Below are 101342 nucleotides of genomic sequence, written 5' to 3' on the forward strand. Positions count from 1 at the left end.
TAGTGTGTGTACGTCCCCTGGGGCTCCCAGGGCTGCCGGCGCCCCTAGGCGACACTGAGGGCTGGGAGGTCAACATCTCATTATCCCCTGCCTCTGATCCAAGTTCTTTCTATGCCTCTAGTGCTACGACTGCACAGCAGCTTTATCGCTACAAGGGCAGAGCGGGGGACCACCCCAGGTAAGAGCTGCTAGTGGTCTCCAGGGGACTAGTCAGAGCCTTGGAGGATGAGACGGGTTTCAAAAGCTTGGTGCCAAAACAGAAAGCTAAATTAGATTGTTCAGTTTCCAGTAATGAGGAGGGGGTAGGGGAGGAAAGAGCAAATGAGGGAGGGAGTGGGGGAGAGAGAGAGAGAGAGAGGGAGAGAGAGAGAGAGAGAGAGAGAGAGAGAGAGAGAGAGAGAGAGAGAGAAGCTTGTTCCAAAATTAGGAAGTTGAAGCTCTGAGGATCGTGGAGCAGTCTGAGACTCAGCCTTAGCATTTAGGAGGTGAAAACATTGTTTGTTTGGCACACGCGGGTCGGTAGGTGCTGATGCCGGCCCTGACTGCGCTCAAAGGGAAACACCCGGTGAGAAAATTGTTTCCTGCAGCAGAGCTCAAGGAAAGCAGGACTCCTGGGATCGTTGCCAACGGGATAAAGGAGCTCACTACTAAAAAGAAGGCCTTTCAGATTAATTCATTTTGGCATATACATTATAGGAAAATTATGCAACCCTTAAAAAAAAAAAAGAACGAGGCAGTTTCTATTTGTCCTGATGTGGAAGGATTTCCAAGGTGTTTTTAAAATTATATATTTTTATTGATTTCAGAGAAGAAGGGAGAGGGAGATAGAAACATCAACGATGAGAGAGAATCATTGATTGGCTGCATCTTGCATGTCCCCTATTGGGGATCGAGCCTGAAATCCAGGCATGTGCCCTTGACCGGAATCGAACCTGGGACCCTCTGGTCCACAGGCCGATGCTCTATCCACTGAGCCAAACCAGCTAGGGCTCCAATGTATTTCTTTCAGTGAAAAGTGCAAGGTGCAAAACAGTGTTTAGAGTGCTATTTTGGAGTGCCATCCATGGATATGTTTGCATATTCAAAGAATAGGGAAGGATATGCAAGGAACTGACGGCAAAGGTGACCTGGGATCAAGGTGGAGCCCTTTCATTTTATGCTCTTTTGAATTTTGTACCAAGCACGAGTATACAAACAGCCACTCCCTAATTTGCTTTGGAAACGTTGACATTTGTATACTGGATTTTCTTAAAGCACGACATGCCAGAGTCTACAAACCACACCCTGAGTGCTCTCAATTTGAGGTTACTGACTAAACCAGCCCCGCAAGTGTGACTTTCCAAAAGGCCAAACACTGTCAAGAGAGACGGGGTGAGTGGCGGGGGCCTGGTGTAATCGCAGCCCCTGAGAAGGTCAGAGAGACGAGACCCTGGAGAGAGCTGGCCTCTTATAAACGAGGAAACTAAAGGCCTAAAGGGGAAGAGACTTACTTGCCTAATAAAGAGATCCTGCCCTGTGTGTAAATAAGGGAGAACAGTAAGTCTCTAAATCCATATTTGTATAATAAACTCTTCGAGGATATACAAAACATTAATATGAAGGGCTATGTGCAGAAGGAAGGTGAGAAGTGGGAGACAGAGCTAGGAATGAGATTTTCACTTTGAACCTTTTATAATCCTTGATCTATTTTGTTTTAATCCTCACTGGAGGATATTTTTTCCATTGATTTTTATTTTATTATTATTTTTTAAATTCTTTATTCTTTAAAGTATTACATACAGTATTGCATATGTCTCCTTTTTCTCCCATTGACCTCTCCCCGGCACCCCCACCCCCCCAGCACATGTTCTCACTGCCCCCACTCCTCCCTAGTGTCTGTGTCCATTGGTTATGCTCATATGCATGCATACAAGTCCTTTGGTTGATCTCTTACCCCTCCCCCCACCCCCTGCCCCTGCCTTCTCTCTGAAGTTTGACAGTTTATTTGATGCTTCTCTATCTCTGGATCTATTTTTGTTCATCAGTTTATGTTGTTCATTTTTCCATTGATTTTTAGAGAAAGTGGGAGGGAGGGAGGAGAGAGAAACGTTGATGTGAGAGAGACACATCGATTGGTTGCCTCCCGCAAGCGCCTGGCGATTGAACCTGTAACCCAGGTACGTTCCTCCGACTGGAAATCCAACCTTCAACCCTTAGGTGTGCAGGCTGGTGCTCTAACTACTGAGAAACACTGGCCAGGGAATCCTTGATCTATTTACTGAACAATACAAACCTATTTTAAAACTTAAAAAAATATGTTTTTATTGATTTCAGAGAGAGGAAGGGAGAGATAGGAACATCAATGATGACAGAGATCATCAATTGGCCGCCTCCTGCAAGCCCCCCACACTGGGGGTCGAGCCTGCAACCCGGGCATGTGCCCTGACTGGGAATCGAACCGTGAGCTCCTGGTTCATAGGTCGATGCTCAACCACTGAGCCGTGCCAGCCGGGCTTAAGAACTTTTTAGAAAGAGGTGGTCCATGACCTCTGCATGAATTACAAATCAGATTTCAAGGATGACATCATGGCGCTGTGGGCCTAGAGACAGCTGAAGGATCTGGTGTTGAAAGTACAGGTCAAATCCTGCTGCTTCAAATGCCACTGGCCGAATTATTTCATCATATTAAAATTTGCTTGAAATGACATGGGCTATGAGCTGGGCTTAGATCTCGTTTTTGATTATGGGTAGATTTGTCAAAATCATGCAGTAACAGCCCATTGCTAGTCTGCAAATTCAGTCATGTGGAGAGGTGCCACCAGGCAGGGGAAAGATCAGTGTCCAAGAAGTCAGGGAAACCTGGTTCTCACCAAGCATTGCAATTGAATTCCCCTGTGACTTTGGGCGACCTAATTCCTCTCCTTAGGCCAGTTTTCACACCTGTAAACTGGAGGAGTAGATGAAGTGGTCTCTAGTTCCCTTTCAGTTCTGATGTTAAGGATTTTGAAACAGTTATTAGCAATTTAGAACTAAAGGGGAATTTATGAGATCATTTTTCTTTTTTTTTAAATGATGAACTTTTATTTATTAACTAGAGGCCCAATGCGCGAAAGCCATGCAAGAGTAGGCCTTCCTTCCCCCAGCTGCCGGCACTGGCTTCCCTCCGGCCACCAACAGGCACTAAGGACCCAGGCTTCCCTCACCAGCCCCAGCTTCATCCAGAAGGATGTCTGGTCTAATTAGCATATTACGCTTTTATTACTATAGATTACAATTTTTCCCTTTATTTTATTTTATTCTCTTTTTCATCATTTCAACATTTGCCTACCCCAGCCCTCCCCCATACCCTTTTCTACTCCCTGTGAGATCATTTTTCAAAGCCAGGAGATGGTAACTGGCTGTTGGGTCTCCTTTTGCTTATTTGACTTGAAGCTACACAAGAACTAGCAAGTGATTTTTTTTTTTTTGGCCCCTTTCTCCTACTATCTAGATCTGTGTTCCTCAGAGCTAGTTTAGGTAAACGTTAATCAATGCTCCATGAAATATCTCTAATACATTTGGGAAATCCTATATAATAAATATACTAGAGGCCCAGTGCACAAATTTGTGCATGGGTGGGGTCCGGCCAGCCCCATCTCCAATCGGGGTGGGGTGGGGGGCCGATTGGGGGTGGGGCTGGCCAAGGGGAGGGGCCACGGGCAGTTGGCTGGCCGGCCCCACCCCCTGGTCAAACTCCCTGTTGAACTCCCGGTTGAGGGGACAATTTGCATATTAGCCTTTTATTATATAGGATTCCTGATGGAGAGTCACAATGCTATTAAAAGTCCTGAGAAGTCCTGCAATAAAAAACTCACAGAGCCTGGCTTGTATTGCTCAGTGGTTGAGCTTCAACCCATGAACTAGGAGGTCACAGTTCGATTCCTGTTCAGGGCATATGCCCCGGTTGCAGGTTCTATCCCCAGTAGGGGGCGTGCAGAAGGCAGTAGATTAATGATTCTCTCTCATCATTGATGCTTCTATCTCCCTCTCCCTCTCCCTTCTCTCTGAAATCAATAAAAACATTTTTTAATTGAAAAAACTCACATAACTTTAACTCAGCATCTTCCAAAATTGTGACTATGGAACACTTTGGTGTGTCCTATTACCTCTGTTTGGAACAAATGGCATTCACATGCCTTCATTTTTAGGGAATTTATGAGATCAGCTCTCAGCTGGCAGTTAGGATATTTCTGGGGCCTCTGCAAATATGGGAAGATTTAGCACATTCCTCAGGGAGCCCGAGAATCTTGTGACTCATATGCTCTCCACCCCACCAGCTGAAAGAAAACCTTTCAACAGTGGGAGCCTCAGAAAGGCCCTGGCTTCACGGAAGATTCCCCTCCCCGCACAAAGAAGGCAGTGGACACTGCATCCCCCTCGCTTCTGGCTTTCAGATTTATTTTATTTTATTTTTTAAATATATTTTATTGATTTTTCACAGAGAGGAAGAGAGAGGGATAGAGAGTTAGAAACATCGATGAGAGAGAAACATCGATCAGCTGCCTCTTGCACACCCCCCACTGGGGATGTGCCCGCAACCAAGGTACATGCCCTTGACCGGAATCGAACCCGGGACCTTTCAGTCCGAAGGCTGACGCTCTATTGACTGAGCCAAACCAGTTTCGGCTCAGATTTATTTTTGCTTTGAGAACTTTTTTTTCACTCTTTTTGTTCAGAAATTATAGTTATCTTTCTCTCCTTGCTCCATGAGGTTTGTATGAGTTCCTCCCTCCTGGTATTTTCATTCCCAAAGAGGTAGGTGGGAAAAGTTTACGCATGATTTGGGTGCTGGACCTGCCATGCTTCACATCCTCCATTAGTCTGAGGTTTTTCTCCCTCTAGTCCCAAAGAAACATTGACTCAGCACACACACACACACACACACACACACACACACACACACACCACACACTCATTTGGGAAAAATTTAATTTAAAATCTGCATTTCTTAAGACTTCTCAATTATTTTGGCCCCATCACTAAGCATTCAGTTTAAAGAAAATAAAAATCTCTAAGCAGGCAAAATTGTGTGCTCACCCATCGTTGTAATATGTGTTGTCATATCTGTAAGTCTGAAACCAAGAAACCATATGCAAAGCTACTTTTGCATTTCCTATTTTCTTCTCTTTGAGGTTTTCAGGTTTTGTAGCCTAAGCATTAGGACAAAAATGACCAGACAGCTGTTGCAGACCCAGCTAATTATACGAATGCTTCCCTGAATAAGTTCTCTTTCTCCTGGCCAGGATTGTTATTGGCAGTTACCCGACAGCGTGTGCTGTCTGAGCCCCCAGGACCCTGGGAAAGAAATGGAGTTGAGAAGGCTGCTGGAGGAGGTGGGGGAGGTACCCACTGACTCTCCTGTACACTCTGTCTACTCCACCACACTTTTCTGATGGATTGTCTTCATTCACCTTAGAACTATTTACTGAAAGCTATGGCTGATATTTAAAGGGAGGGCCATGAAATTAAGTGGGAGGGGGTCACCAAAGAGAAAGAAACAAAATAAAACGCGGAGGCTCTGGCCAGGTAGCTCACTTGGTTAGAGCGTTGCCTCCTATAACAAGGCTGTGGTTCGATCTGTGGTCAGGGCATATACACAAAGCAACCAATGAATGCATCAATGGGTGGAACAACAGATCAATGTCTCTACCTCTCTCTCAAAATCAATAAAGATAAAAAACATGGAAAGGAGGGAGTATTTAGGAGGATGAAGAGTGTGATGGTTAATTTCACGTGTCAACTGGGCTAGGCTGTGGTGTCCCATTTGGTCGAAAACTAGTCTAGATGCGGCAGTGAAGGTATATTTTAGGTGTGGTTAACATTTACGATCACTTGACTTTAAATTAAGCAGCCTAGCCTTTATAATGTGGGTGGGCCTCATTCAATCCGCTGAAGGCCTTAGGAACAAAGGCTGAGTTTCCCAAGGAGGAAGGACTTCTGCCTCAAGATGACACCATGGAAACCCTGCCTGAGTTCCCAGCCTGCTGGCCGACGTGTGGATTTCAGACTCAGGACTGAGCTTCCAGCCGGCTAGCCTGCTTTGCTGATTTTGGCCTTCCCAGCCCCCCACAATCGTGTGAGCCAGTTCCTTAAAACAAACCAGTTTTGTAGGGGTGGAAAAACACAGACCAATTTCTCTCTCTTCCTATTGGTTCTGTTTCTCTGGAGAACCCAAACACAGAAAGCTCCAGAAGGATGACCTAGAGAAAAAAAAATGGAGCTGGTAGATGTGAGTTTGACCATAATCTGAAAGATGTTTTCTAGTGTTGGCAGATAAGTCAGGGGTAGGTACTTTAAAACAAAACTATGCAAGGGGCAAAAAATCAAAGGAATTGTTAACTCCGGGGAAAACAAAAAGTGGTACAAGAAGAAATGGTCATTTTTCTGCCCTGCTTGGCTCAGTTGTAAACACTTGTTAACGAAAAAAAAACCCATTGAAACCTGTAAAGAATTTTGTGAGTTTATTTGAGCCAAACTGTCGACATATGCCGGGAAGCAGAACCTCAATGAGTTGAGATAATGCTCCGTAGAATGCAGGGTTACATCTATATTTATACATTGAAATCAAAGGAAAGGGACGTAGGTGAGTTACATGAAATCCATTGGTGACAGATTAGGGAGGTGGGACAAAGCAAAGCGGGGGAAACCTCTGGGATAGGGTAAAAAGTGAAATGATGGACATGTGCTTCTCTTACAGAGATGGATACAGGATACTTTAACGTAATTAACAGTTGACAATTAACTTGATAACAATGAGGGAATGTCCCGGTGCCATTGTTGTGCCCTGAGGGGTCCGGGTTAAAGGAAGTTACAAGTTACCCAGACATCTCACAGACATCTCACAGATATGTTATCTTAGAGGCAAAAAGGCAAATGGGCTCAGTAAAGAAGATCTAAGTTGATCTTTGTCAGAGAAGATATCGGACTAGGACATGACTGCCCACTATAACCTGTTTGTAGTTAAATATTTAATTTACAAACCATCCTTTGTGGTTATTCTAGGTCTCTGAGTTTGCAAGACTGCCACGCAGGCCTCCCCTGAGCTTGTCAGGTTAGCATGTGGCTCCTTTCGTCCACACACTGAATATTGATTTAAGGAGAATGGTGGTGGGAGAAGTTATGTGTGAGTTGTGGTGTGAGTTAAGTCCTCATCTGCACTGAGGAAATTAAAAAATACCTAAAACTGAAAACTTAAGAAATAGCGATGTTATTTAGAAACAAGGAGGTAAATAGCAGAAGAAACAACGAAAAGCGTGGACCTCGGCTGCTTCTGCTGAGTGAGTCGGGGGATGGGTGGGAAGGAACCGCGGTTTATCCCTATGACTGGTCGATGGGCTGGTCTTCTACAATCCATACTGGTGTCACTTTGATCACAAACAATAACTTAAACGTTATGTGGGCTCGTGCCCTGGGCGGTTGAGCGCCATCCCATGTACAAAAGGTCACCAGTTTGATTCCTGGTCAGGGCACAGGCCCAGGTTGTGGGGTTCAGTCCCTGGTCAGAATGTGTACAGGAGGCAATCAATCGATGTTTCTCTCTCACATCGATATTTCTCTCTCTCTCTCATCAATAAAAACATATTAAAAGTAAAAGTTACGTGGGTTCCGCCTGGCTGGTGTGGCTCAGTGGTTGAGCAATGGCCCAGGAAGCAAGAGGTCACTGGTTCCCAGACAGGACACATGCCTGGGTTATAGGTTTGATCACCAACCAGTGGGAGACGTGGGGGAGGCAGCCAATCGATGATGTTTCTCTCTCATTGATGTTTCTATCTCTCTATCCCTCTCCCTTCCTCTCTCTCTAAAAATAAATAAATAAATAAATAAATATAATCAATTAAAAAATCAAAACATAGAATTTTTAAAAAAAGTTATGTGGTTCAATATGGAAAATTTGGAAAGTACAGAAAAGTATAAAGAAGAAAATAACCACTCATAATCTTCTACTAGAGGAACAGGATTATTAAAAGAATTTGTTGAAATTAAATTGTCAGATCTTGGGGTTTAAAATAGCATAACTTAGATATAAACTAACACATGAGTAAAATACTATACGTGTTATATGGTAGGTATCTATATATATAAAAGCCTAAGCGACTGTTCGAGGTTTGACCGTTCGATCGGTAGCTATGACACACACTGACTATTAGGGGGCAGATGCTCAATGCACAGGAATGGAAACATGGAACAGAGAGATGAATCTCAGAGGGGAGGAGGGTGAGGGAGGGAGAGAAGAGATTAACCGAAGATCTTATATGCATACTAGAGGCCCGGTGCACCGGTGGGGTCCCTGGCCTGGCCTGTGGGGATCAGGCTGAAACTGGCAGGCCGACATCTCCTGAGGGGTCCTAGATTGTGACAGGGTGCAGGCCAGGCTCAGGGACCCCACCAGTGCACAAATCCGTGCACCGGGCCTCTAGTACTTATATATGGTATGACCACATACAGTATGATTCCATATGTGTTCATGTGTGTATTAGAAAATAGTATGGAGGGATACTGACCAAAATGTTCCTTAGTAGTGACCAGCACAGGCACAAGGGTGGCTAAATGAGATGCCTGGATGCATAATGTTATAGGCTTGATCACCAACAGTGGGAGATGTGGGGGAGGCAGCCAATCGATGGGTTGTGCACACAGGGTTGTGCACGTGCAGGGGATGCACCACCGAGCTTGACTGCCTCTTTCAATGCTGTGTCCTAGATGCCTCATTTCCTCACCAGAGTCTGGCCCTGGTATGGGCCGAGGGCTGTTGGATCAAGGACACTTTCCCCTTCTTGTTTTACACTTACATACACTGAGTGGCCAGGTTATTATGATCTCTGAACACATAATAATCTGGCCGCTCAGTGTATATCCTATATAATAAAAGGCTAATATGCAAATTGTCCCCTCGACCAGGAGTTCGACCAGCAAGCAGGCTGGCCAACCGCCCATGTCCCCTCCCCCTGGCCAGGCTGGCTGGACCCCACCCATGCACGAATTCATGCACCGGGCCTCTCATACACACACACACACACACACACACACACACACACACACACACACACTGAGTGGCCAGGTTATTATGCATTCAGAGGTCATAATAATCTGGCCACTCAGTGTATGTGTTCAAGTTCCGTGCTATTCCAAGGGTAAATGGGCCAGCAGCATTAGCTTCACCTGGGAGCTTGTTTGATGTGCAGAATCTCAGCTCTGCCCAGACCTTCTGAATTAGTATCTGTATTTTCACTGAATCCCAGAGAATCTGTGTGCACGTTAAAGTTTGAGAAGCACTGGGCTAGCCGGCACCAAGCACAGTTCCTATCCTCTTATGGAAGGAATAGTCAAAGACAATGATGTCATTGCCCCCAGTGAGCGGGGCACAGACGGCCTGTCCTTTAGAGGTTTGTGGGCTTTGCTGAGAGATGGAGCTTCCAGCTGGTGAAGCCATCGAAGGTCAGCCTGGTGGAGGGGAAGCAAGTGATTCCCTTGGGACAAAGGACACTTTGGGGCAATGTTTAAAGGGAAGGGAAAGGTAGTGGGTCTGACACTGGGAAAAGAGCAAGACAATAAAGTGCTAATATTCAAACCAAGTTCCGTGGGAATGAAGAATAACTTAGTACACTATAAAAAAGTTCTTTTTCTTTCTTTTTTTTTTAAAATATATTTTATTGATTTTTTACAGAGAGGAAGAGAGAGGGATAGAGAGTTAGAAACATCGATGAGAGAGAAACATCGATCAGCTGCCTCTTGCACACCCCCTACTGGGGATGTGCCCGCAACCAAGGTACATGCCCTTGACCGGAATCGAACCTGGGACCCTTGAGTCCGCAGGCCGACGCTCTATCCACTGAGCCAAACCGGTTTCGGCAAAAAGTTCTTTTTCCAAGACATTGTAGAGAAATCTGTTATGAAACGGGGGAGCTTGGATTAGGTGAATTATATTGCAATTATAATTACATGGGGTCTGAGATAATACCAATATAAGGTGAGGTGAGCAAGACACTCACCTCCTCCTCTTCCTCCAATCATGAAAGGGTTAAAAAAAGAATCTGGATGAGTGTGACCATATAGGTTGGCAATATAGAAAATATAAAGTAACGGACTCTGTTAAGAGTTTCCATCAACCAGAAGTCAATGAATAAGAATCCTGCTATAAGTTTCTTTTCCATTTATATTAGCAAGTAAAATTAAAAGTGAACAGCAAAGAAGTATATACTACCATGGCAAACGTTATTGGCTGGATAACCCAATATGTATTCCCAACTCCTTTCTTTCTTGCCTGCCTTCATTACAGAGCACAAAAAAGCTGAGTACTTGCCTTCCCAGAAAGGGTGGCCTTGTGGCACAGTTCTGGTCCACAAGACCTCTGTGGAGGCCTTTAGAAACTGTGTGGAGCAGCCACCACTCTCTACAGAACAGATTCAGTGTGATCTTTCCAGGACTTGGAGTAGGGTGTGAAGAGCAAGACATTCCCCTTTGTACAAGATAGATGAGGGTGGCAAATAACTCAGTAATCAATATATTTTATTGCAATATTTAAATGAATAATTTTTAATGCAACAAAAAATCCATGATGTCTGGCTCATGTGGCTCAGTGGTTGAGCGTCAACCCATGAACAGGAAGGAGGTCATGGTTCAACTCTTGGTCAGGGCACATTCCCAGATTGTGGGCTCGATTCCCAGTAGGGGGTGTGCAGGAGGCAACCAATCTTTGATGTTTCTCTCTCTCTCTCCCTCTCCCTCTCTCTTTCTTTCTGAAGTTAATAAAAATATATATTTTTAAAAATCCATGATAAATATCAACATTTAAAATAAAGACAGGATCTGACAACACCAGTACTAGAATGAGGCAAATGATGCCGAGTCCTGCAGGTAGGGTCAGATCACCTTAGGTTCCAACTCACAGTCTGGGGTGGGTCTAAGTAATTGATGGCACTTAGGTTTTGTGCCTGCGCCCTAACTGCAAAGGAATCAAGGAGAGAGGATATCTGGAATTTTCCGTTTTAATGAGACGTGAGAAACACACGAAAGGGATTCAGGTAGTCAAAAAGAATGACAAATGTCCACTTCACTTATTGGAGTCATGGTAAAATGTCATTGTTTGGGTCCATGCAGAGAGAGCAGCATTTTCTGGCTGCCCTATTTTGAAGGTTAATTTAGTAGTTAGTAGAGCAGGAATACAGAGAGCAGAGAACAAAATCCCTCTTCTGAAACTGGGAAGGCTCCAAGGAGAAGATCAGGTTTGAACTGAGCTTTAGAGGGAGGGAAGGGGAAAGCAGGAAGAACACTGCTTTTGGAGTCAGAAAATGGGGTTCACTACTTCACTACTAGCTTACTAGTTGTGAGAAGTCAGGCAATCATTGTGGTTCTCTGAGTGTTAATTTATCTGTAAAAAGTCATCCTAAATTGGACAGAGAAAGACAAATGTTGTATGATTTCACTTACATGTGGAATGTAAAAAAACAATACAAATGAGTAAACAAAACAAAACAGAAACAAACTCATACAGAGAACAAACTGATGTTGCCAGAGTGGAGGGGGGTTGGGAATGCACAAAAAAGTGAAGGGGGCGGGGGGTTAAGAAGTACAAACTGCCAGTTATAAATTAAGTCATGGGGATATAATGTACAGCATAGGGAATCTATATATATATAAAAGGTTAATATGCTAAGTGTCCCTCCAACCATCTGACCGGTCGCTATGACACGTACTGACCATCAGGGGGCAGATGCTCAACGCAGGAGCTGCTGTGACGCATACTGACCATTTACAAAGAAACGGCACCACAGACCTGGCGCTGACAAAGCAACACTTGGCTTCCCCCAAGTGGGACACAGATCCCGCCACCACCCTGGAGCGACAGCCCACCAAATCACAGCCAACACTGCCGAGACCCTATGGTGCAAAATGCGGCCCACAGCCCAGCCCAGCCTGGAAACGGTCACTGCGGGCACCAGGTAATGACATCACGTAGCAACGCCCAGCTTCCTCTCCCTAGTGACTAGCCTCCTTGGAGTTTCTTTAGCCCAGGAACATGACTTGCTTTATAGCCAGGTGCAAACATTTTACACTTTAACCAAATGTCTGTGAAGCGTTTTCCTGTGCCTCATCTCATTTGATCCTCACAGAAGTCCTGGAGTAGGTAGATAGGAGACTCGGTGGAATCATATTTTCTGTTCATTAGCTGGAAAATGGAGATTTAGAACGTTTAGAAACTTGACCCGACTGAAAAGAAGTAAGAAATGGTGGACCTTGAAAATGACTTCAGGTTTTCTCACTGCGCAGAATATAGTCAAACACTGCTGCAGTTAAATATTTTACCCTTTGTTCTCCCTTCATGATCTACTTCTGTTTCGTGTTGATACTTACTGCTGTGTTGCTGACAATTACCTGAAAGAGAAGTTGGGGTGCTTCACTGGGCTAGAAAAAGTTTAGCTAAATCAGAAAGCAGGTCTAAGTAAGCAAGTTTATCTATATATATAAAGCTCTCGCTGGTGCCAATCACACGCGTGTGTTTCCATCTGTCATTGTTAATCGTGAATTTAGTTGACACTTCTATTATAGAGAAAGGGCGAATAGTGATATTAAAATATTTTTTCTAATTAATTTCCTTTCAATGTGCATGAATTTGCGCACTGGGCCTGTAGTCTATATATATAAAAGCCTGAGCGACCGAATGACTGGATGACTGGTTGACTGGTCGCTATAATGTGCACTGACCACCAGGGGGCAGGCGCTCAACGCAGGAGCTGCCCCCTGGTGGTCAGTGCGCTCCCATAGCCAACCTCCCGTGGCCCCGATTGGCCCAATTGCCTGCCAGGCCGAGGGACCCCACCCATGCACACATTTGTGTACCGGGCCTCTAGTATATAGTCAATAATATTGTAATAACTGTGTATGGTGACAGATGGTTACTAGACTTATTTTGATAAACATTTCGTAAGGTATATACTAGTAAATATCCAATGACTACACTGTACACCTGAAACTAATACATGTCAACTATAATTTTAAAATAAAATTTAAAAATTGAATGTAAAAAAAAATCACCTAAAAAACTCATCTGTGTACCTGCCCAAGAGCTGTGAGGATCAACTGAGATAAAAATGAGTGAAAGCCATTTGTATACTGCAAAGCTCTACGCAAACATCCTGCACTGTTATTAAGTCGTTAAGGATGGCGAGAGCTTTGACAAAAGGCATTGAGGGAGGAGGGCCTCTGGGCAGAGAGAATGGAAGGTGAGGTAATTTTTGTGTGAGACTAGACAAAAGGAAACGGGGCTTTGAAGTTTAGAAAGATCAAAGCTGCCCTGGCCAGGTAGCTCAGTTGGTTAGACGAGCATTGATTGAATACAACAAATTGATGTTTCTCTCTCTAGAATCAATTAAAAAAAAAGATGAAAGTAATCAAGGAAGGCCTATGTTTTTAAGACCGTTAAGGAAACAAAGCCTGGGATCCCAAGCTTGAAGGATAAAACCAAGACCTATGGTCTTACAGTTGAGAGAGAGAGAAAGAGAGAGCCATAAAATCACAAAACACCCTAATGAATGACTTGCACACAGAATTCTTAGGCTCCCCAGATTCCCTCTTTGAAGGCCATCAGAGACCATCTTTGTTTGCAGGAGCCTGACACTGGTTTAGGACAGCTCCTTTCTCAAGGAATGAGTACCCAAAGGCTAGGTAAACTTGGGACCTCTTAACCCCAAAGGGTGGTACAGACTAAGTGGTTGAGTAGCCTTGAAAAGCAAGCTCTTCTGTGCGCACTAGGTCGCCCTCCCTGTATCCCAGTGAGAGCGCACCTGACCCCCCAATATGGCATGTTAATCATTACTTTAAGGAAGAGCAGGTGGGGTCAATGGCTCCAGCGGACCTTGCTCAGTGTGCGAAAAATCAGGGAGGGGCGAGGTATAGACTACACAGGTTTTAAAATGTCACAGAACTACAGTTGGGCCCCAACCGGTTTGGCTCAGTGGATAGAGAGATGGCCTTCGGACTGAAGGGCCCCAGGTTAGATTCCGGTCAAGGGCATGTACCTTGGTTGCAGGCACATCCCCAGTAGGAGGTGTGTAGGAGGCAGCTGATCGATGTTTCTCTCTCATCGATGTTTCTAACTCTCTATCCCTCTCCCTTCCTCTCTGTAAAAAAAAAAAAAAAAAAAAAAAAATCAATAAAATACATTAAAAAAAAAAGAACTACAGTTGGGCGCAGGCACGCGCACATATACTCACAGAAATGAGTGCATGCCAAACTGGCTAAATTAGAATAAGGGCTGTAATCCAGATAATTGTATTGTGCCAATGTCAATTTCCTGGTTTTGATAGTATAGTCTAGTTATGTAAGATGTTGAAGGAAGCTGGGTGGGTGATGGGTATAAGGGACCTTTTTAAAATTAATTTTGCAACTTTTTGTGGGTCTAATTATTTCAAAATAAAAAGTGAAAAGTCAAAACACAAAACACAAAGGGAACCCCCGCCTCCCCCCACGTCCCAGCCACCCCGGGAGCGCCCTCCAAAGCACACCTCTGCCCGCACCGACGCGCCGGCACCCGCAGGCGGGGAGGGCGTGGGTGGATGGGGCTGCGCCTGCGCAGTCCCGAATCCCCGCCGCGTCTCCGGGAAGTCGCGCGTGCGCAGTCTCGGCCCCGGGCCGCTCCCCCTGACCCTCTCTGCGCCGGGACCGGCTGCCTTGGCCCCTCCGCGCTGCCGTCTTTTCCGGCAGTTGGGGCGCTTCCTGTTGTTCTCACCCGCAACCGCCCCTGGTCCTCACCACAGAGCACCTCACCGTCCCCTCCCCTCCGCGGGCCGGCTGGCTGCAGCCCCGTCCGCGCGTCCAGACCTCGGCCGGCCGGCGTCTGCGGCTGTCTGTCCGCCGCCAGCCCAGCCTCCCTCGGGGCTCTGGTGAGTGTCCTGCTGCCGCTGCCTCAGCCCTTCCCCGGCTTTTCCCGTCACCTCTTCCTCCCCGACTCTTCGGGACGCTCCGCCCCCCGCCTGCGCCCTCCTCCCAGCCCGGTCCCCCCGTCGCCGAGGCTCCCCGTCGGTCCTCTCCACGGTTCCCAGTCCCGGCTCCCGCCCCGTCCTCTCTCCTCCTCCGTGTGCAGTCGGGGCGGGGAGCCAGGCTCTCCTTCCCGTGTTGCCAGCTTTGTCTGCTCGCTGCCATCTGTCCGGTCCGGGGTCTCGCTCATTACCAGCCTTCACCTCCGTTTCTCTTTCCCGAGAGCTGCAGCGCCAGGCGGAGATGTCGAAAGCCCACCGTAGGGTGTGGTACCTTGGAGCCCGCTCCCCTCCCCAGGGTCAGCCTTTGGGTACTGGGGTTCAGATAGCCGTAACATCGCGGGGCAATTGAGTGAGGACTCTTCGTTTAAAAGAGAAGAGAGAAAGGAAGGAAAGTTGGTAAGGACTTAGAGGGAAGTCTTTGTCAGAGAGTGAGCAGAACGGCCCATAGACAGAGATCTCCCGGTTGCACTTGGAATCGATTACAAGAGGCAAAGAGAAACTCGTTCTTTTTGGAATGTGCAGGGGAAGGCTGGGTAAGGTAGACCCTGCGCGCTCCCCCCCTTCCAGTTCACCCGGGCTCTGAGTTAGAGCTAGCCAGGCAGTGATGTGGTTTCCCTGAACACGAAACAGCCCTCACAATGCCAGGCTCCGCTCTGCCCCAACATTGGCAGTCAGCTTGCTTGGAAGAGGCTGGGAGCTCTCTCCTCCAGCTCCGGAGAGGAGACCGTTCCCCACCACACATATTCTCGTCTCCTGGTAATGGACATAAACGGTGACTGTTTTCCTAGTAAACTTTAAAAAAAATTTTTTTTATTAATTTCAGAGAGAAAGGGAGAGGGAGAGACAGAAATATCAATGATGAGAGAGCCATTGATTGGCCGCCTCTGGCACACCCTCCCACTGGGAATTGAACAACTGTCACTTCCTGGTTCACAGGTGGACCCCCAACCACTGAGCCACACCAGCCGGGCTCCTAGTAAACTTTGTATCAGGTGCTCACCAAGTGCATAGTATTGCACATGAGATGGGGGGAGGATGCTTGCTTTCCAGTGGCTTACAGTTTAGTAAGAGAAATTAGATAGGTGACTCTTAAGGAATGGTCTTAGCCCCAATGTTGTATTTATAGAGATAGCTCTACCATTGTAAAGTCCATCAGGTATAAATCTCTCTATTGAGTCAAACAATGGTTTTCATTTGATCTCCATTCATTCATTCATGTCCTCACCGAGGATATTTTTTCCATTGATTTTTTTTTTTCTTTAGAGATAGTGGAGGGGAGGGGAGAGGGGGAGAGAGAGAGAGAAACATAGATCTGAGAGAAACATATCAATTGGTCGCCTCCCCTGTGTGCTCTGACCAGGGTCCGGAATGGAACCTGAAACCCTGGTAGGTGCCCTTGACAGGGAATTGAGCCTGAGATCCTTCAGCGCATGGCGGAAGCTCTAGCCACTGACAACACTGGCCAGGGCAGGAGAAAGTTTTGAAGAAAGATCAAAGGGAAGGCCAATGTAACCTTTGCCTTACATTAGAGACTGTATGTGAAGGTCGAAACCATTCTGCTGGAAAATTTGTTGGCCTTACTACAGGTTTTAAAATTTAAAACTCATCGATTTTACTACATAAACATCTTTGAGTGGATTTAATCTGTTTGATCTTTTAAGAAGTTTAGTAAGTCATGACATCCACTTAAATGAGTCAACACTCCCCCCCCCCCCCCAGTTTTTATATACTCATCAATGTAAATGTAATTTTGTTCTTTTAGCTTTATTGACAACTGAAAAGTCACTTAGTTGCTCAACTGACATTTATTAGGTAGATTCCACCTATTATATGGAAGGGAACGGTCTCAGGCTTAAACGCTCTCTAGTTGTTGTTTCTTAAGTTTGAAGTAATTTCAGTTGTTAAAATATATAAAGGGTCTCCAGAAGTTTACAGACAAGGAAGGAGTGGGGGAGGAGTGGAGTACAAAGTGCTCACTTGCTTCAGACTTGTTTTTAAATCTGGTCTTTAAATTTCTTCACCAAACTTAGAGTGCATGTGGTTTTCATTGTGGGTGGAGAGAGGATAGGGGCTGACAAATAAGGAACCACACCCAAAACCAAACAGTTTTTTGTTTTTTTAATCCTCACCCAAGGACATTTTTTACTGATTTTGACAGAGGGGACGAGAGAGAGAGAAAGAGAAAAACATCGATGTGAGAGAAATATGAATCCGTTGCCTCTCCCACTTAAGTGCCCTGAGAGGCGGGGGAAGGAACCTGCAATCCAGATATGTTCCCTGATGCAGAATCAAACCCGAGACCTTGCTAGTGCATTACTAACTGAGCCACACTGGCCAGGGCCAAACACAGGTGTTGTGTGTTTTTAAAAACATATATTTTTATTGATTTTTTTAAGAGAGAGAGGAAGGGAGAAGGATAGAGATAGAAACATCAATGAGAGAGGAAGTCATTGATTGGCTGCCTCCTGCACGGTTCCCTCTGGAGATTGAGCCTGCAACCTGGGCGTGTGCCCTGACCAGGAATAGAATCGGTGACCTTTTGGTTCCTGGATCGATGCTGAACCATTGAGCCACACCAGCCGGGTTTTTGTGTGTCTTTTAATTCTGATATCCTATAAACACTTGAGTTTGCTTTGGTATTAACAGAAACGTCCCATAAAAAAATATAACATCTATATATTTATATATAAAAGTCTAAGCGACCATTACAACCGAACGATCAGAATGACCGGTTAACCAGTCGCTATAATGTGCACTGACCACCAGGGGGCAGATGCGCAACACAGGAGCTGCCCCCTGGTGGTCAGTGTGCTCCCACAGCCAACCTCCTGCGGACCCTCCCCCCAGCTGGCCAACGTCCCATGGCCCCTCCCCCTGGCTGGCCGCCGCCGCGCCCACCCCCCCCATAGGCCCCAATCAAGGGGCCGGCTGGCCAACCTCCCGGGGTCCGTCCCCCCAGCTGGCTGGCCCCCTGATAGGCCTTGATCACCGGCCAGGCTGAGGGACCCCACCTGTGCAGGAATTCATGCTTTGGGCCTCTAGTTTTATAGTAAGGTAGAGCTGAGTTCAGTGTCTGAATTTGTACTGGTCATTTTGGCACATCATGAATCAAAATGTTTGACTCTGAAGTAGAGCCTTGATTTTGAACCTCTTTGCTCTGAAGGGATTATTCTTTGTTTTTTTTCCCCCTGAGTATATTTTATAAAACTGTTTAATGTTGTCTTTTTTCCTAGTAATAACAAGTGTTTGCACATTCCTTAAAAGCCTTAGTTTGATCTACAAAGCAAAAAAGCTACTGAGTATTAAGGGGAACCTTGAGAAAACTTTTCATCAAATGTTCTACCTTTAAAAGTGGACCTTAGCCTCTCCTTATTTTTTAGTCAGCTTTATTTTGGGATGAAAACACAGAGTTAGAGTCAGGATGCATGGGAGGAAGACATGATAAGGATAAAATGTAAACATTATTAAAAGTGCTGGAGCAAGTCAAGGTCGGCGAGCAATCTGGCCAAGTGTGACAATATAGGTGGGCAAAACTTTCTGGGGGGAAATGAGATTTAAATTTAGGGGAAAATGTTCTATCAGCTATTTAAACTATTAGTATTGGCTTTGTCATATATAAAACTAGGAACTTAGGGTGCCTTTTTTTTTTTTTTTTGGTATTTTCCAGTCACTAAAATTATGGTTTAGTTTTTTTCTTTGTAATATTGTTTCCATCATAGGTCTTTGTTTTAACTAGTAAATTCAAATATATAGTAAATATTTATCAAATAGACATATCAGAGTGCATACTAGTATATACCTATAGATGAGCATTTGAGTCAGTTTTTTTAAACTGTAGAAATTGTAAATTTAAAAGTTATTGGTAACTTAATGGTAATAGTACATAGTCATTGAAGAAAATGTGGAAAGCATAAACAATAAAAGATCTATTGTATTGAGATCATGGAAAAATTCTGTTTTGTGACATATTCTTTTCACTTGGATTGAAAACATTTCCTCTGACATTAAACATTTGAACATATTTTATTTGTTTTAAATTTGTTTTTATTGATTTTAGAGAGAGGGTAGGGGAGAGGGAAAGATAGAAACATCAATGATGAGACTCATTGATCCTCTGCCTCCTGCATGCTCCCTATTGGGGATTGAGCCCACAAACCGAGCATGTGCCCTGACAGGGAATCGAACCATGACCTCCTGGTTCATAGGTAGATGCTGAACCACTGAGCCACGCTGCTGGGCTGAACATATTTTAATTATCTGCATATTATTTCATTATATGACTTATTATAATGTAATCATTTCTGTTGTTGGATATTCAAGTTATCAGTATTTCTAGTTTTCCTTTGTTTACAATGCTGCCTCGAACTCTTGTGTATGAATCTTACGGGTCTTGATTTCTCCAGGGTAGCTTCCTAGATGGCAAAGAATTACACTGTCTATAGTATATATTCTTAATTTACACATATGGTATTGTGATCATGTTTTCTTTTTAAAAATACAAAACTGTTTTAAAGATATATTGATGCCACTTTTAGGTACAAATGATGGCACAGTGAACATCCTCTGTAATGTACATCCTTGTGCATGCTACCTTAAGAGCCTGTTGACAATTTCTCTAGGTCTTTTACCTAGGGATGGTATTTCTGGGTCATGGGACATTAGTATATACTTATTTTCACCAAGTATTTATCTGGCTTTTGTTATTTACTTGTTTGTCCTCCATAAAAGTACGAATTTACATTCCTACCTATAAGGTAGGAGAGCACATAATGGTAGATTCTAATTCCAAGATTAAAACCTCTTATTTTCTTTGTTTCTAGCAGCCATGGCAATGACCGGCTCAACACCTTGCTCGTCCATGAGTAATCACACAAAAGAAAGGGTGACAATGACCAAAGTGACGCTGGAGAATTTTTATAGCAATCTTATCGCTCAACATGAAGAACGAGAAATGAGGTAAAGAATTTTAAGAAAATTGTGTTATGTTTTTGGCATTTATGTCTGGTATCATAAAGCACCTTCATAATATTGTTGAAAGGAGACAAGGATAGCAGCAGCCATGTTTATAGCCTATCCCATTACAGTAGAATGACAGTGCCATTGATTTCCAAAGCCCTTGCTATTATAACCCACTCATTTCTACTAAGTCAGTAACTCAATATTCCATGGTAGGATAAAACAATTAATTGGGCCAAGTCCTTGGAGTTCATTAAGGCAGTGTGATGTAATGGAAAGAGCAGCTCTTATGTAGTCAGACTTGGGATGATAATCCTGCCTTTACCATGTAGTAGGCTGTATGAGGTTGGAATAAGTTCCTTAATCTGTCTGTGTATCAGTTTCCCCATTTGGAAAATGGGGATTAGACTTAACATATGTGAGTACCTACCATAGTGCTTCACACATAATAATCACTTAGTTAATGGTGGTAGTAGCAGCTATTGTTACTGATCTGATGTATATTATTCATGTAGTAACTCATAATTTCAGTTTATTCCCAGTATTTTATTATTAAAATATTTAAAAGTGTAGATAAGTTGAAAGAATTGTACAGTGGATACCCATAAATACATCATCTAGATTCTGCAATTAATTGTTATTTAAAAAAATAATTTGTTGTTTTATCATAAATCCATGTATCCATTCCTCTATCCATTCATTAATCTATGTTAATTTTTTTGCTGTACATGTTTCAGATGTCAGTATATTTTACTTCTGTATATTTCTGCTTGTATAGGAACTAGAGTTCAATATTTTAAGGGAATAAAATTTGCATGCAATGAAATGTACAATCTTAAGGGTTACTATTCAATGAGTTTCGACAAATGCATACTAGTACACCTGTAGAACCTAAACCTCTGTCAAGACATAAACCATTGCCATTGTCCCTGAAAGTTCGTTCACTCCTGGGATGTTCCTTCACCCCCAGGAACCATTGCTATGACTTTGTTTCTACCATTGATGGTCTTGCCTGTTCCATCAAATGGAACATGTTAATACGTCCATAGAGTAAGTGCTCATTTGAGTAAGGCATCCTTTGCTCATCCTGATGTTTTCAAGGTACATTCATGTTGATATTGTGTCAGTAGTTTGTTCCTTTATATTGCTGAGTACCGTTCTGTTTTTTTTACTATACCTCAGTTTGTTTATACATTCTGTTGATAAACACCTGGGCTTTTCTCAGTTTTTTTGCTATTTTGAATAAGTTGCTATGCACATTTGTTATAGATCTTTTTGCGAACATTTGTTTTTAGTTACTGGGTAAATTTAGGAGTGGAGTTGCTGAGTCATAAACATATGTAGGCACATGTTTAGTTTTATAAGAAATTGCTAGACCTTTTCCAAAATATTACCAACAGTGTATGAGAGTTCTAGTTGCTTTACATTTTTGCTAACATTTGTGTTGCCAGTCTTTTAACTTATAGCTGTTCTCGTGGATGTTTAGTGGTATCTTACTGTTGTTTTAATTGCATTTCCTTGGTGATTATTGATATTGAACATTTTTCAGTGTGCTTTTGGCCATTTGTATATTTTCTTATGAAGTGTTTATTCATATTTTTGACCATAGAGTTGCAGGGAGTTCTTTATACATCCTAGATACTGTCCCTTGGTTATATATAAGTTTTGCAAATAGTTTCTTCCAGTCTGTGACTTTCCAGTTCATTTTCTTAATGATATCTTTAGGTGAGCAGAAGTTTTCAATATTGGCATTTTTTTCTTTTGTAGTTATTACATTCTGTGACCTCGAAGAAACCTTTGCCTACACCCAAATCATAAGGATGTCCTATGTTTTCTTCTGGAAGTTTTATGGATTTAGTTTTTACATTTAGTACTATGATCCCTCTTGAATTAATAAGTGTGTGATATGAAATAGGAATTGAGATGAATTTTTCCCCGTATGGATACCCAGTTATTTTAGCACTATTTGTTGCAAAGATTATTTTTCTCCTCATTCGATTGCTTTGACACATGTTGAAAATTAAAACCATATAAGTGTGTATCTATTTCTAGGCTCTCTATTCTGTTTCATTGTTCTATTTACCCCTATGCCAGTATCACACTGTCTTGATTACTATAACCTTGTGCTAAGTTTTGAAGTCAGTAGTGTAAGTGTTCAACTTAGTTCTTTTTTTTCTTTTTTTCAAGATTGCATTGGATATTTTAGTTTCTTTATATTTCCATATAAATTTTAGAATCATTCATTTGAGAGAGAGAAAGAAACATCGACTTGTTGTTCCACTTATTTATGAATTCCTTGGTTGATTCTTGTATGTGTCCTGATCAAGGATCAAAACTGAAACCTTGGCATATCAGGACGATGCTTTAACCAACTGAGCCACCCAGCCAGGATCATTAAATACACACATAAGCCCTAACTAGTTTGGTACTGTGGCTAGAGTGTCGGCCTGAGGACTGAAAGGTCCTGGGTTCAATTCTGGTCAGGGGCATGTACCTGCGTTGTAGGTTCCATCCCTGGCCCTGGTGGGGTGTGTTTGGAAGCTAACAATCGGTGTATGTCTCTCACATACATGTTTCTCTTTCTCTGTCTCTCCCCCTCCCTTCCACTCTCTCTAAAATCAATGGAAAAATAGCCTTGGATGAGGATTAACAAAAAAAATAAATAAATACACACGTAGATGGAAAGACTAATACAGTGAACCACCATATAGTCATCCTCAGATTCAGTAATTATCAAGACTTCACTAAATTTGTTTCATCAATTATATTTTATTTTTTCTTGTTATTGTGTTTTAAAGCAAATTTCAAACATCTGCCATTTCAATCCTGTGTACTTCAGTATGCATCTCGAAAATATGACCATTTTCTTGTATAATCATAATGCCACCAGGAATCTAACAAAGTCCAGTAATTCCATGGTATCATCTCACAGAGGATGTCAAACCTCCTTTCAGTCTGTGCTTGTCATTTTGTTGTCTTCAAGGTCTTTGTTGACTTGGCTCCAATAAATCATTACCAGGGATTATTCTGTATGATAGGCCTTTTCTGGATATACTAGAGGCCCAGTGCATGAATTCATGCTCCTTGAAAGGAACTGTACGCTGTGAGGCTGCAGTGGGCACAAGGGCAGGTCTCGGCCCATCCTCTGCACCCCTGCCTGGCCCCTCCCGCCGCAGTCCCTGGTCTCCTGTCTGCTGGCAGCCCCACCGCGCCACCTCTGCTCCCACACACTGATGGCGCCGGCCCCACTTGCACCCGCTGATAGCTCAGGGAGATTGGGGCCGGTGCCAGCAGTGGATGCGAGCGGGGCCATCGCTGGCAGCAGGTGCAAGAGCGGCTGCTGGCCCCGATCGCCCCTCAGGAGCAGGAGGAGGTGGAGAAGCCCTGAGGGGTGATTGGAGCCAGCAGCTGCTGCTCGCACCTGCTGACATTGCCAAGCAATTGGGGCTGGCATCGGGCACCAGCAGCGGGTGTGAGTGGTGGGCGGGACCGCGGTGCACAGAAGCAAAGGATTTTCAGTAACCACCAGAGGTTTGCCCCAATGATAGCAACCGGTACCCCGCCTTGGTCTGGCACCCCTGCTCACCTGCTCCATCATCCCGCCAGGGCCAAGCGCCATGTTTCATGCTCTGCTGCCTGCTGTCAACGCCCGCCATGTTCTGCGTATACCCCCTGGTGGTCAGCGCATGTCATAGCAATCAGTTGTTCCACCGTTAGATCTATTTGCATATTAGGGTTTTATATATATACACTAGAGGCATGGTGCACGAAATTCATGCATGGGGGTGTGTGTGTGTGTCCCTCAGCCCAGCCTGCACCCTCTCCAATCTGGGACTGCTGGCTCCCAACTGCTTGCCTGCCTCATTGCCCCTAACTGCTTCTGCCTGCCAGCCTGATCACCCCCTAACCACTCCCCTGCCATCCTGATTGACTCCTATCTGCCCTCCCCTGCTGGCCTGGTTGCCCCAACTGCCCTCCCCTGCTAGCCTAGTCTCTCCCAACTGCCCTCCCCTACAGGCCTGGTCCCCCCCAACTGCCCTCCCCTGCTGGCCTGGTTGCCCCCAACTGCCCTCCTCTGCAGGCCTGGTCCCCTCCAACTGCCCTCCCCTGCAGGCCTGGTCCCCCCCAACTGCCCTCCCCTGCAGGCCTGGTCGCTCCCATCTGCCCTCCTCTGCCGGCCCGGTCACCCCTAACTGCCCTCCCCTGTAGGTCTGGTTGCCCCCAACTGCCCTCCCCTGCAGGCCTGCTCCCCCCCAACTGCCCTCCCCTGTAGGCCTGGTTGCTCCCACTGCCGGCCCGGTCACCCATAACTGCCCTCCCCTGCAGGCCTGATCACCCCCAACTGCCCTCCCTTGCAGGCCTGGTCCCTCCCAACTGCCCTCCCCTGCCGGCCATTTTGTGGTGGCCATCTTGTGTGTTGGAGTGGTGGTCAGTTTGCATATTACTCTTTTATTAGATAGGATAGATTCGCTAATGAAAGAATCTGATTGTGTTCAAGGGATTGATTCTGACAACTTACTCTCAGTCAGGTGTTCTGCTGAAACCAATTTAATTACACTTGCAATAAAGCTGTAGAAAACGTCTCAGCTTGAATTTAGATTTAAAATACAGTCAGACCTTGTATGCATATATGCATATCCCATGGACACAGACAATAGGGTGCTGAAGGCCTGGGGTGGGGGCAGGCTGGAGGGGATCAGTGGGGGAAAAAAGGGACATATGTAATACTTTCAACAATAAAGAAGTATTAAAAAAAAAAACACAGGAAAAAAACACACAAAATAAAATATAGTCAGAAGGCCCTGGCCGGGGAGCTCAGTTGGTTAGAGCATCATCCCAATTTGCTAAGATTGAGGGCTTGATACCTAGTCAGTGCACATACAAGAATCAATCAATGAATGTATAAATAAGTGGAACAACAAATTAATGTTTCCCCTTCTCTCTCTCTCTCCCTTCCCTCCTTCTCCCCCTCCCTCCCTCCTTTTCTCTCTTGCTCTTTATTTTATTTTTTGCTTCTCTATTTATCTAACTATCTTATTTTATTTTTTGGTTAATCCTCACCCGAGGATATTTTTCCATTGATTTTTTTTTTGTGTGTTTTTTAGAGAGAGAGTGGAAGGGAGGGGGAGAGACAGAGAGAGAGAAACATCAATGTGAGAGAGACATAGATTGGTTGCCTCCTGCATGCACCCTGACTAGGGCCAGGGTCCTCTCTCTCTCTCTCAATAAATGTTTTAAAAATTAAAAATAAACTATATAGTTAGAAGGAGCTGTCTTTGTGACACACATTGTGTGATGGCACTTTTGACTTCTAGCCCAGTCTGGTGTGGTCATTCATGTAGTTGGAAGAAGACATGTAGTTGGAAGATATGACATTTGACCCTCAAGGCACAAAAAGAGCTGAACATGGTTGAATTCTTATAGTTCTTGCTATTGATTGTTTGATTCTTATTCTTCTCTACTTCAACTATTTAACCACTGAAATGCAATTAATTTACATTCCTGAAACTACCAGTAGTACAGCCTTCTCACTCCAATACATGAGCACACATAGATACATATCCCCAGCTGTCCTGGGACGAGAAGAAGAAAAGTGGGACGCAGTCATGCAGATTCTTTCTTCTTCCCATCGGGGCAGAGTAGATCTTTTTACTTCCTGAGTGTTTAGACACAGATTCTTACTCATCATCTGATCCTGTGGGTTTGTAATATGATTTCTAACAATATATTCATTTAAACTAAATATTATTATTGTAATACATATTCATTGACCAAAAGGAAACTCATTGTCTGTCTATGTTCCTCTTCTGTGTTTCTTATCTTGGTTAGTGGCATCATTGTCCCCCCACACAAGTTCTTCTAAGACTTTTCCCTTGACCTCTATTGCCGGTTGGTCATCTTTGCAATAGCTCTGTTCACTTCATTCTAGGTTTCCAGTCTTGGTTCCAGATCTTTACTGCACAGCTGAATTCTTACAATAGCTTTTAATTGCCTGTCTGTCAGTGTTTTTCCTGCTAGTCCATTAGCTCATTACTGCTGGTTGCCATTCTAAAATAGAAATCTCATCACATCACTCCTTTGTGCACAAGCCTCTGTCAATTCTTAGTCTTCTGCAGACTAAGAGCCAGGCACGCAGAAGTGCTGTGTGCCTCAGCCACGCTAGACTACATGCTGTTACTTCATGTACCCTGTACTCTTACTCTTCTTTGCTCTGCTTACATTGCCTGTCTTCTGGAATGCTAAGTGGTGGAGGGGAGATCCCAGCCCATGTGCTTTCATTGATTATGCTGAATAAGTAAAGGTTATAGGGAATTGGTTGTAAGGAAGTTTTAATTGTTTCTTTTGGTTTTATCAAATCAGTATTAAAATAGATAAAAATATTCTTGAATACAGTTTCCTAATTTAGTACTACAAGGATTTAGAATTCTTAAGGTTTTTCCCTCCCTTTTTATTGAATTTATTGGGGTGACATTGATTAACAAAATTATACAGGTTTCAGGTGCACAGTTCCACAGCACATCATCTGTACACTATTGTGTGTTCACCACCCCAAGTCAAGTCTCTGCCCATCTCCATTTATCCTCCCCATACCCTCCTCAGCCTTCCTCTATCCCCCCTGCCCCCCAGCAGTCACCACCCTATTGTTGTCTCCATGAGTTTTTTTCTCTCCTTTGTGGGCCTTTTTTGCTCAATCTCTCCCCACTCACCTCTCAGCCCCCCCTTCCCCCTGCCCGCCAATTACCTTCCTTGAATATCCAAATTCTGCATTTTACCTTTGTTGTTTATTACTCTTTGTGGCAAGGAGGAGGAAGAAGATGTGAAAATAAAGGAAGTAGATATCAGGGAGAGGGAGAGAAACACCCTGATATGAGGTTATCAAACACCAGCTGTTTGTGGTTTGTTAAGGAGGAAATACTGTTCTGACAGGAAAAAAAAAGAGAGAGAGAGAACTTTTCATTTCGAAATAAGATTGTTGCATTAACATCTTATACAATCTGTTTCAAAATGATGAACTAATGAGTGGGAATCTTTTCACTTGTCTTAGTAACTGTAATTTGTTACTTTAATGAGATCTTTTAAGATTTATCTGTTTTTGTCATTAAAAATAATTCTTATGTTTGTATAGACTTTCCAGAAAATTACATTCAAATATTATTTCACATCTTTATTTATTTTTAGACAAAAGAAGTTAGAAAAAGTAATGGAAGAAGAAGGCCTAAAGGATGAAGAGGTAATTAAAATCAGAATGTTTTTCTCTTGAAACTCAGCATGGCAGGTTATATCTTGTTCAGCAAATTGTTAGTCTTAGCGCACGGGGAAGGCTCTGGCTCAGCAACAGAACCGTAGGCGGCTGGTGCGCTTCTGGACGGAGGTATTCATGCAGAGGGAGACGTTAATTAGTAAGCAGTCAGGGAGGAACTTCTCCAGGTACAGTCTTAGCAGATCAATTAGAATTAATTTAGAATTCCAAGAAAAGGAAGCGATGAAACCAAATTAAAATGTTAAAAAGCAAAGTGTAGCATACTTACAGAAATAACTAAAATGGCTCCATGGAAGTGGGACAACCCTTTCCTCTAATGCCTCAGATGGAGTGGGGAAAATACAGTTAATAACTGTGCAAGGAACTGAAAGGGCAGTGGAAATGCTTTCAAAAGTAGGAATAAATTACAGAACCCAGGAAAATGGTGAAAAATACCCCAGACTTACAGAGATAATAGAAAACGAGATCGTAAAATGAACTGCAATGTGTAAAAATCCTAGAGGGAAATTAAACACACACACACTTTGATACAACGAAGGTTAAAGGAAAGTGTTGGTGATCCCTCCTTCATTAGGAAGGTTAGAATAGTGGATTGCTGAGAGGTTGGGGACGAGTCTTGAGAGGAAGCACCCACTCTCTGTTCAGTGTGGTGTGGTTTGTGTCTGAAGGCTGGGAAGGGAGAAGGGAGCAGTGAGCATCCTTCTGTGGTGCTTTCGTGGGTGAGAAGATTACGCTTAGTCTGGTGTGGTTCTGGTTTCCAGATGGGTAAAGTCACAAATATGACTTCGTTGTGGAATTTCAATTCCTCCCCCTCCAACCCCTCTCCCCCTTTATTTAAACATTAGAAACGACTCAGGCGATCAGCTCATGCTCGGAAGGAAACAGAGTTTCTTCGTTTGAAGAGAACAAGACTTGGATTGGAAGATTTTGAGTCCTTAAAAGTAATAGGCAGAGGAGCATTTGGTGAGGTAAAAACCCCACAGCTACAGCTACTTTCCAATGCAGAAAGCCCACAGCACCTCAAAGCTTCTAATGTGCCATGAGCTCATGACTGTTGGTATAACTGAAATATGGGGTAAATGGGTCCAGCATGCCAGCCCCACACCTCACGGCTCTGTCTGCCTCCTCTTCTCCGCTCCACTGTCCCAGCTCTCAGATTGTTCTTCTCTGATGATGTTGATGTTTTAAATATTAATGTAGGAGAGTTGAAAGGTAGAAGGGAACCAGTACTTATTAATATACTGTGTTTTTCTCCTGTAATCATGACAATAACTCATAGGTGACTCAGAGGGGACACTGCAGTATATATACAGTGGTACCAGAAGTCAGCCCACGTTTCCTGATCTTTAAGCCCTTGTTTTTCCCAGTATGTAACACATCACCTCTCCAGGAGTGAGCTAAAAGCATATCTCCACCCTTTATTTTTTCCTGCCAGACTGGTACAGCTCTAAAAAGATGGCCCTGAGGGACAGGATTTGTAGAAATGAGCTATATAGGGAGTGGTAGAGAGTTGAGAGAATTTGTAGCTTTGTCCCAGTTAGTCTTGCAGTTGCATCCTGCTTGGTCACAAGAGTAGTCTGGTGGGGAGGGTGTGCATGAGCCCATGCAACATCATTCCTATTAATGGAAAACATCCGGAGTGCCACAGTTTCATTATCTATAATAATAAAAGCATAATATGCTAATTAGACCGGACATCCTTCCGGACAGCCTTCCCAATGAAGCTGGGGCTGCAAGGGAAGCCCGGGTCCCAGGTGCCAGAGGGAAGCTGGTGCCGGTTCCGGGGGGAAGGAAGGCCTATTCTTGCACGAATTTCGTGCATCAGGCCTCTAGTCTTTGTATAAAAGGTATGGAAACCCCGTACCTCGGGGAAATGTAAGTGTATATTCAAAAGCACAGGTGGAAGAGTAAAATTGGTCCCTCAGCATTCAGAATCCCTGCTGGCCCTGAAGAGAGGGAAACGGACAGTACCACCTCCTCATTGCTTTCTGCTCAGTGAGGAAGGGACATGGGGCTCAAGCAGGAAAACAAAGATGCAGGGAGAAGAAAACATACAGGTGTTGGGAGAGGAAGGGAAGGATGTGCAGGGAATTGACAAGTTTTTTTGGGGGTTTGTAGACTATTAATTTTCTTTTCATAGATTTATTTAATCTCTCTAAAAAACATTGGAAAATTAAGAAGAGAAAGGAAAACAGCATAGAACCCTATTTCCCTAGTTATACATTTTAGTTTTTTTCCTTCAAGACATTTTTCCTATGCATGAGCTTTTGCTATTGTTTTAAACGTTGCTGTAATCACTTAATTAGGTTTTCTGAGCTGACTGCATGACATGAGCCACGGGTTTAATGCGTCCTTAAGTTTGAAAGTGAGGGTTCTGGGTTAGATTGTTTTGTTCCACTAGGAAGCCAAAGCAGATGTTCCTAGCACTGACTTCACTGAGTGTAAAATATCTATTTTGGAACTTCAAAAAGCATTTTATTTTGCTTTGTTCTTGCTAGTTGCTTCAATTAAAATTGTTATACTTTTTGCCCGACTGGCATGGCTCAGTGGTTGAGCGTCGACCTATGAACCAGGAGATCATGGTTCGATTCACAGTCAGGGCACATACATACCCAGGTTGCGGGCTCAATCCCCAGCAGGGGGCATGCAGGAGGCAGCTAATCAATGATTCTCTCTCATCATTGATGTTTCTATCTCTCTCTCCCTCTCTGAAATCAATGAAAATACATTTTAAAAAATATTTTTATACTTTTTCAGTTTAAATATTACTTCCTATAACACATGAAAGCATTAGCTTGGCATTGTGAACTTCTAACTTGGCATTCTTTTAATAACTTTTAGGTTCGGCTTGTTCAGAAGAAAGATACAGGGCATGTGTATGCAATGAAAATACTCCGTAAAGCAGATATGCTTGAAAAAGAGCAGGTAAAACACAATTGTAGTTGGGATTTTAGTTAGCTGATGAACTTTTTGTCTCCTAAAACTGTTCTTTTTGCTTATTTGAAATGTATATTGTGATTACAGTTTTCCTTAGCTCTGTCATGTTTGAATATATGTAGAGTATTACTTTTTTTAAATCAACAAAGAAATAGTAGTTACATATATTTTAAAAGTACAAATAATGTTTTTATGTTATATGCAATCTTTTAAAAGTTGAAAGCCTATTAGAGAACACCTGCTCTCTGTGAATCCCAGTTGATCACACGTTGTCTTTGTCATGAGCCTATTTTGAGGTTACACTTGATGTGGTGGCGTGTTTCTTACTGAAAGCTGAGAGAGAGAAACTGTACGTACACCTTGGGACTGAGGCTTAGGCGTTAGAATTTGGGATTTGCCATCTCAGTGTGACTTAGTGTACTTTATTCTGTACTGACACCAAAGTTGGGTCTTCTGAGTAGCTTATCATCACCTAAAAGAGCACAGTCTTCTTTCTGAATGAATTTGATAAAATAGGTAAATGGCAGAGCAGTGTAGATTCTTCATTCATGAATAAGAACACTTTCTAAAGCCTAAGCCTACTTTGCAAATAGATTTATAAGATACATAAGTAGTTTATGCAAAATAAATTTTAAGTATTGGTCAGTGTATTAAGAAAGAGATTGCAGACATTCTGTAAATCTAGTTTAAGTTAGCTGGTTGTTCAAGAACAGATTATGGGGGTGATGCCTGCAGATACCCTGTAAGAGACCCGATGCTACAGGAGAGCTCTGGACACAGAGCCCACGAGCAGGGATGGAGGCTGGCCACCTCAGCCCTTTCTGCCTCTTGAGAGGAGGACGGTCACTGAGGCTTCATTTCAGTCCAGCTCGACACTGGGAATTTATATTTTCTCTTTAATTTTCATGTCACCCAGAAGCTTTAGACTCCCAGGATTTCGATTGAGAGTATCAAATACCCTGGCATAAGTCTTCAGACACTATAGTTTACGCTAACACCAACCTATTAAAAATGCACACACCCTATTTATACTATATTACCTAAAAATTTGTGTGTGGTCTGGCTGTAGGCACCGAAAGAGTTTCAGTTGATCCTGAAAAGGAAACTGTCAAACTCTGTTGATTAGTCAATATATGTTGTATTTCACAAGTACATTTTATTTTTACCAGACATGTTTCCCATAGGTTTATCCAAGGCTCAGAACCCTTCTTTATCAAATAATTTGCATTCAGTTAACATTGCAAAGAACGCACATCAGATTCTCAGTTGTTAGTCCTTCATAGCATGTGCCAGTTCCGTAGCCTGGTGACAGAGATGATCTGGACACTGTAAACCATTTTCTCAAAGACTATACCTTCTTCAGAATTAATTCCTAAAGTGTTTCTACATGAAAGTAAAGAAAATGTTGGTTAGAATTAGGATTTGAGTCCATCTTGCCGTTGGAACCTAACTCCCTAAGGTTTGACCTCAGTGTGGTCAGTTAAAGTTACGGGCCCAGGCTCTCCCTGGCTAGCCATCCTGAAGGAGGAGCAACTGGTTATGCTGGGTCGGAGTGGAAGTAGACCAGTGCAAGTCCATCACTTTGAGTGTGGCTGACAGAGTTTAGGCTCAGAGCCTAACTTTTTGCAGGCAGGTAGGTGCCTTATTCGGAGGAAAAGTTTTTTTGTTTGCTTTTACCAGACAGCAAGAATTAAAGCTGCCTACTGAGAATTCAGGTTGTTATTCTGTCTCACAGAATGGACATTTTTGCTACCTGGGAAATAAATATTAAAGGATAAGAGACCAGCATTTAGCTAGTTTCTTCATGTTTCTCTTCCAGCACAAAAGGAAATCCTCCAATTATGACGCCAGTCTAGTGTTAGGATTGGACAAAAGACTGACTTGTATCTCTGCTTTCCTAGTGCCCAGGGTAGCATCTCATTAAATATTTAAGGAACAGGGGAAGGGGAACCTCTGGTGGGAGTTGCACCTCTGGCTCTTCTGTCCCTTACCCTACATCCACCTCACTCCACTCCTAGATCTTGAGGTTCCCAGCTGCTGATTCAGCCCCAGGAGAGAAGGGCAAGGTGAGCTCACAGTGACTGTAGCTTTCTCCGTGACACCCAGGGGGTGTTGTAGTCACCATTCTGTCCTCCAAGGCGAGCGGCTCTCTGCAGTAGGGAGTAGCCTTAGCAGGAGCCAGGGGAAGCAGAGGCAGGTGAGGGCCGCCTTGTGCAGTCCTGGTGTCTGGTAGTGAGCGTGTCAAAGCACAGCTGCCGTTCAGCAAGTGGCATTCGTGTTTTCTAGAAGTGCTGGTCCTGTATAAGGCTGAGGAAAGGCAGTAGCTTTCCTGGGCTTTGTCATGATTCATAGCACTGTTCCTTATCACCCTGTGTTCCATTTTCCCACCTCATGCTGCAAGTGAGATGTAAAAATGTATGTCTTCTGCTATTGAAAAATGTCTCGAACAATTTTAGTAGCAACTGAAAACTCAAATAGTAAGTAAACTCAATTGCCTCAGGCCCCTGGGAGTTAGCAGGGAAGAAGGAGGCAGAAGAGGTGTAAGACAGGAGAGAAGGGTAGGATTTGTGTCCATAGGGAAGAATGCCTGGCTTTGCTGACGACATTCCAATAAGACAAACAAGCATATAGAACATTGTACCAAACAAGCAACACCCATGGGCTGAGTTTGCCAACAGGAGTGCGGTTTGCGAACCTTGATACATCTTAGCCTCTGAACATACTGTAAACCCAACCCCTGTTAAGACCAAAATGTCTCTTCAAGGATTGGACTGGGTTTAATAAATTTAAATCTTATTCAACCCAACTTTGCATCTTGTGACACTATATAAGTGTAATTAAAAGTGTTGATATTATCAAACCCCACCCCCTCTCCTCTTATAAGGGGGTGGGGTTTGATAATATGCAACACTTTTAATTACTATTACATATTAAAATTAGATAAGGGAAATTTCATAATAAAACATTATTTTAATGAATTCCAGTTCTCCCAAACCTTTGGCAACTTAGTCTCCTTAGCTAGATATTTCAGTAAGAGTAGAAAATGGGAAATGTCATAAATTTGAACCTAAAACTTCTGAGGTGTTCTCATATTTCAGTTCAGTAAATGTATTGAGCACATCCTCTGTGTATAGCAGTGACCTAAATGCTGTGGTATCGTAGTATTCTAGAATTGTCAGCCAGGGCACCATCATTACAGATACCTTTGCATACCTGAGCCAGGACTTGTTTAGAAAGTCTCATCCTGAGACTTAACCTTTGTCATAAAAGATTACATTAGTCGCTCCCTTATCTGCAGTTTCACTTTCCGTGGTTTCAGTTACCTGTGGTCAACTGAGGTCTGAAAACATTAAATGGAAAATTCCAGAAGTATACACTTTATACATTTTAAATTGAGCACCGTTCTGAGTAGTGTGATGAAATCTTGCACATCTGCCTGGGAGATGAATCATCCCTTTGCTCAGTGTATCTACACTGTGCTGTTAGTCACTTAGTAGCCATCTCGGTGATCAGACTGACTGATGTGGCATAGCAGGGCTTGTATAATGGCCCTAAAGCGTAAGAGTAGTGATGCTGGCAAGTCAGGTATGCCAAAGAGAAGCCGTAAAGCGCTTCCTTTAAGTGAAAAGGTGAGTACAGTACAATAGGATATTTGGTGAGAGAGACCATATTCACATAAGTTTTATCACAGATATTGTTATAATTGTTTTATTTTATGATTAGTTATTGTTGTTAATCTCTTACTGTGCCTAATTTACAAATTAAGTTTTACCATAAGTATGAAAGCATAGTATATATATATAAGGTTCCATGCTATCCTCGGTTTCAGACATCCACTGGGGGTCTTGGAAAGTATCCCTCTCCGGTAAGGAGGGACTACTGTATTAGAACAAAAAGATGCAAAGTAATAGTAATTTTAACTAACCAGAGGGTTGATTTTTAGCACTGTTAAAGTTGCCATTTGCATTACAGCCATTCATTTTGCCATTTTTAAAAACTTTCATCACTTAATTTTTCATTATCGAATATCTTCAAGACAAATGTTATTAATTTTGAGTTAGTAGGTTTGCCTAAGTATAAATTAGATCTTTTGCATCATCACAATTTAATACTCAAAATAGTATTTAAATTGTTTAAACAAATATACAGTCTAATAAAGCAGAGCAAGTCTTGTCATTAATCAAATGCATATACCTCCAGGTTGGCCACATTCGTGCGGAGCGTGACATTCTAGTGGAGGCAGACAGTTTGTGGGTTGTGAAAATGTTCTATAGTTTTCAGGATAAGCTAAACCTCTACCTAATCATGGAGTTCCTGCCTGGAGGTAATTACTTGACGATGAAAGGTCATTTTTCCTTTTTGTTCTGTGGTTTCTTTCTCACCTCAATTAACCCTCCTTTCTAATCCGTGCTCACAAAGTTACTTTCTCTATCTTTTTTAGGTCTGTAAAGGAAGTCAATAACCTGTCTTGTGCTGGGTGCCTTTCTACAATTCTTAGTGCCATAAAAGTAACCTTCTCATTCATTCTCATGATTTCAGATGGACATTTCTTCCTTTTTCTTCTAAATATATAGGAATAAACTAGGGACTCTGCCTGCTCTCCTGTCAGTGGGAATCATGTATAATCAGTTACCTAAGTGACAAAATTGAAACTATAACATTCTTTGCTTCAATTCTTTTGTTCCCTTTTCTATAACTTATATTAATAAGGAGTAAATTTCTCATTACTTGTGTTAGTAGCCAGCATCAATTTCTCATTTCTGAAATTTTAAGTTTTATGTAACTCAGCATGTGTATCTCCTAAGGCAGCTCCAAACAAACCCAGAACAGGACATACGATTTCTTCTGGGAAACACAGTCTGTTCCCAGAGAGCAGATGAACTGTGAGCAAACTGGTGGGGGAAAAAGAAAAGTTTTTCTGTTTTTGGTCCTACAGCAAAGCAACTATTGTGGCGTAACATTTTGATCTTATGACAACCTTTAGTTAGATCTAGGGTCATCAGTAATTTTTTTTATTAACAATTGATGAAGATTAGAAAAGAGACTGATAGCATGAGGAGAAACTTTATGATTTAGATGCCAATTGTTAAATAGTCACCAGCCCCTGGACATGTGCTCCTCAGGCCTTACCTGCACCATCTTCCTTGCCTCCATGTCTCCTGGACCCTGCCCTTTGCACTGGGTGGGGCTGGCCTACAGAGCCATAGACCATCTGGCCTGAGCTCTCTGATCTGGACAGGCTGGCCCAGGTGAGGCCATTGGCTTCTCTCTTGGGCCAGTGTAAGGCCTGCGGCTACCTTGGAGCTGGACTGAGGACGCTGTCCCTGTGCCACTAGTGTGTCCCCAGACTGAATGTGTGGCTGCCAGGAGTGAGTTGGGATTTCATATTATTCAAGTCTTGGGTCAAAAAAGAGAGCATTTTAATAAAAGGTTTGATTATTTTTGCCTGGGGGTAAAATATCCAATTTTCTCTAAGAATATATAGCTCCCCAAAAGTTATAAATGAAATTAAATTTAAAAAGCAGCATGATGCTCTGTTAACATCAGGTTTCTTTCTCTTTTCCCTATTTTCTAACATAGACGGCTTTTTATGAGATCTAAACTGAACCTTTCCTGTTTCTCTAAGCTTTAGCTACTCATACATGTTTGCTTTGCTTTTGTCTAACTGTTGAGTTAGGATCAGAATCTATGTTTTGCCATTTTATGTTGCTGGTATTAAGCAGAAAGAATTAAATTTTGACTTTGCAGAAAACAAGGAGGGTTACCTTTAATTGCTGAACTATTGATGCTGTGTTGTAAAAATTGCATAAAGCATATTAGTGTATATTTAAAGACAATAAAACACTGGACGAAAAAACCCCACTTGTCTTGGGAGATGTGCAGTGTGCACTTTGGGGAGGCAACTCTCACACGGTCTCTGTGGAGCATGTTCAGCTTATCGTCAGCTTCTGCGGACCAGCACTTTGCTTCCTTTGGAAGTAGAAATTGGAGAGCTTGTTTTCAGCCTCCCCAGTGTTTACCTTGTTCGGCATTTCAGTCTCTCTCTGTAACAATGGCAATACAGCCCACGTGGAAATGCCATTTGGTCCTAGGTATAGAGAAGCTTGCAGATATTTGTGCAAAGTGAAAAGTGAAGTAGCTTTTATTCCCAGTTCAAAAATTTATCATAAGCAAATTTACTTTTTTAATGTGAGAGAAATTTTCTTTTTCTCTCAAAGTAAAGTGGAAACCGTAGCTCAGTGGTAAGCATCAGTTAGCTAGGTGGAAGTGCTGTGCTCCTGTGGCTGTGAATTTTACCTTTAGAAACTGCTTCCTATTTCTGCCCATAGTGGTAGTGTGTGTCAGGCTCTGGAATACAGCAGAGGCCTTATGGTGGCAGATAGGAGGGCAGGCACACCTGAAAACTGGCTTACTCATGTGCTGTGTGTGTGGTGGTTTTGTATCTCCTTGTTTACAGGGGACATGATGACCCTCCTGATGAAAAAAGATACTTTGACAGAGGAGGAGACTCAGTTTTATATAGCAGAGACAGTGTTAGCCATAGACTCCATTCACCAGCTTGGATTCATCCACAGAGACATCAAACCAGACAACCTTCTCCTGGACAGCAAGGTACCACGGGGGGTAGGGTGGGTGGGTAGCAGCATGACCCAGGCTGCTACCAGTCTGAGCAGCCTCTGCTTTAACACCTGCACTGCCCCTGGTAATCACTGTAGGGAAGCTGTGGAGCTGTGAACTACCTTGTACATTTCTTGCTCTCCCTCTTTTAAAATACATTTTTTATTTCAGAGAGGAAGAGGGCAGGGAGAGAGAGAGAGATAGAAACAACAATGCTGAGAGAGAATCATTGATCGGCTGCCTCCTGCACACCCCCTACTGGGGATCAAGCCTGCAACCCAGACATGTGTCTGACTGGGAGTTGAACTATGACCTCCTGGTTCATAGGTCAATGCTCAACCACTGAGCCACACCGTCTGGGCCTCTCTTTTAAAAAACAACAACAAAAAAAAACAACTGGTAAGTTTGCTGTTGCCTCCTTTCTCTGAAAGGTTCATGATTCTATAATTTTTTTAAAGAATTTTATTTATTGATTTGAGAGAGAGAAACATGGATTTGTTGTCCCACTTATTTATGCATTCATTGGTTGATTCTTGTATGTGCCTTGACTGGGGATTGAACCCACAAACTTGGCATATTGGGATGATGCTCTAACCAACTGAACTTCTTGGCCAGGGCATGATTCTGTTATTTGATTTAATGTTTGTTTTAAAAATAAAGGACATTTTGAAAATGATTAAGAGTAAAGTTGATTTGAACATTATTTTGTAATAAAGCCAAAGATCATCATCTTTCCTTTGCAAATATTTATATTGATGCATCACTTACTGAGAACCCTCTGTTGGGCAGCCTCATCAGTTGGGGCACCCAGCCACAAACCAGGAAGTAAGGCACAACAGCAGCCACCACAGCACTTTGTCACAAAGTTTAGGTTCCAGATCTTATGCCTCTGCTTAAAGAGGCTGCTCAGCCCCTATAATGGCCTTTTTATATTTATCCTTAGACATGCAAATGAGCTTCGTTGCTTGGTTCTTAAGCTCACAGCAAATCCCCAGAGAACCCCCTGTGCTGGGTGGTTGCTGGGTCCTTCTTGGAAGTCTCTCCACCTCTGGGCCTCACCTACCTGTAAAGTGAACATACTGATCAAGAGACACTCCTGAGTTCCTTCCATTCTGTTACACGTAATTGTTTCCTTTTAAGTAGAAAAGTAAATTTATAACTTCCTTGCTGTGCTAAAAAACCTGAATTTTTTTCTTTAAAAACCCTTATCTTTCTATTTTAAGAGGGCAGGAGATTTGTCAGATAATTTCTTCTGGTTAATAGCTCTTTCTTCATTATAAGAATAATGCACATACACAGTAGGAATTTGAGCAATACAAAGAGTTACAAAGAAGAAAAATATTAATAATCGCATCGTTCAAAGATAAGCACTGTTTTGGTATATAGCTTCAATATCTTTTCTGTTTGTGTCAATAATTGTTGTACAATTAGGTCCTCAAAGTAAATAGCTTGATATTCTTGGTATTTAAAATGCTAATGTATATGAGACTATTTTTGTGTGTCATTAAGACCAGATATATTTTTGATAAGGCACTGGCCCTACTTTGTTGGTCTTGGGTTCACAGGCACTGGTCCTGTACCCCGATGCCTTAGTGCTGGCAGAGTTGTCCCCTGTAGGCTGTGTTCAGGTTCAGCAAACTGAAGGCTAAATCTTAGGGACTCAGTCTAGCTGAGGAGGAATGGGGGACCCTGCTAGGCACATTTGCTCTCTGTGATATGCTAGCCCAGACTTGGAGAATAAACGTTGTCACAGGCAAGCTCATTTGTGTGTTCAGCCATATAGTTAGTTGAAGTGAAAATGTAGCAGTTTTGAGTTTCTGCTCTATACTCAGAATAGCTACAGAATTCCCTGAAAATGTAGGCTTGCATAACATTTGCTCCAGGCACTGTTCTTTAAGACACACTCCTTTCTTAGAGGTGTCCAGGTAAAACATGTAATTATGAGAACTACAAATTAAACTCTGTTCCTTGACTTGTAGAACAAGTTATGTGCAGATCTGAAAACAAAGATATCAGGTTAATAGGCTCAAAGCTATCTTTGTTTGGCAGTTTAACACACACACACACACACACACACACACACACACACACACACGCACACACACACACTCACGCACACCACACAGCCAAACCTAATGGGGTTTATTTCTACCCCTCCCCCCCCAACCCTCCCCACCCCTCCGCCAGTGATTTCAGACAGGAAGGGAGAGGGAGAGAAAGACAGAAACATCAATGAAGAGAGAATCATTGACTGGTTGCCTCCTGCACACCCCACATTTGAGATCGAGCCAGCAACCCAGGCAAGTGTCCTGATGGCATTGAATAGTGACCTGATTCAAGGTGGACATCCAACTCCTGAGCCATGCCAGCCGGGCGCTAATGGGGTTTCTTTAAAAACAAAACAAAATAGAACCTCACCCTCTGAGCAGGGCTGCTGTAGCCTTGTCCCTTAGGAAATTTCATGTTAGGGCCTGAAGGAAGGTGGTATCAATGACCACACACGTTGAAGTCATCGGGGCTCAAACGGCCACGCCACTTCTAAGTGTGTGACCTTGAGAAGCGCAGATCCCTGAGCATCAGGATTCCCTCCCCCAGTTTTGGTTTTACCTCCTCTGCTTAAAATTTAACCACTCTCAAGAACACCTACCTCTTTCTTAGGGCTAGTTATGTGCCAGGCACCAAGTTAGGAGCCTTGTATGCATTAATTCTCATCGTTCCTGCCAGGCAGATGTCATTGTCCCCCTTTCCAGATGGATCAGGGGTTGCAGAGGTGAGCTGATCCTGGTCTGCAGAGAAAGAGCGTGTTGATTTCTGGTTTGGGTTCTGCCATGTCACAAGCAATCCATTTAACAACTCTGAGCCTGAGAGTGTTGCCCCAGAGTTATAAATGAGACAGCACCGGGTGCTTGTAGTCCACATTGCAGTGAGAGGGAAGAATTGGGGGTGAAGTGAGCAACAGTATGAGGAGGATGTTAGATAAGCAGTGATGTACTAAGTCATTTGAGTATTATCTGTAAACATTAAAAATGGTAATTTCTAAGACTATATATATAAGAGGTAAAATTAGATGCTATGGAGGGTTCAGCTATATTTAAAAGTTCATATTTAGACAAAAATAAAGGCAATATGCAAAATTGAAAATACTTTTATTAGTGTGATAGAACTTGGGGTGATCTTACGAAGATACTGCTGTGTTCCACATCCATGAATGCTCATTCTTTACCTGGTCTCTTCTTTCCCATAGGGCCATGTGAAACTTTCTGATTTTGGCCTTTGCACAGGCCTGAAAAAAGCACACAGGACAGAATTTTATAGGAATCTGAACCACAGCCTTCCCAGTGATTTCAGTAAGTGTTAACAGTGATGTTAGCCTTTTTATTCCTTAACTGGGCCTAGTAGAGCTGGTCCCCTGGTCACCAGAATATGCCGGACAGATTAGGAGTCTCCCTTTGAGTCTTTTTTTTATTTGTATCCTCACCCGAGGATATTTTTCCATTGCCTTTTTAGAGAGAGTGGAAGAGAGAGGGAAAGACAGAGAGAAACACATCGATTGGTTGCCTTCTGTACATATCCTGACCAGGGCCTGGACCTGTGAAGAGCCTGCAACCGAGGTACATGCCCTTGACTGGAATCAAACCCGGGACCCTTCAGGACACAAGCCGATGCTGTATCCACTGAGCCAAACCAGCTAGGGCCCTTTGAGTCTTTAGAGAGTTAAATGATTTGCACTTGTGTAGTGAGGCCAGAGAAGTGCCCCCAAGTGTGTTAAGACGGATGGATGTGTAAAGAGCTTGCCGTGGAGCTCTACTGAGAAGGTTCCTGGGGAGGGATTTGGGGCAGTAGAGGAAGAAGTCCTGGGAACAATGCCAGATTAGATTTATCCTACATGCTTCTTTCTGTCGTGGCGGAAAGAAATTTATTTATCCTTATGAGTGTTACTTTCACTATCAATCAAACCACTGAAATTATATAGTAAAATTACAGTTCATCTTAGAGAGCTTATATCAAATAATGTATTATAAACCTTGGAGTCTCTGATTAACAATTACTGTTCTTGGGGAAATTTGATGGTAATTTTGAGAAATTGTAAATGTTTTAGGTCCATTTTGGGACCTTTGCTTCTGATGAGACTGAATTTCCGGTAATTCTGATGAAATTCCCTGTAGTTCTGACCAAGGCTTGCCTGTGTTCTCTGTAGCCACATGATCCATATGGAAGTGCTGTTTGATCTCATTGTGTGATTCTTTGAACAAATGCTTGCTGGGAAATGTGTCATCCAAAGTTACTGATGTGTTGGCAGACTTTAGGGCTCGTGTGGTTTGAACCAGAGCGTAAAAAAGTAGTAAACATTTCTGTCTGAACTTCGAATAGAACTTGTTTTCTCTACTTTTAGCTTTCCAGAACATGAATTCCAAAAGGAAAGCAGAAACCTGGAAAAGAAATAGACGTCAGCTAGTAAGTAATCTCTGTAGCTTCTTAAATGCTACAAGCCAAGTATGAATATGTTAAAATATGCACATAAATTTGCATGTGATAAATGTTTGCAGCACATCTCTCCCATGCTTTTAAGATGACCTCACAGTGTACTGTTGTTATGTCGGTAGCACCAAAGTTGTCATTTGGAAACAGATGATACTAGGTTGTTTTGGTTGTGTCATTTTCAGTAGATGACCTCATTCTGACCTTTTACATTGGTGACGACCCCTTTCTTTCCTATCCCACCATTTCCCTATTTTTATGATGGTAAAGCCGTCATATTTAAGCTCCAGGTCTCTCAAAATGAAACTAAGCCCATATATCTACCCAGAGCTTTAAGACAATAGTGGTTCACAAACTTCTAAAATTTTGATTCACTTCAGCAAGTCATTACTCCTCAATTTACCTGCCCCACCCTTTTCTATTTTGTGGTTGAAAAAAGAACCAGGTGTTAAAAATTGGAGAGAAATTTAAGGGAAATGCTTATTACTTTATAGATATTTGAGCGAATACACATAAAATGATATGCCACAAGCTTAAAAAATAACATTGGGTTTATCTTGATAGTATGTAGGAAGTTATTTAAATAATACAGATTCACCAGTGAAATGTTGCTATCTAGCAAGCTTTTATTCTGATTCATTGGTTTATACTTGAAGTGCAATGTACATGTCCTACTGTCTGGTTATTGGGAACTAATAGAAGTGTGTATCACTGCATACTTAGGCTTTGCTAGAACTGCAGCAAATGAGGTTGGCGATGGTAGAGCTGAACTAAAAGCTGACCATTAGAAAGCAAGAGCAGCAGCAGTGGGAAGCTGTGACTAACTCGGAGTGAGGATCATGCGGGTATTACCTAGACATGGTGCCATTCTGCTTGTGACGTATACAGATACAGTAGTCGCTTGGCAGGTGTGTTGAATGCTGGTTTTCAGCCACATTTCTTGGTGAAATACTGAATTAGAGTTCTCTATAGTGTTTTTAATGCCTTACTTAGTAGGTCACTAGTTAGTAGCTATCCTGTCATGTGAAAATGGAAGCCTGTAGAATTGTTTAAGAAAGAATCAAAGGAAGGCTTGCTTTTTCTTTCTTTCTTTTTTTTTTTTTTAACTTACTTGAGGCCCATATGTGGGCTTAGACTATGCTTTCTGAGTATTATGATTTTTATGTTAAACCCGGGCCCTGAGAAAGGCAATAACTTAACCCAAACACTTTTGGAGATACTGTAACTGAAATTAATCTTTGATAATCAGGGATAGTTAGTGACATCGTAGTCTCTTTTGCTTAGGAACTCTGATATTCTTTAAATGTCTGAATCCTGTGTGTGGTTAAAAACTGTTTCCATAGCTTGGAGAGGGCTAGGGAATGTTGGAACAGATCTGGCCAGGTGCTTCCGTTGTGGCTCTCCGTAGAGCAGATCTTAACTTGGCTGCACATCAGGATCACCTGGAACTTCAGAACATACTGATGTCTGGGTACCCCCTCAGGGATTCTGATTGACTTGGTTTCAGGTAGATAGTTTGGGTATCTGATTTTTTAAAAAAAATATATTTTATTGATTTTTTACAGAGAGGAAGAGAGAGGGATAGAGAGTTAGAAACATCGATGAGAGAGAAACATCGATCAGCTGCCTCCTGCACACTCCCTACTGGGGATGTGCCCGCAACCAAGGTACATGCCCTTGACCGGAATCGAACCTGGGACCCCTGAGTCCGCAGGCCGACGCTCCATCCACTGAGCCAAACCGGTTCCGGCTGGGTATCTGATTTTTAAAAGGACTCTGGGTGATTCTGGGCAGTGAAGGTTGAGACCATCTAAGGAAGACACTATTTCTTAACAATAGCTTCTGCATTATTGGGACATTGACATTTACCTATGTTTTGGAAGCTAACAAAAGGTAAGGAATCTTCTTTGATTTTTAATTTTTTAAAATAAAAGCAAGCTAATATTTAACCTTTGGCCACTATACTAATATTTATTTTTGGGGTAATTAAGCTTAAGTGCCTTAAATTATTCTTATACCTTGAGACAGGCTTTATGCTCTTTGACATGCACAAAGGTCATGTCAGCTTGCTAGGAACCACTTATAGGTCTATAAGGAAGGGGATCTCACTGTTGCTGTATTTGGAATTCACTGTCCTTTAATAGTTTAAAATGTTTTGTAATTTTTTAAAATCTTAGTAAACTAAGGTTCTCATGCTGTGATTAATGTTCAGACCTTTTTATTTTATCTATGGTAGAAATGGAAATATATTAAAGTCATCCTCATATTATCAATTTTGATAACTAGAAGAAAATAAGACCACTTCTCAGTCTTCAAAAGGTCAATTCACCCTGTGCCTTTGACCTTTCATAGGCGATCCCATTCAGCCAGAACCAAACAGGAAGTTAATATTAGTTAATGCTTAATGTAGATTTACTGCTCCACCCACCCTATTACTGTTCTTTCTTTTTCTTTTTAAAAATCTTTATTGTTGAAATATTACATATGTCCCCTTTCCCCCACTCCCATTAACCCCGTGTAGCCCGCTCCTGCCCCAGGCCTTCACCACCTTCTCTGTGTCCAAGGGTTATGCATATATGCAGACAGGTTCCCACCCACCCACCCTGCCTTCCATCTGGGATTCAACAGTCTGTTACTTTTCAGTCCATTGAGAATCACTGAATAAAGCAGAGGTTAAGGATCACTCCTTGGCTGCTTAAATTGTAAAATAGCTATGTGGTCTTGGGTAACCTTAGGCCTAGTAACTGGTTAGGAAATAGGTCTGAGTCAGCTTTAAGTTATTAACCACAGAGGTAAGAGTTGAAGTGCATCTAGGCATCCGATCTTTGCCAATTTATTTATTTTTTTAGTGCAGAAGTTATCGAAGTGTTTGAGTAGGAAATGAAATTGCTTTATTTTCCCCAAAATCCTAAATGAAATAACTTGGAACATGTCGTGTTTGAAAATGACTATTAACAACCGACAAAGCTCTTTAAAGTGCAGCTCTAATTAACACAAAATATCCAGAGAACAAAAAGAAAAAGGATATAGATTTGAGGTATTAAGAGCTTAGTATGGAGAACACCTTAGCATGGAAAACAGACAAAAGTTTGGGAAATGGGCACTCCCTCGACTAGTTTGTTAAAAGGAGGGTGAGCTCCTGAGGATTCTAGTCCCGAGGGGAACACTGCGTACATCACAGGGTTGTGCCTGCTGTTGGCTGTGTTTTATAACTCAGGAGTCTTTTAATGCCTTAGTATCTTGAAGTAATTCTTTTCCTGTGGCAATAGATCTCTGGTTTCATAATAGAAATCTTTGAAAAATAAGGTTTACTTAATATTCAGCTTTGCTGGAATAAATCTAGTCTCTAAATTGAAGGGTTTCTTCTTGGGGCCCAATCTGTGTTTCAGACTTCAAGCTTTAAAACAAAATAAAACTGGCATTTATGTTATTTAATATGTGTAGTTAAAGAAAATACTGTGCAATTATGTATGTGGAAAAAGTGGATTTCTGTCTTACAGTATACACAAAATAAATTGTAGATGAAAAGTAAAACTGACCATTTTAGAAGCAAATACTTGTAATATCTTTAGAACCTCAGAATAAAGAAGGATTTCTCAAATATCATAAAAGAAGTACAAATCATAAAGAAAAGTGTGTTTTATTTTACTACTTATAAAAAACACATACAACTTTCTGTATGTTGAAAGACATAAATGAGAAGATAAGTCATGTGGTCCAACTACTTTGGAATTGTCTTGCAGTTCATGTGCATATCCTACAACCCAGCAATTCCACCCCTAGTCATGTGCCTTGGAGAAACTCTTGTCCCTGTCAACCAGGAGACACGCCAAAGAATGTTTATTGCATTTTCATAATAGCAAAAAAAACCACCCCAAAACACGGAAATTACTCAGTGGTTCCTGTCCATCTACAGGAAAATGGTTACATTCTGGAATAGAATATTTTACAGCAGTGAAAATAATTGAACTACAGTTACATGTGACATCATGGATCAATTTTAGAAACAAAACATTCAGAGGACAAATCAAATAGCAGAAGGCTGCATGTAGAATGATGCTGTTTTTACAAAGCTCAGAAACAAAACTAAAAAAGATTTAGAGAGACACGTGGCAAAATTAAATTTCTTTTTAAAAGCAGAGGAATGATAAACATAAAATTGAGCATATAGGGTTTGGGATGATAGCCCGAGGATGGGGTGAAATGGGATGGGATGGGGTAGGAGGAGTACACGCTTAGTTTTAATGGTATTGGTAATATTCTGGTTCTTCAGTTGAACTCGTATTTGTTTTCATTATTATGCTTTATAATTTAATAATCACACATTTTTGATATGTGACAAATATTGCTTCATTTAAAAAAATCAATAAATGATAAGCCTCCAACTGGGAGAAGATATTTGCAATATGTGAAACTATAAAGGATTAATGTCCTGAATCAGGATTAATGCCCTGGATTTATTTTAAAAATTCCTCTGAATCAATAAGAAAAAAGAAAATGCAACTAAAAAAAACTAATGGGCAAAGGATCTGAACTCCAAGGAATTCACAGAAAAAAAGACCTGAATGGCTAATTAACATAGGAATATGCATCAACCTTACTGAAAATAAGGGAAATGCAAATTAAAACAGTGTGATTCTGTATCATATTCATCAGATTGGTAAAAATTAAGAAGTTCAACAGAGCCAAGTATGGGTGAAATATGGAACATCAGGAGCTCCTCCCCCCTGGGGGCGGTTAAATAGGCATAGCCGCACGGAAGGACAATTGGAAGACGGCTAATTAAGTAGAAGACAGTGATACTATTTCTTTTACATTCTCAAATGCCCAGGAAGTGATACAAGAATGTTCATTCAGGTGTTTTTGTTATAGTGAAACATTGGAAGCAATATAAGTGTCCATTTACTGGAGAATGAATAAAAAAAGCATTTGTGTAATGAAAAAGTATACAGTAGTAAAATGAGTGAAAGAGTTATGTGAATTAATCTCGTGTATAATTGAATAAAACAAGCAAGCCTTGTAAAATAATACAGATCAGTATGAACCCTTTACTAAAAGTTGAAATATACAGGAAGTAGTATGTCACTTGCGTGAATATTCACACCAGCATAGCAAGCAACTTCAGGGTGGCTTTTTAAAAAAAAAAAAAATATATATATATTTTTTATTGATTTCTTACAGAGAGGAAGGGAGAGGGATAGAGAGCTAGAAACATCGATGAGAGAGAAACATCGACAAGCTGCCTCCTGCACACCCCCTACCGGGGATGTGCCCGCAACCAAGGTACATGCCCTTGACCGGAATAGAACCTGGGACCTTTCAGTCCACAGGCCGACGCTCTATCCACTGAGCCAAATCGGTTTCGGCTTCAGGGTGGCTTTAACTGCAGTGAGGAAGGGACCGGGGATCTGGCTTTAGTCTTTCTTTAGTTTCACTTTTTTAAAAAAAGACAAATGATCTAAAACAAATATGGCAGATTAACCTCTCTTTAATATGGGTAATGGTTACATGTGTGTTGTTTTGTTTCTGTATGTTTGCAGTATTTCACAATAAATATTTTTTAAAAACAACACAGCTGTACTTTTAATGTTGGAAGTTATATAATAGGAAGCACCTCGAGTGGAGCCTTCCAGCTGGTCCACGCTCCGGTGCTGAGCACCCTGGGAGGCGTTGCTGTGCTCCCCCAGGACTGCAGTCTGGGGCAGGAGACGAGATTCCTTGCATTTACAAACACTCCGCTAGCAGCTAGTCATATAAATGGTTCAGTTTGGTAAATAGACATTTATAAACCTTTGACCTATAGGATATACCTTTAGCTTTTAATAATAAACTTCCCTTTATGATTTCCTCAGATCAAAGAATGGATATAGTGGAAAGAGGGATGGTTTGGAGCAAGAGAATTTCCAAACTGCACTCTGCCACTTAACTCGTTCTGAGACCTTGGGCAAAGCCATTTCGGGTGTCAGATTTTTTTTTTTTTATCTGCAAAGTTGGATTAATAAAGTCCTAAAGTCCTCTTTGCTAAGTTTTGTCAGGACTAAATAGTCCCATAAGCTATAAGAAGTACAGACCTGGCTGCTCAGTAAATTATGACGAGTTGTCATGACAGGCACTAGTAGGCTTGGGTCCCTCACCTCACTGACAGCTTGATTGTTCATTTTGGAAGTGCTCTGGCAAATCAGGCTTGCCATTAAGCAGCGAGGCCTTCCTGCGTGTTTAGTTTGTGGGTAGCTGTAGACCGGGGGTGGGGAACTTGTTTCTGCCAAGGGCCATTGGATATTTATAACATCATTTGCGGGCCATACAGAATGATCAACTTAAAAATTAGCCTGCCGTATTTGGCCAAACATTTAATTAACTCACCCCTAATGCCTTGGCAGGCCCAGACCAAATGATTTCATGGGCCTTATATGGCCTGTGGGCCGACGTTCCCCACCCCTGCCCTAGATGGTGCTGGGGCCTCTGGTCTGTAGAACAGAACTCTGGCACCCTCCTGCCTGCCGGGCCTCCCTGACGTGTGGTACATGTTTCAGGCCTTCTCCACAGTAGGGACGCCTGACTACATTGCTCCCGAGGTGTTCATGCAGACCGGGTACAACAAGCTCTGTGACTGGTGGTCGCTTGGCGTGATCATGTATGAGATGCTCATTGGTAAGTTGTATGCTTTCAGTTGGCTTTTTGTGTGTGGCCAGGAAGGAGTCCTACAGTGATAATAAACTCCCATTTCAATCTGAGGTTGATCTGAGTGCTCTCCCCTCCCCATCTTTCAAAGTAGTTTCCCAAGTAGAAAACTCTTGGCCAAAAAATGCAACCTACTGTATTTGCTGGCACAGTGATACCCTGTGGTTGCTTTGCTGATCATTTATCATGTTTTTCTTCTGCTTTTTCATCCTCTCCATCCAGCAGCTCTTTCAGTCACTGGCATTTATTAACATTCATTGTCTGCAGAGAGCTTTACCTGGGTAATGCCTCACACACTCTTCACTTCCTATTTGCTGTCCCCTTCGTCTCTCGTCTCTCGAGGTCTTCAAAGCATGGAACTCCCTGATCTCTCTCCCTCCTATTCAGATGGTATGTCTCCTTTAGGGGACACATCAGGGGGGTGGCCCCATGCCCGAGAGCACTAGGAGAGTCAGTATGTGTGTGTGGCACTGAGTGTGTGTGTGTGTAGCATTGGATGGAGGCCTCTGGAGTGGAGGTCACGTGTGGAGGGCAGGTAGAGGAGTATGTGTGTGAGTATTTGTCTTCCTGCCTGTGGTTCTCAAAGAGGGATGGTGGGCTCTTTCAAAACCCATGCTTTTTTCTTATTCTGCTTGTTTGGATGTTCTTAGAATGGAGTAGTTTCTTTTTTTCTTTTTTAAAAATCCTCCCTGAGGATATGTTTATTGATTTGAGAGAGAGGAAAGGAGAGGGAGGGAGAGAAACATTGATTGGTTGCCTCCTGTACACTCCCTGACTGGGACAGAAACCACACCCTAGGTGTGTGCCCTGACCGGGAATTGAGTCTGAAACCATTTGGTGCTTGGGGCGATGCTCCAACCAACTGAGCCACCCAGCCAGGTGAGGTGTTTCTTAATAACGTTGTTTCATCCTTTCCTTTCTTCTTTGGGCACAGTGGTTCCCACATCTGTAACTCTGCTTCTTTCTTTTTCTAGATCTGGTTATTAACTGGCTCCCTAGTGGTTCCAAGAGCACAACTTTACTTTGGGTTTAGGAGTTCGGGGAAGATAAAAAGTTGTTTAGGTGCTTTCTGGGATGAGTGGAAATCCTGTCCATGTCATGGAGGGAAGGACATAACAAGATCATTAAAGGCATATAGAATTCTATTAAGGAGAATAATCTCATACTCAACGCTCTGCGATGTAAAAGCTCCAGGTTCCTTTTTATTACAGGCTACCCACCTTTCTGTTCTGAGACCCCTCAAGAGACATATAAGAAGGTGATGAACTGGAAAGAAACCCTGACTTTCCCTCCAGAAGTCCCTATCTCTGAGAAAGCCAAGGATCTGATTTTGAGGTATCGGCCAGAGGACATCTCCCCCGCCCCACCCAGGCTTTCTGACATCAGTGAACCCATTTTTTACATCTTTGATGATTTCCTGGGTTTGCACCCTGCTTCCTCCTATTTCTCCTTTTGAAAAGGGGAGGTTATCCCTTTTCTTTTTCAAAAGAAACTACGTGAGGTATGCTGAAAGGCCTCTGTCTTTTCCAGATTCTGCTGTGAATGGGAACATAGGATTGGAGCCCCTGGAGTTGAGGAAATCAAAAGTAATTCTTTTTTTGAAGGTGTTGACTGGGAACATATCAGGTATATCCATATAAAAACTTTAAGGGTTATTTTAGAAATTCTGTAGTTAGCTTAATACTAAGTTGGAAGCACCATTATTGGCAAACCAAGTAAGAGAAGATTATTTTAGAAATTCAGGGTATTTTCCTGATTTAAGTTTATGCTCAGGACTGGGAATTGGAGCTTCCTGTTAGCCCTGAGTCATGGGCTATGTTAAAGCCAGCAGTTACTTCCAGATGAACTTGGGGTTCCATGGTGAAGGGAACATCTCAGAAGTGTATTGTCCTTGCTTTTACCTGGAGCACTCCAACCTCTCCGGTGTTGGGGACCACCAGCGTGACCGACCCTGCCCGAGGGTAGGGACTGCCTCTGGGAGAGGGAGGAGGAAGAAGGAGTGGAAGGACTGGGCAGGAAGTGGCAAGAGGGGGTGGAAGGAGAGGGAGAGTGCCTGGTTTGTGGAGCACTCCCAGCCCAGCGGGAGCCTGTGCAGCCTGCCGTGGGCCCAGGCCCGGCCGCTCAGCGTTGGCGGTTGCTGAACAGAAGGTGAAGAAGTTGTCATCTGTTTCATGACTGAGTTCTGACTTGCATCCTTGTGATTTTTACCGTTGCCTCCTTTGTGCCGCCTCCTCGTGGGCATCTCGGATGGACGGGGGCAGAGCCCTACAGGAGGGGACTCTCTGAGGCCCAGGCGCCTTGGACTTTAATTTCTCCTTAGTGTTCTTCCTAGCTAGGAATAATTGTTATTATAGTTTTCATGGTGATTTATTTTGTTTGGCTGTAGTCAGTTGGCGTGGTTGGTCCGTGGTCAGAAGCTTTTCAGAGAAAATGAGTGCTGCCTGCCAGGGGATAGTCTTCTGCGCCAGATCCGGGTCTTCTCTGCGGAAGGCTGATTAGTTATGACCCATTTGATTACTAACCATAGTAATTTTGGCATGTCTGTTCTTGGCAGAGAGAGACCTGCTGCAATATCTATTGAAATCAAAAGCATTGACGATACCTCAAACTTCGATGAGTTTCCAGAATCTGATATTCTTAAGCCAACAGGTAATCCCACCAATTCTCTCTACTGCTGCCTTACAAGTGCATTATTTCCCCCCAGTTTTGGGGTGATGTTTACAGATCAGGGTAGAGGACATGGAGAGGAACTTCAGGTCTTCGGGTGCTTGGTAAGTATTTCCGGTGCTGTGCTGGGTAGCAGCGAGACCTTGTCACGTGGAAGATGGATACATGCTCCCGGGCTTAGCCTGCCCAGCGGATGGGTCAGTCACAAGGGTCTGCTCTCTTGTTGCTGTTTATTACAGTAAAGGCTGGGTGACCTGGAATGACAGAAATGGGAAAATAAACTGCTTTAAATATATGTGGAAAAAATGAGGTTTAAGGAACATATTGGCAAGCAAATGTAGAAAATTCACACTGAGTGAAAAATAGCTTTTCCCAGATAGAAAACTGGTATGTTCTTCAGAACGTCATGTCTTCAGTACCCAGTGGGCTGTCGGGGTAAGGCAGGGCGTCATCTCTCACATCTATTTCTTTCCCAGTGGCAACAAGCAATCACCCTGAGACTGACTACAAGAACAAGGACTGGGTCTTCATCAATTACACCTACAAGCGCTTCGAGGGCCTGACTGCGCGGGGGGCAATACCTTCCTACATGAAAGCAGCCAAATAGTGTCCTTGGATGGAAGCCTGCGTGGGGCAGAGTTCTGTGTGCACCGTCACGGTGTTCCTCTCACACACTTGGAAAGAGCTTCCAAGAAGCTTATGGAACCCACCCGTATGTCCCGGAAACTTGCCTGAAATGTGACAGCGAGTGGATTCTCTTCATAGTGCATCCGAAGCTGTAGAACAAAGCCAGCCAGTTCCACCACGTCGGCCATACGCAGCTTCTTCAGAAGTGTCACGAGCCAATTTGATAGATTTAAAAAACAAAACAAAACACAACACTTGAGTTTTCCTAAGTTCATCAGAATGAAGGGGAAAAAACAGCCATCATCCAACATTATTGAAACTGTAACGTATACTTACTGAATATCCGCCAATCCCCATGATTTTGTGATATGCTTTCTGCCAAGCCCACCAAGTATTTCCTTTTCCTTGACAGCTAAAAGTTCCATAGTACTAAGGAAATAAAGCAATAAGGAAAGCCTCAGCAGCCAGCATTCTGCTGAAGAAAATGATCCTCCATCCTGTGATGGGGTGATGGTAGTTTCTCCCCAGACGAGAGGCTTTTATAGCCTCCATTCGTGGTGCACTTTATTTATGGTACTAGGATACAGACTCAGTCCATTGATGTGTATCCTCCCACCATCTGAAATACTCATGCTGCTTTTTGGAGTGTTGATGGGGGATACCAGCTTGATCCATTGTTGCTCTTCGAAGGCCCCCAAAGCCATTGGGCATTGCCACAGAGTCCGGATCACGTGGAAAACCTCATTTCTCGGCTAGCTCAGAACATCCCTGAGTCGGATGTTGCCGTGGACCAGCAATACCCACAAGTGCTGCCAACAGGAACTTGGCTTATTCCTGGGAACACAGCAAGGAAAGCCAGGCACAGGCAGGAGCCTGGAACCCTCTTGGCTGAGGTGCTGCTCCCACGGGTCTCCAGAACCAGCCCAGTGGGAAGTGCAGAGCCAGCCTCAGATCTTTTCACGTTCACTCCTCAGTCCTTGGTGCAACTCAACTGTGTTTTGTCTTCTCTCTTGGTATTTCTTCCCTCCCATCTTTAAGTACCATTTTGCCTTGGAATCATGATTACAGATATTTCCTTTGCAGATGCCTTCCTGGGGGATGTTCCTCTCCACCCTACAGGGTGGCCTGCAGTTTGGGCTGAGCAGGCCCCTGCTGTGGCATTCTCTCAAGAGACACCCTCGGAACTTTAGCACAAAGTGCCTTCTCTTTTACAGCTGCCACCACCTTTACAGGAAGTTTGCTGTGTCAGAAAATTGTGGAGGCTCCATATTAATGCATTATTACTTTTAAAAATTTTAATAACTCTGAAAGCATCGTTTGCACCTGGGTGGTAACTTTACTGTCAGAGCATCCTCGCCCAGCTGCAGCGGGGGGACCGCTTCCTGCCAGTCTTGATGTTAAGATCAGCTTTGGAAGGAAAGTATGTCCTAGCTTAGCCATTCAGAAAAGAAAAATGGAATTCAAAGTTACAGTAGTAAATGAAATTGCTTTGGGTTTTCATGTTTTAGAGAAAGAAAAAAGAATTTTAAGGAAGTATTAACTCTGGATGAAGGTAATGTGTCTGCCCCTAATCTTTCATTCATGGTCTGTTAGTGGAAAGGAAGTAAATGAGATTCTTGTGTGTAACTTTGTAGTTTCTTTGTATTACCAAATAGTTGGGGTGTTGACCCCATGTGTTTTGCAAGAGTATGTGGTAAGCATGGGTAAGGAGTGGTGATGTGTGTTGGGGAGTGGCGGGGGATAATTTGTTTTTTGGGTAAATGTCCACTTTTTAAACTTTTGAATAAACTGTGTGGAAAAAGCAGTGTAATGTGTTCTAACTCAGATAAGGCTTCCAATTCAAAGAGGCAGAATGCTAACTGCACCGCCGTCTGTAGACCGGGTGCTTTCCTGTCTCAGGGAAGCTGGGGCTGCGTCTTCTGAATTGCTGTCCATACAAAGAGACTGTCTTCTCTTGGCCCCACGCATGTTCTCTCTACCTGACTCCGCGTCACAGGGCAGTGGGCTCTCCCCTTGCATTAAGGCCAAGGGGAGACCTTTCTGACAAAGTGAAGCCTTTGTACCACTGTTTACAGCTCAGTCCCATTTATTTTCCCAGCCTGGGGTTGATCAGGAATCTCAAAGGCTCTCAGGGCAGGACTTCTCAGCCCCCATGTCCACCAGAGCAGGGTTCTGTTTCCAGATCGTGTGTATTTGGGTCCTGTTGGGTCCCACTTACCCCTTCTCTAGATTAGAGAAGGAAGCCTGAGAAAGAGGCAGGAAGGAAGGGACCAAAACCAGGGTCAGACGCGCAGGCAGAGGGAAGCTAAATGCAGTTAGAATGTGTACTCTTTCCAAGGCTCATCGCAGACATGTTGGGATTGGCTCAGTATTGGTTCTGTTCACAGATGATTCTGTTTCCTACTTTCTTTTTTATTTTTATTGATTTCAGAGAGGAAGAGAGAGGGAGAGAGAGATACATCAATGATGAGAGAGAATCATTGATTGGCTGCCTCTTGCATGCCCCCACACTGGAGATCGAGCCTGCAACCTGGGCATGTGCCCTGACCAGGAATCAACCCGTGACCTCCTGGTTCCTAGGTCGACGCTCAAGCACTGAGCCATGCCAGCCGGGCACCTATTGCTTTGTAGAATTACTTTCAAAAATAACATACAGGCAAATTTCTTTGGGATTAATATTCAAGGTCTGAATAGTAGATTGCTAATTTTAAAACTCATCTATATGGCATAATAGGATTCCTCTGCTACTTATTACTAATTCTTTTTCTCTGAATTGTTTCCTTGAAAAGTATATTGCCTAGATCACCTTCTCCTGTCTCCTGAGCCTTTGTGTGTAACCTAATGGTGTTTTCAGAACTCAAAAGGATTCAGTGAATGGTCTTTTCCTTTGCTAGGTAGCATACATTATCCCGGTATTATCTATCAAAGCCAATACTGACTTAAAACTGACCTTCACATGCTTGTTCGGGCATATTTCAGAGAAAAACATCTTGCCCAAATAACATTTAAGCACCATAATATACGGAGTTCAATACCAGGCACTCGGACAAGGGAGTGAGTGCTGTGTGGTTCTGAACTGCACATCAGTGTGGGGAGAATTCCCACCACGTGGATAACAATGCAGCATCAGTTGTAAAGTTAGTATTTTAGTGGCGATGTAACAATACTCTTAAACCAACCCGAAGTTGCTGGAAGCTTAGGGAAGCTCCCGGAGATGTTTGCAAACAGCAGTGATTTGGCAGGGAGGAGTGAGCCGTCCAGGATGTTGGCGGCAGGAAGGTATGGTCTTGTGCTGTGGTAGAGGCACGGAGTTGAGTAATTACTGCTTTATGAAGAACACTGCACTCACTTTTGTTATGTCATTTCCCTCTCCCACTTCAACCCACTCCAGTCTGGTGCCTCTTCCTTGTGTGAAATGTTAGTATTAATTATCCCGTGTATAAACCATGCTGGTATTTTTATTATTATTCCTGTGGTCACGGGGGTCCTGCCATACCCATTGGCTTCTTGACTCCTTATCTTACTTGATCAGCCTGCTGCGCTACACTGTTGACTTTAAAAACAGCTCCCACCTCTCCGACTTCCGTCTTGTAGTTCCTCTGCCACCACTTAAATGCTGGTGCTCTTCAGAGCAGTGACTTTTGCACTCTTTTCACTCGTGATCTTTAGGCCATCTGCCCCATACTGCGGCTTCAACTACCATGTTTTTGTGGTGAGGTCCTCGAAGTGACCAGCCTACCTAGACCACTCCCCAGATTGCCGGTCTCACGGAGCCAAGTGCCTACTAGAAATGCCATTTGGATGGCCTTCTCCGGGCTCAGGCCAAGGCTGTCCAAGACTCCTCTGGCCTCCATAGCCTTTTTTCTAGCTCAGTCTACTCAGCTATCCAAGCCAGAAACTTCTTACATGCCTCCCAACAGTAAGCATGCCCAGGTCCGGAGTTTGGCCACCATCCTACCAGTGCCTTCCTCACTCCGTGCTGAACACATTGCAGTGATCTCAGTGACCTTTGCCGGGTCCTTCTTTCAAGCCTGTCCTCCTCCCTGCTGCCAAAGAAATCCTCCTAAATTTTAAGTCTGACCATGTCTGTCTGCATAAAACCTTGAGGGCTCCCATCCCAATACACGGTTGTCTGAGGTCTTTCTTTACTCTGGCCTCTTCTCTGCATCACCACACCCACTTCCCTGATGACAGTAAGCAATTATGTCATCTTTGCTTACAGTTGAGTTGGCCTAGGACAGTGGTCGGCAAACTGCGGCTCTGTTGCCTGAGTTTGCCGACCACTGGTAGACTAAATGTTACCGTGTAGTTGGAAGCTGTGAGGATTAGGCAATTGTGTGCAAAGAGGTAAAGGGTAGTATATGACAGTGGTCGGCAAACTCATTAGTCAACAGAGCGGCAAACCGCGGTTCGCCGACCACTGGCCTAGGATACCTCCTCCCCTCATACTCATGGATCCAAAACAACTTGTATTCATCCTTCAAAATTTGGTTCATGGGTCACCTCTAGAATTCTCTTGTGACCTCTACCCTCACAGTAAAAACTGGCTACTCCATCATTATGGGACTCCTGAGTGACCTGGACTGTCTGCCGATGTCTTCTCCATGTGATTGTAAAAGCCCCTTGATGGGAGGAACCGTGTCCTAGTCAGGGTGTCCCTGTGGCCCAGCAGTGCTTGGCACAGAACATACTCTGCAGGCCATGTTTACAGAGCATGTTCTTAACCTCTGAGCTGATAAAGGCAGGCCTGCTAGGGAGGCACAGGCTTGCTTTAGCACCCCTGAAATCCAGCGTCACCAGCAGTAGGCTCCCAGCTGACTGAGCTAGGGGCCTCAGTAGACACCAGCCCCGAGTAGGGCCAAGGATGAGAAAGAGGCTCTCCTACGATGTCTCCAAGGGACCTTGCACTGATGCCGTGGTTCCTCACTTGCTTAAACCCAAACCGGGACATCCTAGTTTGCGTCCTCTATCTTTCAAACTTACATTTGACTTTGCGAGGTCCTACTTAGTTGTACTTGAGGGTTCGAGGGGTCTCGAATGCAAGTTAACCAGGAACTAGAGAAGGGAGACCATTAGGGCTCTGGAACCTAGACGTACAAACAGCAGGGCGGGAAACACACAGGCCCGAGGCAAGCCCACAGCTGCTGTAGGAAAGGAGACTGGGGGCCGGTGCTGCTCCTTTCAGTCCCTTTTTAAACCTAGTTTTATTTTTTGCCAAAAGAACAACATGAACACAAATTATAATATTTTATTTTAAAAAAAAGCATCCCAAATATAGGGTTTCGTAAACACTGGTAGGTAAACATGTGCAACTTTAAATACAAAGTAAAGAGGCAAAACTAAAGGCATTTTGCCTTTAAGAGAAAATGTCCTGCAGTGGTGGTCCCACCCAGAGCACGACGGTGGCTCCATCTCCCACGAAGGCATCAGGTTTGCTTTCTGAACTCACTATGCCCATTTTAACAATTTCAAAATGACATTAAATAGATTACTCAAACCCCTTCTTAACTTTGTATTTTCACCAGATAAAGAAGGCTCCATGTCACACTTGGGCAGTGTGAATGAAAGCCTGTGTTCTGGTTGGTTTTACTTACACAAGGATCTGTTGGAACACTATGCAAATATAGCTATCCTTCCTGGGCTTATTCAACATATTTCCTTAGACTGTGTACATTAAATTATCACGTCGTTCTCTTGGGATTTTAGTTGAAAATATTGGCTATTGTATATTGTGTGCGGTAAATCCAGCTACTTTCCAGCTTCTTTACCTTTTGCTGTCATTCTTTCAGCCTGAGAAATCGCTAATATCACCACATTTTAACACTGTTCCTTGCCCAGTACACTCTAAGTCTCAATGGCAAATGTTTCCTACTCAACTATATGTGATATGATGCAGACAGGAACTGATTCTAAACTTCAAATTCAGGCTCATCTTGGCTTGCTGAGATACCTCTGAGTAAGAGAGTCTGGGTAAAACTATCTCCTTATGAAAATGTTTCTGTATAAATCACCTGGCTTACTTATTAGGCACTTAGAAGAAAACACCAAACCTGAGTCCCACCTTTTGTATTAGAAACACCTCTTGCCCAGGTGGCCAGTAACTGATTCTTAAGGGAATGACTACAACCCAGCCTGTGTTGGCTGAGAGGTCCTGCCACAGCAGAATGTCCTGGCCCTGGAAACAGCAGCTCTGACTGACGGGAACCACCAAATTACAATGATGCCGAGCTCCCGGCTGGGAGGGCGTGGAGTGCAGGAGAAGCCTCCCGCTCAGCTTCTTCCTCAGTCACCACCACCTGGTGACACTGGCAGATTTACCTCCCCAGATTTTCCACGGGGTTGGGGCCAAAAGCACATTAGAACCCAATTTGGGGAAAGAAGATATAGTTCTTAAAAGTCATAATAAATTAATCATTTATACAGAAAAAAGTGTTCACTACATACCATACTTTCATACCTGGCTTTCCAACTAAGCAAGGACTAGAGTATCAGCGTGTTGACACTTACTAAACGTTACCAATACATTAGCTGTGTAACGGAAGTTATACATATACCACAGACTGCACAGACAATGCAAATTTTCTTTGTGATGACATGGAAGTCAACTGAAAAGTAAAGAAAGCACCATTAAACAATACTGGGCTGGTCGACTACTGGTGGGCATGAATGTATACTGGTAAGGTCATAGCCAACCCTGACCTCAAATATGAGCCAACAGTTTCACAGAAATAAAACTACCCATTGGCCATAAGCCTTACAAATGGATGCCAATGGTAATCAGAACTCTGCAGGTGGGGGGTGGTTCAGTTTAACCCCAATTACTTTTCAGAGGAAGAGAGCATTGATTTCCACTGTGATGCTGACCACATGCAGAGAATACACTTATTAGAAGATAACTTGCTCTTCAAGCCTGGAAAGAGCAGCTTTCAATGCCCATCGACTTCAGCCTTGGAGGACTGTGACTAGCATGGTCAAAACAGAATCAAGCAGCTTGCCCTACAGCATCTACGGGAATGGAATTTAAGAAAGCCAGTCATGCTCTTAAAGAACTCGAAAACTATGTGCCTCTTGGTAAGTTGTGATGAGTAAATACCCCGAGCAGGTGACTGGAAGGCCAGCCTGTAGCACAAAAGGGGAGATGATCCCATGACACATCTGGCTCTAGCCATGGGGACACTGGGGAAGGCGGTTCAGTGCTGGGGAGGGTGATCTGGTTGTCATACACTGTGCATTAACACATAGTGACAGAGCAAACAATTACTAGGTCTCATTTCCCTTCAACTCATCCTTCCTTTGGGGATGATATTAATATGGTTTCTTACTCAGTGTGAGCAGCTGATAGGCTATTTCAAAATGAAAATATCCTGCTATCCAAAAAAATTCCCAAAGCATGAAAAGAATACACAAAGAAGAATCCTGTACTGGGACAAAGCCTGAGCAGGTAATGCTTCCCCATCCAGCTTTCCCCCAAACGTCCCCTCACTAGAGCTCTTACAAGTCTTCCTGTTGAGAAACTGAGCCCCTGTGAGAAATGTCTGCTCACATCTGGAGCTTTTAAGTCATATCTAAGGTCGCCCATCTACATCCACAGCAACATGCTGCTCCTGGGTGAAGACCTGTGGCTTCTCACCAATTCTAAGCCAGGACAATCAAAGTGGCCCCATCTGGAGAGGTTCTTCTACTTGAGTTTCCTTCTAAACGAATAATCTAAACACCATGACGCTAGGGTTCCATAAACACTGTTATTCCTTCCTGTCATGGAATCCATGTGGTTTTGGATTGTTCTTGCATTAATGAAAAAACAAAACTGAATTTTAGCGCCTAAGAATTTCTTCTAGACATTTTGAATACGAGCTTGGTTCTTCCCTGATGCAATCTGGGCACAGATGCTACTAGGAATGGCATCTTCATCAACCTCTAATGAGTATGCCATTAGTGCTATTTGTAGAAGATAGGGATTGTCTCCTTTAAGTTTGGTCCCTTTGCTGCTAAGTGATGTGCCTGTTATAAAACAAAACACACAAAAGCCAAGACACAGCATAAAGAATCAGAACTGCTTTGCCGAATGAGGCAACAGGAGTCTTGACTTCCTTTTCTGCTTTGCAGTTATGCAAAGGCTCAGTGAACAGCACCAGACCTAAAATTTCAAGTTCCCAGGGCTGCTGCAAAGCTGGGAGCTTCATTACCAGTGAGTGCTTTCTCATCCCCTGCGGAGGTGCAGATATACTGAAAAGGACGCACGTTAATTGTGGGAGAAAGGAAAAGGAGGGGAGAACCGGCTTTCGGCAGCCCAGACAGACAAACGCTTCGCAGAGAGGTGGACCCACAGCTGGCCCTAATCCTGAAAGTCGTTAGAAGCCATCTGAGAAAGTGGGGCATTTAGCCGGTCAAGTTCATCCACTTGGGGCGGGTGATGCATCAATATCTCCTGGTCCTCCAAGACATCCTCTCCAGCAGCTACCAGATTAGTGAGGGACTTGCTCCGAACACATTGGAAGTCCACATGGCGACTCTTTCCTTCTTCCTTTTCCCATGACATCTGGATAAAAGGGCGCTGCACATAATTATAGATGACTTCAGATCGGCCACCAGGTCTTCTCTTAATTTTTTCTTTACAGGTAGGGTAACCTGAAACAGAAAAAGACGGTTCTCATGACTTCAGCAGCGAATGCTCACTCTGGCTTCCATACTTCCTCACCACATCAATTTCCCCCCAAATCCAAAGACTATGCATGAAAATTACAGGGGAAGCGACCAGCCTCTGACCATGTCCTCCCAGCCCCAATCACCTACACACGCTCTTCCCTCCTGCTCAGTTAGTCGGTCTTATCCCTAGAAGGGAAGTAACAAAAGTTCTATCCCTTCTAATGGAAGGGGGAGAGAAACCTCTTATTAATTTCAGATGCCTTTAGTTCAGGGGTGCGGAACGTCCAGTCAGCGGACCATATAAGGCCTGCAAACTCATCTGGTTTGGTCCTGCCAAGGCAACCGCAGGCAGGACCTGAAATTCAGTAAATCTAGGAGTTTTTTTCACAGCGACATACATTTATATGAAGTGAACTATATGAAGTGAAGGATGTTACCAGTACCCAAATGGCCTTTGGCAGGAAAAAGGTTCGCCACCCCTGCTTTAGTTACTGGCATCAACACTACAGAAGGAAACTCCTGCCAGGGCATGGCTACTCCGCCCTCTAATTCTATGGCTTGGAGGGCACATTGTATGAGAACTAGTTAAGGGAATGCGGAATGTTCAGCCTAAAGAAAAAACAGATGCTGCCTAAGGTATCTGAAAGGCTGTCACATGGAAATGGGAGAAATCTTACAGATGTCATGGGAAAAGGAAGAAGGAAAGAGTCGCCATGTGGACTTCCAATGTGTTCGGAGCAAGTCCCTCACTAATCTGGTAGCTGCTGGAGAGGATGTCTTGGAGGACCAGGAGATATTGATGCATCACCCGCCCCAAGTGGATGAACTTGACCGGCTAAATGCCCAACATTCTTCTGATGGTAGAGCACCCTGGTGTGCTGCTGTGGGAAATGGAGTGATCCCTATCACCCTGTCCCTGAGGTTTCCAAAGAGACAAGGGAATTACAAGAGGTTTAATTGATGACCTCAAAAATTTCTTCCCACTTTAAATTCCCACCTAATTCAGACACAATGAAGGCCTGATGGGTTCTGTGGGCAAGATTGAGACAGTAAGAGTAGCAAAACATGAGTCCAAGTCCCGTGGAGGGGAGACCAGGATGGCTTCAGCAAGAATCAGTCTGAGACCCTTCACGGAGACCACAGGTTGGGAGGCTGTCAATGCTCAAGATCATCTGAAGCAATTCTGTCAACGTCCAGGCATTTCTCAAAGGTACGTAATGGAACAAACTCAGAGCCTCCCAGAGTTTTCAGAAGGACCCTTCCAGGTCCCAGAAAGATCCTCACCAAGACTGCTGGCAGAACGGCTCTCCCCTTGGTGAGCCCGAGACCTGCCCCATTTACCCCGAGGCCTTAGCCCTCACTGCTCTCTTTATCCCAAGGCAGGAAATTGGAACTTAGTCCTGCAGCTGCTTTAAAGCATTTTCAACTGGAAATAAAGTGAAAAGAAACATAAGGACATAACAAAAATAAAGATCCTTGAGACCTGGGTAGAAATGTAGTTTTCATATGTCCACTGTCTAGGTCCTCTGGAAGTTTTAAGGACATAAGCTATGACCATAGTTGCAGGCTACCTCCATAAGCTATGCAAGCTGAATACTGACTGGGATGTTTTTACCTTCAATTCCAATGCGAATGTTTTTCAGGCCCCGTTCCTTTAATACTGTTTTAGCAACATCCCGATTCTCAATATACTTGAAGAATCTGTAGAGCTTGGAACTATAAAGAACTGTGGGAAAAATAAAAAACAAAAGATCTGGAGTTAGTTATGGAGCAAAGACTCCATAAGAGGAAGGAGATGAGCTAACAGAATCAGACTAATGAAAGTTATATTTCTTTTGGCCCTGATGCCAAAAAAATTCACATGGGTCACAGATAAATAGGATATGGAAGGCCTTTCTGGGTAGGACATAAAACCTAGAAGTCATAAAAGAAAAGTTGATACACTCAACTACATAAAAATATATCTCTACTTAGTCAAAACCACTATTAAAGCTAAAAAGACAATCAACTGAAATATATGCAACTCATATTACAAAGGGCTAACTTCCTTAATAAATAGAGGTCACAAATAGAGATTACACAAATCTCTAAGTAAAAGACTAACAATCCAATTTTGTAATGGGCTAAAGGAAAAAATACAGTTTAATAGGAAAGGAAATTAAAATGGTTCTTAAAAATTAAGATGGTCAGTCTCATTCATGAAATGAGAAATGAAAACCAAAACTCAAATAGCAAATATAAAACTTTAGTAAAACCGTGCAGAAAACAAACCTTCACATGTTTTGTGAGTGTAAATTGACTCAACCTATATGGAGGATAATTTGCCAACATGTATCAAAATTATAAAAGCACAAAGCTTTTGACAGAAATTTTATTTCTAGGAATATTATTCTACAGAGATATGCATGTGTGAAAAGATTGTTTTAAAAAGGATATTCACGGAGCATTTGAGATCTTGCTCCCTGGCATATGTCTTCAGTTTGACTCAAATAAACTCATAAAAATTCAAATAAATAAATAAATGAATAGCTATTCACTGCAGCATCATTTATAATTTATAGCTTAAATGTCCATCAGCAGGGCAGGTTAAATCAATTGTGGCACAATCATGCAATGGAATACTATACAGCTATAAACAAGAGCATGGAGGCTTTTAATATAAGAAATTGTATAGAATAGTCTGTATTCTATACAGTATCATTTGAAAGAAAGGAAAAACGTGCTTATGTATGTGCACTGAAAATGTCTGGAAGAAACTGAGGAGGAAAACTGGATTGATGAGGCAGAGTTGGGAGTAAGACTTCTCTACGTACATCCTTTTGTACTTTTTGAATTCTGTATTATCAATTCAGAAGGATTTAAAAATGAAGAATGACACCACCATTTAACGTGCTGCCTCAGAACTGACACAGTACCAGGCACCAGCAGTAGCATGGAAGGTGTAACATTCACTACGTTCCACAGCATCACAGTTAGACCTGCATCACTACACTGAACTGACCATCCAGGCGAGTGTGCTCATCACTGGCTCAACAGTGATATTCACGTTGGTTCTAGCATCTAGCTGCTATTCTGGATAGCGTGTTTCTTGCAAAAAACATCTACATCATGCAGGTGGCTCCTACTTTGGGAATATTCCTCTCCCATGGGTGGGGGGTGGTCTTCATCCCAGTCCACAGAATCCTCATCTGTCAGCACAACGATGTGGCACTCTCGCTCCCCTTTCTTGGCACAGCCCACCATGATGGGCAGGATCAGTTCTTCGAGGTAGTGATCAAACTGCTTGTGAGCACCGTCATTAGATAGTTCATGCAATAAAGCACCTAGGGAGAGAAACTGCAGGTGAGCATCCTCTCTGCCCAAGTACATACCAGTATGTTAACGGAGTGAAAAAGATTACGGGTAATAGCTGTTATAATTGATAGGGTCCAGAGAAGTGACCCATTTGAAGGCAGAGACTGTTTCCTGCTTCAAGGTGGTAATTAAGCTGATTTTGTTAGATGTATTTCACATTCTACCATGCTTCCCTTTGCTCATTCTTAATAATCCCTGAGCATTCTGATCAATGAAGGTTTTGTTGAACATACAGTGTCATATCATAAACATTAATTCTACAAGAGATAGACCATCAATTGGGGATGACTCTCTGTAGGACTGCTTCTGAAGATCCTCTAGACCCCAATTTCATGGAGTTAAGAGTACACAGAAGAAGAATCTGAAGTTGGGAGACACGAAGGGACTTGCTCTAAGTATATACTAGACCCAGTAGAGAATCCACAAGTCCAGAGAACTTCATGGAGTCTGCAGGGAAATGTATCATGAACTTCAAAGAATAATTTAAAAATACTTTCAGGGAGCCTAGTAGGTAATGATAAGAGCATGGAGTTTGTAGTCACACAATCAGTTCTAATTTCAGCTGTTAATGCTTAGAGCTTTGAACAAGCTAACTTCTCAGTCTCATTTGTTAAATGGGGTTATCACCCATCTTTTAGGATTATAGGATTTATACCAAGTTCACATCTATAAAGCACTTAACAAACACTAAGTTAATGATAATGATAAATATAATTGTTAAGAATCCAGTCAATTTATGCTGTTTAACTTTCCTAGTGAGACTACCCACAGATCTGAGAATTAGTACCCTTATTTGTTAAAACGGTTGAGACATCAAGGTCTTAAGAGGGGAAGGAATTAGCTTGGTGACTCATGGGCCAAGCTAGGTTTAGAGCCCACTACACATTCTCTTGTTTACTGCACGTCCTCAAAATGCTTTGAAGCGTGAGAGGGAACGGGATAGTAGCACCTCTCTGCCCCTGCAGATGCTTCTCCACTTGTACTTGAGAATCTCTGGTTAGCAGTAAAAAAAAGCCAACCAATTCCAGGCAAACTAAGATGAGCTGCTCCTGTACTTACTCAGATCTTGACATCGGATAGTGTTGAAGTCAAAGTTAATGCAGAGATAATCACACGTATCTCTAAGGTCTGGGATAGAGATGCCATCAGGACAATTGATGATACCAGTTTTGTAATAATCCTGTAAATAGATGAGGAGGAAGAAATGTAGGTAAAGAACAAGATGAAAAATTACCTCTTTAACACCTATTCATTGCTGGTTCTGTTCAAGTGATGGGTTACTAGTACTGTTACCAAGTTGGCTGATTCACTAAATGGCAAAGTGGCTCCTGAATGTCCTGACATGGTAAATCACAACTTGGTACCTGATTGAACTCATACAGCAAGAATACTTAAGTTACAGGAATAAAAAGTAAAGCGGGAAAGTTGGTCACTGGAAACTAGAGACACCAAAGTCAGTAACAGCCTGGGCTCTCAGGACTTCTGATCATGCGGGCCCGTGGAAGAGGATATAACAAAAAGGCTCCTGCGCACCAGCACCGTTCGGAAGACAGTTGCACTGATTCCTTCGGCAATCTCATACTCCCCCTTCTCGTTGGGCCGTGTGAAGTTGTACTCTCGTCCTGGTCCAAACATCCTGAAAGACACAGGCAACACCGTGACCTTCTCCAGCAGGATTCTCCCTCTCTCCTAGTGTAAGTTAACAGAGCTGGGCCCCGGCCCCCATGACGTACTCAGGTCTTAGGAAACCCCTTCAGACTGGAAAAGAAGGCAGCGCTGCTTTCAGCGAGGGGCATGAAGCAAGCCCGGGAAAGTGTCTGAGCATGTGAGGGCTGCCTCTCCCGCGCTCCCACTGCTGGGAATCTGCCTGTGTGTGTGCCAGGCAGCTCAGAGACAGTGTCTCATGCTCCTGGCCTTTCCTACTCCTTTCCCTCCTCTACCAGCATTTACCTACCGGGATGCCAATTCTTAATATTCCTGAGTTCTGCTTTTCAACCTCTAATCCAGTGATGGCGAACCTATGACACCCGTGTCAGCACTGACACGCGTAGCCATTTCTGATGACACGCGGCTGCTGAGGCGGCCGCATGCCGAGGATGAAACATTTGCTGTTCCTGAGGATGAAACATTTGCGAAATAATGTTTTTTCCTCAAAGTGACACACTACCCGAGTTATGCTCAGTTTTTTAGCGAAGTTTGACACACCAAGCTCAAAAGGTTGCCCATCACTGCTCTAATCTGATAGATGAATCTGTATTAATAGGTACAGACATGTTAATGCTTCCCTTTTCCTGGTACGTTTCAATGGTGGAGCTCTGGGTGAAAACGCCCTTCTTCAAGCCCTGGAGTGACTCTAACTAAGGGAATTTCAGGTCCAGTAGAAAAGGAGGGTAGGTGTTAGGCTCAGCAGTTTGACGTATTTCAGAGAGGCAGGCCTGCTCTGGACATGAACTCAGAGGTCATGAGGGTCTGAGGAGGAGGTTGCTTTTCTGATGCACCTTTTCCCATTCTTCCTCCTCCTCTGATACCCTCCTGGAAAACTGGCCCCAGGACTGTGACTCCTGCTGCATCTGGGATGGGAAGAGAACACAAGGGCGGGCAGAGAGTTGCTGGCTGCAGCAGCCTGACTTGAGTTCTCAGTGGGGACGCACTGCTGTTTCCTTCCTTAACCTGCTGGCAAGTTCTGCAGCTCAACTGCTCAAAACCGTTCACCTCCACTCTGAATTGGCTACTTTTAAAGGTCTGAAAAAGACTCCATTCCATATGCTTTCCAAATCACTAGACCAGTGGTCGGCAAACTCATTAGTCAACAGAGCCAAATATCAACAGTACAACGACGGAAATTTCTTTTGAGAGCCGAAAACCGACTTCTGCGCATGGGCCACGAAGTTTCAATCGCACTGTACGTGTGCGCCCACACGTGGTATTTTGTGGAAGAGCCACACTCAAGGGGCCAAAGAGCCGCATGTGGCTCACGAGCCGCAGTTTGCCGACCACTGCACTAGACCATACATAAGAAATCCATCCTGGTAAAAACTGTCTTCAAAGAATGCTGACATTTTTCTGGGCCATTCTGGCTAAAGTCTAGCTGAGATAGCTATGAATCAAAATAGTGAACAAATGCAGTATGATCCCCTACCATCAGCAGGACCTAGTTCTCCAATAGTGGCATGGATTTGCATTAGTCCATTCTTGATCTCTCAACTTGTCCCTCTGTGGCTAGTGGTCCACATCTGTAAGCACAATGGCTGGGCTTACGAATACTGTTATGTAGCCACAGGACAACAAACCTAAGTAACTCTCAGAATTCATGACCTTGGCACTCAACTGATGAACCATTTAGATAAAGAAATCGGACTCTCTTCTTCTTGGGACAACCCATTCCTAGAATCAAAGAACCACTGTTAGCCAAGAATCTATTACCCAGATAATGCTTGTCTTCTTCTCTTTATCACCACTTTCAGAGGAAACCTACCTCAGCCAGCCTGCCCCGAGGAACACAGGAACACTGCGAGGGGGAAGGGAGGGGAGGGGGGCAGTGGCTGGCGGCTGGCGGCGGGACATTAATGGTGGTGATACCAAGACTGAGCACAGGAAGTCAAGTCTGATAAAATACAGGGCCAATTTAGAAAATTACTTAATGTTCTAATTTAATCTTAATTCAGATGTTTGAGAAATATATAGGTTTGGTTTTGGTTAAAAATGGCTCACCATAAATTTGTATGTATATGTTCAAGTAAACACATATTTGAATAGCTGGATCCCATTTGGCCTAAGATTCAGGAAAATTAGTGTAGTCACTCTGATTTCTACTTCGGTTCAAATTAGTTCAATATCCTGAGTGAAGTTAAATCTTTAAATAAAATCTACTTCTAAGTAGATAAAAATCCTTAAAAGTCAAATGTGTGTGTACACACACACACGTTATTATTATTATTTAACTCTTATCCCATGTGCTCCTCCTCACGTTAAGGTCGATGACTGCCAGAGAGAGGACCTCCTAGCTTCCAGCCCAGCTCCAAGAGCACCTATGACAGTGCTCCCGTGGGCAGGCGCTTTCCATTCCCGAAATTCTAATCCTGGAAAGCGGGGGCAGTGGGCAGTGAGAGGAGGATAAGGCTATAGTCTGAATGTAACATGAAGAATAAAGAAACAACAGAAAAACCAGATATAAAGATTCAGTTTCAGAAAACAAGTAGTGATGGAGGCATCAGAAAATGACAGTAAAACATCTATTTCCAAGCATAACTAGCAATAGACGGGAGGCAAAATACTGCTTTTCAGTGAAATGGCTTTGTTATGTCCTGTGAAACCTTTTCTAATTGTATTTTTTTATTAAAAGGCAAAAGACGAAAGAAAGATGAACTCGATCTTTGACTCGGAGAACTCAGAAAACATTGCTTTTGGGAGGTTATACAAATTGTGAATAAAATAAATTAAGTATCTGACTTCCGTTTTAGAGTGAGTTTTACAGAGGAATAGGGAATGAGATTTAACAGATTATTTCTCACAGTTCTGGCTGCACTCCCTTCTTTTGTTCACTATACCGGCTTTATAAATAAAATACCCAGCCCCCTAAATTACCAACACATGTACGTTTTGTACCAGCTTGCCCTCCATCTCACCAAAGGAGGAAGACAGAAAATCAGCAATGCTTTTCATTTTCACATCTAAAGCAAGATAAACAGCAGGTATTCCAGCCATAGAGAACAGAGTGCATTTAGAAGGGAAGTATCATCAATTACCTTCCCAACATGGTATCCGGGTGAGCAGTGAAAATCTGTGGATTCACCACAAAACGTGTGCCGTCTACAAGAAGTGTCACTTTCTCTGGCGCCTGGGAATGAACATTACTGCCAAAGCCCATAGTGCTGTTTCCAAATCGTTCTGGAGCAATAAAAGGTTCATAGCTCCGTTTATTCCCACTTGGGAAGCAAGAGCCTTTGCTGTCTTCGGGAAGTGGCATTATGTGAGGGAACTGGAGATTTGCTGGCTGAGCGGCATAGTCCAGTGAAAGGTCTAAAAGATACAAACCAACCAAAATAACTCAATCGCAAAAGCCTTGGGGGGAAAATAAACCCTGTTTTCTTTAAAAAACAATAAAAGATTAAACAAAACCCCCATAGATGTTTAGGGGCAAACAGGCAAAAACTCTTGCCTAGAGCAAGTAAAGAAAAAATATAACAAGAGACTTATATTGGACTAGTAGCCCTGCGCACGAATCCGTGCGCCAGTAGCTCTCTGCAGGGCCTGGCCTCTCCGTGCCCGCTGCCCAGAGGCTCTCCGTGGCCCAGAGGCCCATCTGTGGCCAGGCGTGGAACGCTTGCCTTGTTGCCGGGGTGACAAAGCAAGTGTTCTGCACCCCAGCCTGGCCAGAGGCCCATCCGCGGCTGGGCATGGAACGCTTGCCTCGTCGCTGCGGCAACAAAGCAAGCATTCCGCCAGGCCGCTCACACTGCCTGCTCTCAGCGTCCGCCACCCTGGGACTGGGGGACTCTGGCGGGGCTGAGAGGACTGGGCACCGCCATCTAGTGGCTATGGGTGCTGCCATCTTTGTGATGGAGTGATGGTTAATTTGCATATTACCCTTTTATTAGATAGGATTCCCCTGAGCTTTTTTCCACTCATGCCAAGTGCATGTGTGTGTAGAGAGGGGGGATAAAGGTAGTCATATCCACATTTCAAAGTAAAATGATTAAAAAATTTAAAAGTAAACTTCAATATAGTTTAAAAAAATTAAAACACTAGAGACAACTTTCTGTGGAAAACCAGCAATCCCCTGCCACACCCCATGGCCGCCCCGGTATTGTCAGTATTGTCTGTTCCACAGAGGCAGTAACTTTTTACTTCTGTTTTCACTTCTCTAAATAATACTTATATTTCCTGTGTTTTATTTGTGCTACCTCTGGTGTGCCAAAACCATTTACTTTCTACATTTAAAAAAAATGTTTCCAAATTTTATTTTCCAGAAAGACAATGATAGAGTCTATTGTCTCATGCATCACTTTTCCTAGAAGTCACAGAAAAATGCATTTTCACTATGCAAAGGAGCATCCTAACGTCACCAACACCACTTCTGAACAGGCAGGTCTTGCTATCAGCTGCAAAATTCCCATGCAAATGGCCTTGGATTAGGATTCATGCTCAGTTATTGTATCACCAAAAAGCTATTTTCTTTAAGTAATTTATTTTTCTAAACCTGTTTCATCATCTCTAAAATGAGAATAACGTTCATTCCACCTACCTCACAGGATTGACTAGCAACTGAAAGAATGTGAGAGCACTTAAAAACGAACAATACCACATCATGCAAGAGACTTAAGATGGAATAAATGAACTCTGGGTGTACACAGGAGATAGGGAATGAGACTTAACAGATTATTTCTCATAATTCTGGCTGCAAGGAGCCAGTGTTTACAAAAGGATTCCCAGAGGATGCTCTTATTTTTTATTTATTTTTATTTTTTGTTAATCCTCACATGAGGATATTTTCCCCCCATTGCTTTTCAGAGAGAGTGGAAGGGAAGGGGAGAGAGTGAATGAGAGGAGGGGAGGGGGAGACACATAGACTGGATGACTCCTGCATGCAGCCCAACTGGGATGGGAAGCAAACCTGCAACCCAGGTACATGCCCTTGACCATGAATTGAACCCTCAACCCTTCATTTCCCGTGTCAGTGCTCTAACCATTTAACAACACCAGCCAGGGCTCAGAGGATGCTTCAATGGGTAGTTTTCCTAATATATTTTATTTTAATATAAAAAATATTTTTAATAAAAAATTTCAAATATACCAAAGCATAGAATTAATACCACATGTATATGCCATTACTTCGATTTGGCAAGCTCAGTTAACATTTTTCTCTCCTTTCTTCAAACCTTTTTTGGGAAGAAATAAAATATTATAGATACAACTGAATTTCTCATTCCCACCCTTCCTATATTTTAAATTTGCATACAATATTTCATGAACATGATTACTGCCCGTGACCTCTGGGGAATTAGTCTGATTAACACCCCCCCTCTCCCCTCCCCCACTTGTTTCTGGAGAAAAGGAAACCAAAATCTAGACCGAAAACCAATTTAGGGTTTATATCCTACAGCTTCTGCAGGACTTAAATTTTCAATATGGCCCTGATTTTGCATACCAAGAGCTAAGTTCCCACACAATCCACAGGCAGGCCGATAGCAAGAAACACCTTAATCACCAGACAGGCTTTCACACTGGCAGTGCCATTCTTAAAAATGAAAGTAGGTATCTAAATCACTAATTCAGTTCTCTAGAAAGCTTGATTTGCCCCCAGCAACGAAGCAATTAAATTAGGTCGATTCCTGAAGGATGCCTCAGGTTCTATCCTTAAACAGGTGAGCAGGAAAAGAGACTCACTGCACAACTTCTCTCTAATGGTGCACTCTAGGGGGCAGTGACTCCGCTTGTCTGTCAGCTGATATATATACAATAGCACGCCTGATGCAAAAGACACAGGTTCAAATCTCAGTCCCCCACATCCTAGCAGTGCGAACCCAAGCAAGTTACCCACATTTCGTCATTTTTAAAAGGACGACTAATCTAAGCAGGGATCGGCAAACTTTCTGTCAAGACCCAAAAAGTAAATATTTTAGGCTTAGTGGGTCAGTCTCTACCATTGTAGCAAGAAAGCAGCCAAAGACACTATGTAAACAAATGGGCATGATGGCTGTATTTCAAAATTTTATCGACAAAAATAGGCAGCAGTCCAGATTTGACCAGTCTGCCACTCTTGATCTAAAGGGATGTATGTAGAATTCCTAGCACAGTGAGTGCTCAATAAGTGGTGATTGCTATTATTGTTGCTAATGTTTTTATTTAAAAGTTAAAAAGAGCCCGGTTGGTATGGGCCAATGGTTGAGCATAGACCTGTGGACCAGGAGTTCCGCGGTCCACTACCAATGGAGCACAAGCCCAGGTTGCAGGCTCCATCCCCAGTGGGGGGGCGTGTGGGAGGCAGCCGATCAGTTTCTTTCTCATCGATGACTCTGTCTCTCTACCTTTCCCTCCCTCTCTCTCTAAAATAAAAAAAGAAAAAAGTTTACAAGACCCTTCGCATCCATTAACTCTAATATTCTAGCCTTGTGAAGTCAGAAGAATATTATATCCTTGTTTTCTAGATTAAGAAAGCAGGGCACAGAAAGATTAAGAATCTTTCCCATAGTTACAGCTGATAGGTAGCAGAGGTAGAATTTGAACCGGTCTTTTGCTTGCAAACCCATAACTGTTTTTCTCCCACCATTATGCCTAAGTTAGATGTTCTAGATTGATTGAATAAGTGGAGATTTTCTGTGATGGTTAGCTTTATGTAATTGTGAAAGGTAAGCTAAGCCAATTAACTGGATATCTTATTTATAAAGATTAAGAACATTTATGTCTTCTGGGCAGAGTGGATGCTCAGGTGTCAGAAAGCCCTCTACTTTAAGCCAATATCTAGTCTCCATACCATCATTCCTGGGAGTTAGCGGATAAGCAAGATTTTGAAGACCAGAAGTCAGGCTATTAGTTTCTTTTTCTTGGGCTACAGCTGAGGTTTCATCCATCAGGCAGCTGGCCTCCTGCAGCAATAACCTGTCACTCTCACTGCCACGATGAACATTCATCCTTGGACTCTATGCTGATCTGTCCGCCTGATCAGAAAAAAAACCTGCAAGACAGGAATATGCATGATTTAGAACTCTCTCAAAACAGGTTTCCAAGGACTTCCATGGCATGAAAGCCAAACTAGAGAACTGACAGGCAGCTCTCATTCTTGTTCTGAGAAGAAATGACATCTTAAACATCTCTGTGATTTATATTGAGAGGAATTGGCTGATTTAAATGGTCTGTTGAGAAACCTGTTATTAGAGAACTAGAGGCCCGGTGCATGAAAGTTCGTGCACTCAGGGGGGTGTCCCCTCAGCCCGGCCCTCTTGCAGTCCAGGACCCCTCAGCGATTGTCTGACTGATGGCTTAGCCTGCTCCCCAGTGACATCTTTAGCACTGCCGCAGTGGTGGGAGGGGCTCCCGCCACCGCCTCTGCACTCTTAGCCATCAGCCCAGCTTGTGGCTGAGCGGAGCTCCCCCTGTGGGAGTGCACTGACCACCAGGGGGCAGCTCCTGCATTGAGCATCTGCCCCCTGGTGGTCAGGGCACATCATAGCGACCGGTCGTTCCGCCATTAGGGTCAATTTTCATATTACCCTTTTATTATATAGGATAATGTTAAGCTTTATCCACAGACAGACATTGAATGCACTCACTGACTTTGCCCACATTCATGATCACTTCTACATATTAAATGGTGGTATTTATACTACAGAGACATTGGAGGGGAAGAGTCCAATTGATCACTTAAAGAAAACCTGCCATATATTTTTAAAAATTGAGACACACATACTCCTGCAACAGTGAAGCACAAAGAAATGCAAAAACAATCACGATAATGCTAGCATGAGAGCCGAAACTAGAAGTCACCTGCACTAAAAAAAGTTCTCGCACTTTCTGTTAATTATGCTCAATCCCCAAGACCCACCTCAAAATTACACCAAGATGTCACTGGACACAAGGCTAACTCCCCCCTCAGCAGTACACTATCATCATGAATAGCACCTACTGGCAAATGCCACGTGCAAGGTATTTGCCAATGAGGCAGAAGAAAGACAGGAGGCTTTATACCTTTCCTCCAGGTAGTCATGCCTGGCAGCCCTTCTCCTTGGGGGCTGTCCAACTACTGAAAACATTCCTGAAGTTCACCCTACTCAGTACTTTCACCGTTTATACTCTACTAATTTCCACTTGTTTTGGTGGAAGAATCATCTTACATCACCAGCAATTTTTATGCATATGGATTGCAGGCTAACACCAATTTAGGAAGAAGTTTGGTCACGATGGGCAGTAACATGTTTTAATACTCTGAATTTCCCTGACATGCAAGTATGTAGAGGTGCCAATAAATATTTGTATTGTGAATTGAATTCTTCCTTTCATAGCTTCTATTAATACATTTTTTAGCATAAAGTTGATTGATCAGTTAGTCCTTGTTTTAACTTGGATGAAATATAAAAATGAACACTTTGGAAAGATGAATCAATACATGTGCCTGAAAACAAACTGTTTTAAAGAAGAGATACTTTCAGTTGATGAAATCTTTTCAGACAATGGTTCTTGTAACATTAGGCAAATTGAGCCAATAGATGAATGTTCTGACAGAAAACTTGGAATGTGGGTACAGCTTTTTTAGGATTAACCTTTCTTAAAGAAAAAGCATATTTACTAGTACACACAAAAAATGCAGCCACTTAAAACTTATCCTGGAGATTGGTAAAGTCAAACAGAACCACTACTGCTCTCAACTTCGCTTCAGAAGATGCCAAAATCAGGTCTACAGAACAGGATAAAGCAGTGGTCGGCAAACTCATTAGTCAACAGAGCCAAATATCAACAGTACAGCGATTGAAATTTCTTTTGAGAGCCAAATTTTTTGAACTTAAACTTCTTCTAACGCCACTTCTTCAAAATAGACTCGCCCAGGCCGTGGTATTTTGTGGAAGAGCCACACTCAAGGGGCCCAAGAGCCGCATGTGGCTCGCTAGCCGCAGTTTGCCGACCACGGGGATAAAGAACAGCCATGGAACTGGAAAGCACATTTCTTACCAACATTGAAAGATCAAAAAAGGATTTGCTTCTTTAAGCTTAACTGGTTTGAACTACAATGTTTCACTCAACCTATAGCTGCTGCTTCTCAACTCTTCACTAACAGCTCAAGAACCAAGTTCAGACTTCTCTTTGTTGCTCTCAAAAGATCTCTTGGACCAAAATATAAGCTTGAATAAGCCTATCTCTTGAAAATTTGCAGTGTAGACTGCTTGTATATGTTACTTCATTTATTCCTTATAATGTGTGAAAAATAATTTCACTGTAATGGACTAGAATAAAAATACTTTCTTCCTATTTTATAGTACTGAAGCTCAAAACTCAGTTTAACTTGTATACAGTCAATTAATGAATATAAAGATACTAGAGGCCCGATGCACAAAATTCGTGCAAGAGTAGGCCTTCGCAGCCCCAGCTGCCTCGGCCCTCGCAGCCAGCCCCGGCCTCCTTGGCCCTCCCAGCCAGCCCGCTGCCTCGGCTCCTGCAGTCCCGGCTTTGTCCGGAAGGTCATCCAGACGGTTGTTCCACTGTTTGGTCGTTTGGTCAATTTGTATATTATGCTTTTATTATTATAGACATTTGGAATTAGCAGGGTAGATATCGCCAATGAGGGAAAAGAAAGTAACTTGTTGAGCATTAACAAGCATTTTATTTGTATTTAGTTCATTTTTATTACAAATAATACATGAATATTTCCTTTCTTAAAAAGGACCCTTTGATCCCCAACCCTAGTCACTTCTCCAAGTGACTATACCTGGTTGGTATAAACCCTTTTAGACTTTATAAAAATATATTGATATTACACAGATATACTGTTAAAAGCATACTGCTTTTAAAAAACAAACTATATTCTATATGCATCTCCCATTCTGTAATATTTCTCTAAATTAATGTTCTTGAGATCCATTCATGTTGGAAGATCATGATCTAGTTATGCCTCTTTCAACTGCTATATAATATTCTATGAGCCTAGTCTACCTATGACCTTACATTAGTTGACCTTACTTAACTATTACAAACAACGCTTCCAAGAACAAGATCAGAGTGTTCTATGAAACCCCAAGTCAGGATCCCGTTTTCAGTTTTCCCAACTGGATTTGGTTTCAGAACTCAGTTTTTCAAGAAACTGTCTCAGGATTAATGCTTTAAGAAATAACTTAATCCTAATGTACATTTCCCCAAGTCCACTATGAATGAATTCCTCTATAATCCTAGCATGACCGAACAAAACTCTCTTAACCTATGAAACCTAAATAGTAAACAGCCTAACACCAAATTGTTCAACACACACCAGAGCAGCCAAGTTAAATTTAATAAACAGTAGGGGTGTATTTTCCTTCCAGGATGGGTGTCTTATTCAACTCTGAATGTATATTTTCATTGCCTACTATGGTTCAATTCTGTAACCATCCCCCAAATGAATCTTGGTCCTCAGAACATGTCTAAGGGAAAAAGAAAAAAGAGGGGAAAAAGAAAAGAACTGAGCAAAGTACTTCAACAATATAGTTCTCTATTGCTACAACACTATTTTTGGCCAACAGTCCTAAAAGACAAATACAAGAAGCAAAGGACCATGACATCCCTGGCACACCTAACAGTAACTGGAGAGGCTGCTTCAGAACACAACCAGGAGTTAGAAATGTATTAATGAAACTGAATAGCTAAGAAGCAAACCAGCTCAAGCTTCACCTCCACATCTCACATAAAAGCATTTTATACACTCTGAAGAGCTACACAAATATACTTATTTATTTCACAGGCCTCCTATGAAGGCCCACATTTTAAGTCTTGGTTTTGCTGACCTGAAACAGCAAGACATTTAGCATCATAATCTCCCCATCTTGGAAAATTTACATACAATTTTTGCTAGTGGAATTATCTCCACATATTCCTTGCACATAAAAACAGGACACACTGGTTTTTCTCTAGAACATTGTCATCTTGAGTATTAATTCAAAATAATCTCTACATAACAAGTGTATTTTCTTTCTACTTGCAATTTCCTCTAATTATTTCTGAAGAAGAGAAGATAATCAGATCACTCCTCCATTAAGTTCAATATCTTGCCATTGAACTATTCAGATTTTAAAAATCCAGATGGAATAGGGTTGGGGACAATTAAGCTTAACATGGATGCATTTCAACAGCATTATGCTTTCAGACTGTTAATGGTACAGCATCTGATCTTTTACTTCAGGGCCAAGTCTCCTCTCTGTCAGAGCTCGGTGGTGAAGATGTGGTAGAATGCCATAGAAATTGGTAAATAAACAACTCACCCTTCATCTATAATTCATAATTAAACTCAGAAAGTAATTATATCTTTGCCAAATCTTCATTTCAGATACAAATCCTAGTCCTTTTTCAGTCTGCTGTTATGTGAAAACAACTACATTTCTTTTACTACTCCAATGGCCTATTGACTTTGGTCTAGTTCCATTATGCAGAGCAATGAGAACCCTGCTAATGCTTTCTATTAGAGATGAACAGATTCCATTTTGCTTCACATGTGCTCTCTGGTGATACCCAGGATTTCTGGTTAAAAGGGTTCATGAAAATAGAGGGAGAGGAGACAACAGAGGTGATAGAATACAATCTAAAATGTCTACATGATCACCTTCTAGGATATTACTGACTGATAGCTAAGAGGCTACCATCTTCAAAATGTACTCTGGGTGCGTGTGTTTAAATATTTATATCTACCTAACTATATCTATCTCGCTATATGTAGTTCATGTATTATTGTTATTTTTGTTAATCCTCACCCGAGGATATTTTCCCATTGATTTTTAGAGAGAGTGGAAGGCAAGAGGAGAGACAAAGAGAAACAACCATGTGAGAGATCTATATATATTTTAAACCAACTCCGCTGAAGATTTTCTGTCACGTTTCTATTCTCTCCCTTTGCATGTGCAGCCCTAATGTTCCAGTCTCAGAAGAAGAAATTCTGTCTTCTAACTATTTAAGGCCTTCTGATTTTCCTTTTTACAGATTATTTCTAAAAATATTGAGTAAGACCACTCCAGGATTAAGCCCATATAAACTTTATTCTTAACATTTCTGAATCTTGGAGCTTTCCTATTTTATATCCCCAAACCCATAGTAATTTAGTTGTTTGACTCTGTAAAGAGAGAAACCCTTGTAAGTAAGTTATTTCCACTGGGTCCTCCCTTCCCACATACTTGCCGTCTTCCTCAAAGAACTCTAGCAGATAGCAGCACAATTTACAATAGCTAAGATTTGGAAACAGCCTAGGTGCCCGTCAGCAGATGACTGGATCAGAAAACTGTGGTACATCTACACAATGGAATACTATGCTGCCATAAAAAAGAAGGAATTCTCATCATTTGCAGCAACCAGGATGGAATTGGAGAATATTATACTAAGTGAAATAAGCCAGTCAATGAAAGAAAAATACCACATGATCTCACTCATTTATGGATAATAAAGAACATTATAAACTGATGAACAAAAAGATAGTTACAGAGACATTAAAGCAACAAACAGACTTTCAAATTACAGGGGGAAAGTTAGGGAGAGGGGGGGTAGATAAGAAATCAAACGAAGGACTTGTATACATGCATATAAGCATAAACAATGGACGCAAAACTCTGGGGGGTGAGGGCATGTGTGGGTGTGGGGTGGGGGGGTAATGGTAAGATATGTACACATATAATACCTCAATAAAAAAAAAAAAAAAAGAACTCTAGCAGAATGGTGAGACGTAACTACTTCTTATAGATTTCTTGCTACATTTCTCCCCCAAGTCTGATCTTCCATTATGGCTCTACCTTTTATAACTCTGGCCCTGAGCAGGTTCCTAAGTCTCTCTGTGTCTCAACTTGCTCACTTGTAAGAGAGGATAAACCACACAGGTTGTTGTAAGAATTAAATGAGTTAATACATTTGAAGTGCTCAGTATGATGCCTGGTATACAGCACTCAATAAATGTTGATTATTGTTATTATTTCTGAACCACAGCGTCTACAAAGATCTCTTACAAACCTAATAGTATTTATTACTAAAACTACCCCAGGAGAGATATTTTCATTATCTTCACTTTACTGCTGGGGGAAAAAAAAAAGGCTTTAGAGAGGTTAGCAACTTGCCCCAAACCACACTCTAGCTAAGAGGCAAAGATAGATTCAAAACTTAGGTCCTTGGATTATTATATTCTTTCCAACCAATCCCACTGCTTCCCCCAAACCATGTTGCCTTATTGATTGTAGGAATTATTCCTTCTATTACTTGTCAGAGATGAAAGAAAAAACCAGTAGTTTCCAGGGTCATTATTGCTGAAGTTCTTATCAAGTAGGAGTTATGGTAGTGATACAAGAATCCTGTGATAGATGGTTTTATTTTTCCATACATAAAAATAGCATTTTTTTTTTACTGCTTATAAAAGTAGTATGTGCTAACAGAAAAAAATTCAGTCAACATAGAAAGATATAAATACTTTAAAAATCAACAGCGCTGTGGTGAAACTTTTGCATGCATATTTTTGGGCATCTACCATATTATATCCTTGGAATAAACTAGACTTAAAACTGCTATGGAGAAAGGTATATATACTACCAGCTTATCCTTTATAAATATACCAATTTACACTTCTTCCAGCAGCATGGAGTATCCACTCTCCAGAATTCTTGCTAGCAGTGTTTCAGTCTTCCTTATTTTTGCTAATCTGATAAGTGAAATATTATCTCATTCTAATGTGGTCATTTAAAAAGCCATTCCTTTTCACCTTTGAGAGCCTTAAAGGTTTTGAGTGGGTGGGGAAAAAGCCCACGCCAGGTGGATATTAGGTAATAGCAGTGATTTATTCCCATCAAGTTTGTCAGGCTTGACTAGAATCACTGGATGTTTCCCAGGACATGCTCACATCTCCCTGAAAGTCTGTGAGATGACAAGATATGATGACAGGGCCACCAGTAGACTGAAGCAAAGCAGGTTCTGGCTTTGGCTTTGTTATTAACCAGCCATGTCACCAAGAATATGTCCTTTAAACTTCAGTGTTTTAAGCATAAAAATGGGATGATATCTACCACTACAAAGTTAGACAATCCTTTCTCAAATAGAATATGTGGAAAAGCCCTCAAAAGCTATATAAAGACATGAGATGAATTTGGGTATGTGAATCTCCCTTGTCTGATTACTTAGCATTTTTTTGACTCTTTAAATTCACCACGCTCCTCCTCCACTTTTGAATATATTTTTTAGGTTCTTTTTTTTTAAAATTTCTTTATTGATTAAGGTGTCACATATTTGTCCTCATCCCCTCATTCCCATCCCCCACCCCTCCCCACGGATGCCCCCACCCCCCTGTTGTCCTTAACCATTGGTTAGGCTCGTGTGCATGCACACAAGTCCTTTGGTTGATCTCTCCCCCCTCCCCCCACCCTCCCCTACCCTCCCTCTGAGGCCCGGCAGTCAGATCGATGCCTCCTTGTTTCTGGGTCTGTTCTTGTTCATCAGTCTATGTTGTTCATCATTTCCCCTAGATGAGTGAGATCATGTGCTATTAGAAATATACTTATAAGAACCGAATGTGAGACGAGCAATAATAGTTATGCTGACAGGCAAATGAATCAGTCTGTAGTGAGTTTCTTTCTGGACCAACAGTTCTTTTGAGAACCAATTTCAATGTCCACCAGTTCCTTATGTGTACATGTCGGCACTGACTTTTCAGCTCTGGATGGTGGACAAATGGTGGTAATGCAGGTCCGACTCCCTCTGGTTTGGTCTCGCCCAAGGTTCTGATTATTGTATGGTTTTCCTGATTTCAGCTATCTTTCTCATTCTGATTTGGTGAAATTACACACTGCATTGCTTTTGGAGTTCTTTGAATTATTTTTTGCCTCAGTTGCCTAACTTTTCATTTGCACCTGACTTTCTGTGTCTTTCCATTCTTCCCTCTGGAAAATGCCATATTCTTTCTCTTCTCCTACCAAACTGTCTATTCTTTTAGCTTTTTTACAGCTGTCAAATTTTAAACAACAAAGACAAATGATAATCCTGCACTGGGTGGTAACATGCTCACTGTTCCTGGCAGAAAACACTGAAAAGACAAAAATCAATCCTAACTCCTCTTCCTGACTTTCTAAATATAAATAAATACATATATATTTTTTTATTTTTGCAATTTGAAATTCTGCTGTAAATACTATTTTGTATCCCAGCACACAATGAACATGGTTGTATGTCAATAATCACAGTCTTACATCATTTTCAATGGTACATAATATTCCATTGTATGGTTATATCAAATTTAACTCAATCCATTTCATAGTTACTTTTTAAAAATTTAAACTTTAACCCACATAGAGTTTATTTTGGCATTTAGCATGAGGTAAAGATCTAACAAATTAAAACGGTTAACCAACTAACTGCTTTAACAATATATTCTGCAGAGTCCATTCCTCCCCCCACCCCCCCCGCCAGTGGTTGAGATGTCAATTTTCTCAAATACTAACATATAATATATGCTTACTCTGGTTTTTAAACTCTGTCCCACTGAGACATCTATTTCTGTGTCAATGTCATGCATAATTGTAATTTAACATCTTCCCACTGTTTTTCTATGTCACTTAACTAGAAGTTCTAAGTTTTAAGTTGCCAATAGAGAAATTTTTTTTCTAATCTTTAAAATTGTCTTAACTACTCATTTATGCTTTTCTTTTGCAATGAATAACACGAGCTTTATCAGTTTTGGAATTCTTGTGATAACTCTCATAGAACATTAAATTTAATGAAAATGGCAACTGCACACATTCAGATTCCATGTACTAGTTTATGACCCAGAATGCAGTTCTGTTTGTTCCAACTCTTACTATACAGAAGTAAAAATTTGCTTTACTTAAAAATATTACTGTCATAACTCATTCCAGTGAAATGTTAACAAAAATATGTGTGGATAATTTAAACTATTAATACTAGAGAAATTTTGATATTTACTGTTAAGACAGCATTTAATCAAAATTTTAATTCAAGAAGTAAAATGTAAATTTACTTCACCTATATTAATAGCTTACATACATTATATACTTTAAAGATAAATTATATTTCTATATTAATATCGCAGCTATGCAGAAGACTTTTTTTTCTGTGCAGAAAAAGAACTCATGGTATTGCATTTCTTTTTTTTCTTTTTTAAAATTATTTTTATTTTAAGGGAGAGGGATAGAGAAACATTGATGAGCTGCCTCCTGCACGCCCCCTACTGGGGATTGAGCCCGCAACCCAGGCATGTGCCCTTGGCCGGAATCGAACCTGGGACCCTTCAGTCCACAGGCCGACGCTCTATCCACTGGGCCAAACCAGCTAGGGCGGTATTGCATTTCTTGAACACTGGTCAAGGTTACCACACATGCCTTCCTTACATACTCTCCCTGTGAGCCTAAGCATCTGTATAATTAACCCCAAGTAAAGATCAATCCCCCTCTCCTAAACCCTTTCTCTTTTGTTTCTTTTTCTTTTCAAACAACTGATGCTATAAATGTTTTTCCATTTGCGTTACTAGAAGGGAAGCTATATTTAACCATAAGCTACCCTGCCTCCCATACTTACCAGCAAGTGCTCTGGGACCAGATCACCTGGGTTGGTTCTTAATTCCACCACTTTCTAGCTGTGTTAATCTGGGCACATGACTAACTTCTCTAAGCCTCAATGTTCTTACCTGTAAATTAAGAATAATAATAGTATCTATTTGGGAGAACTATTTTAAAAATTATAAAGACTTCACATAAAGCAGTCTTTGGCATATGTCTCCAACAGAGATACCTAATAACTTTGGTAAGGACAACAGCATAGTTATGTGACGTCAAAAGATTCTGGACATTGCTTAAACATCTAATATAATAAAAATTCACCAATGTACTTATCTTAACCTCTACTGAATCTTTAAAAAGAAATCTCTTGGGATTACAAGATAACTACCTATTTGCTCTTATTTTTCCTTTTACTACTTTTTTCAAGCTTCAGTTTCTTATTTTAGTACTCCCACTCTTCATGATTTATATGGCTCCATTTTTTCCAAATAATACTGCTTTTGTAGACATGTGGAAGTCTTTCCATTTTCCTCATCTCCTTATAACTTAACTTCCTGGACCTTTTCATTTTTGAAGAATTTTTCTGGAGATGACTTAGTGGAAAGAACAGTGGGCTAGGAGCCAGGAGTCCTCACTCTGCCATCTATGTCCTCTCTCAGATTCTTCTGAAAAGACTAGAGCATTGCACTAGATATATCTGTAATAGGTTTCTCTTAGCCTCATCTTTCCATGACTCTGGGTATCCCAACTAGAAATCATTCATTTTCCAACAACTTCCCTAAACTTTCTACTCCGGTTAGGCAAGGAGGCGCGGGCGTGTTCGGACTTGGGTGCAGAGAATGATGTGATAACCAGGAAGCCCAGGACCATGGAAGGCAACACATGATGCTTTGTGTATCAATAGAAAAAGATGGATTAATAAGAGAAATCAGACACCGCAAAGATACCAAAGACAGGAAAATGGCCAGAAACACACAGCCTAGTAACTTTAACCTCCTCCCAACACATCTATTTGAAGGAACAGAAAGCTTTTGGCAGCAGAGGTGATCCTCAAGGGAGCCATGGAACCGCGCCATCTTTGCAATGTTGTAGCTACAATGGCCTGCTACGGTGCTTTGCACAAAACAGGCATTACTGGAAGTATTTGGTGACTGAACGGAAAGCCCTTATAAGTGCTACTGGTACTGCTACATACCAGGAAATCTGAGAGCTCCAGGCCATGGGAATTAGATGGCACTGGCTGCCCTGGTTCTAAGGAAAGGAGACTGGGCTAGTTGAAGGGGGGGGCAGCAATTGGGTGTGTTGATACTGAATAGCCCCCAGAAGGAAAAAGGACAGATCTATGGGCACTGGCTACCTCTAAACTACCAAGGCAATATTAGAAATATGTATGAAAGTCATTTCCTACCCTGGTGTCGGACTCCAAGAAAACACTATCTTTTTTTGAAGTTTCCTTCCGGTCAGAGCTTCCAGGCTGGTTAGGGGGCAGGGGAGAGGAAATCAACAAAGGGGTAAGGGAGCTGGGCGGTCCTCAACATTCCCAGGCCGGCCCTCCGGCGGCCTTTCTCCAAGTGTGGTCCCTGGATCACCAGGACCAGACCAAGAGGGTGCTTGCCTAAAAGCATACTCGGGGACCCTTCCCAGATCTCTAGTCGGATTTCTGGGAGTGGTACTGGCATTTTTAAGGAGCAACCTTATGTTGGAGAAGCACTGCGCCAGGGTTTGGGGGGTGGGGGGCGGTTGAGCGGGAAGCTCTTTGATTCTGGACTCATCATATTTCACTAATATTATACAACACTTTGTTTTGGGAACCATTAAAAAATCCTCCATTTCTCAGGTAGCAGCCAACAGAGGCACAATTAGAGGGCTTGGGACACGCATTTTCCTCCGCAGCCTCGTTTATCCTGTTATTTTGCTGGCTGGTTTGTTTATAAACAAATCGTTTCAATCCAGAAAATTTCAGAAAGAATCGCAAACTCGAAACCAGAAGAGGTTTTTTGACAGTGCAGAGCCAGGCTTGTAAACCTGAAGACACTGTCTGCTGTAAGAGGAAGGCTGTATTTAAAAGGAAATGACCGGTTGAGGCCCTCCCGGCTCTCTGGCCGGCAGAGCCACCGTGGAAGCTGGTTATTTGCGGTGACAGAGAGCGAAGGCGGAAGCCGGGGTGAGAGCGAGCAGAATGCGCTCGGCTCCAGTTTGGGAGGAAGTCCGACCCACGACATAATTCTTAATGAATCCAATTAATTGCCAGCAAGAAATCGTGTCTGCAAACGCCCTATCCACAAACACCTCGAAGTTCTCGTCATTTCTGGCGGGACAAACCCACCCAGGGCCTGCAGGAAACACACAAGTTACACTTCCGCGGTCCCCACGGCTGTGTTTACGATTTCCACGCAGGGGGCCCCTTCCCGGGTTGTCAGCCCTCACCCTCGGCACGAGGACGGGCGCCCGGAACCCGTCTGCCGACGCCTTTCCCCGCGAGGATTTTGGTACCGCGTGGGGGTCGGAGCAGGCGGACTTCCGCCGAGCGGCGTCCTCAGGCGACGCCCTCCACCCACCCGGACACAAAGGCAAGTCTCGGGGCCCTGGCCGCCGCCGCTTACCTGCCGCTCCCCGCCTCGCTCCGGCGCCGGCCCGAATCCGCCCGGGAGGCGAGGCGCGCGCAGTCCGCGCCGCAAGGAGCTGCCGCGGGGACCGGCCGTGCCGCAGGGCGCGCGCCCCCTGCCCCGGCCGGCGCGGCCACGCGGCGGAATCACCCGGCGCTTCACGTTAAGAGTCCCCTCGGCGCGCGGGGCACGCTGGGAAAGCCGGGCGCGGGCCGCGGCCTCGGCCCCACGCCGGGGCGGCCCCGTTCCTTCCCTACACGCCCACCGGCCTGAGCGGGGACGCTGTCACGCCCGCACGGCCAGGGTGGATTCCTGTCTGGGCTCCGGATAGCTTCTTTAATTGTTAAAGATACAAAACGGAAAAAAGAAAAGAAAAGATATAAAACGGAAAAGGTGGTAGGTACCTGAGTTGTAAAATAAACTCGCGCCGCCCCGGGACAGCTGCCGCTTATAGAAAATTGTGGAGCCCGGATCTCTCCAGACTTGAGGGAAGGGAGTGGTAGGAACAAAGGAATTGTTTAAACACGTTTTGCTTGGAAACCCCAATCCTGGGTATGCATTCTGACCAAAAGAAGGGGGAAAACATTTTTTTTCTCAAACCCGAGTGTAATGAAACTACATGCTGTATATAGCAAACAAAGTTGAATTACAAATTTTAAATGAACTGGAGGCAAATTGTTGGAAAACTGGCTGTTACGAGAAAAATATTTTGACATTCAAAAACATCTGGGTCTGGCCCTATAAAACTAATGCTAGAAACCATACAAGGGAAGAAATAGCAACAATCCCTAATTTGATCTTAGAGGTCTAGAGGTCATTCCCCATTTCTACTCTTTCACTTCACTTTAAATGACTGTAAAGTATCCAGTATTGAGTTTGAATCAGGATAGGTAGCTTATGCTGCTGATTAGTAAAATAAGCAATTGGAGTGTTAATAGGATTCACACTTCACAACCAAGTAAAAACGGAGGATTATTCAAACGAATGCCTTTATTTCCATTTCTATAACGTACACAGTGTTATGCCCTTCAAGTAAAAAGGAAGAAAGGGAAAAAACAACAACAAAAACACACACACACAAAAAAAACAAACCCTTCTAATGTTCTTGCAAGAATACTTGCACCAAAATCTTTTCTGGAAAAGTTGCTCTCTGCAGATTTGTAATATACAAAAATCTGACCCAAAGGTTGGAGAATCAGGCGAACTACTGTCTTTTAGTTAATAGTTAAGACTAACTGTTCTACTTTTGTCTGTAATTTTATATAGTGAATGAATAGCATACCAGACATGATACTTTTTTTTTAGTAGACATCAAGGAGATGGAGTATAACATGTATATTCACAGAAAGCACAGGTGTATGCTGATTTCTATCATTCCTACATTAGTGCATCTCCAAAACCTGAATCCCTCAGATGTACTTATATCTGAAACTGAAACCCTTCCTAAAGTCATTTGTCTTAATGGCCAACCCATCTCATTAACTGTTATTTAAGTCTCCTTAAATATAACATCTATTAACAGTAATTATTACAAAGTACTTTCCCCAATATTTTACATCACTTAAATTTCTCAACAACTCTGGGATACTAATTTGATTACTCAGATTCACAAATGAGGAAGGCAAGACATAAGTATCTAAGGTCACTAGACTGCTAAGTGGTGCTGAAGAACTGAGAACCCAAACCATCTGACCCCAACGTTCTTGCTGGACTTCCGTGGAGGTGTGGCCCTCCCACCTAACTGCATCCAGGTGAACTGAGCACCCCACCAGGCATCTCAAATGCCTTCAGCTGTTAAACCAAATAAGTAATTTAAGGTTGACTCTAAGAATGGAAATATTTTTAAAACAATAGCTGTTATCAAGGATCTAATAAGAAACTATTCTTTTTACATACTACAACACATGTGCAGTAGTAAGCATAAAAACAACCCCCAAATCCCAATATTTTTGAACTCGCAAAGTAATTACACTTGCAATTTTTAAACTAAATGTTTGGCTAAGTTGTATGATCTATAGATCACTGCAGACATATCAAATGAGACTGTTTGAAAGAATAATCACTTTCCTTTGAAATCCAAATTGTGCTCAGATACAGATGGAAATAATTATTTAATTTCTGACTTTCTAGAGGGAAGCCGGCCAGAACCCTGCATACTGAACCCAAATAGATTCAGAAGAACCCCTTTTCACTGCCATCAGTTCATCTGTGTTAACAATTCCTTCATGAAAGTCACAAAGGCTTACTACCAGCAGCAAACAGACTGGATCTTGAATACATGTTCAACCAGAGAATCAAGAATTTTAAGTTTCTTAGTGGCTTGAATTTACTATGGTATCTTCATTAATATACATCTGTCTTACAAACAACTTCAGTGTGCCTCTTAGTCTCATTTATAGGGAATGTCTCATGTGCAAATTAGTAGCCACAGTTCAACGGTTTAGGAACCCAAGAGAACTACGTAGATGATGATGGCGGGATCTCTCCTCTAAAGGAACTTTAAAAAGTTAAGTTTGGTTATTTGGGTAATGAAATACGAGATAAAGGGAAGTGAATCTACGTAAAAGCATTCCACTATTATGTAAAAGAGAAATGATAGAAGATCCCAATTTTGCGGCCTCCCGTGAATCAGTAGATGTAGGCATTGTACATCAACATTTTCAAAGATCGGAGAGAGACCTAGACCTTCTGTGCCTCTTGAGGGACAACCATGCCACCACCTAAAATACCGCTGATGGGATCAAACCCGAATCTCATCTAGACTTTCGATCCACCAGCCAGTTTGTGGGAAACACAGGGAGAGAGGGACATGTTGAACTGCACCATGAACATGCAATTTGCAAAGTCCTGTCTATGGAAGACTACGGGTCAAAAGGCCTCTACTCTTTAAAAGATAAACTGTAAAATTTAAAAAAAAAAAAAACACCTTAAAAGATATATAAAAAATTTTTAAGTGTGTGTATGTGTGTGGGGGTCAGAGACTATACTGTCCAGGGGTGAACATTTGGGTGGTAAAACCATTAAAGAAAAAGGGAAGTGAAAGGAATTGCAGCGCTATGAAAGTTAGGTAATGGTTACGTATTAGGTGGTAGTGGTAGGGAAGCAGTGGGATTGAGAAGGGACACCTGGAAGGGGCTTCTAGGGAAGGGTAGTGAAGTTTTTTTTCTTGACCTGGTGGTGGTTACAAGGGTGTTTGCCTTTAAAAAGTTCATGAAGGCAAACATAAGGCAAACATTTCCTTTGTCTTGTTTTATAATAAAAAGATTTCAAAGAAAGAAGTTTGGAGGGTGAGGCCAGTGCTCCCTAAGAGCGTAAATATATTTTCTCCGCACAGAGCTATTTGCAAATATATCCATTTGGTTTCCTGGGACAATGTTAAGGTTAAATTACTTTAAAAAGAAAAAATAAATGCTTTAAAAAGAGCAAATCCTTTGAAAGATATCCCACATTGTAATACAATTTTGGAATTTTATTTAGCTACTAGAGGCCTGATGCACAAAATTCATGCAAGGGGCTCAGCCCTCACAGCCACAGCAGCTTGCCTCAGCCTCATAACCCCAGCTTCGTCTGGAAGGTCGTCTGGCTGTCTGGTCTAATTAGCATATTATGCTTTTATTATTATAGATTCTGTCTTTTTTTTTAGAAGCTAATGGACAAGTAGGTGGTAGAGAGGAAAGCTAAAATGGAATGATGAAAGATAAGGAGACAAGAATAGTTACTTGGAGCTTAATGGTTAAATTTCAGTAGCCATCAGGAAAGTAACCCATAAACATTTCCCTTTGAGACTTTGATGAGGGCGTGAGCTCCCCCACTTTCCCCACCTGCATGCCAGGACAATGTCTCAGGATGGAATGACTTTTTAAAAGTACATAGAATGCTCAGCTTGGAATTCAAGAATCAAATGCACCTCTGTAAATGGTAGTCCTGGGGGCAGTCAGCATGGGGGAGTCAGGAAATGTGGAAGTATGCTGCCGTGGGCTGCGGCAGCGCGGGTGTAAACTGATAATATGTTTATCTCTCCTTCCTCCTGTTACCAGTTTACAAACAGACTCTGACCTTCCCAGCCCATGCCCCAGCGCTGCCGGCTCATGTTGCCTGCTTGTGAACACACACATTTCATTTTTGAACCCAATGCCGGAAAGTTTTACTAAGAATGCTGGGAAGCTTTTTGTGTTTTTTTGTTTTGTTTTTTTAAATGATATATTTTTATTGATTTCAGAGAGGAAGGGAGAGGGAGCGAGAGATAGAAACATCAATGATGAGTGAGAATCATTGATTGGCTGCCTCCTGCACACACGCCCCCCCCCCCCCCCCCCCCCGCCACACACACACACACACACACACAACCTAGGCATGTGCCCTGGCCAGGAATCGAACTGTGACACTCAACCACTGAGCCACACTGGCCGGGCTGGGAAGTTTTTTTAATATATGAATTTAAAATAAACTGCACTTGAAAAAGTAAACAAATAGACAAGCCCCAAAATATGTATTCTTCATACTAGGATTTCAACAGCGGACTTTGGGCTTACGATGAAATAGGCTCCAGTCACCCACTGAGCCACCGCAGACAACCATGAGATTCGTTTACCTTGTTCACATCACACCTCCTCCTTTCCCCAAACTTTCAATAATTGAGAAAAGCCAAATCTATTTATCAAAGCATGCAGCCTGACCCCTTACATCCACTCTTTGAGACGTTTTATAATGAAAAGCAAAGAATGGGAACTAGGAAGTTCAGAAAGGTTTCTCTGAGGAGCCAGTGTTCTTGCTCACTTGGAGTTGTGTTGCCTTCTTAGAAATAAGTCAGCCGTCTGCAAATATACAAGGCACCTGGAAAGGAAATATAAAAACATGAAGTGGTATCACATTCATACGGCAGTATGATGTAGTGAAAAAAAATTGGAAAAAGAGCCAAATGACTTCGGTGTAAGGTCATTTCACCACTTAGTGATAGAGCAAGCCATGAGTAAGCTTGGGTTTCTTAATCTGTAAGATAATAACTGACCTATCTTTACTATGAGGTTGTTATGAGGAAGAAAACATAATCAAAATTATGTAAAAGCATTTTATAACCTCAAAGCACTAGAGAAATGTAAGGTACTGTTAGTATTAATGTTATGTACACACTCCATGCAAACCAATATTATCTGTAAAAGGAACACCCAAAGACTTTTTTTATGAGATAAAACTGCCCTCTTAATGTCATCTATAAGTTGTGTATTAAAATATACTAGTTTCCTTAACATTTATTATGCAGTTTAAATGAATATAAAAACATGTTCATTTTTTATAGAGGCCCGGTGCATGAAATTTATTTAAATAAATATAAAAACAGTGATTCAATATTTTTTCCTTTTATCCATAATCAGTGATAACAATAGAGTTACTATGTTAGAGAGAATTTGACATCTGTTCTTAAGGGGACATTTGGTTCTCTATTAAATGTGTTCTTTTTAGTGATTTTTAAAAATGGTACAGTAAGTAATTGCCCTCAAAGATTCTTATTCTTAAAAGGTTGCCAAACACACACACACACACACACACACACACACACTCCTAGGCTAGATCTGGAAGGAATTGCTAACAGTCCTTCCTTAGTTGCTCTTTGATTTTTAATCATATGAGAACAACATCTGAACAAGGTTGAAGAAAGCAATTTCAGGAAGTTCCTCTTCTTGCTCTGAATCTCTATCGCACATAACACCTAAGTTGCTCTTTATTTATTACTAGAGGCCTGGTGCGCGAAATTCATGCATGGGGGTGTGTGTCCCTCAGCCCAGCCTGCACCCTCTCCAATCTGAGACCCCCGAGGGATGTCCGACTGCCGTTTTGGCCCCATCCTACCGGACAGTCGGACATCCCTCTCACAATCCAGGACTGCTGACTCCCAACTGCTTGCCTGCCTGCCTTCCTGATTGCCCCTAACCGCTTCTGCCTGCCAGCCTGATCACCCCCTAACCACTCCCCTGCCAGCCTGATTGATGCCTAGCTGCTCCCTTGCCAGCCCGATTGCCCCTAACTGCCCTCCCCTGCCAGCCTGGTTCCCCCCAACTGCCCTCCCCTGCCAACCTGGTCACCCCTAACTGCCCTCCCCTGCCAGCCTCATTGCCCCTAACTGCTTTCCCCTGCTGGTCTGGTCCCCCCCAACTGCCCTCCCCTGCAGGCCTGGGTCCCCCCTTAACTGCCCTGTTTTGCAGGCCTGGTCCCCCGCAACTGCCCTCCCCTGCAGGCCTGTTCCCTCCCTCTTGTGTCCACATGTGAGCAGCCATCTTTGACCACATGGGGGCAGCCATCTTGTGTGTTGGAGTGGCAGTCAATTTGCATATTACTCTTTTATTAGATAGGACTAGAGGCCCGGTGCATGAAATTTGTGCACTGGGGGTGGGGGTCCCTCAGCCCAGCCTGCACCCTCTTACAGTCCGGGAGAACTTGGGGGATATCCTTAGCGCTGCCACAGAGGCGGGAGAGGCTCCTGCCACCACCGCTGTGCTCACCAGCCGTGAGCTCAGCTCAGGGCTTCTGGCTGAGTGTTGAGCATCTGCCCCCTGGTGGTCACTGCATGTCATAGTGACCGGTTGTTCTGCCGTTCAGTCGATTTGCATATTAGCTTTTTATTATATAGGATCTTTTATTTCTAGAAGTTCCAATTTGCTCTTTTTTTAAAAAAACTATATAATTTTTTATTTATTTCAGAGAGAAAGGGAGAGGGAAAGAGAGATAGAAGCATCAATAATGAGGGAGAATCATTGATTGACTGCCTCCTGAATGTCCCCCAACTGGGGATCAAGCCAGCAACCCAGGCATATGCCTTTGACTGGAATCGAACCCGGGATCCTTCAGTCCAGGGGCCGATGCTCTATCCACTGAGCCAAACCAGCTAGGGCACGCTTTGCTCTTTTCTATGTCTTCTACTTATCTCCTTATTATGTTCATGCTTTCCTTTTAAGTTCCTCAACATATTTATTATAGCTGTCTAAAATTCTTGTCTGCTTTCGATCATTATTGTGTTTTTTTAGTCTATATTTCCTGATTTTGATTCCCACTTTCCTGTTTTTTCCTAGTAATTGCTAAGTGTCTAAATTTTTTGTTCTTTTAAAGAGCAGCTTTACTTGGAAGACAGTTAAATTGCCTACAGATTAGCTTTCAAGACTTGAATGTAAGCTCTGTTGGTATGGACTTATGATGGCCTTTAATCTAGGGTTATTTCACCTTATTATCAAGGCATGGCCCTTCTGGGGTCTGTATTAACTGTACCAGATGTTCAAAAAGGTCTCATTACTGTGTGGGATCAGAACTCTACCATCTCTCAATTCTTTGTTAGTGCTGGGAGTTGTTTAGCCTATAGCTTCCTAGTAGTTTGTTCTGTTCTCAGTAATTGTTCTTTGACCAACCACTTGAAATTTCATTCTAAGTATATACAGGGCACAGTGTTCAGCTAGAGATTCAATGAGACCCCATGCAGATGTTCGGGGCTCTTTATCTGGGCAATGCCTTCTCTCTGATACACTGGCCCACAAAGTCCAGCCACTGCAGCCTCCCTGATCCCCGATCTGTTTCCCCAACTCAGTGAGACCACCATGCTCTGTTTAGAATCCCCTTCCACGTACTGTGTATGATCCAGAAGGTTTCTCCAGGCAGAAAATCAGGGACATACATATTAGGGCTCTCTCCCTTTCTTTCCCTTCTCTCAGTGATCAAAATTCTGCATTGCCAGTTGTCCAATGTTTGCAAACAGATGTTTCATGGATTTTGTCCAGTTCTTTCTTTATTTACAATGAAGAAAAGCACCCGGGCTTCCCTCGCAGCCCCGGCTTCGTTCGGAAGGATGTCCAGAAGGACGTCTGGTCTAATTAGTATATTATGCTTTTATTATTATAGATCAATGGAGGTGGCCCCTAAGATGCTGAAAATTAGTAGATGTTCTGCCTTGGGTAGAAATCATATACTTAGAAATTGCCTTTGAGAAGGAGTCAGGTGAGAGAAGGCTGGACAGGGATTAAGGAGGTCTGGCATCAGTACCAGCCTGGCCACCTTTGGGTCAGTCATTAATTACCTCTCTGTCTCATTTCTTTTTATCTAAAAATTAGGAAGTTTGGACCAAATGATAGCTGTCATTTGTTAACTGCCTTCTGTATGGTAGTGTTGAAAGAGAAACTGAGGCATATTAAATATATTAAGAGTTTATTTGAGCAAAAGTCAATTTGAGTAGGACAGCATCCAGTCTAGCAGAAAGAAAGGTCTGAGGAGCTGTACAGAATGAAAGACTTTTATAGGCAGAAGGGAGGGCGAACAGGAAAGTTATCCTGGCAAAAAAGCCGGTTGGTTATTGCTATAGGGATGGCAGGAGTCTCTATCTGTCAGATTACCTAACTAGTGCTCATCAGGTGGCCAGGCCGATTGGTTTAAGATTCTATCTCTGGGAGAGTCCAAACTGTAAAGTCTCTGTTTGCTGATGTGGGCCTAAGCATAAGCGCCATCATTTAGGGCCTCTTGTCTTATTTTTAACAGTAGGCAGGTGCTAGCTCTACTTCTAGTAGCCTGGCAAGATAGGCCTTGTTAGTACCATATTACAGATACAGAAATCGACTCAAATAGGTAAAGCTATCATTGTAGGTCACGTTAAGTAAACGCCATAGAACCATTTCAGCGTTGCAATTCTAGGATTCCATAGAGAGGAAACCCACCCTTTGGGCTTATGTTTCCCTTTTAGAAGTTATGTTTAGGATTCACTTATAAAAGGCCAAATGTGGAGAGAGCCTTCAAGATCATTAGTGCCAAGGTTTTCACTTGTTAAGGGATCTAAGGTCCAAATAGGATAAATGACCAGCCCACGGCTGCGATATAGTTTCTCTCACAGTATTGCCCAAAATGCTCATTGCAACCGGATTCTACCTGCATAGAAACATGTATGGAAGTTGGGTCAAGAAGTGGTATTTGGCCTGGGCCCCAAAAGCTTCCTAAAGACGACCTTGGTTCTGTGTGCAAATACTGTCCATCCAAATAAGTAGACTGTCCCAAACTGGAAGGTCACAGGACGACCTTCCTTTTCTTTGGAAGGTGTAAAATAAGGGTGGTGAAACTTTTCTACCCAGAACACCAAAAAGTCAAAGAAGAGTCACACATAATTAAAAAGCAACTTAACTTAGCTTTTAATGTGTTATTAAAATAGTTCTTTAAAATTAAGCACAAATGTAGGTACATTTTTACATTTTAAAATTATTTAAACACTAAAAACGGATAATTTCTGTAAACAATAAGCTTTCAATGAACATAATACGTAAGTATTTATTATGGCTAGCGAAGGGGGAGAATCCCATGGAAGGAGAAGGGGACAGGAGAGAAGAAAGGAAGGGGGAAGCAATACCAGATTAAAGGGAAAAAAGGAGATGAAAAAAGGGAGAGAAACATGGGAAGAAAAAAGTTAAGAGTTGGGGAGAGGGAAAAAAAACGCTGCAAGAAGAGTTAATGATTTCATTTCTTTAGATACCTTAAAAAATGAGAATGAAAAGTAATTTATGCTCATTTAGGAACTTTGAAAAATAGTGGAATAAAGGATCTCTAATCCTCTTTCTCTGGGTGAAAGAGGAGAGGAGAAAAGGATCTCTAATTTTAGGTTATTGACATGTTACTGCTCTTTCTGGTGCTCAGTTTAAAGGGCTGCAGCTACCCAGGGACACCCTTCTCCCGGGATGCAGAGGTGTAAGGGGCAAACAGAAACCCACCAGCTCCTCAGGCCTCGGCTTGGAACTCGCACTGCCACTCCTGTCCCAGCTCACGAAGCCACTGCAGAGATGTGGGTGCAGGTGAAGAAATGGCCAACAACCATGTCCCTAATTGTGTATCAGATAAAAAGCATAACTGTCTAAGCATAACATAAATTTAAATCTGTATTTTTACCTCTTCTGGGACAGTGCAAGAACCTTAGGACACTTTGAAAGTCACTTTTTAAAACAAATATATTGCCACACCTCTTCCATCCTGGAATGACATGTACGGTTAATAGGAACCACATACAAATTCGGTTTAAAAATCTGTATAATGCCCTTCTCGTAGAGGAGAATGAAAAGGAAGGTGATTTATAATAGTTACCATAAAACAATATGTTTCTCAGTATGTTAAAACTCAGGCATAATACAAAGTGATGACTCAATTAAGTAATCATTTGCTCGCACCTATACGTGGGTCACTGTGAATGTGAAGGCCACAAATACTGTATGGTAAGGCATGTTAAAGTAGTTTTCTGATATAATAAACAAATTTTGGTAGAGTTTAGAAAAACAACAATAAAAGTATAAGTTTCTCTTGATTTCTCGATTTACACTGTAGATGAATTCCTAGAAAATCCAGTGTATATAAAACCCATACAAAAAAATCATTGTGTTTATACATGTGAAACAGACTTAAATTCTACACTCAGATTTTTCCCCCAATTTTTATTTATTGATTTGAGAGAGAGACATTGATCGGCATGTTGTTCCTCTTATTCTTGCATTCACTTGATTCTTGTATGTGCCCTGACTGGGGATTGAACCCGAAACCTTGACATATGGAAACAACACTTTTACCAACTGAGCTACCTGGCCAGGGCGGATTAAAAAATAAATACACACACACACACACACACACACACACACACACACACACATATATATATCTTTATTGATTTCAGAGAGGAAGGGAGAGGGAGATAGAAACCTCAATGATGAGAGAGAATCATTGACTAGCTGCCTCCTGCACACCCCACACTGGGGATTGAGCCTGCAACCCGGGCATGTGCCCTGACCGGGAACGGAACCGTGACTTCCTAGTTCATAGGTTGACACTCAACCACTGAGCCACGCCAGCCAGGTCGGATTTTTTTTTTTCCTACATGAATATTCAGAGGAACAGCACAAAGTTTTATAGGATGTGGTACAATTTGTCAGGGGCAGAACCTTGACAGGTAGTACCTTGCCATAGGAGTAGGTCTAGGTTACCTGGTTCTACCCATTTAATCTGAATATGACCCCCTATTAATATAACTATACAAATGCACTACAACGTTTTCAACAACACCCTCTGTTATTCAACAGCACTAGGTACTGTCACCACCCTCAGGGAAGCTCACTTACATGTCCTCTACCAATAAGTTTTTGCTTATATTATAACCTAGCACCTAGCACAGTGCCTGGCACACAGTAGGAATTTAATAAAGATGTCTTTAGTGAGTGAACACAAGGGTGTGCTTTGTACTTACATATCTTTCATCTTCTCTACGATAATGACTCACAAATTTAAATTTCCAGCCCTGATCTCTCTTCTGAGCTCCAGCTTTGTTCTGGCAAATGCTCACTTATCATCTCCGCTGGAATATATCCAACTCCTCATTTCCTGCCACCACACTGCTCTCCCAAGTAAAAGCCACTACCAAACAAAGCGGAATATTCTATGCCGGTATTGGTTCAGTTAATGCCGCAGTAATCCACTTATTTGCTCATAAACCTGGGTATTATCCATGATCATTCTCTGGTATCATCCCCTTTTCTAATCAATCTATTCTAGTTCTTCAGTCTTTTCAAATTTATACACTTTTCTCCATCTCCAGTGCTACCAAACCCTAGTGGACTGCTAACTTACTATAATGGCCTCTTGCTTGCTTCCAAACCATCCTCCATCATCCAAAGTGATCTTTTTCAACAGCATGAAAAAGGACATAGAAAACATAAAAAAGAACCAGTCAGAAGAATGCCATATCGGAGTAATCTTTCAAAATAGGAATCTGGTCATGTCACTCTCCTGTTTAAATCCTTTAAATGATTTTTCACATCTTTTAGGATAATATGTAAAACCCTCAACAGGGCATACATATAACATCCTGTATGATTTGGCCCCTGCCTATGTACCTTTTCTTATTTTGCGCTTACCCACTATTCTTCAATCACACTGGCTTTCTTTTCCTTTGTTTCTTTTTATTTAAATTATTTTTTAAAACTGATGTAAACACATAATTTAGAAGCCAATCATTGCTAAATAGTTTATCACAAAAACTCCCCTCCCTCACCCGCCCCTCACCCAGATCCCTGCCTTCATCTCTATTGGTTCACTCCTTTCTCGGTAGAGTCCCTCCCTTCTCCAGTAGTTTCATGAGAAAGGGGGCTAATTTTTTTAGATGTTGCAGGAAAATAGGGCTTATCCTAGTCTCACTTGCTGATTTAAATAGCTGTGTAGTCCTAGATTAGAAAACATTTTCTCTCAAGATTTCAAAGGTTCTGTTGTCTTCTAGCATCAGTAGTTCTGCTGAGTCTGTTTTAGTTCATTCTTTTTTCAATCTGGAAGTTTTTAGGGTCTACTATTTATCACTGATGTTTGAAATTTCAAGACGTGTGTGAACCTTGGCATAGTTCTTTTCATTTGTCATTCTGGGAACTCAGTGGCCTTTTCATTCTGGAGACATGTTTTTTACTTTAGGAAGTTTTCTCTCATTTATTTATATGGCAATTTCTTTTCTAAAGCTTTTGTGTTTTTTTCTTTTCTTTTTTCCCCTGGACTTACTATTATTTAGGCATTCTGCCTTCTATATCCTCTAGTCTTATCCTTTTCTTCTATTGTCCACATGTTTGTCTTCTACACATGAGTTTTTATTTTATTTTATTTTTTTAAATATATTTTATTGATTTGTTACAGAGAAGAAGGGAGAGGGATAGAGAGGTAGAAACATCCATGAGAAACATCAATCAGCTGCCTCCTGCACACCCCCTACTGGGGATGTGCCCGAAACCAAGGTACATGCCCTTGACCGGAATCGAACCTGGGACGTTTCAGTCCGCAGGCTGATGCTCTATCCACTGAGCCAAACCAGTTAGAGCTACACATGAGTTTTTAAAAACATCTTCAGGGGTGGTTTTCAACCGCATAAAAGTTCCATTCAAAAGTTAATCTTTCTAAGCTGTTTTTAAAAAAAAGAATAAAGAGAAAATTATAACAATTATTTATTTATTTTTAATCCTCTCTCAAGGATATTTTTACCATTGATTTTTAGAGAGAGTGAAAGGGAAGGAGAGATAGAGAGGGAGGGAAGGAGAGAGGGAGAGAGGGAGGGAGATAAGGAGGGAGGGTGAGAGAGGAAGGAAGGGAGGAAGGAGAGGGACGGAGGGAGAGAGAGAGGAACTTTGATGTGAGAGAGACACATGAATTGGTTGCCTCCCAAATGAGCCCCAACTGGGGCTGGGATAGAAGCTGCAACACAGGTATGTGCCCTTGACCAGAATCGAACAGGAGACCCGCTGGTGTGCCAGCCGATGCTCTGAACACTATGCCACACTGGACAAGAAAATTATAAGATTTTTGCTGATACAGTTTATTATTTTAGTTAAAAGTAGCACATTTTAGCCCTGACCATGGTGCTCAATTGGTAGGAGCGTCATCCTATAAATCAAAAGGTCATGGGTTCAATTCCTGGTCAGGAAGCAACCCATAGATGTTTCTCTCCCTCTCCCTTCCTTTCTCTCTAAACAAACAAGCAAGCAAATAAACAAACATATCCTGGGTGAGGATTTTTTTTAAAAGTAGCAAATTTTAGCAATTAATTGAAAAGGTTCCTTTGCCATGTAACTAAATACAAATCTTTTCAAACCAAAATATTTTATTTCTCTTTTATATACCTTCATTGTTCAACTGACAAACCTTTTCAAGTAGTAAGCCTAATAAACTTATAAATACTAGTGATTGTTAATTCTCTTATGTCAAATTCTCTTGGATTTTACTTGGCCTTTATACACCCAAATCACTCCACCAAAACTAAGGAGGATTTCAGTTATACCATTAATTTTTCTATCGGATTAGAGCCTGTAATAGCTACCTCACTTGATTAGATTCAACCAATTTATTTACTGCTTCATTCAATTTTGAATTCTTTTCAAAATAGGCCACAATTCTTGCAGACATTAACATTAAATCTTATAAAATCTTAGATATCTCTCATGACTCCCCCCCCCCAAGTTTTTATTATAAAAAATTTCAAACAAAGAAAAGTTGAGGGTATAGTATATTCAACATTAGTATACCTACTACTAAGATGCAACAATAACCAACATTTTGACATATTTGCTTTTTTTGTAGTTTTTTATTATGAACTATTTCAAATATAAAGTAAAGTTGAGAGAAATACTATGATCAAAACTATTAATTTAGCCCTGGCCGGATAGCTCACCTGGTTAGAGTGTCGTCCCCCCACCTCCATTCTTACATGTTGGAGTGTGTGTGTGTTTTTAAATTTTTTTCATGTTGAGGGTTTTCCATCAATATCTGGTGATTTTTGTTCATTCGTATTTTGAGGGATGTCCTAAGAGCCTGGGAAAAGCTCTGAGTGCATTTGAATTTTGTCAATTGAAGGTAATCGCTGCAGGCTTTTCCTATGGGGACTCCTAAATGTGGCTCTTTTTCTGGCATGGTTCATTTTCTCCTGAGAAGCTAGAGAGCAGACTGGGCTTCGGCGTTCTGTAACTGAGCAGCAGAAGAGGCCTGGGGGACGGAGGGGGGGGGGGGGGTGGAGGGCTGGATGCATTTTCCATTTTAGATTTACTCTTTCAGTAAGATGTCTCACTCCCACTCTGATCTACGCCTGCTGTCTCACATCTAGAACTCCTTTGATTTACTTTCTCCAGAGGTGACGTTTCCTGTTTCTGATGGAGGGAGATGTAGTAGCCTGATTATATCAGGTGGGGAAGGAGGGGAGGATCTGACCACTTAATAAACAGCTTTTCAAACAAATCCCCCTATTCAATACACTCCTCGCATCCCGCTGCTCCCGCTTCCCTCTGTCTGAACCTGCTTCTGAGTCCCCGAGTCTTTCCAGGGCTCCCCAGTGTGACCTGCCTTGCTTCTCCTTGGTTTCTCCTCTACGCACTTAGGCTTGACCTTCCTTGCCTCTACTGAGTTCTTCACCATCCTCCATCATTTTCTATTTTCGTGCATTGTGGTCTGGAGTGACTCCTAGTGCAGTAAAGGTGGAATCTGTGTTTCTTGTTTTTCTTTTCCTACTTGTTATTTTTTGAGAGAAGATCTTGGCTGTCTTGAATTAGAAGGCCCTCGCTGTTATTTTTGTTCTTCAAATGCCTTGAATTCCATACTGAGCTTGAGCTTTTGGACTCAGTGTTCCAGCTCTCTGAGACACTCTTTCACTTCCTCGACTTCCCTCCTGGCCAATTCCAAGTCATCTTAATGTCTCAGCTTGAACATCATTTCTAGATGAGCCCTTCCATACTACCTAGCCTAGTTAGGTCCACTCCCCATGATATATTCTCATAACACCTACCACCACTCTAACTAAGTATATATGCCTATTTCCCCTGCTAGACTGTCACCTCCGTGAGGGAAGGGACTATTTCTATCTTTTTTTTTTTTTTTGGACTATTTCTATCTTGTTGACTGGTATAGCCCAGTGTCTAGTGCAATGCCTGGCATTCAGCAGGGGAACCTTTTTTCTGGGGAACCTTTTTTCTGCCAAGGGCCATTTAGATATTTATAATATCATCCAGGGGCCATACAAAATTATCACTTTAAAAATTAGCCTGCTATTTTGGTCAAACATTTAATTATCTCACCTCTAATGCCTTGGCAGGGCCAGACCAAATGACTTCGCATGGCCTGCGGGCCAGATGTTCCCCACCCCTGCAGTAGAGAGTCAATATATATTTTCCATTGTTAATCAATTGCTCACTATGAAAATTTATATCTTAGAATATAGTTGCTACCACCAAGAAGTAGTTATTTAGAATTCAACAATTCTAGTTATTATTATTGTTTAGTTATTGTTATGGATACATTATCTATATAAAACCCTAATATGCAAATCGAATGAAGAGCAGAACAACCAGTTGCTATGACATGCACTGACCACCAGAGGGCAGACGCTCAATGCAGGAGCTGCCCCCTGGTGGTCAGTGTGCTCCCACGGTGGGAGCACCACTCAGCCAGAAGCTGGGCTCACAGCTGGTGAGCACACAGCTGGCGAGCGCAGTGGTGGTGGTGGGAGCCTCTCCTGCCTCTGCGGCAGCACTAAGGAGCAGCAAGCCAAGCAGTAAGGAGCGAGCAGGTGGGTGGTAAGGAGCGAGCAGGCGGGTGGTTAGAAGCGAGGGGTCCCAGATTGTGAGAGGGCATAGGTCGGGCTGAGGGACCCTCAGCCCCACCCCGTACATGAATTTCGTGCACTGGGCCTCTAGTACTATAATATGGACTCTTATCTATCTCCAAATTTATTTTACAATGAACACGTTTATGTACGCAGATTAATATAGTGTATACATTTTCTATTATTGCTGTAATGAATTACAACAGACTGAGGGACCTAAAACAACACAAATGTATTATTTTACAGTTCTGGAAGTCAGAAGTCTAAAATGGGTTGGCCGGGTTGCATCCCTCAGATTTCTTGCCTTTTCTAGCTTCAGGTTGCCCACATTCCTTGGCTCACAGGGCCTTTCTCACATCACTTTGACCTTTACTTCCACTGTCACACGCTGTCTCTGAGTCTGACCCTCTTGCCTCCCTCTTCTAAGGACCCATATGATTAGGTTGGGCCCAGATAATCCAGGATAATCTCTGCTTCTACAGCCTTAATTTAATCACATCTGCATGCCTATTTTGCCACACAAGGTAAAATATTCCTAAATCCTGGGGATTAGGATGTGGACATCTTTGGAGGGCCATTATTCAGCCAGTTCACATAGACAGTACAATATGAATCTATAGATGAATTAATTGCTGAAAGAAATGATAAAAACTTCACTCAAATATTATAAACTTTATATTAGAGCAACCTCCAAACAAATAGATAAGAATAACTTTGTTAAGTGAAAAATACCATCTATATATTGGAACAATAAGACAAGATAACAGCCCTTGCCAGTTTTCTCAGTGGTTAGAGCAGTGATGGGCAACCTTTTGAGCTTGGTGTGTCAAACTTCGCCAAAAAACTGAGCATAACTCGGGTAGTGTGTCACTTTGAGGAAAAAACATTATTTCGCAAATGTTTCATCCTTGGCATGCGGCAGCCTCAGCGGCTGTGTGTCATCAGAAATGGCTACGCGTGTCAGTGCTGACACGCGTGTCATAGGTTCGCCATCATTGGGTTAGAGCATCGGCCTGTGGACTGAAGAGTCTCTGCGGTCAAGGGCACATACCCTGGTTGCAGGCTCGATTCCTGGCCCCAGTTGGGGTGCACGTGGGAGTAACTAGTCGATGTGTCTCTCTCACATATATGTTTCTCTCTCTCTCTCCCCACTCCCTCCTTTCCACTCTTCCTAAAAAAATCAATGGAAAAAATATCCTT

At 42.4% G+C, this 101342-nt stretch overlaps 2 protein-coding genes across 6 annotated transcripts; one reads left to right on the forward strand and one right to left on the reverse strand.

Moving 5' to 3' along the window:
* Positions 1 to 14647: 14647 nt before the first annotated feature.
* STK38 (serine/threonine kinase 38) lies at positions 14648 to 53325 on the forward strand. 2 transcript variants are annotated; one of them, XM_079780078.1, is made up of 14 exons: positions 14648 to 14897; positions 19814 to 19949; positions 27129 to 27180; positions 28056 to 28178; positions 30052 to 30135; positions 34348 to 34471; positions 36605 to 36759; positions 40010 to 40112; positions 41159 to 41220; positions 47778 to 47895; positions 49137 to 49260; positions 49456 to 49551; positions 50480 to 50574; positions 51069 to 53325. In XM_079780078.1, exons 2-14 carry the CDS (start codon positions 19819 to 19821, stop codon positions 51197 to 51199), a joined length of 1398 nt encoding a protein of 465 aa, XP_079636204.1. In that variant the 5' UTR covers positions 14648 to 14897; positions 19814 to 19818; the 3' UTR covers positions 51200 to 53325. The 2 variants fall into 2 exon arrangements, with proteins under 2 accessions (XP_079636204.1, XP_079636203.1); XM_079780077.1 differs by having other exon boundaries at positions 19817 to 19949.
* A 3124-nt stretch (positions 53326 to 56449) lies between these two features.
* On the reverse strand, positions 56450 to 84186 carry KCTD20 (potassium channel tetramerization domain containing 20). 4 transcript variants are annotated; one of them, XM_079780453.1, is made up of 9 exons: positions 84029 to 84176; positions 81445 to 81553; positions 71693 to 71893; positions 67965 to 68238; positions 64753 to 64855; positions 64279 to 64399; positions 62991 to 63188; positions 61481 to 61591; positions 56450 to 59847 (listed from the first exon to the last, which is right to left on the reverse strand). In XM_079780453.1, the coding sequence occupies exons 3-9, from the start codon at positions 71847 to 71849 to the stop codon at positions 59555 to 59557; spliced, it is 1257 nt and encodes a 418-aa protein (XP_079636579.1). In that variant the 5' UTR covers positions 71850 to 71893; positions 81445 to 81553; positions 84029 to 84176; the 3' UTR covers positions 56450 to 59554. The 4 variants fall into 4 exon arrangements, with proteins under 4 accessions (XP_079636579.1, XP_079636578.1, XP_079636580.1 ...); XM_079780452.1 differs by lacking the exon at positions 81445 to 81553 and having other exon boundaries at positions 84029 to 84183; XM_079780454.1 differs by lacking the exons at positions 71693 to 71893; positions 81445 to 81553 and having other exon boundaries at positions 84029 to 84186.
* Between the last annotated feature and the right edge of the window lie 17156 nt (positions 84187 to 101342).

Source organism: Cnephaeus nilssonii, assembly GCF_951640355.1.
Source record: "Cnephaeus nilssonii genome assembly, chromosome: 9".
Classification (NCBI taxonomy): domain Eukaryota; kingdom Metazoa; phylum Chordata; class Mammalia; order Chiroptera; family Vespertilionidae; genus Cnephaeus; species Cnephaeus nilssonii.

What these genes read in the sequence shown, in the direction of transcription:
- STK38 (XM_079780078.1), top strand. Translation starts at nt 19,819, where the DNA reads ATGGCAATGACCGGCTCAACACCTTGCTCGTCCATGAGTAATCACACA. An exon ending in GCAGAGGAGCATTTGGTGAG is followed by an intron (nt 28,179 to 30,051) that starts GTAAAAACCCCA and finishes AATAACTTTTAG; the next exon opens with GTTCGGCTTGTTCAGAAGAA. An exon ending in ATATGCTTGAAAAAGAGCAG is followed by an intron (nt 30,136 to 34,347) that starts GTAAAACACAAT and finishes ATATACCTCCAG; the next exon opens with GTTGGCCACATTCGTGCGGA.
- KCTD20 (XM_079780452.1), bottom strand. Translation starts at nt 71,849, where the DNA reads ATGAATGTTCATCGTGGCAGTGAGAGTGACAGGTTATTGCTGCAGGAG. An exon ending in GCTAACTCCCAGGAATGATG is followed by an intron (nt 68,239 to 71,692) that starts GTATGGAGACTA and finishes TGTATCTTTTAG; the next exon opens with ACCTTTCACTGGACTATGCC. An exon ending in CTGTCTTCCGAACGGTGCTG is followed by an intron (nt 64,400 to 64,752) that starts GTGCGCAGGAGC and finishes ATCTATTTACAG; the next exon opens with GATTATTACAAAACTGGTAT.